Source organism: Eutrigla gurnardus (assembly GCF_963514095.1).
Source record: "Eutrigla gurnardus genome assembly, chromosome: 1".
In the NCBI taxonomy this organism is placed as follows: Eukaryota; Metazoa; Chordata; class Actinopteri; order Perciformes; family Triglidae; genus Eutrigla; species Eutrigla gurnardus.
Genome location: NC_139915.1, coordinates 29035427 through 29179605, shown reverse-complemented (window position 1 = coordinate 29179605; position 144179 = coordinate 29035427). Strand labels below are relative to the sequence as shown.

At 43.5% G+C, this 144179-nt stretch overlaps 4 protein-coding genes across 5 annotated transcripts; 2 read left to right on the top strand and 2 right to left on the bottom strand.

Annotated features, from left to right (window-relative positions):
• Positions 1-2372: 2372 nt before the first annotated feature.
• e2f8 (E2F transcription factor 8) lies at positions 2373-9078 on the top strand (the record flags this gene model as incomplete). Its single annotated transcript, XM_084009782.1, has 13 exons — positions 2373-2441; positions 2554-2814; positions 2900-3053; positions 3255-3569; positions 3715-3876; positions 4136-4273; positions 4440-4646; positions 4735-4816; positions 5426-5942; positions 6047-6310; positions 6405-6540; positions 6842-7173; positions 7344-9078. The coding sequence occupies 13 exons, from the start codon at positions 2373-2375 to the stop codon at positions 7509-7511; spliced, it is 2805 nt and encodes a 934-aa protein (XP_083865908.1). The 3' UTR covers positions 7512-9078.
• Positions 9079-10812: 1734 nt separating this feature from the next.
• csrp3 (cysteine and glycine-rich protein 3 (cardiac LIM protein)) lies at positions 10813-14797 on the top strand. Its single transcript, XM_084031481.1, has 6 exons — positions 10813-10894; positions 11667-11778; positions 12737-12905; positions 13223-13358; positions 14331-14424; positions 14624-14797. Exons 2-6 carry the CDS (start codon positions 11667-11669, stop codon positions 14686-14688), a joined length of 576 nt encoding a protein of 191 aa, XP_083887607.1. The 5' UTR covers positions 10813-10894; the 3' UTR covers positions 14689-14797.
• A 1445-nt stretch (positions 14798-16242) lies between these two features.
• Positions 16243-25466, bottom strand: zdhhc13 (zDHHC palmitoyltransferase 13). Its single transcript, XM_084015701.1, has 17 exons — positions 25378-25466; positions 23616-23821; positions 22144-22266; positions 21529-21606; positions 21219-21363; positions 21048-21112; positions 20648-20810; positions 20082-20207; positions 19867-20000; positions 19682-19776; positions 19106-19230; positions 18949-19011; positions 18776-18869; positions 18176-18259; positions 17927-18084; positions 17694-17791; positions 16243-16855 (listed from the first exon to the last, which is right to left on the bottom strand). The coding sequence occupies exons 1-17, from the start codon at positions 25399-25401 to the stop codon at positions 16717-16719; spliced, it is 1920 nt and encodes a 639-aa protein (XP_083871827.1). The 5' UTR covers positions 25402-25466; the 3' UTR covers positions 16243-16716.
• A 41467-nt stretch (positions 25467-66933) lies between these two features.
• Positions 66934-128047, bottom strand: mpped2a (metallophosphoesterase domain containing 2a). 2 transcript variants are annotated; one of them, XM_084025837.1, is made up of 7 exons: positions 127596-128047; positions 124906-125188; positions 106424-106605; positions 99835-100060; positions 70498-70613; positions 69129-69242; positions 66934-68690 (listed from the first exon to the last, which is right to left on the bottom strand). In XM_084025837.1, exons 2-7 carry the CDS (start codon positions 125016-125018, stop codon positions 68572-68574), a joined length of 870 nt encoding a protein of 289 aa, XP_083881963.1. In that variant the 5' UTR covers positions 125019-125188; positions 127596-128047; the 3' UTR covers positions 66934-68571. The 2 variants fall into 2 exon arrangements, with proteins under 2 accessions (XP_083881963.1, XP_083881964.1); XM_084025838.1 differs by having other exon boundaries at positions 127775-128047.
• Positions 128048-144179: the final 16132 nt, after the last annotated feature.

Below are 144179 nucleotides of genomic sequence, written 5' to 3'. Positions count from 1 at the left end.
CAGCATCAGGGTCCCACTCGCTCTCTCTCCCTAACATTACGTCACTGGATGCTTCAACCTCCGCTGTTCGCTCCCAGCATCCTTGAAGGCGCCCGTCGGTTTCCATGGCGACTCTCGGAAGAGTGGACTCCACCGCCACCTAGCGTCGAAACAGAGACACGTCAGCCGTCGAATGAACTGGAATCCAGTACTGTAACAAATCAATTAAATTAATATTTCAGATAAGTGTGGCCCCAGCTCTGACTAATGGGATCATATTAAGCATTAAAATGCCTTGATTCCCCTTTGTTCAATCCTTTAATTATTCACTTAATTAGACTTTTTTTCCCCACGTGTAAATGTCATGGTCTGATTTGATTTAGTGTTTAATGGAAATCACACAGTGGTGGACATTTGAAACGAATCAGGGCTTAAATGAGAGTTGAAACAATTAGTCCATCTGTAGAACTTTATAATCAGAAATGTATCTGTTTTTTCAAGCAAAAATGCCATATGAGCTAGTTCCAGCTTCTCCAATGTGAAGGATTCCCCCTAGACGTTTCTATTCTGGTACAAGATAATAAACTAAATGTAGGAGGGTCAGATATCAAAAAACAAAATGTACCAGGTTGTGTTCTGGGATTAATAAATTAAACAATCTGAAGATATTTGGGATGGGCCCTTATGCCTCCTGTTGTATAGTGCATGTAGTCTGCTAGAAGATAATGTGGCAGCTTCATTCTTTTCCCAGACACCCTGAAACCAAACACAAACTCCTGTAATCCAGCATTTTTGTCGTTGTGTTATTCAAAAATGTATTAAAATAAAAAGACTGATATGCAATTCAGGAAGTTGGGGGACTAAAATCCAGCCATGCACACTCCAGTAATTTCATGGGAGATTAAAAACCAGAGATTTAATTTACACTCGAGCATCCTGGGAAAAAAACAATTGCAGAAAACGCATGGTCGTTTTGGTTTCACTTTAAAATAATAATTAATCATGTGTCAGTCTAGACGAGAAATCGTGCCGAAGACGTAGGCGACGTGTTAAAGTGTCTGGCCCCGCCTCCTCTCTCTCTCCCTCGCACACACGGGGAGGAAGTGCCGGGGCGTGACGTCAGAGCGCATGCTCGCCGTCGGGGCGGGGCCAACTGCTGCTGCTGGTGGTCACGGTGTGGTCACCCCTAAGTTTTCACATCTGTAAGTAGAGTTGACCAAGAGGCCACTGCTTTTTCTCTTAAAGCACGGGAGGGAAAAGGAACATTTGGCTTTTTTCTTCTTCTTCACTACTTTGGCTGCTGTCGGTGCTTCTATCGCTTGTGTTCTCGGGTTCAAATCTTTGGGAAGTAACTGAACACCGTGAAGATGGGATGTTTCTTCTGAGCATCTAGGCTTGTTTTGCGGAAAATCGGGGTAAGTCTGTGTGTTTTATCGAGCGCTATTTTCTAACCCTTCAAGGATCGAGACGTTTCATCTGGACTGAAACGTCTGGTTTCGGTGTGGCGGACTTACCGCCTTCTCCTCAGAGACGGCTTCATCCGCTGCCCGTGTAACGTACGTTAACTGTGTGCTTTTAAAACAGAGCCGTTAATGTGAAGTTGCATTATCCGGTTTTGCTATTTTTTTAGCTAACTTTAACGTCAGACGGCGGGCGCTAGCTGCCGGTTACGTGGCTCAAACGTTCAGTTGGGGGGAGTGACGCTTCTCAAACAAAGTCCCCGCATGAACTCAACCGTGTCCTTGTATTAACGACGTTTGCCACGAATGCATCGGGGTTTAAACGCGAGCCGCCGCGGTTACTGTACGGACGTTCCGCGCCAAGGATTTCAAAAACTGTTTACCTGCGCGGGACAGTGTTTCCACTTCCGCTTCGCTGCCTCGCGCGGCTCTCCCATTGGCTGCGTGCGTCAGAAAAGGGCGGCGCCGCTGTGTCCGTTGGCCCACGGCGATTCGACGGAGCGCACGTCCGTTACCGCCAATATAAATCTGGTGTTTTGATTAGATTTTTTAACAAATGTTGTGGTTAAATATTAATCAGAAAAGGCTTGTACTTCTACGATTAACGTATCGATACGTAGGTAGTTTATCTGATTAGTGTCACGTGGTTTTAATAATCCGGGTCTCACTGAAAAAAAGCGGTAAGTATGTCTTCGAAAATTGTTTTTTTTTTTAAACGATGAGAAACGTTTATTAATTAACGTTAGCCATGAACTCACAAACTGCAATAACCAAGTACGTTGGTAAATTTCCTTTTGGTCAAGTTTATAAATGTTTTACTTATACTGTACATTACTTTTATAAGAATTTCAGACTTATTTCATTAACCAGATTAATGTATAACTATATCGATGCCATTCTAACGTTAGTTAATACTATCCATGTGAAATTCCTATGCTAGGGTGGAAAATGTCAAATACAGCGGTTAATTCTCAAAACCTGACCCAGAAATCCCGTTCAAAGGTCAGTAAGTACACAGGAATCTGAAAGTAAAGGACTTTAATGGGAACGGGTGATTTTTTAAATTATTTTTGGTATGACTTTAATCATTCTGCTTTCTCCTTTTGGTGATCAGGGTGATGGCTTTGTCGCGCCCCATGTTCCGGTAAATACCCCAAAGAAGCTATCTGGTCAGTGTGCGGTGACGCTGGAGAGCCAGCTGACCATGGGTCCCCTCGCTACACCCAAAAAAGGGAGGGAAGCGGGTCACGTTGACCCCTGGACACCCACCTCCAACCTTAAGATGCTCATCAGTGCTGCTAGTCCTGACATCAGGAACCGAGAGAAGGAGCTGTGCATGGACGGTGACGGGCGGGACGGCCTGGATCCTTCACAGGTACCAAAGAAACGAGAATCGTTGATATACTATCTACACTTTCTGATACCTGGAGATGTTCTCTGAATCTGTTATCTCCCCGTAGGACACCGAGAATGGAGAAGAGTCTGAGAAAATGATCAGCAGGAAAGAGAAGAGTCTGGGTTTGCTCTGTCATAAGTTCCTCGCCCGCTACCCAGATTACCCAAACCCTGCCCTCAACAACGACATCTGCCTGGATGATGTGGCCACGGAGCTCAGTACGTCTTCTCTATCAACTATTTGTTGTAGAGGTTTATATAATAAGATCACTGTCAATTCTGTTTAATGATAATCTTAATCATGATAATGCTTCTGTAATAACTCTCCAAATGATTTCTGTACTGTTTCTTTAATCATACTATTCATGATACTAGTTATTAACTTGAGGCTTTGTGTGTTTTCTTTCCCCGTCTCCTCAGGCGTAGAGCGGCGGCGCATCTACGACATCATGAACGTGCTGGAGAGCCTGCACATGGTGAGCCGCTCGGCCAAGAACCGCTACGCGTGGCACGGCCGGACCAAGCTGGCTCAGACGCTGGCCATCCTGAAGCAGGTGGGCGAGGAGCAGCGGTACGGCCGGCAGATGCATCACATCCGCCACCGTCTCCTGGACAAGGAGTTTGACCTCGACGGCGAGGAGAAGGAGAACGAGGAGGTGGTGGAGCTGGAGAGCGGGGAGCAGGGACAGAAGGAGCTCTTCTTTGTGGAGCTTCCAGGAGTGGAGTTCAAAGCAGGTGAGAAGCTGATGGGCTTGGGGTTTCCAAGGGAACGGATGGACTTGTTGGGCACAGTTTTTAATCTTAAAATCAAAGTCATGAGTCCGTGACATTATGCTGTCGTTTCGTGGCATAATAATCTGATTTTGTTTTCCCCATCCAGCCTCTGTTAACAGTCGGAAGGACAAATCTCTGAGAGTGATGAGCCAGAAATTTGTCATGCTCTTCCTGGTGTCTAATCCTCGCGTGGTCAGTCTGGACGTGGCCGCCAAGATCCTGATCGGAGAGGACCAGGGTGCAGACCAGGACAAGAACAAGTTCAAGAGTGAGTCCGGAGACGGCCACACACAACTCATTAAATGTTTAAAAAGGTCTTTAATTAGCATTGTGTCATGATTAAAGTCAGTATTGTTACATACATGCACATGTCTTTCACTCCCTGCTTCCCATACGTAACCATACACACAGTTTACTATGAAAAGGCTACAGTGATTTAGTCTAATGCATGAATAGAGAGGGTTATTGTACACACACTCTCTGTACTGGCAGGAGATAATCTCGCCGTTTGTTTCATGTGTTTGCAGCCAAAGTGCGCCGGCTGTACGACATCGCTAACGTGCTGCGCAGCCTGAAGCTCATCGAGAAAGTCCACGTGACGGAAACGAGGGGGAGGAAACCGGCCTTTGAATGGATCGGGCCCGAAGAATTTCCACAAGTCAAAGGTATAAAGCATGACCACTTTTACTATTTACTTATTATTGATTATTTGGATCATATTCATGTCTTATGTGCAAACTTCTGTATGAATGTAGATATATTCTAGTACTTGAGCAATGCCAGATAGCATGTTGTATTTATAGATATATAAACGCTTATCTCTTGTTTCAGACTCGGATAGCTCTACATCCGAATGCTCAACCATGAAGAAAAGTCTCCTGGAGTCCCGTGCGTCTGTAGACAACTGTGCCAAAAAGCTGTTTTCATCGCCGGGGGCCAAACGCAGCTTCACCCGACACCCCTCCCTCATCAAGCTGGCCAAGAGCATTCAGGACGACCGTCGGAAGATCAACTCGGCCCCCAGCAGTCCTGCTAAGAGTGAGCATATTTCTCTACACAAGGCTGCTATTTTGATGTTCATGAATGGTGTGAAGACACGATCTTCCTCTTTTTATTTTGTCTTCAGGCGATTCATCAAACACCGACTTCCCAAACAAAATGGCCCAGCTTGCTGCGATTTGTAAGATCCAGCTGGACCAGGAGGCGCCGTGAGTTTCCATTTAAACTGTTATTCAAACTGTTTGGGGTTCTTTAAATGAAATCTGATGTGCTTGTCTATTGGGTGCAGAAAAAGTTCAATGTTCTCAATTTGTTTCCTAAATGAAAAGGTCTGTCTGTGCATTATGGCAATAATTTCTCCCATCATGTGACTACTTAGCCAGCCGTTTGTCTTCCTGACAAATGAGGTCTTGTTGCAGCTTTTAAATGCTTTAGGAGTTCGCTGTTTGGCTCCCAGAAAAAGAAATAACCCCTTCAGAAAGACTCAGACGCGGTTCAAACATGTGATATCGATGTTGAGGCATCTTTAATTTACAACAAGTCCTTTTCCCCCTCGTGGGGACACACAGTGATTAGGATGCTGGTCCACAGTTTAGTAATACAGGGCTTGATAGTAAGGGCTGCTAGGTTGCCATTGGCAACCATTTTGAGAAATCTTTGGAAACCGACTTTTTTTGTTGATTTTGTTCTGATACTGTAATGAAGCTTTTAAACTTTAGTGTTGGGCCCTCTAATCAGTGAGCTTTCAACAGGAAGGCTTCTGAAAGGCTCATTGTCGATCTCTTGAATGTCAAATGAGAGTCCTGCTTCTGTTCCAGGAAGAGAGCCAAGAATCCCAGACCTCCTGCTGCTGAGGCGGACGCCGCCGCCGTGAGACTACAGCCCGCCTCCTCCGTTTCAATGGAACCGCCTCAGGCTCCGTCACTAACTCCGACCCAGGAGACGAGAGTGAACACTGCTTTCCACCTCACCCCCAACACCCCCCTCTCGGCCCTGCCGGCGGGCTCCATCGCCTACATCCCCACCCAGTGCTCGCCCCTGATCCCCGTGCTGTTCCAGCAGCAGCAGCGGGGGGGCGCGCCCTACGCCGTGTATTTGCACCCTTCTTCCCCGAGGCCGAACCCTCTGGTCAGGCCGCAGCCGACCAGCCTCGCCGTGAGATCTATGACCTTTGAGGACAAGATTATGCAGAGCCCGACGGGCCAGTGTGCATCCAAGAGCCTGTCGGCCTTCAAGGTGTCCGACGTCAGCCCCCTGGCGCTCAAACGCTTACGCCCGGACTCAGCCTTAGAGAGCAGCCCCTCCAAAGCCAAGAGGACCGACCCCAACTTCAAGGTAAAGACATACATCTACATGGTACATTTATACACACAGAGTCTCTTTAGAAATGTTTGTTATTGATTCCTGATTGTATTTCTCACCCCGTTGGCCTCCTGTAGGACACCTCCCCGAAGCTGTGTGAGATCCTGCAGGCCCGTCTGGCACGCCGCGGCGGCCAGCTGTCGAGCCGACCCTCGCCCCGCGCCCTCCACCTGGACCCGGAGTTTGTCAACACCCCCGGGGGTGCTGTAGCCAATCAGACACTAGAGCAGAGCCTGGAGACCTTCCTGGACAGAGAGGACAAGACGGCGAACTCCGACAGCGAGGCGGGGCTGACGCCGGTCCGAGTTGTACCCATCACGCCAGGTCACATCCACGCTGAGGTAAACGCCCAAACACGGAGCTTCATGGGCTTCAGTTAACGCCAGAGAGGCTTGTGGTTATAGATGTGTGAGATTTATTTTTCTGCCTGTTCAGACTCTCATACCAGCCGGATACCTGATCCCAATCTCCCAGCAGTCCCTCATCAGTTACAAGGAAGTTCAGGATTCAGGGAGAGAAAGCAACAAGGCCTCAACTCCCACTTACAACATCTACCAAACTCCAACCGCAGGTAACGATTTCACAAGTGGTTGTTTTCATTATCAGATCAAATTCAGATTACTGTTTCGGTTGATCAGTCAATTGATTTCCTCCAAATGTAGAAAGCCATGAAAGAAAAGAAAATAGTAAATCCTCACATTTTATCACTTGGAACTTGACATTGTTTGGTATTTTGGCCTGTTGTTCTTTTGAACAATGTTTCTGCTCTTGTTTCCCTTTGATTTAGCATTTTTTAAAGTTGATCTTATAATAACTAGATAAGAGCAATGGTCTTCACACACGTTTTACCCGTTTTATTTGGTCATCAACAGGCTCCAGACCAGCCCACGCCCAGGAGGTTACACCCATCAGCCTCCGTCTTCACAAACCTGCTGCTGCCTCCCCCCACGCCATCCAGCATGCCCAGCGCCTCCACAGCCCCAGTCCTGCAATCCTCAACTTCACCCTGCAGAACCTGGGCCTGATCTCCGGCTCCGGCCCAGGGAACGCCTTCGCTGCCCCCCAGACACCGGAGTGTGTCAACACCCTGACCAGCCCGCTGTCCCTGCAGCAGAAAGGAATGGTCTTCATCAAACCCGTGTCTCCTGTGACGGTCCAGCACTCTGTGTCGGGGCAGCCGATGGCCCTGTTCAGTTTACAACAGGTAAAAAAAACCACTGCTTTTTACTCTAGAAGAAGAATAGAATAATGTGTTATTTAGATATTTTGACAGCATGAACAATCATATTTGTAACTGTTTTTCCTGAGAAATCTTGATCGGTTTGAACTCATCCTATAAGATTAAAGTCTAACTGAAGCTTGTCTGTCGTCCAGCCTCTGATGACCACCCCCAAAGGGACGGGGCTCCCCCAGCAAAGCTTCTTCCACACGCCGGTCCCCGTCTCCCCCCTGGCTGCCATGGTAACCACCAGCGGACACCTGGCCACCAAAACTGTTTACATCCCTCAGAGGAAGCTGGACGTCGCCACCGAGGACTCCTGAAAGCCCCGAGGGGAACCCCGTGATGACTGTGTACGTTCTGTGTGTTGTGGGTGGGTGGCTGTCTTTTTATTATTATTGTTTTATGGTCTGGTTATTATTTTTACAGTATTCGTTACCTCCGAGCATTTCACTGCCTTCATTCTCGTCACAGTTGGAGTTGCTGTTGTCATGGTGATGCTGGTACAAACCGTTCTCCCGGGACTAAATTTGACATAACTTAAGTTATGAGAGTTGATTTCTTGTGTTTGTTTGTTTAATTGAGTTATTTCTGCTAATGTGAGTGATGTGAACACCAATGTCCTTTCTTCAAATTACCAAAAGTAGTAAAAAATCAATACCAGACAGAAGTCAGATGTATGTTTTTGACTGAAAGACGAGTTTGATTGGAAACACTGTTGATCGATGCGTTTGTCTCCGAGTTAAACCTAAACGAGATGGCGTTTGCACATATGTACATGTTACCCGTTAGCCCTGTTAAATGGATCTGTTGAATGTGTGAATACTTGTGATTCTAAGACTAATCGGACAGGTTTAATTTATGATGAAATGACCTTGTAAGTGTAAAATGCTAATTGATTTTTAATACATTTTCTTTCAATGAACATCATGTGATGTTGGTCTGTGTTTTGGTTAACTGGTGTTTCTCTACAGCTATTGGATAGGAGTTCATACAGACAGACAACACAATTTCATTATAGATTCATCTGTTTATTACTTTTACAATCATTTACTTTATAAAAGTAAGAAAATTCTTTAAAACTGCTCGTCCCAAATCCAGATTTGACTAACCAACAATCCAAAACTGTAAAGATATTCAATTTAAAATTATATAAAACATTCTTATTTTATGTATCCAGTTTTCTAATGAAGTAATGGTCTCAGCCCCATCGCCCTGGTCCTAATATAATAATCAAATGTTTGCTTAGAGGATCACCATGTTCTGGCATTGTTTACATCCATGTTCTTCTTCCCTGCCTGTTGGCATATCCATGGTGTCATCCCGCTCACCTCCATGACGCCACCAGTACTGTACTAGGAAGCCGGTTTATCATACCATCAACAACCCTACCATGGGGGTATCAACTCAGGGTCTACTCTTGCTACCAGTAAAAAGGGTGTTTTTGCAGCAAATAACCAATCACAGTCTACTGTCAGCAGAGCGGCATATTTATTGTATTAGTCACCATAACATTAGAAAAATATGAAGAAGTAGTCCAAAGATGGCTGGAGAGAAAAAAAAATCACAGATTAAATGCTTAAATGAATAGGTTTATAATATCACATCTAGACCACCAATAGATTAAATTCCATAACATCTGAGTATTTCATTACACTGATTGAACACAACGGACCAGTACACAGTAACACAACGGACCAGTACACAGTAACACAACGGACCATTACACAGTAACACAACGGACCAGTACACATAACACAACGGACCAGTACACATAACACAACGGACCAGTACACTGTAACACAACGGACCAGTACACAGTAACACAACGGACCAGTACACATAACACAACGGACCAGTACACATAACACAACGGACCAGTACACTGTAACACAACGGACCAGTACACATAACACAACGGACCAGTACACTGTAACACAACGGACCAGTACACATAACACAACGGACCAGTACACTGTAACACAACGGACCAGTACACAGTAACACAACGGACCAGTACACATAACACAACGGACCAGTACACTGTAACACAACGGACCAGTACACAGTAACACAACGGACCAGTACACATAACACAACGGACCAGTACACTGTAACACAACGGACCAGTACACATAACACAACGGACCAGTACACATAACACAACGGACCAGTACACAGTAACACAACGGACCAGTACACGGTAACACAACGGACCAGTACACGGTAACACAACGGACTAGTACACGGTAACACAACGGACCAGTACACAGTAACACAACGGACCAGTACACAGTAACACAACGGACCAGTACACATAACACAACGGACCAGTACACCGTAACACAACGGACCAGTACACAGTAACACAACGGACCAGTACACAGTAACACAACGGACCAGTACACATAACACAACGGACCAGTACACAGTAACACAACGGACCAGTACACAGTAACACAATGGACCAGTACACATAACACAACGGACCAGTACACCGTAACACAACGGACCAGTACACAGTAACACAACGGACCAGTACACAGTAACACAACGGACCAGTACACCGTAACACAACGGACCAGTACACAGTAACACAACGGACCAGTACACAGTAACACAACGGACCAGTACACTGTAACACAACGGACCATTACACAGTAACACAACGGACCAGTACACAGTAACACAACGGACCAGTACACTGTAACACAACGGACCATTACACAGTAACACAACGGACCAGTACACAGTAACACAACGCTGGATTAATGAGGCACAACGTGAAACTGAGAAACGAGTAATTCTATGTGAAATGAATATATGACCAGAGAATATATACTGCTGTGAGTTACTGCAGTTGTAACATGTAATTTATGGTGCTGCTAGGATGCAGGAGATACACTAAGAAATATGGATTATAGGAGAATATTTAGATACAAATATGTTGTGAATTTTGGAAAATGTGAACATTTATCTTTTTTCAATAAATTTTGACTTTTGAACTTTACAACGCTCTGGAGTTATTGAAAAAAAAACAACCCCACACTGCCACCACTGTAATGTCATTCTACAAATAGAATATTATTAACAGGCCTCATATTTGAGAATCAACGTTATAATTAAAGTTCTGAACTATTTGGTACATCCCTAGTGGCCAGTAGGTGGCGCTTTTATACGAGTTGATCTGATATCTCAAACTTAACCTGCTCTGGTGTTCTGATTAGATGGAAGTTCAACCAGTCTAATAGTGTAGCGCTCCCTCGTGTGGCTTAAAGGTGTACTGCAGATAGAAGAGATAAAATAATAACCTTTGCCCTGTCATACTACATTATTCATCCGTCCTATTATTTGTTATCTGGTGAGTAATGAGCTCCCATTCAGACGTTTCCAGTCGTCCCTGACATGCTTGGAGTTCCCATCCTTTACGAACATAATCCTATAACATATGTGGACGTGTCGCTGCTCTCAGCTGTCTGCCACACTTTTGTTTCCCGCGTCTGCCCGTGAGTCAAGAACAAATGTGTCTGATGCCTCTTTCAGCCTGTGATGAAGTGTCAGAGGGCGCTGCTTTGTCACAAGTTATTTTAGGAGGATAGTTTCATTGAAGCGTCACCGTGGTGATGGCGAGATGGACGGTATTTAAGCCTTCCGGGGGAGCATTCGGTGCCACGGCAGCACCGAAGAACACGAGCTAGGACTCAAGGTATGGACTCATTTCTGTTCTAGTGAAGCTCCCTGTTTGGAGTTGAGTGATATATTATTATTAAGTTGAATTATTTTATCAGACTTTTTTACCTTTTTGACATGAACTTAAATGTCAAGGGTCAGTTCCTTTGTGAGATGTTGTTTGAAGGAATATCAGACATGTTATACAGCATTTGATGGAGAGACAGTTTGGCTTCGGTCTGACGCCTCAGTAAAGCCTCGGCTACCAGAATATCACATACCAGTCCTGTGAGGCGATGGGCAGCCTCTGATATGAGCGGGAACTGAAGCGCCACACAGGACGTCTGAGGAAAGGAGAACCAGTGAAATCGATGAGGAAACGTTGTGTCAGAGTTGGTCCTCTCCTTTATCCATCAGTCTGCTGCTGTTTGGGTTTTAGGGGTTATTTATGATGTCCATGTCCTGAACAATGAATATTATTTGTTGCCGTTAAATTGGAGATGAGGGCTTCAACGATTCAATAAAGTGACTGAATTAAAACTCAGCTTAATCCCGGACCAAGTGTACGTTGAAGGGTCTTGAACATGTCGTGTTCCCAGTAGACGACAGGTCAAGAGGAGCTTTATTGGTGTGACACTCATCTAATAGTTATCTTGTGAAGGCCTGGGAGTTGGGACAAATGACTTATGTTATTGTAATGCTAAGCTATTATTGATGAATTAAATTAATTACCATGCATATTAGACTTTAAAAGAGTATTGTGGGTGCAATAGAAATGAGTAATGTGTCTGCTCTTTTGTGTTCTGAAGATGCCAAACTGGGGAGGAGGTACCAAGTGTGCAGCCTGTGAGAAGACGGCGTACCATGCCGAGGAGATCCAGTGTAACGGGAGGAGCTTCCATAAGACCTGCTTCATCTGCAGTGAGTTTACTGGTTCTGCCTTCTCTCTACTGGTGCGGCGGGATGTAGAGCTGGTTGACTTTATCCCTCCATGTTTGTCTAGTTGACACCCAGGGGTGCCGGTCTGAACTCACAGAAGAGACACACACACACATCACTACACTTTTATAGTTAAAAGTCCAGTTTTTGTTGCTTTATTTTATTTCTGTTGTATTTGTTGCCTCTTTTTTCTTCCTGGCCTCTTATATTATACTTTCATTTCTCTTTTTCCTATTTTCTTTGTTTCTTTTTTCCATTTCTGGTTGACTTTGACGGGTTTTGTTTTAATTTGTCTTCTACCTTCTTGATTCTTTACTTTCTTCTTGCTTTGTATTTCCTCTATCTATTCCTTCCTTCGTGACTTTTCCCCTCTGCGTTTTTGTTCTTTCCACTTTTATTTCCCCTCTATTCACGTATAGCTTCCTCCACCCAGACCAAGTCCTCTCAGCAGTCAGGTCTCTATAATGATGATGTGTGTTTGTAACGATGCCCTCTTTGACTGCCCGGTGGCGTTTTCCCTTCCTCTCCTACCGCTGGGCCGGTCGTCCTGACCTGAATTTCTCCCGTTGTGATGCAGCCAAAGTTTTTAAGCCACAACCAGCTGCTGCCGTCTAATCCACGGAGAACTCCTCTGAGTTTACTGCTCTCTACACAAACAGCAGTGCTCTCCAGCTGGCTGGACGTGAGTCCGAGTGGCTGCTCCATCGTCCCGCTGGGAGCTCTGAAAGGCCTCCGCGATTAAGCTCAACCATCACTCTAAGTGTTCATCTTCCTACAAATAGAAACACAAGACATCCAACTATGTGTAATGTCACTGTTGACTGATCCAGGCAGCTAGGTGGGAGCTTTATTTAACCTCCAGTGCTCCACCTCGTCTGGACAAACTGAATCCAGCAGCTGGCTTGAATGTGCAAACGAGCTTTGTGCTTCTTTCACACAGTGACCTGCAGGAAGGGGTTGGACAGCACCACGGTGGCAGCGCACGAGTCCGAGATCTACTGCAAGTCCTGCTATGGCAAGAAATACGGGCCCAAGGGCTACGGATACGGGCAAGGAGCTGGAGCGCTGAGCTCGGACCCTCCTCGACACGCCGGCCTGCTGACTCACGAGTACGTGATCAAGCTGCAGCTAAAGCCAGGGGTCATCCCACCCGAATAACCCGAATAATAGCCTAGTTTTATGGGCAGAGGGTTGATATCCATCTGTAAAATCATACCCCTTCATCTTTAGTGATTTGGGCGAACAGAACTTTTAATTATTGGCTTTCAAACTGGTAAATTTCTCTTTTTTCCAGTATAATCAAGCTTCCTTTCCACACATCTGCAGACACACAGCTATAACTTCAATTATGCATTTTATCTTCTATATTAAAAACAGTCAAAAACCAGCGAGCAAAGCTCACACAATGTTATTTTCTTTTTTTAAGCTCCAAGTCTAAACCACGACCAGTTCCATCAAACACCGTTGAAAGTAAATCTTCCCCGAAGTTCGGATGTTCAGACCGCTGCCCTCGCTGCTCCAAAGCGGTCTACGCAGCGGAGAAGGTGATGATGGCAGGAAGGGTAAGGTGGTTTCTATGTTTACTGGGATTTTATTTAGAATACATCACTGTTTTCCTGTTGCCAGAAACCTGAAATCATCAGTTTGTTGTTTCTGTTGTAACTTATACTACCAAGGTTTTCTAAGAGCCCAAACAAGTTGTGTAAGTGTCATTTATATAGCCTTAAATCACAAATTTGCCTCAGAGGGCTCATCAACTAATGAAAAACTCCATCAATTAATGAAAAACTCCAAACTCCAACAACCCCAAAAAAAACACTCTCTTCCAAGCTTTACTTTTTGCCAAAAAGTTTTTGGCAACAAAAATATAGCAACACACTAAATTGTGGCAGGAACTCTGTGGCAAAGTCCGTCCAGGCAAACAGAGTACTCCCATACATACTCCATATATACTCCCACAGGCTGACGAGCTGATTGCTGATTACTGATTGCTGGCAGCTGCCGGCCAGGGAGGCAGATAGGGACAATGTGATAAGTGGGTGTGTGCAATCTAATACTATATTCATATGGTAACAATAACAACAAAAATCTGACCCTGCACACTAACAAGCACTCAAATAATAAATAAAGCTACCAGCACATTACAAAATGTAGAGAATCAGTATTAATGGCTTCTTATCTGGCATTTACAATGTGCTTTCTCTGCTGTGAAAAGAGCATAGATGAAGCGTTAAGTTGTCTTATTTAGTCCCTGGTTAGTTAGTTTGGTAACATTAGCTGCTTATTCCACTGTGTTTTTATGCCAACGTTACACTAGTTACAGAAAATGGCTTGAAATGGTCATAAAAGACACAAAAAGACACACACATACACGCACACAATCAGCTGGGAGTTCCAAAGTTTTGCTCCTTTTACAAACAAGGCTAATTGTCTGATTGGTCACGTTTAATCTAATTACCTCTATAATCATGTGTGTGTGTGTGTGTGTGTGTGTGTGTGTGTGTGTGTGTGTGTGTGTGTGTGTGTGTGTGAAGCCCTGGCATAGAACCTGTTTCCGCTGCGTCCTGTGTGGTAAAAGCTTGGAGTCGACCACAGTGACGGACAAGGATGGAGAGCTGTACTGTAAAGGTACACAAAGATACACACACACACACACACACACACATATACACTCTATATAGTCTCCAATAGCTGTTAGCGTCCTTCTGTTACTGCGTTGGAGGTACTTTGAAAGCCAAAACATGGAAATATACCAGAACAACACACACAGATCAGATTTGAAAGTCTATTTATTTTTACCTTCATTGTTTTTTCATTTCCCCCTCAGTTTGCTACGCCAAAAACTTTGGGCCAAAGGGATTCGGACTGGGCAACGCCGCCATGTTAGCTTAGGCAGCTGTTTGAATGGAGACTTTGACCTTTTCACTGGATGATGTCTGTAACACATGATGAGAATCCATACTACAAGAAAGCATGGTGGAAACATGTTGCATGTGTTCCTTATGAGTACAAATACAACTCTTTGTTACATTAAAATGTATCTTTGATGAAGTCCATTTGTGAAAATGACAGTTTTCATAAATAAAGGAAAAGAGGAAATGAAGTTTGTTGAATCCTCGTTTGTTTTTCTAATTATAGTTTTGATGATAACAACTTACCCAGCCCCGTTTAGTATGTCAATGAATTAATTTGTTACCTCCCACTGTGAGCAGACAATTAGCACTGCCTCCTCTTGTTAGAGCTACATTTTTAATAGATTCTTATTTGCATCCATGAATAATTCTGTGCAATAATTAATTAAGATAATCAAGGCAATAAGTGACGAACAAACAATGTATTCATTTCCCCCCCAAAATAATTATTAGTGAGCAGCCGTGCAGAGCCGGGAGGGATTAGTGGTTTTGGTCAAACTGAAATAAAGCCGTTATCTCACACTATTAAATTAGAAGAGATGAGAAAAACATTCAGAGGAAAAGTCACTCCGACGGAGGAAACCAGGAAACTCTGTTCAGGAAACTGTGGGTGGGTGTTTTGGTCTTAGCTCAACTAAGGTTTCTATTTTTTAGTACTTATTTCCACAAAGTTATGAAGACATCTCTGGTAAACACAAGATTACTTTTGATCGATTCTCTGTGGAGAAACTCAGATCTTTCCATTAAAAATCGATGAATTGAACTAATAGATTCATTGAAATCATACGAGCGTCAGTCAGAGAACGGCTGTAGTGACTTTCAGTTTAAACCTGCAGGTGCTTTTATCACAGGGGCTGCCTTAACACACTGCTTATATATATTATATTATAGTCATTTTCTCATTGTCAATTTAAATAATTAAGAATATTGGTTAGCGGAGCTTTAAAAACATTTTCATTGTCAAGCTTGTTAATATTGACAAATAATGTGGCAAAAATAACACATTTGCTTGAGAAGACTTCAAACTGAGGCTTGAAAAATGTCTTGAATAATCTGCACTACAAATTTGTCTCCAGTCTTGTTCGAAGTTATATTTATGAAGCTTACCAAGTCTTTTTATACTTTGGTTGTTGTTTTTATTGTGTTTTTGTTCAAAGGACTTTAAGTTTTATATCTTAAGTTTGTATTTTTATACATTTTATTCATCAGAAATTTAATATATTTTGATGTTCCGTTGTGACAATAAAATAAACAAGTTTATTTTTAAACTGCATTATCATATTATTTTAGTGAAGACTCATAAATAGCTACAAATAACAGATGTTAGGGAAATCTGTTAATGTTTTGTTACGCGTTTCTGAAATAAAAAAAATAAAATATCGGCCAATATATCGGATTTTTAAATCAACAAACATTAGTATTGGCCTTCAGAATCCTTTATCGGTCGGACTCTACGTCCCAGTGACACTTACAGTGTTTCCGTTATTTTGTCCACCCCCTGGATGCAGACGCCCTTGAGTCCACACAGAGTCGGTTAAGAAGACAGGCACAACATTGCTTTATTGAAGTACGATAGTGGTCATTCATTATTAAACACATGCAACTCTTACAAAAGTCATAAAACCAACCGTTTATGCTTACAAAGATCCTCTTTTCCCAGAACAGATGATAAAAAATAGACTTGATGTGTTCATAAAAAAACATCTCAAAACTTCAGTTACAGTTGAGGCCTATTAAAGGTTTGATAACCGAGCCCAAAGTAAAACATTGTGATTTCCTTCCCACTTACATTGGTCAAGTATACAGTAAGGCAGCAGCAGTCTGTACAAAGAGCAACTCAATCAAACGATATCTACACTTTTCTGTGTCCCCCCCCCCCGAACTTCTAGTATCGCGGTCTCTCTTCACAAGGAGCCATAAAAAAATAAATAAATACACTTTGTGCTTTTTGGTCCAGAACCACTGTGAAAGTCTGACCCTTGACCCTGAGTGAGGGGTGGCGGAGAGGTCAGACCATGTCGGTGTTTCCGAACACGTGCTGCTCGCGGCCGGGTGGGAACTGCTGCGTCCAGTCGATGACGGCCGGTTTGAAGAGGCCGCAGCAACGCAGGTGGAAGAAGGAGACCAGGTTCCTCACCACGCCCAGACTGCAGAGAGATGATTCAGGAGAGGACCATCAGACACAATATAACTTTAAACTTTCCATGCAGAGCTCCATCAGCAAACTTTTTATAAGATTATATAAACCATCGGTGTCATGATGCCTCAAACTACTCATCTGATTCACTGTAAATAGTTTAAAGACAGGCTGCATGTTGGATTGAAGTCATTTTAGGCTTCAAATATCACAACAAAACTCTACAGGGATGTAAACTCATCAGGAACTTAAAAAAGAAAAAGAGCTAAATGAATAACTGCAGCACAGGGGTAGTCAAATGTACCGGTATATGTATAGAATTGAATGCAGAATAAGATTTGAAAATGTGTGTTATTGAAGTCCGGATTCAATCTCAAATTACAGCCTTATTTTTTCATGTCATGTCATGATGTCGTATACAGAGATATGCTGAGAAAAAGTCATATGGAAGATGAGCCACAAGTTTTAGCATGCACTTGCACATCTAGTTGTAGATTCACTAATTTGATTTAAGTCCTGACTTTTCTTCCATAGAATATATATATATATATATATATATATATATATATATATATATATATATATATATATATATCAGACATTGGTCGCAGTGGTATTAATAATACATGAGGGCTACTGTACACAGTGATGATAATTACAGGGGAAGACCTGAACAAGGAAAAAGCTCCTCCTGCATCATAAACATTAACCAAACACATGAATCCTTTGACGGTAAATAGATTTTAAATTGACTACCAAGTGAAATTATGCCCATGGTGTTACAGAGCAATAGATTTACAAAATATTCAAAAGCAGCACACTAAATGAATTCACGGATATCAACTCACTTGTATGGATTCTGTTTGAGGGAGACGGATTGTCGGTGTTTCCTCTGGTGGAGGATCAGGTTGGTCCTCTCCGCTGTGGTCAGTCCCAGGAAGGCAATCTGCTCCGGCAGGGAGGACAAACAGTCACTACGTGGACATCATTCTTCATTTCAAGTGTGATTTATCAGACAGAGAAGACCGTTCATCTCTGAGAGATGTAGAAAGTCATTGCAGACTCCGGGCAGACGGCTCACCTGGTAGAGTTGCAGCAGCAGGATCAAGCCGGACCAGCAGGTGTGATAGAAGGCCAGCAGGAAGACGCTGAGCAGCCAGGGAGAGCAGCTGACCAGGGTGGAGACCACGCCCCACAGGCCCTCTTCTTCATAGTGCAGCACGCAGTGGGTCGACCAGTCTGGATCACAAACACACACCACCATGTGTATGAAGTGTGAATGTAAAACCGCGTCAGGTACTGTTTTTACACCGGATTTAAAGTCACTCACATGTGAGGCAACCGTAGAACATCCAGGCTCCCATCAGCATGAGGGAGAGCAGGAAGAGGATGAAGTAGTGATGGTTCCTCGCACCTGGAAGACCACAAATGTATCACATAGAAAGATCGGCTTCCACAACCAGAAGTATGTGTTTACTAGCCAGCAGCTGTATTTAAATTCTTATTACTTTGTTCTGTGCTGCGTTATTCAATGACAAAATAAAATTAACTTAGAACAATTAATCAGATTGACAATTTCATTTATCTGTAAAATAGGTAAGCAATAGAAAAATAATCATTAGTGGCAGCCGCATAGTAATAATAAGTTATACTCACTAATAATCCCTTATATAAACACAATTTATCCATAAACTGCTGGCATTTAAATTAATTAAATGTTTTTCTCTTTTAAAAACCTGTGCACGGACTTTGATTAAATCTATAATTGAACAAGAAACACATGTTTTTATTTTTAAGATTGTGAAACAGGACAATTTTGAACCTTATTTTCCCCTTAATTAATCACACATTTTGAGGATTGTTCTTGTTTGTGCTCTAGTAGTGTGTTATTGTATTTTCTGGCAACTGTATACTTGCTACGTAGTTTTACCGATGCAGCCGTTGGTCCAGACGGAGTGGTGGTCCTGCTTCGCCACACAGGCGTCACAGTTGACGCAGTGGTTCGCTCTCATTGGCTTCTTGATCTGTGGACAAGCGTGAAGCAGAATGTGTTGACGGAACAGTGCTGTACGAAGGGAAAACCTTCCGTCTCCAGAAACTCACCATGCAGGAAGTGCAGAATATTCTGGGGTCCAGACAGCCGGCTTCAGCCAACACCAACACATTCTGACAACACAAACAAAACCATGGATATCTGTCTGGAAACATTTTACATGGAAGACGATAGTATTCAGTGTCTAACGTTTAATGGCCCTCCCACCATTTTCTTCTCTTCTTCGGTCGCCTTGACGAAGCCCGGGTCGGTCCTGCAGGTGCGGAGGTAATAGTAGAGCAGAGCCGTGGCGTTCAGGGTGAACAAGACCTGAACTGTGGCGCTGGGCCCATGTGGGGGTCAAAGGTTAAGGGAACTTTTCATTCATCAGCTTGATGATAAAACATAAAACATGACAATCAGTTCACAAGCTATTTATCACAGGAAGGTTCAATTCAGAAAGGCTCTTTTTGAATTGAAACAGGTTACATTGTTACTATAAGGATTATTGTTTATGGCGTTCTCGTCTGATGATGGGTAAGTGTACACAGATTAAAATGATGAAGACAGCTAATAATCTGTCCTATTATCCGGCATGTGAAAAGGTTCCGGTCACCACAACTTGGGTAGTTTATTTCCCACTTCGGCAACTCCTGTTTATTATAATTCCTATACCACGTGAAGGCAGCACAAGAGAAATGCCCGCCTCTCCCTTTGATGAACAACTGTATTTTTGCAGGGAACATCACATATAGCTGTTTTGTAACTCTTTTAGGTTTGTTGCTTCCTCTAAAGAAAGGATATCTGGCAGGAACCAGAGGCACCAGGTGACGATCATCCAGAACACCGAGGCCATGAGAGCGGTCGCTGGGAGGAAAGTCTGGAGGCTTGGGAAGTTCCTGTTAAAAGACACAAGCACTGCTAATTAGATGACATGCCACATGGAGCAAATATGTGTTTGACTTTGACATTTAACTCGTCCTCCTCACCTCGAGGCCAGACTGACCACGCCTAACACGCAGGCCAGCAGGATCCCTTTGAGTAACCAGGACTCGGAGTTCATGTCAGCTATGCCACCCACACTTCCAAACAAGGCGGTGCAGAGCAGGAACTGCAGAAACACCTGAGAAACACAAACAGCGTGATGTTAGAATAAGTCATGTTTTGTAATGTGAGATGTGTGCGGTCTTCAGTGCATGTTTACCCTGTATCTTTTGACGATGCGCAGGCAGCGTGAGTTGGAGCTGATCCTCTCCTGCTTGACGTGGTTGAGCATGTGGATGAGCAGCGGGCTGTGAACCTGGTGGGCCAAGTCGATAGGCGTGTGACCCTGAAGACGAAGCATTAAAGACACATTAATGACCCCATTCACAATGTACAGTCATTACTTAATTGTTCCACTTTGAGACGCACTGTTCATGCAGTAATTAACTTAAACACTAGACACAAGATGACTCATATTTCACTGCAAATTTTCCATTTTCAGCTGGAGGTTTCAAGTTTCTAATGAACGAGTTGTGATGCGCGTTAAACTCAATATTTAAGGAACTTATTGGATGCACATACATCATTATTTGAGTCTTGTGTCTTTCACCTCAAAACAAACGCTATTAATAATGATTCCAGCATTTAAAATAAAAACAGCAGGCTAAGAATCATCACGTCTTCAACATCTTGCACTTCTCAGCTTGCTTAACGACCAGACTTTCTGTGGTCATTTAGCACCGAGGTGTGACAGCAGACAAAAAAAACCTCCACTACGAGACTTACGTTGATGTTTTCTGCATCCACGCTGGCGCCGGCCTCCAGCAGGATGTGGGCGGCGTCTACGTTTCCTGCCAGCACGGCGCAGTGAAGCGGCGTGTTCCTGTTCACTTTGTCCACGGCACTCACAGAAGCGTTGTTCTTGATTAAGAAATTTGTGGGTTCAGGCCTAGGACAGAGGAACAACAACTGTGCTGTCAAGAGGTCATGATGATTAAACTTGAAGACGCTAAACCCGGTCTACAGACTAACTCTCTGAACTATTTAAAAATAGGCTTCTGAGTTTTTACACCTGGAGAACTATTTCTTAGATGTTTGCATCATCAGTCAAAAACACTGGGCATTCACAGATTGACCTAAATCAGTGGGGTTTAAAGTATATCTGTAAAGGATTAGGTTTGATTACCCAATAATCTTCTGTGCTGCTAACATCAGTGGTGTCTGTCCATTGCAGTCAGGCCCATCGACTTCCTGGAGGTAAGTAAGAGGATTATCACACAGGAAAATGAGTGAATAAGACCGTTACAAACACGGTTGAAACAAAAGAAGCTGCTCCGGAGATCGTACGGAGTCTGACCTGTCCCTTAGCCATGAGATAAGCTGCTATGGCCATGTGCTGGAAGAGGATGGAGAGGTGGAGAGCGCGGTAACCTTCACCGTCTGCAACAACGGGATCGGCTCCGTATCTCATCAGATGGATCACCATGGGGAGGTGGCCCTGCCTCATCATTGACAAAAACAACACAGACAGCTTTATGGAGGAGGAACTGGACTAACGAAGCTTGTAAACACGTCGACGTGTCACCCTGCAGAACGCACGTTGGCTTTTAACTACATTCACACAATGTAACCTGTGGTGTCCAGTAAACACGTGGTCATTCAGTCACCTTATGGCCCAATGAAGAGGCGTAGAGTTCAGGTCCCCTCCAAGCTGGTCAACTATCGACCCTTTAGAAATATAGTACCTGTCAGGGAAACACAGGGAGCAAATTCATGTCAAAAACTAAAATCTGAACATTTTGTGTTGAAGCTTGTTGTATTTCAGTTCAGTATTTCAGTCACTTCTTCTTTTCTATCCTGGATATTTATTATTGCTCAAAGCCCTGGGCTTCATCTCAGATACGTCAGACAAGGAGAAATTAAATACATGAAGTCCCTGAGGAAGATGTTTGTTTTCAACATGATGTTCAAAAGACAGCAGCAACACCAATCCGTTTATATTCATTCACTTTATGACTGAAGAAACACTAATTTAACTGTATGTTATGTAACTTAAAGTAGAGTTTTTGACATGAAAAGCATCATATTAAATACTTCATTTCAATCCATTTTTAATATAATGTCTGTCTCAACAATGGCATCCCATTTACCTGGACATACTGTAGAGTACCAAGTAGAGGGGACAGTCTGGACTGTTTGTGCGTTCACATGATATTAAAGTGACTTTTATGTAACCCTACTTTTTATAACGGAGGAGTTTGAATGCTATCTGCAGGTCTTACTTGACCAGCTCTGAGCGGTTGTTGATGGCCGCCCAGTGCAGCAGAGTGACGTTCTCTTTGTCCGGCTGCCTGACGTCGTATCCTGCCTCCACCAGCTCCTTACAGCGCTCCAGGATCCCGAACCTGAGAGGATCACACGCAGAAAAGCACTTTATTAAAAACAGTAATGTTACTACAAGGAGTTTTCAACCGGTTATGAAACAGTCTCAAGTTAATACCGATGCCTCTATCTGACCTACAAAAGCAAATGAGACCGTCAGCAAGAAAACTGGCAATTCAGACTTAACGATTATGGAAACGCTACCGCTTTTGACCACAAGGGCTAAAGTTATACTACATTCTCAACTAAAAGCCACTTGGGAGACAGTAAATTGTCAACTGTGGGTTTAATTAGAAAATCAGCTTCATTTAATTAGACTTTCAAACTGTGTGAAAAGAATCTGCAACACCTGAACAAGTGTTTTCCGCTATATTGACAGAGGGGGAGATGAATAGACTGAAAGGAGCGGCTCTGCAGGTTCCTTTCTTTTCTTGAGTGACCTTCGTTCGGCTGCACCTCAACTCACTTGTCGGTTAGGAAAAGCAGCAAGCACTTCAGTTTGCTGCACACTGCTGTGTGCTAATCTCAGAAAAAGGCACACTGAAAGGTTAGTGCAGGCTTTAATTGAACTGATTTAGTTCTAAATTGCTTTCGACTTGGACAAAAAGGGAGATCGTCACCCCTCTGACGGCTAATTAACACGGAGCTCTGGAAGCCGTTGTGCATTCCTTGAGATTTGTTGTGCAACTCGTGTGCAAATTAAAAACATTTGATAATACTTGTCAGGGCCAGACATTCACAGTGAAGAAACAAAGGGAGAAGTTACTTCTGTGCTTTTAGTTTTCATATATTTGAATCTTAAATCTTCCTCAATTGAAAACCATAAAAAAAACATTTTTTTGTGTAAAACTTATGCATTAATTGTAGAGAGAGATTTTTCAGCGCATACATAGACTCATGGAAACAGAAACTACCGTTCTAAACCTAAATAAAATCTTATGTTTTGGGGAATATTACTAAAATTTAAAATTGAAGCCAATTTTTTTTTTTTTTTTTTACAAAATACTATGTGAAGGTTTAATGGGGGCATCTGCAACCTCAGAAAAAGAGGAAGTGTTTGACGCAACAAATGTCAAGACACTGGGTCTCGTTGTAGAATGTATAATGATACAATAGGATAACAGAAAAAGACCTTTAAGGGGAGGTCTAATCTACTTTAGACAATCATTTATACCAGTAACAGATCTGGGAACACGGCATTGTCACTAAAAACGAATTTGATGAGTAAAGTAACAACAGTAAACTACATTATAGTCATATGTATTTCAAAAGCTCTGCTTACTTGCCCTCTTTGACAAGTGTGGCATCGCATGATTTTTAACAACGCACTGAAACGTCCACCAGGTGACAGAGCGAATGTCCCACCACTCACTGTGTTGCCTTCACTATGTCCCAGCTGCCGCTGTCGTCCATGTGCGACCGTCTCTTGGGCTGCTGACTGATGTCCATCGCCTGATCGCCACCTTTGACAAACTGGCCGTGAAAGGCGTTCGTGGAGGGGTGCGCCGCTCTCGGCCCGTGACTGTGGGAATGACCCGAATGTCCGTGGTTACAGTTGCCATGCATGTGGCCTTGACCCTGCAACACATGCACGAGGAAAACACACAGATTTGGTCCAAAGTGGTCCACATGGAAAAAAACAGAGAACAATAATGGTAGTGATTTGATCGCACAATGGGGCTCCTGGGGGCCTTGAAGGGATGAAAGCTGGCTGACCACCGAACCGACGGCTCTCGGGTTGCATTTTCTATTTGTAAAGTGCTGCTGTGTATATACGGTGGTAATGAGTTAAATAAATAACATTTAAAACTACAGCAAACAGCTTTAAAACATTTCCATGTTTGTGCTCAAGCTGTAGGATTAGACATTGTGGTAACAATATATAGACTCTGAGGTGATGTACATTTTCTAAAACCTCAGAGATTTTTAGGTTGTACAGTAGCTTTATTATCTATGGGTGTATTAAACCAGAGGAAATGGCTGACTGGGGTTCTCTGTGGCAATATTTAATGTAAAAATATCTGTGTTTGTATTTCATCTGATGGTCGGTTAACTTAAAAATTCCACATATTGTGATTTATATCACTATAATTTGAATATTCATTGAATACTGATTTGATATCCATACATTTTATTCACATTTGCTGACATTGAAAACAGTAAACAAATAATCAATTTATAATAAAACAAAACAAAGAGATTAAGCGATAATGAAAACAATGAACAGTTACAGTCCTAAGATAATTAATATATTGTGATTGACAATTTTATTGATTTAAACCACTCCTGACAAGCCATCTACATGGATGTGTTAATGTGTTCATTTTAAATTATGGGGTGAACTAACCCTTTAGTCAGTTTTAAGGTTATCTGTATTGTCATATTAGGGGGAATTAGCTCTGCAGCCAGGTTTCACACGAAACCAGAATACAAAAAGAACACATAAACGCAACATATTCACGAGTTTTAACAGGGAAATAGAAATTAACGCCATTTGCAAATGCGCATTAGAGTAAATGGACTAAGTGGGCTGGATCTATTGGGTGTTATCTCCCTGACAGATGGAGAACTTCACACATGGCGGAAGCGAACCACGTCATGCATAAAAGAGTATAAACACATGTGGAACTTGGATGAAGAGATTGCTGCTGACGTCTTCCGGAAAATAGCCCGGGATTTCACAGATAAGAAAGGCAACGTCAAAGATTCCAAATAAATGCTTTAACATACGGGTTGGCTGTGAACGCATCATCCTGTCAGATCAAATCCTAATAACGTGAACACATTTACAGGAACACAATTAGCCCAGTCTGACCGTTGGGTAGAGAGAAAGGCTAGCTAGCTAACGTGTAAACGTCAGGTAACTAGCATCAGGCTAACTACGCCCCCTGAAGCTAGCAGCCTAACTGACAGTTCGTGGCGATGTGTCAGTGGGGAAAAAGGTAATTCCGCGTTACGGCAACTTACCGAAATGCTAAACCTGAACGGTTAAACGGCAAGCTAGCTAGTAACGCTGCATAGTCAACAACCCGCACGGACATTAGTAACGTTGTTAGGACTGTCTACGTCAGCTCCGCCAGGTGAAACGGCAAGAAACAGGTAAATACAAGCGGCATAGGCACAACCCGACTCACATTATCGTCCTCATTCCAGTCCATTTTGTGAAGGAACGAAGAGAAAGTTCCTGCCGCTGGACGGACTAGAGTCAACGTACAACTTCCGCCGTGTGGTTTTCAAAATAAAAGGTCGGAAGGATACAGTTAAAGAAAACTGAAAATGCAGGAATACAAATTTATAGATTTAGAAGCTAATTTAAATGCCAAAATACCTGTATTTACGTTGTGGCCATTTCTATACTACATCTATTATATATTTTCAAATGGTGTTACACAATGAATACATTAGCATAATCCTCTTCATGCTACACACACATCCATCCATTTTCTACCGCTTATCCTGTATTTTAGGGTCACGGCGGGGCTGGAGCCGATCCCAGCTGTCATTGGGCGAAGGCAGGGTACACCCTGGACAGGACGCCAGTCTATTGCAGGGCTGACATGTAGAGACAGACAACCATTCACGCTCACATTCACACCTACGGATAATTTAGAGTCACCAATGAACCTATCCCCATCCTGCATGTCTTTGGACTGTGGGAGGAAGCCAGAGAACCCGGAGAGAACCCACGCTTACACGGGGAGAACATGCAAACTCCACACAGAAGGAGCCTGGGCCGACCCGGGAATCGAACCCAGGACCCTCTGCTACACACACATTTTTTATTTAAATTAAATAGAATAAAATCAATCAATCTATACTAATAAAGTTATAATAATAATAATAATAATAATAATAATAATAATAATACATTTCATTGATAGAGCACTTTTCAAGAAACTCAAAGACATTTTAAACATGTTACTAACTTTACAAGTTATAAATTCTGAATACCCACCTGACCAAATTACCCCATAGTGGTAATTTAATTTCCAATTAAACTACTATTCAGTTCCACAGTGTGCCTGATGCTTTCAGGACCGTGGAGTTCTAATTGGTAATCTAGTTGCTATTTTATTTTGAAGGCAAAGGTATTAAACAGGAAATCATCTTTCTGGTCATTTTTATTAACTTGATGCATTTGTCTTCAGTCTTTTTGCTGCTTCCTGGAAGTGCAACAGTCATCTTTCATTGGGTCACGGTTTTACTCGTGCCTACAGGCCTTTCCTGCTGCCGCCTTCATTATCAAACAGTGAAAATAATGATTTAATGCTTCGGTGTCCCAACGGGAATGCACAGAAAAATGAAATAAAAATAAACAATGCATGCATAATGAATAAAGAAAACGAAGCACCTCGTGTTTATTATGAATTCATGTTGGAATTTAAACAAACCCGTCTGTGAATAAATGTTATAATAATAAATGTCCCTTCGGGAAAAAAAACCTGGCTTGTTACCATAAGTGAAAATCAATTGTAGTTTCTGATGAACTGAATGTTTTCATGCTTGCAGCAGATGTCTTCTCATATTTTCAACCACACTGGTGAGTCATCCCTACTCTTCAGGGCCATTTCAGCGTTAACTTTCTATAAAAAAAAAGAAGAAGCAAAACTTTCCATGATTTCATCTGAAGGAGAGCTTGTTAAACTATAAGAAAAACATATTTTCAGGCTATAATGCTCTAATTACTTTGACCAAATTCTTCATATTTGGACGTCAGCCAAATGTCCCGCCTGTTCATTTTTTTTGCATGTACAGATATTGCAATATTTACATTTTTTAAGAGCTAAAATGTCCTTCACTTTACATTTTTAATGTATTTTAAGAAAGTATTAATGAACAAGTTGCATTGTTATGCATGCGTTTCACTTTAACATCTTCTGATGATGGTTCATCAGTGGAATGCAGGCCTGCAGGTTGTCCTGGCTCCGCCCCTATCGCCTTTCTCCCCATTTCTTTCTCTTTCTCTTTCACTGAGCTTGAACGATCTGTCCTTTTCCACCTCTCCTTCTCTTTGCTGAGGCTTCTGCCTCCTTTCATGGTCTGCATCACAGCCCTGTAGCACCTCTGCTTCTCTGCATTAACCAACGGGGCCATTCCCTGACAAATACATGCATACAGTTTAAACTAATCTCTTTTTTAAAGTATATAACATTTAAATACATAATACATTAATAATAAATAGCAACGCATGCTGCACACTACTCTGATTCCCACCTGTTACTTATTAAAACAGTAATAGGGGGGATATTACATGCTAAATCCGCCATCATGTGACGAACAACAGACTAGTACCTCGGTCTGCTGTGTTGAATTTGAAGCTCAGATGTTGGAGCTATAACTCCATTGTCAAACAGAAGGAATGTATTTGTGCAGTGTTTTTATAAACAGACTCAGGCTGCAGCTGAGATTCATAGTTGGGCTCCAGGGAAGGCTGAGAGGCAATAAATAACTGATGTTACTCTGTAAGCAAACGTTTAATCCAATCCTCTAAAGTTACTGGAGCGTGATCACTTGGGCCCGAAACATGAAAACTATTTTTGGTTTCAGTATCAATATTAAAAAAAAGGGAACAAACTCAGGAGGGAAATACGTCTATATGTGAGGGATATGAAATAAATGGATTACAAGGTGTGTTAAACAATATCCTAATATACTCATGGTGCTATGCTTGGAATAGATTCTGCTTTAATTTCAAATTATCTGGCAGATGTCAAGATGTAGCGTTTATTCTGAATAAAGTTGGCAAATATTAAGCTTTAAAAAAGAGGTTAATTAAGAGAAATGACAGAAATGACTGATGGAAACTAAGGGTAACAGTTTGAGCTTCAGTTTTCTGTCCAAGAAAGTGAAACTTTGAATGAAACACTGAATTTTGTGACTTATATTCAGTTCTGGTTATGAAAAGGTGACTTTTAATGCAACTGTTGGCTTAAAGTTATCGATAAACTCCAAATAAAACCTTATGTGTGACTTCCCATAATAACCAAACTAATATGGATTAGAAATAAACCTAAGACCTCGATCAGGTTTGTGCACTTCCATGTGAGAAGCAGCTGATGGCGCTGTTGTTCAATCTACAACGAGAATAATTCATAGTTGTGCTGTTGATGCTCAGGACTTCATGGACTGTCTCCGTACAGATGAGCTCATATAGAAATTAATTTAATTATTATCGTTGGGCGTGTCTTCAGGCTTGTTTGTGATGGATAATCCATCGCAGTCATCAAATCTCATTTAATTGCCCTCAAAGATTTGTTATTGTTGCATGATGATGCAGATTTAACCTGCACTGTGTTAACAGACATGTTTAAGCCTCGAAAACTTCATTTCCATTTCACACAGGATTTAAGATAACCCCTCGTCTGAAAGGGAACAACACAAGCTGTTTGTAGAATATGAAATAAAACTGTTTAAAAGGCATCCGTGCCAACAGGAACAGGTGAAACATGTTGAAGTTGTGGGCCTTCTTTGCCGGAGATTTAATCTCAGTGTGACGACTCTGGTTTAATAATGAATAAGGAATGTGAATAAATATATTCATGACATGAGGGTGCAACCGGTCACGTACTGTACCTTCCTTTTTCACCCAACACTTGACACGTCCAGCGCGTTCGTTTGGCCATTCAGCTTCTCCGCTGCAGCAGTTTGGGGGGTTAACGGCTTTGCTCAAGGGCACCTCAGCAGCGATAATCAAGGTGCTGCGCTCCTTCACTTCCTCCACCCAGATTTATCTCGTCAGGCTGGGAGATCAAACTGGCAACCTTTCCTTCACATGTTGACGTGAATATTCAATCCGTTCAAACCCCCACATTTGAAGGACTTGTTTAAAAAGACAAAATTAATAATCCTGCATGTTATTGTGAATCAATCACAATCAATCACAGGACCCCGATAACGTTTATTCCTTGTAGAATGAGAAGATGTCTGCTTGTTGAAGCTCAGTAATCTTCATTTCATCTTTTTGTAACTGCTATTCGTCAACAGTTTGGTTTGTGATTCATTGTTATTTAATGAAATATTGTCTTTTTTTTTCTTTTTAAAGTCTTCAGAGACTTGGTCTTGATACAAATTGTACATCATTTTTAACAAGTACACACAGATTCCAAAAAATAAAAAGTTAATTTGTCAAGAGTTTCATTTTCATTGTCTTTTTGTTTCATCTTAATTGGGGAAAAGACAGATTTTGACACGTTCCTGTTGCTCTGACACCATTTTTTTTAATCCAAATGTGGGTATTTTAAGGTTAAAAAAAAAAAGGATGACTTGTAATTAATTTCCTATTAAAGTAAAATACATACAGCTCACGAGACACCAGCTCGAGTGCCAAAGCAGAAGTAATTGAGCTGTCAAGGAGGAAGTCATAACAGTGAAGAGGACAAGGGTCAAGATTTCTATGGTTTGCATGCGACGTGAGCGAAGTAGCGAAATGAAAAGGCATCGCGACGCTTCTGTGAAAAGAAAAGGAGGCTTGTACATTGTCCTCAACACATATATGGCCTTCATCTTTGGCACGGGTCCATGCTCTCCAACAACAGTCACGGGGTCGTTAGAAATGGAGTGATTAAGGAAGCGGGGCCGTCCAATGAAAACATGTAGAGGATGTGTTTTCCCCAGCTGATAGAGCAGCGGAGTGGAGCTGTGTGAGTGGACTTCGCTCCCATTAAAGCCTTCGTGGAATTTCATAATGCTATCATAACTCTAATTTGGAGTATGTGTTACTGTTTCTGGCAGGTTGTGAACTGCACATTAGCCTTTTCAAACCCTTTCAGACCATAATGAATAAATTTGTTATTTGAGTTACAACCTGGAAATGTTGATTTTGGACGTCCCTCTGGGTAAAAAGCAGTGTTTTCCAAGCAGGGTCCCTCTCGTTTTACTGCAGCAGGGTCCGACAGTCCGGTGCCGTTCTACCTCTGGTTCTCCCGGGCTTTCCGTCCCTCCAGCGGACCCAAACATGCGGCCTGGGACCCCAGCAGTGTGGTGTCTGCGCTGGCTCCCACCAGACCAGAGAAGGAGCTGGATCTGGGTCTGATGGACACTGCTGGAAGGGTCGTATCTAGATGGTTACCCACAAGTTGTGAAAATGTAGGAAAACTCTTGAGAGAGTCGCTGCCCAACAAACAAAACTTATCATATCCTTTTGAGGTCAAAGCCTAACCTCAACTATCTGGCACCGATGGCAAGAGAAATAAGAATAATCATATAGAAATGGCAGCTTGTTTACTTGTCATAGGAAATTTTGGAGATACATATTATGATATATCTTCACAGACTTCCTGTAGTTGTGGAAAGATCATCACCTATAAGAATATACAGTACTTTTAACTTATCTTAAAGCTGCATTTATTGGTATTATGGCCAGTGCGGGGAACACATAAGAAAAGTTTTGCAAATCAATTAAACTGTTGTTTTAAATGGATTTTTAATGTCTGAGGGCAGCACTTGCAGATGTTTCTGCTATGCCCTTTTCACTTTCAAATAATCCTTTCGTCATAAATCCACTTATTACCAACAGGTGAACCAAAGGACCCACAAGTCTATCAATCAAAACTAAAACTATACAAATTAATGTTCAAACAATAAAAGCATATATAAATGAATTATTATCATTTAGCCATGTGGGCGATTGTAAATCAGTTTCTAACTGATACTGATAACACTTCATAATACATGCTATGGTACTCTACAATGAAAAGATGAGAGCAAATGTCACCGTATAAGAAAATGTTCCACAAGTTGTTCCATAAAGGAGACGGTTCAAATTCCTCGTTTTAATCAGCTGCAGATCTGGCAGTGAATGTGAAAATCCAATAAGCTTCAGGTTTAAAGGGCCGGTGTGTCGCATTTCAGAGGATCTATTCACAGGAATGGAATATAATATTTGAAACTACGTTTTCATCAGTGTGTAGTCACCTGAAACTAAGGATCGCTGTGTTTCCTCAGCTTAGAGTCATCCCTTGTGTTGCACCACGATGCTTTTACAGTAGCTCAGGAGATCCGACACACTGTCCCTTTAAGTGACTTTAGCATTAGCATTGCAGTGGTGTTTAATATTCACTCTCCTTCTGGTTTGATCTCAGCTGACTCCTTAGAATAATATCTGTCTGACGAGGCTGATGAGAGCCACGAGACTGAATGTTACAGGACTTGTGCTGTAAAACCAAGGTAATAATAATCAGGTAATTATTCTCTATGAGTTTGTCACAGTTTGCATGAGAAACATGTCAGGATTTGATTCTGAAAATACTGATAATGAAGCTTTAAGAAGACAAACCTCACTGAATTTGTCAGCGTTACCTGACAGCTACATCTCATCCCTGAACCTGACACCAAACCGTTTTTATCATAATGAGAATAAATAAACCATTAAATTGCCGAGCAATCTGCCGCGTTCACGCTGAGCATCCGCCCTGAAGTCTCTCCAGAGATACGAGCCGATATGAAAGTGAGAGGACCCCCGCCGGTGCAAGTTAATTATAGTAATAAAGTGTGTGGCGGCCGGTGGGACTGCATCTCTGTCTTGTCGTGACTGTTGGACTCTCTGCTGTTTGCAGGGAAAATCTTAATGTGTTGTTGTTTGAGGATATGAGACGAGGGAAGGGAACCACAAAGGTGCACTTGTGTTCATCTTATCTTAAAGGGATGATCCACTTCATAATCAGTGCTAAAAAACAATTAAATGAAGCCAAACAGGAAGTTATGAAAGAGATTGATTCACCAAACAGATGATTAGTGTCTTGCCATTTTAAGGCGGTATTTTCCGTTAATCGTCAGCCACTGAGGATGTCACTGATGAAGAAATCTGAAATTCTATGACAAATAAATATTTTACAACAGAATGAAGACACCGTTCCTCCCGTCACTCCCAGATAATCCGATAGATAAGAACCACATCGAGCCTCAACACAAGCAGGAGCAACTGTAGTGCGTTTCTTCCCCCCTCCCCCCCCTCGTCGTCTGCTGCTCCCCCCTCTGAGAGTTCAACGGCTGGGTCACGGTCTGCATTTGAACCCCCCCGAGAGCACCCCCGTGGTATTCAGGGTCAAAGGTCGGCCCCGGAACACTGCCGCCTATAAGAGCGAGGGGGTCACAGACCAAAACCCCGCCTGACCTCTTTAGCGCCCTGCATGGCGAGGCTGACAGAGGGGCTGGTGGGAGCGTTTGAATGAAGTCTGTTTTAAAAGACAGTAATAGACACATGGCGAAGTAAATCAGCGCGGACGCGTGACAGTTATGTCCACGTGGAGTGGAACATTTACAAGGCTAGAGTCGATAAATGAAAGCCGGGGAAATCAAGGCGCCGGGAGATTGACACCGGAGTGAAAAGACGCTGAGGGTGTCGGTCAGAGTTCAGGGTACACAAGAGGTTTTTGTTTTGCTGTTTCGCTGTCTCCGAGTTCAGGGACGGAGTCAAGCACCGGCTTTACACGACGATGGGCGAGGTCAGGGCAGCGGCGGCGCTCAATAGACGTTCCATGATGCATTCAAACGTGGAATGTTGCACTTAAATACCATACATATATGCGGAGGTTATTATGACCCAAGGCATGATGATATCCAGGTTCAGGGGTGTGAATATAGACATCGACGGCAACATGTTCTCATTCCTGTGATGATTGCTGGGTAATAATGTAATGTATGTTGATGTTATCCGATATCATTTATGTGATGAGACGATAACTCGACCTGATGTAAAATACTGTGAGAAAACTGCAGCTGTATTCTGAGCTTCTATTAAAACGGCAGTTCAACAAGTCGATGACGTGCTCTTCATCGGCACGTTTGGAGTTTGATCCTTTGCTGCAGGATTGAAGACGTTCAAACGTCCCTCCTCTCCCTCCCTCGTCCATGTTGGCGATGACGCTCATGTGAGGTCATCAGAGCAGCTGCTAAACGGACCCGGTTGGTGAGATTGCTGCTTTCCCAAAAAAATATTTGCATCCTGAAACGATATTTGGTCGTTCGCCGTGCCATCTGTGAGAGGAGGACAAACACAACTAAAGTAAACACGCCGCATTTGTGAACTCATCCAGGATTTCTTTACACTAACGAGGTCATGTTTAGAAACCCTGTGTGTTTGTATCTCTGGCAGCAGCATCGCTTAAACACGTGACATTTCCAGGATATTTGGCAGGCGGGTTGTTGGGTTGTTGGGTTGGCGTCCTGCCAACAAACCTGTGATTTCCACCGTGATTTTGAACATAACATGATAACAGACTTGATTGCAACCGCAAATCTGCGGATTTGAGCAATCAATTTAATCTGAAAATGAACGTGAGGGGATTGATGTGTGTGTGTGTGTGTGTGTGTGTGTGTGTGTGTAGCAGGAAGCTGGTGTTGCTGGAGCTATATGCTCTCCAAGGTCTTACTTTTATTTACATTTATTCTTCTACCATAAAATAATCTAGTATTTTTCTAACTTCTGACTTTTTCAGGAGAACCAGTTTGTCCAGTTTCACGACTCCTTTCTGAACATCTCACCTCCGTGATGACATGTTGGACGTCGTCAGGGAAATCAATGAGCGATAATGGCTTTAAGCTGCTCCCACGCCGTCGCGTCCGTCATGAAGGAGAGAAAGCACGCCCCGTTATTTCACACAGTCGGCGTGTGTTTGGTCTGATGTGCGTGAGAGAGTGTTTGCATGCGGCAGCGGCGGCTGGGAAAGTGGGCTACAGAGGGAGGCTTTCTGCTCGCCAGTGTACCGGCCTCTCTGTAGCAGTGCCAGGGCCGGACGGAGTGGAGGGAGGAAGGGGAAGGGAGGGGAGAGGGGGGAGGAGAGGGGTGAGTTGGCGAGGGACGGACATCAGAACAACAAAGGGCAGCGGGGGTGATAATCCCACCTAATGCCCCTGTCTACCCCGTGTCTGCAGTGGCTCTCTGGTGAGTGGCAGATTGAGTGCACTCATGCAAAAGGTTACTTGGGTGATGAAGTGCTCTTCTCGGGGTCGGGGGGCCAGTACGGGCTGTCTGTCTTCGCCGGTCGCCGTGGGGCCCGCGCTCGCTCGGAGCAGCAGCGATGGTGGCGGTGACGGTGGTGGCATTTTCTCCTGCCGCTGAGTCAGCAAGAGCTCGGCCCCGCTGTGGTCATGCATTATGTAACGGGCCCCGGTGCTGTCTGGACAGTAAGCAGGCCGGGACGCTCTCAGACACGACGCTGCAGGGGTCAGTCAGCGATGAGGTCCAGTTTGCAGAATTATGTTACAGGGAAAAAACACCCCTTTGATGGCCCTCTAATGCTCTCTTTGGGGGTCCCGGGGGTCCGGCTGCAGGTCAAAGGTGACATCGAAGCCAGATCCGGCTGGTGGCACAGATTATAAGTATAACAATAAAGAAATCATCTCACCGATGGTGTCATTATATGTCATAGAGGCTTCAGCGTTTACTTCCTTGTAGGAACTTTAACATGATTCAACAAACCAAACTGCTGGTGAAGAAAAACAGAACATATAACCCATGTACGTATTAATAATAACCCTATTGTATTAGCAGACAGCTCAGGCTGAGTGAAAAGTGGGTAAAAAGAATATTCAACGTGGCTCTTGACGTTAATAACCATTGAACACGGCGACCGTGACAGAACGTGTCAGAATATCTGACGTTAAACTTCCAGTCTTTTGCAAAAACATGACAATTGTCTGGTTAATTTGTTGATAAGCAGCTCGTATGAAGCCTGGAAGACATGAAGTGATGATTCCCATTAACTCACAATTTTTCTTTCTTCCACGTGAGAAATTGTTGTCACATTGCCGCCTCATCTGCATGAACGTTTTAATAATAATAACACAAAAAAACACCTTCTCATGGACGTATAAATCATCTGCACACACAAGGTGAGCTTTTAACCGCCTCCTGTGAGATAAAGGAATTTTGAAGCCGAGGCATCTGAGTGAAGGGTTGGCATCGGTCTTCCCCTGGACCGCTTTCAAGTTGTGTTTAATCTGCTTGTATGAACTCTGTGTCCGCGGCCATCTGCTCGCAGCCACAAAAGCAGCGTGCACCAACGCGGTTCACTAAATCATCTACAATTCACACATCAATACCAGTTATTTCACCGAATACAAGTGGATGTTCTCTGCCTTTGTGGGATTCCCTCGCCCACGCAAACACGGGGAGCTTTCTTTTGGGAACTAAAGGAGGAGAACTGGGCCGGCACTTTTTCATTTTCACATATTAGGGGAATGGCAATGCAGAGAAAAACAGAGCTTTTGTGAACAACGTCTGTTTTTTCTGTCAATAACCAGTTGTATTCACATAACATGAAATATGAGTTTGATATTTAGAATGAGACGCCATTGATCCGGTCGGGTGGAGGTGGGGCTTTAAAGCAAGTGTGTATTTGATATTGTTGTATTTACTCTTATAATACATATCAAGAGTGTTCATATATATATAAATGAATTGATCAGTGATGAGGCACAATCAACATTTTTTCTTTAATTCAAGCTACTTGGAGGAATCATAGACTGTATATAAGAAGTGATCGTAGTCATCGACGTCACCCACTGGTTTGTGGACTACAGTTTTGAAGTCATTTTGCCTGTCACCATCTTGGATCTTTTGCAACCAGTGAAAGGAAGTGGCCATATTTGGACTGTGGAGGAGCGACGGGAGGATCTGACGAACACAAGCGGCAGAGCGACACCCTGAGTGCTAACCTTACAGCTCAAACTGGATTCTGGTTTAAGCTGTAAACAAAATTAGCTTCCACTACAAGGTGAAGTTTACAGACTTCTTTTTGCAACTAGAGGAGTCGCCCCCTGATGGCCAGCAGAGAGAATGCATAGTTTAGATCACTCCCACATTTCAGAAATGAAGGTTGCTGCCTGGGAGAAATGTACATTTTTTGTTGATTTTGGCGGTCTCTGTGGACTAAAACGGTAGTGTTTCCGAGCACCAGAGTCCCGTGGCTCGTTGCTACTAGAGGTCGCTGCTGGAGGTCGCTGCTGGAGGTCCCTGCTGGAGGTCGCTGCTGTAGGTCGCTACTGGAGGTCGCTGCTGGAGGTCGCTGCATGAGGTCCCTGCTGGAGGTCGCTGCTGGTCTAAAGGAGTTTCTGGTGAACCTGCAGGATTTCGTCTGATTTCGCCAGAATCCAGTTTGGTGGCAAGCATCAAGTTTAATACATAGAAATAGCCGATGGTCTGTGTGATGGTGTTGTTTATTCGTGTAGGTCATATAGAGCCATCAGTTTTACATCGAGACCGTTTCATAACCAGTGAAAAGTTCCTCAAAGTGTAAAACTTACCCGCCTGCTTCCCTCCGTCAACGAAGGCTTGCTAATGAGGATGCCTCTCCACTAGAATGCCATTGTTGTTGTTTTTTAATGTTAGTCGGAAAAATCCTAAAAATAAGCAGCTTAGCCCTGTTTCCCACTCATTACGTTTCCATATATTCTGCAGAAAAGTCTGGGTTAAAGTATGAAACACGATTCCCCGTGTTGCGCTGCGGTCGTGTTTCTGACTGAGCGACCTTGCGTGATGAGGTGAGTCGGAGGGGAGTCGGGGGAGCCGTAGATTCTCACTCCGGCCACGACTCCGTGACTTTGGGTCGTAACTCCAGAAAACCGAGCTGGCGGGAAAATTGCTGCCCCGGCGTCCTTGATCGGTAGCTCATCTCCACCCCCGGAGAGGCACGGCGACCGGCCGCGCTGTGGCACTTTATGGCGGATCGAAGCTGCTCAGGTTTAATGTGTTTGTGGCTGTCGCGGCTCTGATAAAGGGCGCAATACATAACACAGGAGTAATAGAGGGGGACAAGCCAATCAATAGCCAGAGAGGCCGTTTGACCCACGTTGTAAAATGACAAATTTCCAGCCTTGCATCACTGAGGAGTGTGTCTCTCGGCAACAAGGGGCCTGGAGGGACGGTGTGCAAAAATAACCAGAGTGGACGTGGTGGGAAGAGGGAAGCTTTCTTTCTGGCACGCCGTACAGTTGACTTCTGTGTGTATGTGTGTGTGTGTGTGTGTGTGTGTGTGTGTGTGTGTGTGTGTGTAATCTCCATTTCAGGTACAATCTCAAAAAGGCCAAACTGGCAGTAAGAGTCTTGTAAGTAAAGACCGGGGCTTCACCTGTGAAAGGAGCCTTTTGTCGAAGCAGCCTCCTGTTTCCTGGCAGATAAAGCACATCTGCTTTAGCAGGAGATAACACCATGCATACGCTCACACAGCTCCTCTCTCTCTCTCTCTCTCTCACACACACACACACACACATTCACCTTTTTTCTTCAACTTTCCCAGCCTCCCCCTCTCCTCTTCATTCATATCTATTTCTGTAATTCCCTCTCGCTAAAGCGCTCGCCTCCAACCCTGCAGATTTTCCTCGCTGTTTGCTCGGGATTTTTTTTTCTTCTCTCTCTCTCTCCCTCTCTCTGTCTCTCTCTCTCTCCCCTTCCCCACACTTCTTCTCTGCCTCATCTCCAGTGTTTTCTCACCCAGCTGCTCCACGTTGACGTCGTCTTCTCTGTTCTAATGTGTGTGTTGTCTCTCCCCCAAGTGGCCTGTCCCGGAGATTACCCTGCCCTCTGTCAGGGTGCAGCCTCTGGGATTAGACGGCTAACCCCGTGGGTCATGTGTGTGTGTGTGTGTGTGTGTTTGCCCGAGGGCGTCCAGATAAATGCCTCAGATGAAGCTACCTGCTGTTGTTGGACTCACTGAGTGAAAAATGATTATTTCCAGACAGCTAATAATGAATGGCCTTTCCCCCCCAGAGTGTGTTGTGTTTCTTATTGCCATTAAAAAACAAAGGAATGTTATCAAACATAGCAAATACAAAAAAAGCACATATAAATTAAGATTAAATTGAAATAACACGTGATTTATAATTGTCTTTTACCTCTGATCAGTCAAGAAAGAAATACGTTATATTTATCTTTCCAAATAGCTTCCCACGTTTCCATCTTTGCACGGACATTTAATCATTAATCTCGTACTTTTTTCTCCCGAGCAACATTTCCAGTAACATGATAATGAGATGTGCGTGTCCACGTATGATGAGAGCCCCTCTCCCAACGGACAAACAGCCCACTGACACCAACTAGCATTGGCCTTTTGTCATCAGTGGGAAAGGTTACAATCGTTTTTCATTCCTGGGACAAACGACTCTGCAGTGGCTGTGAATATTTATTTAGCTTTGATCTTCAGAGATGGAAACAGGACACCCGGGTGGACGAGCTCATATCCACCCGTTCACCAGTGTGATGCTATGTGAAGCACAAAGTCAACAATATATCAAACAACTGGGATTTGGACAATAATTCTAATATTTGATGTATAAAAAATGCAATAAATATACGCTCTTCAAAGCCTGTTTCCATTGAGAGGAATAGGAATTTCATCATGCAAATTAACAAAATAAGTAAATAAAAGCACATTCGTCTGCTGGCAATGAATGAGTGTGAAAACTGTGAACGCATTTAACTGTATCTAAAGCATTTGAGCTTACATGCTAAGCTAATGCTGTTAAGCTAATGCTAGTGAAAAGAGGGGTCTTTCTTGTAGGAATTAGTGTGTTTTCAAGAACCGTCAAAATAATGTCTTGTTTCAACTGCAAATACATTCAATTTTAGATTAAGGAACACATATTAACCATGAACTAGCTTCTTATTAGCTTATTTCTTATTAAGCGGTTTACAACAACTCCCTAACTCACTATCAATAAGCAGTGATTAGGAAATTATTGATGGAAAACTCTCACAGTAGTTAATGGCCTAGTAGTAATATGATCATGCAGAATAAGGCATTAGTAAATGATTTATAATGTCTTAAAAATAGCCAATATGCTGCTAATATGCATGCTAATAAGAAACTAGTTCATGGTTAATATGCGTTCCCTAATCTAAAGTGTTATTAAGTGTAAAAATGCAGGGTGAAGGGTACGATCATTACATCACTGAGCAGCCCATCTCACCCAAAGTGAGGAGTGGAAGTTGGGTCAAACACAGGACTTTCATCCAGGAGACCTGCGTTCTTGTCCCAACGTGTTTTTTAGTTGTTTTTAAATGACGTTAGTGATGTTTCTTGATGCGTTTTCCGTACTGAAGTTATGTTTTTATTTAGTTCAGACTACCGATTTATTTGAGGCTGAATCCAGATGTTTTTTCCTAAACTTCACTAAGTGGTTTTGTTGACCTACCTGCAGCTGTGAAAACGCAGTGTTTAAATGTGTTATAATGACATGCAGAATGTCCATAAACTGTCCTTCTATCATATCCCTTCCCATGAAACCTGGGAAACGCATTTTATATATAACAATACTGCTGTACAATAATAAATAAAAGACAGAACGGGAGAAAAATGCCTTGAAAAACATCCCTCTTTGAGAACATCCACGTAAGTTATCACTGCAGCACGAGGAGAATAGTGTCATCCGGTTATCAGGTAAACAATGCAGGTCTCTGCTCTTCTAATTCAAGAGAAGGAGAGACAACAAGCCGAACATGGCAGCCGTAATAAATCCTCCCGAACCGCAGCCACATTCACAATCGAGTGCATTTTCCAAGAAACATCCGAAAGTGTCACAGACTTCCTCCCGACGTCGAGCATCCGCCCTTTTGCTCAATCATCCGCAATGAAAACCTTCTCTGTCTGCTTCTCCTGCTTCGTGTTCAGTGGAGATTAAAGAGTTGGAAATCAATACGCTTTTACCTGCATTCCCCTCGTGTTTCACCCGTCGTCTGTTTTAAAAGAGCAGATTTGTAGCTTTTCAATGCCTTCAGGGCTTTGGAAATGTCTCCTTTTGTTTTGATTTTAGGAAAGAAACAATGATCATTTTAGCACGTCTGCTTTTCAAGCATCTGAGATTCACACTGCTATGATAACCAGTAGTTATGATTTGATTTAAGTCAAAGTCAAAGTGTTCGGAATATGTATATATATTATTATATATATCTATAAACCTGTGTTTCTGAGATATTGATGGCGTCTGGAGTAATTTTACTCCATTTATTCACACAATGGAGTACAGAATTCTGTACGTTTTTCATATCCTGCCAGAATAAATTCACAAGTCAAAACAACAGCAGCTAAAACTCCCTTCCCCGGCATTAATAAACGTGAAAGTGTTAAATTAAGAAAACAAAAATGTTTCTCTTTGTGTCGTCTGAGGAGAAAAGTACAGCAGGGGACACGGAGGAACATGTCAGATCAAATAAAAGCAGCATCAGAGCACAACATTGATTTGACAAACAAGACAGAGCCGGAGCCATTGATTAGAAAATCCACTATTAATGACTTTTGCTCAGAAAACTACACAGTGTTGTTGCTGCAGAATCACAAGAGGAATCAAACACAGTTTGGTCCGAGTGACTTTCAATGTCAGGAAATCCATTCAAATATATTATACTATATTATATGTACATAGGTGTGATGGAGAGATGTGTGAGAGGGGAGGGCAGATGGGATGCGGGGGCAGAGGAGGGAGGATGGTATGGGGGGGTGGGGGTGAGGGAGGTGGGTGGAGAAGCTCATTCATCAAGTCATTACGGGAGGTGGCTCCTGTGGTATTTGAGCCTGTCCATCAGTGGAGGAGGAGGAGGAGGATGGGGGGGGAGATTCCCAGAGGAGGACGGGAGCTCGGCCGTCCTCCCCCCTCCTCCCCCCCATCTTTCGCTGCCACCCTTTTCCTCCCCCGTGGACGTCGCTGCCCTGCTTCTCCTCTGACAGCTCACCTTCTGACTGCTATTACTCCCCCTTCTTCCTCTCCTCCATCACACCGTTTTCCACTTTATATGCCCCCATCTCCCTCTCTCTCTCTCTCTCTCTCTCACACACACACACACACACACACACACACACACACACACACACACACACACACACACACCATCCTCCCTCCACATTCTCAGTACTTCCCTCACTCTCGTCCTCCTTACATTTCTCCCGGGAGGCCGCCCTTGACTCTCAGATGTCCCTCGCATGCCAAAAATTACTATTGACATTTCAATTCAGTGTTTTTTTTCCCCTCCTCCCTCGCGCTGCTCTCTGCTGATGCCTTATAGCAGGAGGACATTTACATGTCAATGGGCCAGACAAAAGCCAGGCAGAGTGTGCCCGCTCCCGTGTCCTTAACACAGTGGCTGTAGGACTGAATCTGGGGCTCCGCGGTGACGAGGGAGGCTCGGCGTGCTGCATATCCTGATTAGCAAATGGATTATTAATGTATATATAGAGAGAGTTGGCCCCGGCGGCGGTGCCCACATCACTTTGTCAAGGATGAAGTATCATCATCATTTTCAAGATGAATGCTCACAATTTGTGACGCTGTTAAAATGTGTTACGGCGTCAGTTAACCACAATCAATAAACCATCTGTACGACCGTTTCTGTAAAATGTCAAAAAAAAACCTGACAATTCACACCCATTTCACGCAGCGATTGGTCGGCTGCGGGAGGAAGAGTGAGGTGAGAAAGTAAGTCGGGGTTTGGAAATCTCAAGTCTCAAGCTTTCTCGAATGTTGTCGTCTAAGAATAAACTATCCACACATCTGACTTCAGACATGGCTGGAGAACACGTCGTTGGAACTCCTCTTTTGCTGCTGTAACCCTGGACGTTTCCCCACTGTGGGACTAATAAAGGATTAACTTATCTTATCATACAAAAGAATAAAAATGTAGGAATTGACCTTGTTTTCGGTGTATTTGTGTTCTATGAGGAAACATCTTATTGTTGCATAACTGAGGTTAGCCATGATTGACATCTCTGATGTGATTCTACATGCGTGGGGATGTACGGCGGTGATGTGGTTGATGTTGTTGATTTTAGAGCCCGGAGATTCTGGAGGAATAAAACTCGTGGTCACGTTCTGTAGCCATCCAACATGAGAGGCCCTAAAGACTTTATTTGGTTCTGCTTTGGAGGGTTTTTATAATAGTTTCCACCCAACAAAGCCGGGTAGATTGTCTTCAGTCTGTAGTTGAGCGAAGCGTTTAGAGGCTTACTCACGACTCTCAGGCGTTGTGCGTTGACAGGTGGGAAGTCAGTGCGGGAGCATGATTTTCTGTCCGGGGGGCATCTGGAGTATCTCCCACGCCCTCCTGCTAAATCTCACCGCTGGAGACGCCGTGTGACTCCGTTTGTCTGCAGCCCTTCACAGAACCAGGAGGATCACAGCTCGGAGGGATTAAATCACTCCACATGAGGAAAATATACATTTAGTCACATCTCCAACATGTATAAACCGAAAGAAAAAAACCCCATAAAGCTGAATAAATTACATGACTTACCTGGGGGCACCATCTGGGTGATGGGGGACACGGTGGGGATTAAAGATATTGATTGCTGCCGGGTTGGGGGAGGTGAGCTGTACCTGCACATTAAACCTGAGAGCGCTTGTTGTGCTTCTGGCCTCATGATGTGTGACTTCAATTAGTGCCGTCGTGTCTTTCTTTACCATAGAAATTGCCTGAAATGGGCTGCGTGAGTACGCACGCATGCCTGAGTATATTTCCCCCCCTCCCCCCCCGCTCGCAAGAAGGTTTTTCAGGCATGCATCTTCATTTTTTAAGCCCCGGTAATGCATCACCACCTGACTCCCAAGGCGCCCGGGCTCTTGCCTTCCTGTGATTATCGTAAAGGAGATGCATTGCATATGTAAATGTCCTGTTTGGGGAGAGAGAGAGAGCTGGCTGCTGCTCAAGTGAGGAAAAAAAAAAAGAGCCCCTCAGCATTGATCTGCCCTTCTGCATTTAGTCTGGGTTAAGTGTTCAGCTTCCATTTGGACCAAATTCATGCAGGGGTTTGTATAATTATGCCAGAGTCAATCCCCATTACTCCTTAGCACTATCGAGCAGCTGCTTACTTTAATACAAACATGTCAAATTCAGGGGGGGAGAAGAGCTGCTGCGTCTATCTTTGTGTCCGCCATGCGTGCGTTGCATATTCCCGTGTTTGCATATCATTTGAATCAATACACACAGGAAGGAGGCATTAAAGCGGCTAACCAGTGGCAGGCGAGCAGACCTCGTGCAGCAAATGTTCTGTCAAGCCCCCGATCCTTTCAATCAGTGCAACAAACAACTCTTTCAACATTTGTCTCCTTCTCCCCCCGAGGACACGATTCCTCTCCTCCGTGTGCTTACTGGAGACCATCAATCTGGAGCCTCTCCCCGCTGCCCTCCTTTCATCATTTCAGTTTGTTTTTTTCCTACCAATGAGAGCTTTCAAGCCTGACCTTTGTGCCCTTGGAAAGGACCGCTACGGGTAACAAACCCCGCCGACCAATCAGAGATTGAGTTGAGTGGCCTTGGGTATGTGAGCCTCATTCTTAATGACATAACAAACCAACCTGAAATGGATTTTTTTCTTTTTTTTTGGGGGGGGGGTGATCAGAGGAAGCTGGTAGAGGCTGCTCCTCCTCGCCACTGAGACAGGGAGATCAAAAAATCAAAAGAAGAGGTCGTTGAAACAAACCAAATAGAAGCATCATTTATGAAATACTTTGTTCTCTCATTTGGAAAAAAATACATTGTTGACTTTCTGATTGAAATGCTTGGGGGGGGGGGGGGGGGGGGGGGGGGTAGAGGATGGTGGTTTAAAGTGTGATTTCACCCTCAGGTCTGAGCTGCATCTTTTTCAAATATGCTTTAAAAAGGATCTGGTGAAATTATTTTAAATAGAGATATTGAATATAAATTATAAACATACAAATTGTGAACTATTAAAAAAAATATCTCTATATATTTGGTGTTTTCTACAGATTCCAAACTTCCTTTAAATGTTTATGTTTCCCTTTAAAAAAGCTCAATCTCTGATTGGTTGTCGTCACCTTCTATCTCACTGATGTCATGAGCAGGTTACTAAAGTTTGGACTTGCTGCCATGTGTTGCTGCTTATAAAAACATGTTTTGTTCAGTCATACCAATAAAGTTAATTCAAACCAAAGCTGCCACACAAAGTTTCCACTATGTATGTGAGTCAACAGCAAACTGTTGTTAATACCACACATTTATACCATTTATAAAGTACATTTCATTTAGTAGCAGCAGCAGGTTTTAAGCTGCTAGCTGTTTCCACTCTTTGTGCTAAGCTAAGCTAACCGGTAGCTACACACATAAGAGTGGTGCTTTTCATTTAACCCTCAAAACGAATTAGCCACATGGGAGCAAGACAGCAGGGGGAGGAGCAAGACAGCAGGGGGAGGAGCCACATGCAGGACCACTTCCTGGATTGATTGATAAACTGAGAGAGTTAAAGGGTTCAGGCCACGATGCAACATTGAAAATCCAGCAGAGAGTGAGTACAAATGGGCTGCTTTTACAGTGCAGGGCTGATGAGGGGAAGTGGAAACAGGTGGACAGGTGAAAGAGTCATGTGACCTGCAGGGGTGGAGCATTCAGGGACCTGGGGAAACACACTTTCAAAGGCTTGGAGGCTGTTTCTCTCATTATTGAATTAATTATCCATCATTTTCAAAAGATCAAGAGATGTACAAGTCGTACACTCCGTTATAAAACATAATCATAATGTTAATAATCAATAAAGTTTCCACCTATGTCATCATTTAATGCTGCGTTCAGCAAGTGGCGAGAGTTTTCAAACAGTTTTATACAAATCTGTTCTTTTTGTTGAAGGTGAAGGACGTTGTGAAAACGTCTAATGCATAAAATAATCATTTGTCATTTTCCACGCTGCACGTTGTGTCACTTTGCAGCTACTTAGGGGATTGATACAGCAGCTGTTCATATCAGCAACTTTCAGAACGACACCAAGCAGCGTTTTGTCTCCGCTAGCGTTTTAGGTGTGCATACTTTAAAAGTCTGAAAACGTGAATAAGGTCAGGTGGAAAAGGTTTTTAAAGCTCTTCCAAAAAAACAAGGATTATGAAGTCCAGTGATTATAAAGCTGATTCTGACATGGGACAGCTCTTCCTCAACACCAACCAATCACATCACATTAAAGTACAGCGAGCTGCTGAAGCTTCTCATCGTGCCGCTCCTCCCCCGATCTCTCACTCTGCGTTCATTCATCAGTGGTTTGACGCCGGCGTTCTCCGCCCTCAGAGGTTTAAACTGCAGATTAAGTAAGATGAAGATAAATAGAGCCCGCGTCTTATAGGGGGACGGTATTTGTCACCATGAAGCCGATGGAATAAATCAATACCATCTGTCATCTGTGTGATGTTATCAAGTTAGAGCCTTTTTGCAGTTTGTGCTTTTCCTCAGGAGGAGAGGGAATGTTAACTCTCTAAGGCCGGATTGCTGCCGAACGGACTGATTTGAATGTGGAAGTTAGACCAAGCAGAAAGAGCAACTCACTGAGGGATCTGTGAAATCTTATGTTAACGGAAAACTTGGTTTGACCTTAAATGAGTCAGGAAATTTAGATGGATGGAACTTCAGCTGACCAATCAGAAACAGGTATGACCTGTAAAAAAAAAATACATTTTTAGGAGGTTAACCTCTAAGTTAAGGAACGAGAAGAGCAATTACACTACTTCCTGTTATTCATTTTTAATTTTTAAACTTATTTATTTATATAGCGCCTTTCCTAAAAAATTGTAATACAAGGTGCTTAAAAATGAAATGTACAATGAAAATACAACACCATTAAAATACAACAATACAATAAAAACACAACAATACAAGGAAAATATTTCAAATACAAAATAAAAAATGGATGAAGATTAAGAGAATGCTAAACTGAAAAGGTAAGTTTGAAGGTTCTTTTTAAAGGATGCCCTTTAATAATCCCTCCTTCATCAGGTTAGCTAAAGTTAATTAGTGACTCAGCAAAAAGAAATAATACCAAACGCTCCTTAAAGCCTTTGAGCTCCTCTCTTTCTCCATTGCTGGTGAACCTCTCTCTCTCTCTCTCTCCTTTGCTGGTGAACCTCTCTCTCTCTCTCTGCTGGTGAACCTCTCTCTCTCTCCGTTGCTGGTGAACCTCTCTCTCTCTCTCCGTTGCTGGTGAACCTCTCTCTCTCTCTCTGCTGGTGAACCTCTCTCTCTCTCTCTTTCTCCGTTGCTGGTGAACCTCTCTCTCTCTCTCTCTCTCTGCTGGTGAACCTCTCTCTCTCTCTCTGCTGGTGAACCTCTCTCTCTCTCTCTTTCTCCGTTGCTGGTGAACCTCTCTCTCTCTCTCCGTTGCTGGTGAACCTCTCTCTCTCTCTCTGCTGGTGAACCTCTCTCTCTCTCTCCGTTGCTGGTGAACCTCTCTCTCTCTCTCTCTTTCTCCGTTGCTGGTGAACCTCTCTCTCTCTCTCTCTCTCTCTGTGCGCATGCGTGAGCGTGAGCGAGCTTGAGTGAGTGACCTACGGAGCGAGTGAGTTTCTCAAACTTTTTTCTATATTCTATGCGTTAAGTGTTTTTGTTTGTGTTGAGTTGTATTGTATTGCTTGTTGTAGTTTGTGGTTCTCGTGTCGCTGTTGACAGCAGGGCAGCATGCCCGTTGTCAGCAGTCAGGTGGAGCTGGAGAAGCTGACACGCCGACATGCGGTGAAGATTTCCCCGCATGTCGGCTGTTCAGTGGAGGAGGCCAGCTATGCTGTTGGAGAGCTTGTGGGATTTGACAGTGTCAAATCTGCCTCTCGGATGAACAGCGCAATTGTCATCTTTCTGGACGACATTAGCAAAGTGGAGAAGGTCGTTGAGAGTGGTATCGTAGTGAACGATTCGTTTACACCGGTTCTCCCGCTAGTAAATCCTGCAAAGAAAATCATGATATCAAATGCACCTCCTTTCATTAAAAATGAGGAGTTGGCCAAGGAGCTGTCACGCTACGGGCAACTGGTGTCTCCCATTAAAATGGTGCTTTTAGGGTGCAAGTCACCAAAACTGAAACATGTGGTGTGTCACAGGAGACAGGTCTTCATGATCCCGAAAGACAACACGGCGGAGCTAAACCTGACCCTCAGTTTTAAAATTGACAATTTCAGCTACGTTGTGTTCGCAACATCTGAAACGATGAGGTGTTTTGGCTGTAGGGAGGAGGGACATGTGATCCGCTCCTGCCCCCAGGCTAAAGAGCGGTCCGGGTCGGCGCGGACGGACGAGCTGGCCGGCCGGGCCGGCGGCTCTGCCACCGGCAGCTCCGGTGGCGGCTCCGCTGGCGGTAGCGGTTCCGCCGCCGGGGGCTCCGCCGGGGGTGGCGGCTCCGCCGGGGGTGGCGGCTCCGCCGGCGGCACCGAGCGGGGCCGATCAGCCACCTGGACGGGCCGTTGATGGCGGCTCCGCCGGCGGCACCAAACAGGCCGATCAACCACCTGAATGGGCGGGTGGGTCGGCCGTGCCTGGGGTGCCGCGACCTGTGGTGGAGCCGGACGAGCCCAGTGGCGAACAGTCGGCAGAGAAAGAGCAGGAGCCAGAGGTAGATACTCAGGACAGTGGGCAAGTTGTTACACTGCAACAAGACGAAAGGGAAGTCAGTGATAACAGAACGGTCCGGATCAGAGGAAACGGTGAGGAGGAGAAGCAGGCAGGTGAAACTGGTGATACACAGAAAGAAGGGTGCAGTGTTGAGAATGAACTGATGACTGAAATGTGTGATGGGGAAACTCTACGAAAGAGATCCCACAAAAGGAAAAACAGTGTTGACAAAACACAGAGCGGTGCTAAAAACAAGAAATCATTGGAGGAAATGTCGGATGATGAGTGTGAGTGGATGCCTTCACAAGAGGATGACATGGTTTTTTATCCCCTCGAGAAAATTAAAAGGTATCTGTCACAAACCAAAGGGCAGAGGGCCGTTAAAACAGAGCAGTTCTTCCCTGATCTCAAAGGGTTTGTCAGGTCTGTGGCAGAGCTGAGGCAGGAGGAGGGCGCTTTCACTGTGAAAGAGATTTTTAGACTCAAGAAATTAGTGACAAGGGTCAAAGCTCAACTGATTGATGATGATGATGATGATGAATGAATGGAAGAAGTCTCTCCACATACTATCTGTATGTGTCTGTGCACTATTGGTGGTCTTTTTCTTTCCAATGAGTGATTTCAAAATAGGCTCTTTAAACATCAATGGTGCAAGAAGTGATATGAAAAGAGCTGCTCTCCTCAAGCTGATGGAATTGAAGCACCTAGATGTTTTCTTTGTTCAAGAAACTCACAGTAACAGTGAGAATGAACATGACTGGAGGAAAGAGTGGCCGGGGGAAATCTTTCTCAGTCATAAAACCTCCAACCGTGGTGGAGTGGCTGTGCTCTTTTCCAACAGCTTTACTCCTTTTTCTTTTGAGGCAGAAGAAATTATGAGTGGTCATATTTTAAAGGTCAAAGTGCAATATGAACAGGTCAATATGACTTTTATAAATGTGTACGCTCCGGCTTTGAGCTCTGAGAGATTGTGTTTTTTAAGGGTTTTGGGTGATGCTATTGAAAAGTGTTCGAATGATTTCTTGTTTCTGGGAGGTGACTTCAACTGCACCGAAAATGCAAAGCTAGACAGAAACCACTTGGAGCCTCATCAGGCCTCGTCCATCAGACTCAGACAGATGATTGAGACGTGTGAGCTAAAAGATGTGTGGAGAGGTTTTAATAGAACGGACAGGCAGTACACCTGGAGTCACTGCAGAGACAATCTGATTTCACTGGCAAGACTTGATCGCTTTTATTGTTTCAGGCATAATTTTAATATTTTTAAAAATTGTCAGATGTTTCCTGTCGGCATGTCCGATCACTCTCTTGTGCAGTGCACTTTCCATATTCAGGACACTAAGCTCCACAGCGCCTACTGGCATTTTAACACTAGTCTTTTAAATGACAAATCTTTTAGAGATGGTCTCACTTTTTTATGGTGTTCACATCAAAAGAATAAGCCTGGTTTTTCTTCAGTACAGCGGTGGTGGGATTTTGGTAAGAGCCTTGTCAAACAGTTTTGCCAGCAGTACACTCGCAATGTCACCAAGTACATCACCAGGTCTCTTCAAGACCTAGAGATAGAAGTAGTAGAACTACAGAGTCTGGTAGATTCTACCAAGAATCAAGGACATGTTGAAGCCCTTAAATCCAAAAAGGCTACTTTAGCCAACCTGTTGGGCATCACAGCACAGGGGGCTTTGGTCCGCTCTCGCTTCATGAATGCATCTCAGATGGATGCTCCATCACAGTATTTTTTTGGTTTGGAACGTAAGAATGGCCAAAAGAAGATCTTTCATTCACTGCGCTCTGATGACGGATCTGCAATAACAGGGACTCCAGAAATTCGCAGATATGCCACCTGCTTTTACAGAGAGCTATACAAAAAGGAGTATGTGGAAGACTTGGCGCTAGCCGAATCCTTTTACACCGGTCTACCCCGTGTGGATGTTAATACTAACGCAGCGTTGGATACCGAACTTTCTCTAGAGGAACTCTACACGGCTGCATTGAGTCTTGGAACTGGTAAAGCTCCTGGCATCGACGGCCTTCCTGTGGAGTTTTATAAATCTTTCTGGTCAGTGGTGGGCGGAGATCTACTGGAGGTGTTCCAGGAAAGTCTGTCTAAAGGACAATTACCACTAAGCTGCAGGAGGGCAGTGATCACATTGCTGCCAAAAAAAGGAGATCTGCAGGATCTTAAGAACTGGAGGCCGGTCTCCCTGTTGTGTGGAGACTATAAAATCTTCTCTAAGGCTCTGGCATCCAGACTAAGAGAGGTGATGAGTGAGGTCATTCATGTTGACCAGACCTACTGTGTGCCTGGCAGGTTAATAAGTGATAACATCACGTTCATTCGACATGTTTTGGATGTCTCTGGCTCATTGGATGTAGATGCTGGTCTTATTTCCATAGATCAGGAAAAAGCATTTGACCGGGTTGAACATCAGTATCTATGGCAGACCCTGAAAGCTTTTGGGTTCAGCCCAGGTTTTATCGCTAAGATTCAGGTACTGTACTGTGACATTGCGAGTATACTTAAAGTTAATGGTGGCTTGGCCGCACCCTTTGCGGTCCAGAGGGGGGTACGGCAGGGATGTTCCCTTTCTGGGATGTTATATTCCCTTGCCATTGAACCTCTGCTGAACAAACTTAGGAGAGAACTCTCTGGAGTTTGTTTCCCAGGGTGCACGTCAGCGTTTAAGCTATCAGCATACGCTGATGATGTGGTGATTATCCTCAATAAACAGAGCGATATTCACATTTTAGAAGAAAATGTAGGTATTTTTAAAAAATTATCATCTGCCACCATTAACTGGAAAAAGAGTGAAGCTGTCCTTATTGGGAAAAAGACTCTAAACACCTTGACTCTACCAGGAGGGCTCACGTGGAAGAAAGAAGGGCTGAAGTACTTGGGGGTGTTCTTGGGGGAGGAATCCATGTTAGAGAAAAACTGGGAGAACACTCTAGAAAAAATAGAGGGCAAGCTAAAAAAATGGTAGTGGCTTCTTCCAAGCATGTCTTTTAGAGGGCGCACGCTTATAGTTAACAACCTGGTGTCCTCCTCGCTATGGCATAGACTGGCTTGTGTAGATCCCCCCCCTAACTTGCTCTGCAGAATACAAACTGTCCTGGTAAACTTCTTCTGGGACAAACTACATTGGATTCCTCAAGCTGTGCTGTTTCTTCCTAAAGAAGAGGGAGGACAGGGACTCATACACCTGCCAAGCAGAGGTGCCACTTTCCGCCTCCTTTTCATTCAGAGACTACTGTTTGGCCCAAAAGATTTGGTTTGGAGACCACTGGCACACATGGTCCTACAACAGCTCGGTGGCCTGGGGCTGCAGAACTCTTTGTTTTTGATGGATGTACAAACTTTGAATCTTCAGACTCTACCATCCTTCTACCGTGGTGTCTTCACAGTGTGGAAAACACTGGTCAAGGAGAGACTGGTGCACAGTGACTCCCTCTACTGGTTGTTGAGGGAACCGGTGGTGCACGGAGGACGGTTGGACGCCCCCAGCTGGGTAGGACTAGCAGTGGCTGAACGGTTCTATGGAGCAAGGATTTTAACTCTCGGATCTGTGGTGGACATTGCTGGCCCTGACTTGAACAATGCAGCTGCATTAGCAGCAAGCCTGGGAATACGTTCAGTAAGGATTATCAAGCAGCTTCTTGAACATTGGAAACACTGCCTGACTGGACACGAATGTGTCCTATTAGAAAACTATTGTCATGGGGTGGCTGTGCCCAATGCTGATGACCTTTTTCCTCCCTTAGGTGTTCATCCCAGGTTTGGCAACTGTACTGGGTTTTTTTTGGAGAACAGTTGTACTCTGCTAAACCTACAAGAGGCAAAAGGTAAAGCGGTGTATAAAATGATGGTGAAGGGTCTGAACAAAAATAAGCTCAAGGAACGCATTGACACACCTTGGCGAGATCACCTACACTTGGGAGGTGATGTCAAACCTGCCTGGAGTGGTTTGTATAAGCCTCCGCTTACAAAGAGGGTAGCTGACCTACAGTGGAGGCTCTTACATGGTGCGGTAGCTGTCAATGCTTTCCTGGCTGTAATTGACAGTGGCGCAAGTGATGTTTGTCCTTTCTGTCCCTACAAAGAAACAGTGTTCCACTGTTTTTCAGAGTGCGTGCGTCTGGCACCATTGTTTGACGTGTTGGAAAAATTGTTTAAAAAAATGGGTGAGTTTTTCTCCAGACAACAGTTCATTATCGGTGTGAAGTACAGAAAGTCGGCCAAACACAAATGTCAAATAGCTAATTTCATTTTGGGACAAGCAAAAATGGCTATATATGTGAGCAGGAAAAGAAAAATTGACCACTCGGTAGACATTGATCTGACACTGTTGTTTAAGAGGATGGTCAAGGCCAGAATAACGATCGATTTTAACTATTATAAAGAAATGAAGGATGTGGATGAGTTCAGCCTGAAGTGGGCTCACGGCGACATGTTGTGCTTTGCGATGGAAAGCCAGCTATTCTTTTCTGAAGAGTTATTGTAATTTTACTGCGTACTTATTTATTGTTTGCCTGTGTGTCTGAAGATGACCATTTAATCATTTGTGATTAGTCTCCTTTAAAAGAATGACAGAATAAAGTATTTCTTAAAAATCAAATCTCTCTCTCCGTTGCTGGTGAACCTCTCTCTCTCTCTCTGCTGGTGAACCTCTCTCTCTCTCTCTTTCTCCGTTGCTGGTGAACCTCTCTCTCTCTCTCTCTCTCTCTGCTGGTGAACCACTCTCTCTCTCCGTTGCTGGTGAACCTCTCTCTCTCTCTCGGTTGCTGGTGAACCTCTCTCTCTCTCTCTCTCTCTCCGTTGCTGGTGAACCTCTCTTTCTCTCTCTATGTTGCTGGTGAACCTCTCTCTCTCTCTCCGTTGCTGGTGAACCTCTCTCTCTCTCTCCGTTGCTGGTGAACCTCTCTCTCTCTCTCTCCGTTGCTGGTGAACCTCTCTCTCTCTCTCCGTTGCTGGTGAACCTCTCTCTCTCTCTCTATGTTGCTGGTGAACCTCTCTCTATCTCTCTCTCCGTTGCTGGTGAACCTCTCTCTCTCTCTCTGCTGGTGAACCTCTCTCTCTCTCTCTGCTGGGCAACCTCTCTCTCTCTCTCAGCTGGTGAACCTCTCTCTCTCTCTCTCTCTGTTGATGGTGAACCTCTCTCTCTCTCCGTTGGTGGTGAACCTCTCTCTCTCTCTCCGTTGCTGGTGAACCTCTCTCTCTCTCCGTTGCTGGTGAACCTCTCTCTCTCTCCGTTGCTGGTGAACCTCTCTCTCTCTCTCTCCGTTGCTGGTGAACCTCTCTCTCTCTCTCTCTCCGTTGCTGGTGAACCTCTCTCTCTCTCTCTCTCCGTTGCTGGTGAACCTATCTCTCTCTCTCCGTTGCTGGTGAACCTCTCTCTCTCTCTCTCTCTCCGTTGCTGGTGAACCTCTCTCTCTCTCTCTCTCTCCGTTGCTGGTGAACCTCTCTTTCTCTCTCTATGTTGCTGGTGAACCTCTCTCTCTCTCTCTCTCTCCGTTGCTGGTGAACCTCTCTCTCTCTCTCTGCTGGTGAACCTCTCTCTCTCTCTCTGTTGATGGTGAACCTCTCTCTCTCTCTCTGCTGGTGAACCTCTCTCTCTCTCTCCGTTGCTGGTGAACCTCTCTCTCTCTCTCCGTTGCTGGTGAACCTCTCTCTCTCTCTCTGCTGGTGAACCTCTCTCTCTCTCTCCGTTGCTGGTGAACCTCTCTCTCTCTCTCCGTTGCTGGTGAACCTCTCTCTCTCTCTCTCTCCGTTGCTGGTGAACCTCTCTCTCTCTCTCTGTTGCTGGTGAACCTCTCTCTCTCTCTCTGTTGCTGGTGAACCTCTCTCTCTCTCTCTGCTGGTGAACCTCTCTCTCTCTCTCTGTTGATGGTGAACCTCTCTCTCTCTCTCTGCTGGTGAACCTCTCTCTCTCTCTCTCTCCGTTGCTGGTGAACCTATCTCTCTCTCTCCGTTGCTGGTGAACCTCTCTCTCTCTCTCTCTCTCCGTTGCTGGTGAACCTCTCTTTCTCTCTCTATGTTGCTGGTGAACCTCTCTCTCTCTCTCTCTCTCCGTTGCTGGTGAACCTCTCTCTCTCTCTCTGCTGGTGAACCTCTCTCTCTCTCTCTGTTGATGGTGAACCTCTCTCTCTCTCTCTCTGCTGGTGAACCTCTCTCTCTCTCTCCGTTGCTGGTGAACCTCTCTCTCTCTCTCCGTTGCTGGTGAACCTCTCTCTCTCTCTCTGCTGGTGAACCTCTCTCTCTCTCTCCGTTGCTGGTGAACCTCTCTCTCTCTCTCCGTTGCTGGTGAACCTCTCTCTCTCTCTCTCTCCGTTGCTGGTGAACCTCTCTCTCTCTCTCTGTTGCTGGTGAACCTCTCTCTCTCTCTCTGTTGCTGGTGAACCTCTCTCTCTCTGCTGGTGAACCTCTCTCTCTCTCTCTGTTGATGGTGAACCTCTCTCTCTCTCTCTGCTGGTGAACCTCTCTCTCTCTCTCCGTTGCTGGTGAACCTCTCTCTCTCTCTCCGTTGCTGGTGAACCTCTCTCTCTCTCTCTGCTGGTGAACCTCTCTCTCTCTCTCCGTTGCTGGTGAACCTCTCTCTCTCTCTCCGTTGCTGGTGAACCTCTCTCTCTCTCTCTCTCTCCGTTGCTGGTGAACCTCTCTCTCTGTTGCTGGTGAACCTCTCTCTCTCTCTCCGTTGCTGGTGAACCTCTCTCTCTCTCTGTTGCTGGTGAACCTCTCTCTCTCTCTGGTGCTGGTGAACCTCTCTCTCTCTCTCTGTTGCTGGTGAACCTCTCTCTCTCTCTGGTGCTGGTGAACCTCTCTCTCTCTCTGTTGCTGGTGAACCTCTCTCTCTCTCCGTTGCTGGTGAACCTCTCTCTCTCTCTGTGTTACTGGTGAACCTCTCTCTCTCTCTGTGTTACTGGTGAACCTCTCTCTCTCTCTCTCCGTTGCTGGTAAACCTCTCTCTCTCTCTGTGTTACTGGTGAACCTCTCTCTCTCTCTCTGTTGCTGGTGAACCTCTCTCTCTCTCTCCGTTGCTGGTGAACCTCTCTCTCTCTCTGTGTTACTGGTGAACCTCTCTCTCTCTCTCTGTTGCTGGTGAACCTCTCTCTCTCTCCGTTGCTGGTGAACCTCTCTCTCTCTCTGTGTTACTGGTGAACCTCTCTCTCTCTCCGTTGCTGGTGAACCTCTCTCTCTCCGTTGGTGGTGAACCTCTCTCTCTCTCCGTTGCTGGTGAACCTCTCTCTCTCTCTGGTGCTGGTGAACCTCTCTCTCTCTCTGTGTTACTGGTGAACCTCTCTCTCTCTCCGTTGCTGGTGAACCTCTCTCTCTCCGTTGGTGGTGAACCTCTCTCTCTCTCCGTTGCTGGTGAACCTCTCTCTCTCTCTGTGTTACTGGTGAACCTCTCTCTCTCTGGTGCTGGTGAACCTCTCTCTCTCTGGTGCTGGTGAACCTCTCTCTCTCTCTGTGTTACTGGTGAACCTCTCTCTCTCTGGTGCTGGTGAACCTCTCTCTCTCTGGTGCTGGTGAACCTCTCTCTCTCTCTGTGTTACTGGTGAACCTCTCTCTCTCTCCGTTGCTGGTGAACCTCTCTCTCTCCGTTGGTGGTGAACCTCTCTCTCTCTCCGTTGCTGGTGAACCTCTCTCTCTCTCCGTTGCTGGTGAACCTCTCTCTCTCTCTCTCCGTTGCTGGTGAACCTCTCTCTCTCTCTCTGTGTTGCTGGTGAACCTCTCTCTCTCTCTCTGTGTTGCTGGTGAACCTCTCTCTCTCTCTCCGTTGCTGGTGAACCTCTCTCTCTCTCTCTGTTGCTGGTGAACCTCTCTCTCTCTCTCCGTTGCTGGTGAACCTCTCTCTCTCTCTGTGTTACTGGTGAACCTCTCTCTCTCTCTCTGTTGCTGGTGAACCTCTCTCTCTCTGTTGCTGGTGAACCTCTCTCTCTCTCTCCGTTGCTGGTGAACCTCTCTCTCTCTCTGTGTTACTGGTGAACCTCTCTCTCTCTCTGTGTTACTGGTGAACCTCTCTCTCTCTCTGTGTTACTGGTGAACCTCTCTCTCTCTCTGTGTTACTGGTGAACCTCTCTCTCTCTCTCTGTTACTGGTGAACCTCTCTCTCTCTCTGTTGCTGGTGAGCCTCACAGCTGAGCTCCGTGAACGAGGCTCCGTCTCCCCCATAAACCCCGCGGCTCCATGAAATATGTGATAAATGTCGTCTGCGTTCGTGTGGATCCAGAATCTCTCTCTATCTGTTTCATTGCCCCGACAGCCTCTGGTGCCGTAATTAGTGGAGATTTAATCAGTCAGAGAACAAAAGGTGCTTTGACCTTCTCTGCAGGTTCGGGATAGTTGTGTTCATCACACAGACAGTAAGCAGATGCTTCATATTTCTGAGTATTCCTCCGCTCACCCCTCCCTTTCCAAGCGTGTCGGAGAGCTAAAGCACAAAAACATGAATGGGCCTCTCCAGAGCCGGTGTTTGGTTTGTCCATTCTGGGCTTCTGTAGAAACAAACTCCATGAAGACGACCCACACACTGTGATAATACACACATGAAAACAAAGATTATTATATTCCATTTCTGCAAATAGATCCCACTAAACCCTACACACTGGACCTTCAAAAGGCGGCACATTATTTTATTTTTTTCCAAATCATTTCCAGTAGTGTTCCTTATGTATTCAAATTTAGCACCAAAATGCTATTTTTTCAAGCTCTTCTAAAAACGTTTTCCTGACGTGAGTTTCGCCCTGGTGGTCGCCCTGGCAACAGGGTAGCTGTATCCAGTTCTCTTTATGCATCCTTGGTCTGACGGAAACATACAGCACTGGAAATATTCTAAATATACACTGAAACTGATATTGATCTTTTTTTTATTCAACAACCTCTTCATGTTGCCATCAGAGAGTCCTTCTCCGATGCCGTTTTCACTCTTCAAAGCCACCAGCCTCCATTGATAAAAACAGTGGTTTTGCCTCACTAAAGACGGGTATGTATGCATACACATTATTCATAACCTTATATCAATTAGCTTACATTGGTAACCTACATCACTGTGCTTCGTTAACGACTGAGTGGGCGTTTCTATCTTTAAAAAAGCTGTAAAAGCATGCAGACGGACGCTTCCTCTCAGATAACATCAATGCAAACTCACCTCTGAGTGACTCACGACGCTCACGCCAGGAAAAGCAAAGTTTCTTGCTCGCCTCCGTTTCGGAGGAGACAAGGGGGATATCCTTGCCATCTCCCTGGCGTTCACAAAGACAGTAATTACACAGAATTCAATTAAAAAGGAGGCCATGCACCGACGTGGCTCGTCCCAAAAAAAAGAATCACGGCTAATTAAATGATTCAAACCTGGACTCGAGGCCACAGCATCGAGGCACCAAGGAGGGGAGAGGGAAGCCAACCTTCATCTGAACACACACACACACACACACACACACACACACACACAGAGAAAGCAATGAATAGATTTTCAGACCTGAGTCCAGAATGCTGTGCCGTGTAAGTTTAATACAACCAACATTATATGTTATATTCACGAGGGTCAACAGACCTGTTGAGGCTGCTGGTGGATGAATATGATCATCATCATAATATACAAGTTTGGAACCTCCGGCCATGACAGGTCTGAGAGGACTCCTCCATATGTCTGAATGTGTTTCATGCTTTCAGGTTGTAGAAAGTCCTCTTTACCAGTCGATGTTATTTGGCATGAAGGGAAAAAACCTGCTTTGAAACGTTCAACCAGACCGAGTTTCCCCAAAACTGATTCAGCAGCGAAAACAAAGCTCTTCATCAAACTTCAGAACAGATTTAGAAGGTTATTCTAGGGTTGGCAACGTAGGAATATCTGCTGGATTTACTAGAGACTGATAAATCAGTTTAAACCTCTTCAATCTCAGCGCTGAGGGGACTGCAGAGAGCCCGGAGAAAAGTGGACAAACTCAATATTTAAGAGCCCAGTTGCACCTGGGTGGTTCAATAATAATAATAATCGAGGGTCACTTGTGCTTTTCTGCACTGGAAAACAAATTCAGAATCCAAGTTCCATCAACGTTCTTCCCCGTCGTGCACCACTGTGGTACTAAATGGAAGTTAGAATCAATAAAATTCTTCCAAACCTATTATGAATTAAAATAAAACATGTATTATCTGAATTATCTCTGTTAAAATAGTTGAAGGAAAGAAGAAAATCCTCAAAATTACAGCTGATTTCAAACTTTTAACAGTGTTGTACATACGATTTATAAATGTATAGATATGACGGGTACAACACTGATTCTGTCTGCATCGTGTTGACCATTATTATTATAATGAGGAGATGTAGTTAATTTACACAACTGGCCTTGGAGGTTGGAGAGCAGGCAACAAGGGACGGACCCAAACGCACATAAAGACGAGGAGGCAGCGGAAAGTAGGCAATCATTCAATAGCAATTACTTCCAGTCTAGTCGGAGAAAACGGGCAGGAAGACAGCAGGCGAGGACACGGGAGACAGGTAGTACAGGACCGCAGACAGGCATGAAGACAGACAGGGAACAGACTCTAAATACACCAGAGAGTCATCAGACCACGAGGTGGGAAGACCAGAGTGAAGGCTGAAAGCTCAGGCACGAAGGGAAACGAGGCTGACGACGCTGATGCACCGCAGAACAAAAAGGAGGGAAAACCACAAAGACAGGAAGTCAAACAAACGCAGGACGCAGGAGGCAGCGGAGAAGGGGCGGGTATTCTATTTATTTGTGAAGAAATGTAATTAATGAAACCTCATTTAAACTTTTGATTTGCAGAATACGATGTTTGCGAGGTACGGTAACTCAATTTAGACAAAGACTGGGAGTGTAAATAATCAAATCAACCACAGCAAGTTTTGTCTTTTTACGCTTTGGGGGAAACGTGTATATAGTCATAATAATGGGCACAAAAGTATGTAAAATTGCATAGTTTTTACAGATATTTTTGGGGGGCGGGACTTAACCCAACATCTACAGGAGTGATACGACAGGAAAGCACTTCAAGACGATGGGTAAACATATGAACACATACAAACATACTATCACGTTTTCCTAGTATATCATTGGAGTATTCTTGGCATACAGAAGATACACAGACAAGTATAATAACAGTTAAATCACAACCCAGCAACTCTTAAAGAAGGGAGACGATACACAACAACGAGCACTGCTCTCCATACCAGCAGGTGGCGATAGTGTGTATTCATCACTCAAAAAGGGCGACAAGAAGACCTTGGAGTAAAAGATTATGATGCATACATGAAAAACAACATGCTGAATCGGCAGAAAAGCTGCCGAGTAGTGCCAACGGACCAAAGACTAAAGCAGACGTTTGATGATCAGTGATTGTCGTCAAGCTTAACTCCAGATTACACTTTGACTTCCTTCATACGTTCACACAGACAGATGGAGGAGATGAGTTCATCATCTATCTCCAAGCTGAATCGTACGATATTAATATTATCAGTGAATCGAATGAGCGTGAGACAAACAGGGTTCTTTCAAGTTCCTGGCTCCTCAAGACAAAAACTACCTCATTCACCGCGCAGAGACTTGAAATACTTCCCGGTGGTCAGAGGAATTATTGATATTCTCTGTGCGTGGTGGAAAAAAAAGGGAGAGCGGCTGGATAAACAACTGTGACACGGAGGTTATCACACTCAATTAAGCCTCCGTTGGCGAGATAGAAACAGATCTTTTGTCATGTGAAGGCGGCGAGGCCGTCTCATGTCGAGTGGCTGCTGTTAACTCCCAGGAAAGCAAACACAATGACACTGTGTGCCAACTACAACAGCTGTAGTACGTCTGAGCCTGAGCGTATATATATGTGTGTGCATGTGTGTGTGTGTGTGTGTGTGTGCCAGGGGTTTGCGTCATCGCCGTAAAAGGAAGAAACTCTGGCGCCAACTTACTGTTTCACAGGATTAAAAGGAAAAAGCTCCTCAGATTCTCTTACGCCGTTAGATCTCATCAATTTTTGATTTTGTTTGTGCGCTGCCAGACATTTGGTTGTGTTAACCTTGTGTGTGTGTGTGTGTGTGTGTGTGTGTGTGTGTGTGTGTGTGTGCGTGTGTGTGTGTGTGTGTGTGACTGAACTGCTGCTGTGTTACTCCAGATTTAATGAGTGGATTTTTTGTTTTTTTTGTTTTGAAAGCTCTGAGATTTGTAGTTAAAAAAGAACATTGGGTTTGTTTAATGTCTTGGATGTCCTTGGAAGTTAGTCCCCTTTGTGTTTTTTTTTTCTTCTTCTCCCAAAACAACCCTGAAATTTAGAAATAACTAAATAATTCAACAACAAGGAGTCGTCTTAAAATATCAACATATTAAAACCAAAAACCCACAGCTTCCCTTTAAATGCCTCCTTTTTTCGTGGTTCCTACATTTCCCCAAATGCCTTTTAAAGGAACAAACAAAGAATGGAAGTGAAGTAGTACTCCGATCCTTCAGTACAATACTTCATAACAAGCATGTCCTTCATTTAAAACACTGAAAAGTACAGACTTTTACAGAAGTTGAATTAATGCTTACATGCATATACGCGTATGCATATAGTGTATATTTATGTATATAATAGTACAAAAATACCAAATTCACCACTGGGATGTTTAACAGTTTGTTTAAAGACTTTTGTTAATTTCTTCCCATTCTTCTCTTATAGTATATGCCACCTGCAAATTAGCATAATAACCAATAATATCAAAAAGGGCTTTGCTTCCTGCCTAATGGGGTCTAGATTGAAGTCCTGCTTTTGGAGATCCATTAAGGAAAGTCTGTGCAGGATTTTGAGACATCTAGTGGTGGGGGTGCAGATTGCAACCAACTGAAACTTCTCCAGTGTGCCAAGTGTTGGAGCCGGTGTTTGGTTGGTCCGCTCTGTAGAAACACGCCGGCCATAAATAACACTCACTTATTAAAATCATATTCCATCTCTGTCATTAGTTCCCCTAAATGCTGCAGTGAGTTGTTGTTTCACCGTCACCCAAATAAAGAAGAAATTGTTCTCGCTATGAAATACTAACAGCCAATATAAATTAAAGGTGATGTTGTTAGGCTGTATGGATACATTTAGAATTATATTATGATCCTGACGAACAGGAAGCTGTCAACATTTAGTGTGATTCATATTTCACTAAATTGCTTCAGAGTAATGAAATGTATTCGATCCATCAGTGGGAAAACTTGAAACAGCAGATAAGGTGCACAAGACTCTGACGACAATGGTGAATTATGTTTGTACCCAAGAGAGAATGTTAAGTTCTGCTAAATCACTGGTCGGAGACACAGTGGTTCTTCCTGAAACCACAGACCGGCTCCATGGTGCATTCAGGGTGCATCAGCTGCTTCACGGAGCAGGCTGGGGAACACTTGTTTGTTGTTTTTAAATAAAGTTTTAGACAAACCTGGCATCGCCAGACTCCGGCTGCACCCTCCAACCACATGCTCGCCGATGTGGCAGACATCCTGCTGAGAGACTCCTCCGCTCCTATTAATACACACAGTGTAATAAAGGGCTCAATTGAATTAATCAGCTTGAAGACATTAATCAGGCATTAATGAAGTATTGACCTCTGCACTGCACATGCTGTTCACGGTGTCTGCCTGCCTGTTTACGTCTGTGGAGCCGTATCGACCCGCTGCTCCGGCTTCTTTCCTTGATTGTTAAGAATCTTCTGATTTTATTAAACCGGCATGAAAGCTGAAGCTGTTTTCTGTAACGATGAGCCAAAAGCCGGAGACGAGGGAAGCAAACGCTACTACTCAGAAGAAGAAAAATCATCCGAACCCCTCAACAGCTATTAATCTGTCCATCCTCCAGTCCAAGTGGACGTTTGTGCCCAATTTAAGGAACCGCGTCCACAGAGTCGTATCAACCTGCTGCTCCGGTTCTTGGAAGCTTTTTGGCTGATAGTTCAGGAAAAAGCAGGAGATTCTCATCAAACACAGAAGCTGAAGCAAACAAGATTATTAAAAAAACTGCATTCAATTATAGATGGGATGAGGTTGAAAGCTCTAGTAAAAGACCTTGACCTTGAGTTGAGATTTAGGTTTCTCTTTTTTTTTTTTTTGTATAAGGATCAATCATGAATGTTTCATTCAGGGAGGAAATGTCCGGCATTCAAAAAAAAGTCATAATCAAGTTGTGAACATTTGACGGATCCAAATCAAATTAGAGGCGTGAAACCATCATTTAAGACAAGAACATTTTTAATTTTAAACATCACTCAATCAGAAATCCATCCACTACGTCAGTCCTCTGATCCACCACAGAGCAGCTGAGGCGAGCGTCCAAAATCCCCCGACGCTTGAATTCTCTGAATCTGTAAACCCACACAGTAGAAGGTGTATATTTAGACGGCGTAGATGCATTTCAAAGTCATTTAATGGTGTCAGAGAGTTGGAGGCGGCAGGGAAAGGACCCAAAGGCAGACAGGAAGGTTCTCTGATTCACTGACAAAAGTAAAGAACACAAATGCTTCCTGGCATCGTGGAGCAGGTCCGAACAGAAGTCACCGAAGCTAAGAGGGAACGGAGAGGCGGCCAGGTCCAGGTGCAACAAAGACAATCAGGGCTGACGAGGGAAACGGAGAACAGGTGAGCAGGTGGGCGGGGGGATGATCAGGGGCAGGTTCAACCTGCAAAACGGTGTGCAACGCTTGGCAACGGTTTCCAGGGTGAACGAACCCGAAGCCACTCAGCTTTGAAGAGACGGTAGTTTGTAACATCAAACATGTGCTTGCATAACACAACCGGGTGTTCAACGCTCCACGGTTTCCTATTTAAATGAAGGTTTTGCTACGTTTTTGTCGGGGCTGATGTGGGGGATGTGGAATGATGGGAAAGGTGGAGGAGGAGAGTAATCAGGTGACCTGGACAGGTGGGGGAGTCCGAGGGCCTCTGGTGGACAGGTAGAGGAATGCCAGTGAAACAGGGCGAGAAATAGAAATGTGACAGGAGGCAGAGATGGAGAGGCAGATACTGACCAAGGTCACAGATTCAGTAATATTTAGCTTTATAAATATGTCATACTTCGATACTAATCATCTGTAAAAATCACATTTTATTGAACAATTTCTGTGTCGTTTAAAAACCTGTATCTTTCCATCTAATGATCAGTTGTAACTAATTAACATATTAATGCTGCCCAGTATTTAACAATTTGTCAACGTGTAGATTTTCCAATCAGAGCAAAAAGCTACACGCATTTGATTGTGAAGGATTTCTGATTGTCCGACTGAGCAAGGTTCCTGATTAGTGAATAAACGGTGCCCGACGCCTGTAATTGTGGGTAATTTTCTTCAACTCCACACAAACTAATCAATGAGCGCCGGCAAAGAAATAGGAAGCGAGTGAAAATCAGGAAGGAGGGGAAGAAATGACATAGCATTAGACAAATGTAGCTTTTGTCTGTGTAGCGATGTAAAGAAGCAGCGGAGGTACTAATCATCCCGCCGCCATTCAGCCGATCCACTTGTGATAATCATGTATTGTTGCCGGGGTCGGGGGGTCAATTCTCTCCTCCGTTCAATCAACTCTCAGAGATTCCTTTAAAACTCGTGAAACCAGCGTCGACCCGCTCTGCAGGGGAAATAATTCACTTACAAAATAATTAGGAAAGTTCTACTAATCAGCCGACGGACTTTCAATTTAATTCGATGAGGTTTTTTATTGGAACGGACTAAATAAAAACTGCTCTGCCTAATTTACATATTGCATACGTTCTCACTATATCCACATTCATGCTGAATTTCATTGTGTTCATTTAGATTTAGGAAATTTGTCTTAAATAATGTAAACTATCACACTATAAAACATTACAAGGATGTGCAGTTTGGCCACGTGGGAAAGATGAGCGCATGGAAAGCATGAGCCTGCACGACGGTGATTTAGAGAATTATTTCATAGCAACTGCACTCGTGCCAAATGAGCTCCAGATTACAATAATACCACTGGCGGGCAATTAGGCCCATATAAACAGTGCATGCAGAGTGCTGGCACCAGAGTAAGCCACACACACACACACACACACACACAGGTTGATATGGTGCTCAGCCTTCACCGCGTCTTGCCCTCGTATCCATCAGCAGCAGACGAAGGCTAACCTGACAAACACCCAATACCACCAGCAGCTGCCGGTGCAAGGATAATTAATACAGCCAGCAATTTGGCAGAGCTATAAACGTCCCCGACGCTGAGAACATGAAAGGGTGACTGGTGGAGCGAGTATCACTAACACAGAGGGCAGTGGAGAGAGAGAGACAGAGAGAGAGGGGACTTTCACCATCTTTTACTCTATTATTCTGAAAATATTACCCAAAAAAGCCCACAACATCATAACGATGTAGCCTATGAAATGGGTTGTATTTTCAGAGGTAATTAATTAATAGTTTGTATACAGGGTCGCCCATCACGTTGGAATAATTTTGCAAATGTCTTGTCTTTTATAGCACCAAACAAATGTTATGCATGAATCATTTCAGCTGGGTGATTAGGACACATAATGTAATGGTCATACTGATGCATTTAAATAGGAATAAACAGAGGATTGTGTGTGAAAACTAAATATTCCAACTTTATGGGCTACAGTGTGTAATGCATCGTAGTTACCACTAAAGCAGAGCGCTATAGCTTAGTTGGGATGATGGTAAAGTTTCCTGATTTTAATAAATAGCTAGTCTCCGTCAGCTCATCCCACCTTAAATTCATGAAGGTAAATCGGAAAGACTATTCAGGCGTTTGGGGAATAACCTACAACATCATTTTTGATAAATGCATAGCTCAGGTTTCTGCAACCTTCCTGATATGAAGCCAGCTTTTGTTAAAGTTTTGGTGTTAATCAGAGTGTCATATCAGCATGAAGGTAACATTAACCGTGACAGCACATCAAACTCCGTGTGTGTGACCTCTGTGAGCCGCTGATAGAAAGTATGTACAGGTGAAGTTCAATCAGTCAGCGGGGCTCAAAGTGCCAAAGTACAGGCGGGTTCATCACGATCAGGGTCACTGAAGTCCTTTATGTAGAACTCAGAACACCCAGACTCCTAAATCTAACAGCAAACAGCAAAACATCACATTACACACTGATCTTATAACCATGCTTTAAGAAACACTCACAGCTATGACTTAAGTAAAAGTGGTGGTAATATATACAAGTACAAATACAAGTCCTGCATACAAAATCTCACTAAGTAAAAGTACAAGTATTAGCATAAAAATATACCGAAAGAACCAGGAAAACTACAGCAGAATTTCAGAATTATATAAATTATATTACTGGATAATAATAATAATAATAATATGATGTAATGTGTTACAGTTGAGCACATAACACACATGATCATTTATTTATATATGTATACCTTGTATTAATGTGAATTATGCAAAGTCAATTAAGTTGTTAATTACCCATAAATAGCCCATAAAGTTGGAATATTTTGTTTTTAGACACAATCCTGTTTATTCCTGTTTAAATGCATCAGTAATCACTGTTGACCAGGTGCAACGATTACATCATGTGTCCTAATTATCCCATGAAATTAATTCATGCATAACATTTGTTTGCCGCTAAAAAAGACATTTTCAAATCATTCCAACTTCATGGAGAAGTTGGAATGATTTCGTGTACATGAAGAGGAGTAAAAAGTACAATAATTCCCTCTAAAATGTACTTTCCTCAGCGACTGACATGTTAACATGGTTAGCGTGTAGTTAGCATCCCCGTGATTAGCATGTAATGTGTGTAACACGTGTACAGCTGCGTCGTACACGGAGATAGTTAGCATCTATTAGTCCAACGGTACGATATATGGGGTTCTGTGCTAAAACGGGTCGGAGAGATGATGTCACATGTAACACGGAGCTCCCGCTCATCTGTGGCCTATGTTAATATGATTAGACTGGATTATGGTAATGTGCGGGGGGGGGAGGGGGGGGGATGCTTTGCTGCTCTCGTTTTTCAGGGGAATAGTTAATTGGTTGGGTGGCTTTGATGTGGCGGTGATGAGAGAAGGGGGTTGGTGGGAAAAAGGGCTGGCAAAGGCGCCCCGCGACTCAAGCCCATTTTATTTTTGGCCTGTGAAGGGGGTCCGGGCGCTGGCCGGCGCTGAAAAGGAATGAAACCTGATGAAACCGGCGAGAAATGATGCAGATCTGAATATTTGGATGAACAAGTGAGATCTTTTACTCTCTCCTGCTGAGTGAAGCCTCTCCAGGTTCTGTAAGTCTCCCACCTCCCGTATGTTAATAATAAATGTAATCATGATTAATGGTTAATAATTGATTGGCACATTGGTCAGGTGCGTCCTGGTTGACCATGTTTTTCTACATGGGGATAAACGTTATAATAAAACTGTTAACGTCCCCAGCTGAGGCGTCGATACAAATAAACAACATCCTTCTGCAAACGAGCCGCCGTTTTAGCTGCAGATCCAACATCGGCATTTCAAAATAAACCTCACAGCTGGAGAGGTCAACAGTGTTTCACATTTCAGCTTTAACAGTTTGATTCTCTTCATCGTCACAGTGGGCGGGGGGAGGGTTTCCTGTTGGTCTGCGGGTCGGGACCTTTAGAGCGCGATGCTCCCGCGGCCTCGCCGCCATCAGGACCAGCAGGTGTTCTGCCCGTAGAGGCGAAGCGCCCGCTGCGATGTCGGACCGTGCAGATGAGAACACATTTATATAACTTCACACATATGGCTGGCGTGAGTAGGACAAGCCTGCTCGCAGCTGTGGTCCGAACCCATGAACATCAATATTTACATGGCATGCAAATTCTGCTGGTGTCAAAACAGCAAAATCTAAACGTGGTGGTTTCTAGCCATTTATTATTTTTATTAACGGTTTGCACGTGAAAACGAGCTTCCTTTACATTAAATCTAAATGCACAAATATAGACTCAAATCATGTGACTTGGACTCGGGTCACGGCTGTGATGACCAATGAATGATGACTTCACTTGGCCTTTTGACCAAAGATGGAAATATGTTATGGAGACGTACGCAGACATAAGACAACTCTTTCTTTTCCACTTTGATGGATTTCACGCAGCCAATCACACACTTTGCGAGTGGGATGGAAAGTGACGGACCCAATGCTTCGCTGTGATTGGTCAGTCTGTGTTTGAGGGCGGGACTTAGCTCTGTCATGCTTCTAGCAAACTGCTAACTTTTGTTGCTGCAACGTGTCCTCGCAGCAAAAGACGATATTATTTAAAAAAAAAAAAGTGTCTTGTTTTGATATTGTTTTTTTAAATAATGCGTTTGGCACCTTGAGGCCACCGTACAGACAATGCGACGCGTAGTTTTTCACTATAAAAAACGGACTTAGTGTGAACTTAACCAAGTCACAATAAAAATAAATAAATCAAAAACGGACAGACAGACTTGATAAGTAAAAATCTTGCAATTTTATTTGCATATAAAGGCAGCTAAATATATCACAATGAACTGAAAGAGAGAACTAACATTTTCCATGAAGAGGGATACAATCAGAGAAAGAGCGAGAGAGGAACAGAGCACAGGAAGAGCATTTACAGCGGCAAAGTTGAGACAACTATTGGCAACATTTTTTTTTGTGCTAGCAAGATTGCATTTACACACAGTGCAAAATTAGAAAAAAAGAAAGCAATAAAACACAAATACTATCAGATTTACACTTTTTAAAGGACAACTTCACCAGGTTTAGGCAGGCGTGTTGCTGGGGGTACAACCGGCACCTGTTGGATTGTGACTCTGACAAAATTTTCCTCTCTCATCCAAAAATGAATTGTCTAATACAAAAAACATTAAAGAAACGTCTGAAGAGCATCTGATGGGAGCGTTAAAGGAACATGTCAATTATACAGGTGCACACAGAAAAAAATGCACCAATTCTTTTTTTTTCTTCGTCAAACACAACTTTAGTACAGATGTTTTACAACATGAATATATAATATATATATATTTTTTATACATACATTTTCCGAATCAGATCAGAAATCCATAGTGGGATGTTACAAAATTAATTTTCGGGGCTGTAATTTGATAGCTTTCTGTCCCTGCGTTAGTCAGGTGTTGTTTTTTTAGCGGGGTAATAAATAAGGACTTTTCTCTGAGCTCGCAGAGAGTGGGGCTCTAGCTGAGAACATTAAAGCTAGTTTAAGGCAGCGTCCCTGTCAGCCAATAAGAAAAGAGGAACTGACGAGAAAAAAAAAGGACCTAAACACAAAATATCAGATGATACAACATAAAACAATGGCATCCACTGTCCGGCCAATGCAAACCAAACATAAAGAAATTGTACAAATTCACAAAGCATCATTTATCTTACAGATCTGACCAATATTTATCAAGAGCAAGATTGTTTAACCACAAAAATCCCTCCGGAAAAGGAGAATACCGGCGTCACTCAGCTCAGTCTCACATCCCCCCCCAAACTCATGTAGCATTGCATAACTAATGTAGACTTCAACTTGTTTTTTTCTTATTCTTTATTTAAATAAAACTTTTAGAAGAGATGAAGACATGCAGATGATGATGGTACAACGGTACGGAAGGTCGGAGAGGACACAAGTGTGTTCCTCGGAAAAATATTAATTCATCCATTATTAATAGTGTATTTACCAATAACCCCACGAAAATCTTCATCCTAAGAAAGAATCCCGATCCAGATGCCTCTGCTGCACTACGGCGTGTTTTTGAGAGATAAATCAAACTTTATTCCTGTTTCTGGAAACAGAGTTGATATAAAAATGTTGAATTCTGCATGATGACATTTTTCAGCCTGAGGGAGAATGTGTAGGGGAAAAAAATCTGAGCAGAAAACCAGAAAAACATTAAATCACCGGTATTCTCCTTTAAACCCTCCCAGACAACCCCCCCCCCCCCAGGTCTCCAAATCTTCCCAATCTCAACAACAGCTGGGAGAAGACCAAAAAAGTTTGCAAAGAAACACTTAGAATTTTTTTTTTTTCTTTTTTAAACTTGACATATTTATAGAAATAAAGTAGTTTATGGTGGCCTCCCCCCGCCCCCGTCCTCTGGTCTCAGGAGGTGGAGGGGTTGGGCAGGTCGAACACGATGGGGGGGTTGGTGGGCTGGAAGCTGACGGTGCAGGTCGACGCGTTGATGAACGTCGAGTAGCCGTCGGTCATGATCCCGTAGCCTGGAGAGAGAAGGAAGCAGCGTTACAGGAAGCTTTACATGCATTCTTCCCCCCGAAATCTCCTATTTGTGTCTCATAGACCGATTTCTTTCACTTCCTTCTCTTTTCTCCTCTCTGCAACCAATAGCTTGGATTTAAAGCAATGAATTTGGCTTTTAAACACAATGTCATCTTTCTTTGACATCCCTTAAAAGTGTTTTTATGAGACATGGGATTGTTTTGATGATGATGTTGTGGATTCAGCTGAAGATGGATACAAAATAAAATTAGCAAGCAAGTAGTGGAATGTGTTGAGGTAACTATAGTAATGGAAAAGAATGTCATATTTTCACAAACATCCACCCATGTCTGCGATTGACTGAATGAAACAAAGAGTTTAAGTCAGCAGAGGTCTGAAGTGATTTTGCCCCTCTGACCTCTGACCCTTATTCTCAGTACCTTCGTGTATGCCTCCGAAGGCATGAAGCTTGGGTCGCACCCTCTTCTGGACCGTGTTGAGCAGCTCCACGCAGCCGACCCGCTGCAGCTCCTTCGGAACCCAGTCCCGGAAACCTGGAGGGATCGGATGTGTTAGTTTAAGATTCTCAGCTCCCCAGACAGTCGTGGTGTGGTTTCATACATTTCATCGAGTGCATTTATTACACCTGACGGAGGAACAGACTGGAAGCACGGATTACCTTAAATACACACGAGTTAAACTGCAGCAGCAGAGAAACCTCAACCGGTGACCAGAAGAACGAGAGGAACTGAATATTTGACAATTTCATTCCCGACAACGAGTCCTGCAGGTACAATAAAGTTACTGCAATAAGGTGTGTTCAATGCATTTTCATATGCATTCAGAACGTAGCCTCCGTCAGGCTGCCATACGCTGTCATTTCTCCTAAATGTAGTTTTTTTTTATTATTAAAGATGTACAATTAAGTGACAGATATTCTCATATCTTGCTACAGTTTTCTGCTGCAGGAAATGCTTCGTCATATTGGACTTCCTCCCCGACATGAAATCTTTGCGCAATTATTATATGTTATTATACATGCATCACAACCGCCTCGTGATGCTGCATGGTGATGGACTAAAAGTTACGGGATATTGGGTATTGGTGAGTATGCAGGTCGATGCATTATTATAGTTATTGTTTGTTCATCTGAGTTTAGCAGCAACCTTCTAGCACATGAAAACACATTTATTCCACAGTCATGCAACCCTGATTTTATCCAAGAGACATCTTCACCCCCCCCCCCCCCCAGCTCTGCTCTGCTCTCCCATGGTCTCTCTCCAATCGTTTGCAGCGTCTGTCACACTGCTGCAAAATCGAGTTTCCATGCAATCAAACGGCCACAGCGGCTGCCGGAGAAGCAGCAGCAAATCTCCGTAGGTGAGAGGGAAGGAAATCACTCAATAAAGCCAGATGGAAAGCGCAGAAGAAAAGAAAAAAAACACCAACAACTGGGGCTCAAAACAACTAGAAGGAAAACTGAATCAGTCTGCAGCGAAAACCAAATATGCATTTTCTTTTTTCATTAAGTCAAACACAAATAGTGAATAAGACTGTGTTCGTTCTACACACACACACACACACACACACACACAGACACAGACACACACACACACACACACACACACACACACACACACACACACACACACACACACACACACACACACACACACACACACACACACACACACACACACACCCCGCCTGCTGCGACGCCTCCAGTGACTCCATCCAGATTTTGAATAATGGGGTATAACCTCATTAGCTATGGCGATGAGGAGGCTGTGATTGGTTAATTGGACTCACCGAGCGGAGGTCCGTGGGTCATCAGGATGTCGATGCCTTCGGGGACCTGGTTCCATTTATCCAGCAGAGACTGACCCCGAGGCAGGTTGAACCCCCAGCCGTTAAACCACGGAGTCCTGCGGAGACGGAGGGAGGGGGATCACATTAACAACGCTCCGGAGACACGCTCTGCCGTGATTATGGCACAAAACCCAAACCAAATACATGACTCCATTTATACACCTTTATTTCAGCGGCAAGAAACTCTCGTTTTAATATTCATTATCTTGTTTTTTCATAAACAGCTTCACCCAGAATCCGTTTCTTCGATGCCGATGCATGTTTGGGAATCAACTACGTTTTTCCTGCCAGGAATGAAAAATTGGTTAAAATAGGTTAGACGTACACATCAAAAGTGAATTAAAAGGCTGTGCACGTAAAGAGAGAGGGCTGAAAATCACTACAAATAATTCATAGGCTCGGGCGATATGACGAGATTATCGCGATACTCCTTGGCCGTGATAATCCAGAAATCACAGAACGATATTCAACACCTTTCAGTCTGTTTACCGCATTGTTGCACGTGTGATTTGGTGTTATTGTGGTTATGAATAAATGTAAATTATGATGTTGTTACATTGCTGCTAGCCCGCCCTGGTAATACAGGGGCTTGTGGGAGAGCAGAATGTGGTTTTTGAAAGGCTAAACGGCAACAAATAAAGAGTGAAGCATGCTGGGGATTTTGGAAATGATTACATCTATCTTTTTTAATAATTATTTTTGCCAAGTTGCTTGCTGTGTGTCTCTGTAAGCGATTCATTTGAATAATAATTTGAATAAAGCTTCGGCGTATTCGGTACGGCCCTCATAATTACCCATGCAGCCCAAACTCATTTAGAGAACGCACCTATTTGGCAAATCTGTGGTTTGAAACCAAACATAACGGGGCGAGCCAGGGAACGTAAACAAGGTGATTTGTAAGCTTCGGGATAAACAAGTCGTGACTAAAAATGGAAAAAAACCCAGGAATCTCTGCTCGCATCTCATCTCACTCCAACAGAATACACAAGTCTGCCTCCGACTCCATCAACAAGGAGCAGCCGGACCAAAACTCCTATCGCGGTGAGCCATCAGCCATCAATCATCGGGCTCTCGCAAAGGCAACAAAATATAAAATGTGACAGTCGGCGGTGGCGAGACCATACAAGGGCAGTTACTGCCAGCTGATTGATCTGATTTATTGAACGCAACGTGCCCTTGTGTAAAATAGCACTTACTGCTTATACATCGTGGCCTCTCTGTGAGCAACATATGCATACTTACATATATATTCATATATATCATCGCATTTATCAAACAATATCATTGTTTTTCTTAAAAGCAGGGGAATATCTATATCCCTATAAATACTGTATTTCTACAATAAACTGTGCTGGATGATAATCACAAATATTATTTTCTAGTGACCCAATGAATTCAAATAAAACTGATTGAATGATGATGCTACAACGTGACACACGTGGAAAACAAGGGCATGCATCTGCAGTAAATCACTAGCAGGTCGCCCACGGCACAAAGTGAAACTGCATGAGCTGCTTGAACTTGAAAAACAAACACGCGTCAGGCTGTTTAGAATAGGGAGAGCGCTTGGTTTGATGCACCAGAGTAGGAGCTTTAAATTCAAGCAATCAAGTTCCATTAATTTAAGAAGCAAAAACTATATGCGACTGACTGCGCTGGCTTTCTAGAAAAAGAAGAAGTGCATTTATAAGCAGCAGGGAATCACATCACATCACCCCCCCCATCCCCTCTGCTGCAGATTGATTGACAGCAGCCGGGCCACCTCCGGCAGCCTGGATGGGAGTCTGCGGCTCCAAGGGTGACAGGCAGCATCTCAGCATTCCCCAGCAGACACAAAGAAAGCCTCGATCTGGCTGAGTGGGAATGAGGGATGGATGGATGCAGGGAGGGGGTGGGGGGTGCAAACGGATGAAGAAATAAACCGAACCATGCAGAGAGGTTAGACGTAGGAGCGGGGGCGGGGAAACCGAGGAGGAGGAGGGGGGCTGAGAGAAAGAGAATCGAGTAGAGGCTGGTTGATAAATTGAGCCTTCATTTATCACAATAGTTGTAATGGCAGAAGAAGGCTGACAACAGAGGAGAGGAAGATAGATTATCACCACATAATACCTCAGTATATAAACTGACCGGGCTGCACCAAGCCCCGAAGAGAAATCTTTTAACTCGTGATTCAGAGTTTCGGCCGCAACAAAAGGAGCGACAGACGAAGAGATGATTTCAGGGTCCGGCCTTCGGAGCGGCGTCCAGTCACTTAGCGATGGCGTCTGCTATTTTGACCGAAGGGAAATCAGGGGCTCCAGCGAACATCAATAGGCTTTGTTACAGTGAGGGATGAACGCTCTGCTGCTAATCAATACTCACTGTTCCACAGGAGGGCCGATCAGGGCTAACCGGGGCCCGAGATGTGTAAAACATGAGATCTCGACCGCTCCTGGATTATTAAAAAAAAAAAAGAGCAACCGAGGCTCCCGAGGTACCTCCGCTCAAAATAAGACTAAAATAAAAAATCCTATTAATTCTGCATGCCGAGAGAAAAGAGCATTATAACGTGGTCTAGTTTGGGGTCTGGTGCTGGAGCGGTATCGTGTGTGTGTGTGTGTGTGGACCCGAATCTCGCTCTTTGATTTGCTCGCTCAGTCGTTGCCTCGTTCTCCCGCTCGGTGGAGAGCTGAGAAATGAGGTTAAAAATGAAATGTGAGGAGCGCACGGGGGAGTGAAGGCCACAGACTGAACTGATTAATTAGAACTAATCACACAAATCGGAGCTAATGGAAGTCTAATGGATTACTGGGAAGACTTGCCACTTCATGGATGGAACCAGCTCTGCAGGAGCGGCGGCGGCGGCCTCGACGGCGGTGGACACGGAGAGACTAAGAAAGCAGTGAATCAGAGCCTGGTTGCTCGGCTGCACACAGAAAACAGGGCTCTAAGTTTTGACTAATAGCAACAAGGCCAAACTTTGAAAAATGTCTGAACTCATTTATTTTTTCAGGAAAAAAATAAATCGTGATTTCCGGCAAGAAAAAAACCCCAACCAAATAAATAGCCGGGGCCGGCGACTTTGCTCCGTGTTTCACATGTTTTCTCCCACATAAACACATTCATCTAGGGGGAGATGAAACATAACCCCGGACATGAGCCGCGGAGCCGGCAGCCAACCAGAAACAGGTCCTGACTGAACGCAGAGCGAGGCGCTGCAGCTCGACGCCACAATGGCCCCATTGTCGGCTGTCGGCCTATGAAATATACCTTCCATGCAAGTGCATTTGTTAACCTCCGCCGAGATTAATGACATCCCGGTCACATAAAGGAGAGACTGTTTCCTGTGTGGCTGTGACACAGGTTTTATTATACAGTACTGCCGTGTGTGTGTGTGTGTGTGTGTGTGTGTGTGTGTGTGTGTGTGTGTGTGTGTCGTGGGCACGTTGACCAGCATCTGAGTAGGATGTGTGTGTTGAACAGAATGTACACTGCCAGTGTCTCAGTCTGTTCTCAGAGTGTGTGCATGTAGAACAGCGTGCGTGTGTGTGTGTGTGTGTGTGTGTGTGAGATCAGACTACATTCGGAGCCCCGGTCTTGCCTTGACACTTGCCATCTGGAGCGCGTCGCCGTGGCAACAAAGGAGAAGCGTCTGGAGGCAGACGCACAGTGGGAAGTAAAACAGCGTCACGGAAATAGAAGCAAGAGGTAAGAGAATAACAACAAAGGGATGAAGGAGGTGATGTTCAGAGAAGAATAAAATATACATATATATACATATACACACAAAATATATATAGTATATATATATATATATATACAAAAGGAGGCGTAAGAACATCACACAAACTCACTGTTAGAAACTATTTCTTTGTGACGCACAAAACGCTGCAACAAAAGGACGAAGAAGCCGGTAACCATGGCTACTGTGACATTTACTGCCCCCCCAAAGGAATCAGACGGAGGAAACAGGTTAAAAATCTGCACCGCGGGCCGAGGTGAAGCAGACAGAAGGCATTTAGCCTCTCGTGTGCAGAACGTCAATATTCAATTAGGCCGGTGGACATCATTAGGACGGCGGCGCCGCGTCTCTCTGGGCGTGACACCGCTCTTAACCCCTCTGCCCCCCCCCCGGACTACACTCTCTGGGTCCCTGGACATGAGGCCATGATACCCCCCCACCCCTTCTCATTACACCCTTTAACTCGACTCCGCCCTCATTTAATGGATCATTTTAACAATTTTCTTACACCTCACTGGATCAGCCGCCTCTCTGACGTTTCTGTGTCAACGACCCCAAAATCATTTTGGGGTGAGCGATAATTTAATAGATTTCTTTTGTCTCGCTGTGTGCTGTCATTGTACTGATATGATCATAAACGTACTATTGTTTGTTTCAAATTCGGTTGTTCAAATTGATATTGAGGTGAAAAACAGTCCTAGTTTTAGTCTTAAATAATTGTAAACTGAAGACCCTGGAAACGGTCATTTGAGAAAATATTTTTATATAGTTTAAATTATAATTAACATAAGTAGCCCTATATCTCATATATACAACCAATGTGTTTATGATTAATAGCACAGAGTTATTCATGTATTTAACTCATTTTGCCCACATTTTCTTGACCAGAAGCAGGTAGGTCTACTTTGTCATCATCATGTGTGAATTTATTCATATTGCACATCCTTTCCAGTTAAAAGAGCTGAATGTCTATTTGATAATTTCATGTGTTATTGCACCAACATTGTGATGAGGTCGAGTCGAGTCACTCTCATTCAAACAGCTGCAGCTCACAACAGAAGTTATCTGATGGCTCTTTCCAAACGGAGAAGACTCAAGAAAAACTCCCGTTCACAGAGAGAAGACCTCGAGCAGAACCAGGCTCTGGGTGGGCGGCCATCTGCCTCAGTATAATAGTCTTCTCCAGCCATATAATAACAGATCTTGTAGTTTAGCAGACTTGTTTCAACCGACTCCATACAGGTTTATGTTGCATGCTGTCTAACACCGAGCAGTTACCTATTTGCTATATGAGTATGCATTCATCATCTACTTCTCTTACTCTGATATTTTCTGATAAAGTAAATAATAACAGTAACAAACATTTTGATGACAATTTCCTTTTCCCTCCTTCTTACCTTTGGATTATTCACTCTCGAGCACAACAAATGCTTTTATTCCTCCCTTCTTTCTGCCAACAAGCTGATATTAAAGCCCTCTGTTACCCGTCTCCTCAACTACACATGAACACACACACACACACACACACACACACACACACACACACACACACACACACACACACACACACACACACACACACACACACACACACACACACACACACACACACACACACACACACACACCTTCATTTACCCTGTTCAGAAGCACACTGTTTACCAAACACGGTGCAGACTCTCAGCCACCTCAGCTTGTGTCCCATTCAGCGTAAACAGCTGATGCCCAGCAGCAGGACGGACTCCGATAAACACTCAAGCTGGAAGGACTGGACATCTGTCTGTCCGTATCACTACACCTGTAAAGATCCAGATGACTGCACCCGTAAAGGCTGCACACTGTACATGTTTAAAGACAGACTAAACCATGATTCTTCTACTTAATATTCACCAAGGTCAGAGTATTAAAGTCTTAGCGGTTTTCTCTGAGAAGGTGCTAGAGGATTTAGGTTTCACAGTAAATGTGGTCAGGTAACCGAGATCTCACGTTTTCAGATCTAAAATAAGAAGTTTTGCTTTGTGCAACCAGAGGAGTCGCCCCCTGATGGCCAGCAAAGAAAATGCAAGTTTAAAACACTTTTCAGAACCAGTGGTTTCCACCAGAGCAAAGGTCACCAAATGGATAGGGAATGAATTATTGGCAGACACGCCGGTCACTGCGATTACACTGAGCAGCATTCATGGGAATGAATTTTGATTCACAGGAAACAGTCTAATTAAGAACACTAAGTAACTAACTTCCTATTTAAGCTTGAATGGGTATTAAATAATTAAATCCTGCAGCTGCTTCTAGAATTTCCAAATGTCATCAGACTGAATTAATCAAATTCCTAAACAATTGATCAACCATTTCAAAAATATTATTGTGAAACTAGTAGATTGTTTCATCGCCCGGGCAGGAAGCGGACCAGAATGCACAGAGGCACGGTTAAGAATCGGGGGCTCGCTTTCGCCAGAAACTCTCCTCAATGCATTAAAGAAAATGTCCCTTCTGTGATCGTCTGACCGCTCACAGCCCTGCTCTTCTAGACTGAAAGCCATTTCAGCAATGTCTGAGTGCACTCAGACCTGAGCAATGAGGGTGCGCAATAAAACGCTATCAACGAGAGGAATGATGTCCAAATCTAAGAAAGGAAGCATAAAAAAGAGGAAGAAACGCTCAAAAAGACCCTTAAAAAAACGGCGAAATGGCAACTCCTCCCATGAGAAGAATCCCCACGTCTCTAAGAGGACATTCGCTCTGCAATAGAATAGTACAATAACACATGGACGTGTCCCCGCAGGGCGAGACGGAGTGCCGTGCATGTGTTTTTGGTCGTGTCGAGAGCAGAGATTAGATCCAAACACGTCGCAGGTAAAGTACGATCCTCCGCCTAAACGCCGGAGAGCAGCTGCACCCTGGGATATCAGGCTCTGAACACATGACGGGGTGAACAAGCCGCACTGAGACCGGCCTGGAGATAACAGGAGGGAGAGTGTGTGTGTGTGTGTGAGTCCAGCGATCCATCGCGTCTGACCTCTGAGTCAGAGCGGCCCCAGGGTCAGTGGGGGGAGGCGTCTAATTGATCAACCTGTCAGAACCAATGAGGAGGGCCATGTTAATGGGACTTTTATAAGCCCCACGGGACGCACCACCTGACACTCAGAGCTGTATGAGTATGTGCAAAGCAGAGTGCATGCCCTGTGTGTGTGTGCATGTGTGTATGCTCTTGTGTAGGTGTGTGTGTGTGTGTGTGTGAGTTATCCCAGAGACCAGGTAGCCTTATTAAAAGGAGCCAAGTGGAGACACTGGCTGGGTTTTGACAAATGGCCTCTCAACACCAAGGCCACCTTTGCAAACTTTGGGGACGAGGTAGAAGGCGAAGTCACAAGGGTGAAGGGGCTGTGTATGTACGAGTGTGTGTGTGTGTGTGTGTTTGTGTGCTCCGGTCTGCCCCGGCACTAATAACCTGTGCCCAGTGACTGATGGAGTGTGGAATGGATTAATCTCGCTGCAGTCACACTGCCAAGCGCAGAGGCGCTAAGGGTTAGCCACCGGACTTAGCCCGCTTAGGAAAGGCTACAACCATGGGGACGGGTTTGATTCACACAAAAATACACACTCACTCACACACACACACACACACACACACACACACACACACACACACACACACACACACTCTCTCTCTCCCTCTCCCCAGGGCTCGTCTCCACGCTGAGATGCAGCCAGCTGCAGTTTGACCTGCAGGCCGCTAATGTAAAACAACCGCTGCATCAGCCAGCAGACGTTTCACAGCAAACACAGCTGCTCGCGACGACCTCGGCAGCTTCCAGCGATCCACTACATGCAGGTCTGAGTGCTTGTGAAGACGGAGAGAATCACGGAGTGGAAGGAAGAGGGGGAAAAAAAAGGAAGCGAAAAGGGCAAGTGCCCCACATTGTAGCAGGAAATCAAATGAGAGCAGAGATGTTCAGAGTGTATCCCCTGCCATCATTACATCTAAGAGACTTCCTTCTTAACAACCCCCCCCCCCCCACCCTCTCTCCCTCCCTCTCTCCCTCTCTCTCCCTGCAGCCGGAGATACACTAGATTAGCACAGACTTCAAAGCCACCAAAGACTACAGTAACTGAAACTGCCTGTCTCGAAGTGTGACTGCATGCATCTGTCCCGAGTCCTGCCAAATTAATATCGGCAAAGTGTAACTAAAATTTGAAGTGTTTGTGTGTCTGCAGCAGAGAAAGTGAGCAAGGAAACCGTTTTCATGCACAGCAACATGGTAACATGGAAAAATATATATTTGCATGAAATATATTTGTTCATTTAATAACAATAAGAAATCATTTTACTAGAATCCCACAGGAAAGATCCAGACTTTTTTGTTGTCACCAAATTTTCCCAAAAGAAATATAAAAAATAGGCTAAATTATTTTTCCACCAGACTCCTGATTGATCTCTGGCACATTTGACCCTTCAACATTAAGCTGAATGTCCTGAAAGCATCACATAGACTGCAGCAAGTTTCATCTCAATGCATCAGAATAATAAACTTCTTCAAATAAACACCAGTCCGACAGATGGGGTTTGGCCGGAGCAGCGATGTGTGTCTATGAATGTCTTTAAAATATGAATATATGGATTGTAATGGCCCGAAGAAGAAACCGGAGACCAGACTAATAACGGGAGGGGTCCTATTCAGAGAGCCTGTATGGGGGCAGGGGCCATTCAACCTGCCCTGAGACATGGGGAACAAGGGTCCCATTACCCTCCTCCAGCAGCCGACCTCCGTGAACTTGATCCCGGGGAACAATGTGAGAGAGGGGGGGGGGGCAGAGAGGGAGGCAGGTGGGAGGATAATATCTCTGGGAAATGAGTGAGCTTCCCTTAGTGACAATAACTGACAGGCATGGTTTCATTTCCCAGCTCTGCTCCAAGGAAACCCTTTTCTTCTGTGGGATTTTCAAACAGGACAAGGTGATCTGAAAATGGATTGAAGGCACTCCGTCACACAGGTGTGTCTCTCAGTGCTGCAGCCTCTCACTGCTTTTCTTCCTCAGCACAAAGACTACGCAGCGAGCAGGTCTGCAAGTTAATTGAAAAAAATAATGTTTTTTTTTTTTGTTTTTTTTTAAAGAAGCTGTTTGAACATCTTGCACGTTTCATTTATGACACACAACACAGAGCACAAAAGAGATGAAAGGAAAAATATTAAAAAAGAGCCTTTTGTGCGTCTTGGCCTCTGCTAGTCGTTTCCAATTCAGACCCGACGCTGAAGGTCTGCTGCTCTTCACACACAAAGAGAGCTTCAACAGGAGGGGGGAGTAAAAATATACTGAGATGCTTTGACAGAAATTAGTCCAGAATGGTGACATTAGACGTTGGGGACATTCAGGCTTCCACATCTTTGTTACTCAAATAAAAAGCCAGACTGTGGCTAAAATCATTCACTATTCAACGTATTGTCCACTATTTTCTCTACCATACTCTGCGTTCTTGTTGCCTTTGTCGGGTTAGCCTTCCTTTCCTGCAGTTAATTGATTAGGCACTCCAGCGATGCTTTAACATTGGCGGAAAGTTTAAAGTAAAAATTGTTTAAACTGATGAAGAAGAACTAAGAATGATCATATTTTGTTACTCCTGATTCTTCATCCTCCTCAAAACCTGGCGCCTACATTACCCACAATTCACCTCCACCAGCAACCGTTGTTTTCAGAGAGTCAGGTGTGTAATGCTGGTTGTGTATTAACAATTTAAGCACTATGTCCTACTGATGTGGATGAAGGGGGTCCCCTCATGCAAATCCCTGGGTGTAGAGAACCAGCGGGACTGGAAGGAGGACTCTACAGTCTGGGTGGTGTTTCATCATGAAGGACATGCTTTCATCACGGTATTTAATCACTACAGGATCAATAAGTTGATCAAGAAGAAGAAGACTGGCAACTCCTATCGCCAAAATGATCCACTGAAGACAGTACCTGTCTGCTGGAACTCCTTACATGCTTTTTTTGTTTTTATGATTTTGCCTTAGATCTAATCTATCGTATTTATTGACGGCGTACATGGCTTCTGCTGGCCCTCGTGTTGTTTTTACCATAAAACGGAGCGTTTCCCTTCAGTGACGCTGCCTGATGTTATCTGCTGCGTAGATGACGTATCGTCTAAGTATTGTCCATGCTTTTTGTTTATGGCGGCGTGCCAGTTTTCCCCTTTGGGGGATTAATAGCGTTCACCCTCTCTATGCAGCTCCGAACTGGTTTATTGATACCCGAACCTATAAGAAGGGTGCAGAGGAACACGGTTTCTTCTTTTTTTTGAGAGCAGATTGTATCGTTACATTACCGGCTCCTTTTATTGCCCATCGTTTTCCTCCTATAGTGATTCCTTGATGTGAAGTGCACAAGGAGACACACATAACGGTTTTCTCAGGTGTTGCCACCGTTTGATTGGTTGTTGCAGCCTGTGGCTCTGCTATAAAGATATTGTTGTTTTCAGCTTCATGTCTGATGAACGACTGAAACGTTGCCTTTTCAATCAACGCTGTGCCGACCGTGTGATGGATACAAACTCTGGAAGGGAGGGCCGTGATTTCACTTCTTATCCTCAACGAAAGGAATTCATTTGAGAAGTTTTTATGCTATTAAAGATTAAAATTAAAGATTAAAAGTAATGGAATTAGCAAGCACTTAATGCATTAGTGAAACTCACTTCCATTGATTACAACAAATATATACATATTTTATAAAGCAAACGTGCCCTGACTTTGTTTTTCCTCACAGCTTTCACACTAGTTGTTTTTTTCTCATCAGTCAGATTAAGAAGAAACAAACGTAATTTACAAAAACACGCTGTTTAATGGCATCGCTGCTTTGATAACATTGTTATTTGTCAGTGTGGAATAACTCCTCCTGAGGATTAGGAGAGGTTCACACCGATTGCTGTCAAAAGGCCAGGAGCACACCCCGCCTTGTCCACGACACGGAAAGCCGGCCGATCTCTGCAGAGGAGGTCAAAGGTTGAGGGAGGAGGACGAGGAGGGGGTGTTAAAGGCAACAGGAAGGGCCACCGGGGTCGAGCCGGCGCGTACAACATGCGCTCTGTGTTCGTGGTCATTGTGTGGACCTGAACAACGAGTGGACGCTAGCCGGGGCACGGAGACGCGGCGGTGACAATAGGCACAGGAAAGCACACAAACTGGCATTGTTAGTCTCGTGGGTTTGTATACAAAGAGCCGGAACACGGACAAAACACAACACACAAGGCTGAACGGGGGGCAGCCTGTACAAAGTTTTACAGAAGCACCCGTAGGTGGGACGAACCACGAGAAAAATAGTGCATGCTCCCGATGAAGTCTGTATGTTACCAACCTTGTTAAGGAAAACATGCTTTATTGGCGGTGTCATTAAAAAACTACACTACCCACAATCCTAACGTGTAACGGTGATGTCTACGATTGATGGAGAGAAATAAGGCATGATGGTTACTTTAAAGTTTTTTGAGAGCCTCCAAACGCAGTGATTGCCATTTGCAATGGTTTATGGGATGAGTATTTCCTTCAATTTAAAAATATTAACCCCTTTACCATTTATTTTTTTGCTCAGAATGAAATTATTTATGGTCCAGATTCATCTCGTCGTTGGCTTAGTTCCATTCTTAAAACTCGTATATTTTTCTGAAATGTCAATAGAGTGAATGAATGGCTATTTCACTCCGTAACAAAAAAGTTAATTTAAAATGCAATTGTTTTGGGGGGAAAAGGTCGACAGATTAATCAGTTATTTGCAGCCCTGCATCCATCAAACTGGACAATAAGTCATTCCATTTGACCATAAATATGCCACATTTTCTTTAAATACGTTTCCTAAATATAACTTTCCTATTGTTGGTCGTTTTCCCGACATTGATGACTTTTTATTGACGACCCTGCAGACGCCCGGGTGTTCCTTACCACCCACGTCGGGTGTCTAAATTCAGTGGGAGATAAGCAGAGTCTCGTCCTCGCCACTGAAGCTGTGCAGAGGTCGGCAGGAAGGAAAGGGAAGTGCACGCTGGACGATGTGAATGCTATCACCGCCGAGCAGAAACAAGCAGGTAGGCTGCCCTTCTGTTTACGGAGCTGTCGTTACCACGGTGATTGATGGCGCTACAGACAATTCACATCTCCCTCACGGGCCACACGGCGTGTGGTGGGAGACGAGCTGGGAGACGGGAAAACGCTTAGAAAAACTGCTCCAGCTGTGCTGAACTTTAAATCCAGTTTCTGTAGATCCTACACTGACATCGTGTGATCAACTAATACAACTTTCATTATTCATGTTATTAGATACGTTTGAGTCAAGGGGAATTTGATTATCTCGTTATCACATTCAGAATAATTTTAGTCTAAATAAGCTGATTTATGAAGCACTAGTTTAATTACCTCAATATTTTGAGGAAGCGTGGTAACTCATACCAAGTGATTAAAATGAGAGGCTTTCAAGTAACTCCAAGGTGATATTAGACGTTCAGACCAAGCACTGTGGGAGTTAGGTGTCAGATTATAGGATGGATGGAGGAGGACGATGACGGCAAGCAAGCTCCCTTGACTGGAACTAAGGGGTCCAAACAATTAAAAACCCAGACGTCTAAAAGTACACAGATGTTTACGGACAGCGGTGTCCACACATGGTTTAACCCATCTTCAGTGTGTATGTAATCCTCATGTGATGTGCTATACTGTATTCTTGAAGTGTGCGCTGCTTTTAGAGGAAAGATAACACTTTGAACAGTCTGACTAAGCCGTTGCCTCATATATTCTTTCCCCCTTTTCACTCGATCTTAAATCATTAATGTTTTCTTCCTCCTAAAACTTGCAAGAAAATTCAGTGGAGCTTGCACACCTCATTCCTCTCAATCAAAAAACAACAACAAACCCTTCCAGCACTTAGGATCTACTTTTACATCAGGACTTGTTGTCATTGACGGTTTCACTTATTCATCCGAGGTTCAGCTCCAGCACTCAGGTTGGAGACCCCCCCCCCCCCATCTTCACACCAACCTCTGCAGAGAATAATGGCCGGGACAGTCAGGCACACCTTCAGCTGAAATCTATGTTTAGGGAAAAGAAGTGCAGCTAATGCAGCGCGGCCACACCTCAGGCCACTGCAGCTGGGGGGGGGGGGCGGGGGGGGGACAGGGGCGTCCTCTGCTTTTCAAATATTTATCCCCTCGTAGCCGGAGACGCAGCGTGGGACGGAAAACAAGATAGAGTCCTGCTGGGTCCAGGATCTGCCAGTACATCCACACAGCAAACAACACAACAAACAGATGGGAAGATTCAGATGTCAGAGACATCCCCCCCCCCCCCCTGTACAGTAACCACGAGCACAGTGTTGATAATGATGGAAACCCACCGCTGTGCACCCCGCTGAAAGAGCAGCCTGGAGTTTTCTTTAGCATCTTCGCCGTTGAGCGAGCAGGTAGCCCGAGGTCGGGGTTCAGCGGGTGGGGGTGGGGGGGGAGCAGGGGGCCGTCTGCTGACGGATCGCCTTTACTCCCCCGGCTGGTTGCCGAGCCATCTTGGGCACCCTTCCAGGGGATTGTGATTGCATTTTATAGCCTCGGGCAAACCTCCTCATGTCATGTATCCCTCCTCATGTCGCAGACATCTGGTGAGCTCTGGGCTCTTCTACACTCCCCTGTGCCCCCCGCTGTGCAGGATCGTTTGATTAAGCCTGCATCGCTCCTAATCATACTCAGAACCCCCCCCCCCCCCCCCCCCCCCCTCCATACCTGCTCTCTAACTCCCACAAAAATCCCATGACAACTGCATTTTTTGAGTCTTGCTTTTTCCAATTTGACACATTATTAGTTTAAAAAGCGAGATGTAAGGCAATTGGGAACAGCCACGAGGCACAGCCCTGGTGTGTTTGGAGAAGTAAACAAGGTTTTTCAGGGGGCGAACAGAATCGCCAAATATGTATTTCATCTTCTTCGTGTGCTCGTTTTTGTCTTGTGCTGTGTGAATGCGGTGGACTTTTTTTTTCTTCGCGGCGGAGCGTTTTCCGCCCTGCTCTCTGGGTCAGGGATGGATACACGGCGTGGGAGGATCCCCTCGTGGGAACTTCCTGCCGCTGGCGGGGGAACTCGCCAATGTATTCGATTAAATTGTTTACGAGAGCACAAAATCATTGCAAGAGCCTAAAATTCGACGCCTCTTCATTTTGCTTTCAAAGTGCAACACATTTATGCATTTAATGGCAAAGTTTCCCCAAATCTTTAAGAATACTTGTGATCTCAATATGAACCAAAATAATCGTGAGAAGGAATTTTATCGTACTCGAACCCCTGCACCTTACTTACCATATTAGTAACAAGTACGCTTGGGTTTTAAAAGCCCTCATATATTGAATAGAATCACTGTTCTTTGAACACATCGTGCACTAATTGATGACATGCCACCAGACGGCGTAGGATGAACTCTGCTATTCATTCTCACTCGCTTGCCTGTTAACATTCTGAGCAGCGATGGAACAACCCATTTATCACCACTTGCTCACCTGCCCCATCGCTAAGCTATTCCTTATCAAGGTGACTCACCTGCACCGCCATTAGCTGCGACGCCATTCATGTTAGTTAGCGCAGGAATGCTGTTAACGGCGGCGACGTGGCATTCATTGCACAGGTTACAAAAGGAAAAAAACCGTGACCCCGTTTTGAAAGAGCGGCGGCGGAGCGCGGCTGCCGTGTGCTTAACGGGTCTCGCAGGGGAAAGAGACTTTCTGTGTGTTTACACAGTGGCATCTCTGAGCTGGTATTAATAATAGAGCCACTTAGCATTCAGAGGCGCTGGTCTCAGCCACGCTGTTTGTTTCACAGGTCATTAAATTTATGCCGCAGCCCTAATGTTCATTACAGCAGCAAACTGGCCAGGGGTCTGTAACACTCGCTCACTGTCTTTAATCCCCCGCTGTATTCCTGACGCCGGCTTTCTTTTCATCCCTTGTTCATTCTCTCTCTGTCTCTCTCTCACATCTCTGTCCTTTTGCTTGACAACAATCTTTTCCCGGTTTAATTAAAAGTATGGCGCCAGTGTTTACCGGACTGAATTATTCAACCGCCGTGCACAGGCAAAAGTAGAATTTCACACAAAGGCCCGGACAAACGCTCTCCCGTGGAAGATGCATCTGTGTTGTGAAGAAAATCACTTGTAAAAGCAGTCGCTGATGCAAAAATCAGCTGCTATGGTCAGTTCTGCCATGTTTCACCTTTGCAGGCGATGCTGGGGAGAGGACGCCCTGCTCTGGTTTAAACGGCTGGTAATTCCACTTCAAACCAAAGTTACTGTGATGCCAACGGAGGCTGGAGGTCAAAATGACACCCCTTTGTGTGAAAACCCCTTTAAGGGCTTCTACAAGGACGCTACAAAACGGAGGCAGATTTATCCGACGATACTGATATTTTCACCTTATTGAGCGCCAAATAAAAAGAACTGCACCAATGTTGTGCCACATCATTTTTTGTTGTTGTGGTGATTTGCATTTGGACTCAGACAAGAGAAACCAGCTGCTGATTCAGAGAAGAAGCCGGTGGCTGGACACGACTCTGGGATGACGATGGTTACCGTGCAAATTACAGTCGGAGAAACGTTATAAATAAATAAAATAAATAGTAATTTAGCAGCAGCTTTTATTTTAATCATCTTTTTCATATGAAATGGGGCTTTATAAAATGTCGTTTCATACATTTGTATGATTGAATTTGTGCTCATTCAAAGACAATGTGATGAAATGCCTTTAAAACGGCTCAATTATTTGTTTGATAATAGCGATGTCTTTGTTTCGCCGGCACAAAAGAGGGGGTAAACAACAATCACAACAAAAACATTGCTATCTGCCTATAATTTCACGGTCAGTTCATCCCTTATTAAAATCAGCCAACAACTAAACATAAAGAAAAAGTTTGATTTCAATTATTTTGCCCCTTTTGTCAGGCTTTTCTTAAAAACTGTACCTGTATATACACCAGTTTTCTATCGAGCACCGATTCCTTAATTTAATGTGTTTCATCAGAGAAACATCAGCCTCAGAGGAGTCAGGTTTAATGCGTGGACCAGGTGTGGGGGCTCACATTAACACGTTACACAGCAAATCAACACTGCGTGAATTCACGTTGCAGCCACAAACAGCAGCCTGGTCCCACAGGCTCCAACCGCCAACCAATCCCCCTCATTACGCCTTAATGCGACTGATTATTCTCTTTAGAAACACAAACCCCCCCACTGCCACACAGTCCTGCAGGAGAAAACACAAACACTTTAAGGAGGGAGCAAACACTGTTTAATCTAATTAATCCTCTAGCGCACTTTGAAGACCAGAAGTCCAGAGAAAACCAACAGCAGTGAAACCGCAGAGGGAAACAAACGATTCCTTACAGGAAGAAGTGTTTCATGGGTCAGACACTCTCCACGAGACCCACGTTCCCAAATTAACTTCACATCAAGCATCCGGGGATCAAATAGAAGAACATTAAAGCTCAGTCTCCCCTTTGAAGCACAAAGTTATTCTGTTAATTCAGAAAATACACAGGGAATACACTACCTTTTTAAAGGGTTTACATATTTGAGTGTTTCAACTTTTGTTTGTCTCAAAACAAATATATTGCATTGGATTAGTTAATAAAGTGGTGAGCCACCATGCCGACACCACGACGGAGGCTGCATGTACTGCACATTGTTACCTAGTTAGCCTTTCATCAAACGTGCAGAAACATTATTATTATAAATAACTCCCAAAAACAAACCAGCTAGCATCAAGCAACCTGATGGTGATGAGTAGGGATGGTTCGTCGCCGGCGGACAAAATAACCAACTTTGTTTTGTTGGAGCTCCTATCATTTTAACATTTTAATTAATGTCCTCAAAAATATTAATTATAATCTAAAAATGGATAAAACCTGGCATTTGATGATTTAGGAACAAATCACAGACTATCTTAAAATGCTACAATTTTACAAATGTTACATTTTTACATCTATTATCCCCTTTTTCTCCATTTCCTATCAGTCTAATAATAATAATAATAATAATAATAATACATTTTATTTGTAACACACTTTTTATTGTTAAAAACAATCTCAAAGTTCCCCATATGCTGTCAATAAAAGCTTAAAAGAAAAAAGACCATAATAAAACAAAAAGTTAAGTATATTAAGGTATCGCACACCTTATTGTTTGTGAAAGATTATTATTATATTATTATTATTATATTATTATTATTATTATTATTATTATTATTATTATTATTATTATTATTATTATTATTATATTATTATAGTCTCTTGTGTTGTTGTGTGTTTCAACATATTTTCATTTTGCGACACAAAAATGTAAAAGTAGAATTAGAACGAGTATTGCTGATTTTTAAATCATAGTCTTTTTGTAAAGTGCCTGTCTGTCATTTCATGCATCTGTCGCCCTTCTGCCGGGTCCGGGTCCTGAATCTGAGCGTCTGCGGTGGAGGATCAGAGGCTCTGCGGAGCGTCAAGTCATGTGGACCTCTAATTAAAGCTGACGCTGCCACTGAAGCCCGCCAGCCCTCGGGTCAAAGGTCACCACGCAACCGCCGACATAAGCAGGTAGCCAGCCACTGTGAAGCGGACTGAAAGGCAAAGCAATTGCTGCCCCTCCTCCACCTACTTAACCTGTCCCCCCCCCCCGCCCCCCCTTCTCCTTTTCTTCCTCCAATTCCCAATCCAAAAAAACCCCACCCACCTCCACACATTTATCCACTCAATGACACGGGAGAGAAAGAATAGAGACAGAATAGAAAAGGAAGAAAGAGGAAAGGGGAGGAAGAGGAAAGGCTTTTCAGCAGAACATCTATAGGAAACACTTCAGAGCCCTTTCAGCGCGGGGAAAGAGCGGGGGACGCCGCTTTCCAAGGTGCAAGGCCATCACCGAGGGCCAAACATGTCACTGGAAAAATAAATACCGCAGTGAACTTCCCCGTGTACGTCTCTCATATGAATGATGCTATCTGTTCGCCAAAACAAAGGCATGCTGTTGACCTTTACTTGTCCGGTTCTTTTAAAGCAGAGTGGAACCGGACCTTGGTGTGTTTTCCTGGAGATCCAGTCAAGGAGAAGAAAGAAAAAAAAAAAGTATTGGAGGGAGAGGGAGCAAGTGTGCTGAAGAAAGTCATTCATCATGCTCGGGGAAAAAAAAGGGTCTCCACCACAGTGTAAAAGAGTCCCTTGTTGTATTTGGTCAAGTACAAGTGAACCAGAGCTTGTAAACAGGAGTCACATGGACTCAGAGGTCTCTCGTTGTAGCAGCACATCGACCCCGGAGGTCAGACACACTGCAGGCTGCAGGAGGAGGCGAGGCAACGCCGTCACGTGGTCACTGCAGCTTCGTCTACGCCGTTGTAAGGCTTTCCCAAACGCAAGGAGCTGCTGGCTGTCAGATGTCAGTACCCACCTCCACCTCCTCCACCTCCTCCACCTCCTCCTCCTCCTCCTCCTCCACCTCCGGCTGCCCAGAAACCTTCTTTGAGGTTGTTTCCGGGAGTTGATTGGCTTTACATGCTCGCTCCTAACAAACTGCACCGCTGCTCTTTGTCTTGTGGTTTAGTCAATACGGACACAGACAGGCTGAATACACAATTACAATGTATTGTATCAGATGTGACCGTATTAAAAAAATACGCTAACATGTAAGTTAATGACACTTTCAGTCAGGAACAATATCCTTTAAATCCGAAATCTTACATAATTCCTTATGTCCCATTTTCTTAAGACTCGGAAGCCGACAAAATTAAAATGGAATAAAAACGCGTCTAAAACGGTTGCTGTGAGACACATTCCCTTTAAGCCCGGCGTTAAGTGTCTCGCTGCCACAGATGGATGCCTGTTTCTCAGAAAGAAATCAAGGGCTTCCAGATAAAAGAAGGAAACCATAATAGGTGAAAAGAGCAAGGCGACTCAAATGGCGCTAGTTCGTCACATTTACGTCACAACGTGCAGACAAAGAGTGAAATTATATACATTATTATATATATTTAAAACACCCTGCTATCTTAAAATGCCATGTGTTTTTTTTCCCGTGCATGTTTCATATCCATTAGTTTCCATAAGTTTGGTCACACAGGTGGAAGAAGAGCGACGGCACTCCGTCTCTTTGTGTCGCCATCAAAAGGGAAAGAAGCGTCGAGACACACACACACACACACACACACACACACACACACACACACACACACACACACACACACACACACACACACACACACACACACACACACACACACACACACACACACACACACACACACACACACACACACACACACACACACACACACACACACACACACACACACACACACACACACACACACACACACACACACACACACCGACAGGACCGATTACCTTCCAGCCGGAGGCTCCGTGTGTGTGTGTATCCTAACCACAGTGTGTCCACATGCAGTCGGGGACACACACACAGATCTGACCTCAGAGCAGCGCCAACAGTCTGCTGCACAACTACAGAGCAGAAAAACACACCAGCGGCTGAAACACAGCTGTCTCCCTCCATTATTCACAGAGCGCACCATTTCTCTTTTTTGTTTTTGGCTTACATCACACCAAAAGGTGGGAAAAACCTCACACTAGAACCGGGCTGCTGACGAGACCTGAAATTATTCATCGTCTTCCGATAACGCGGAGAGACGAGCGGAGCAGGAGGTCAAATGACCCACAACTGTGATCTTTGGCTTTTCATTTCTTTAGCTTTTTTCAAATATATAACACTGCAAAAAAAAAAAAGAGGAGAAAAATGTCCTCAAGAGAAGATATACTGCACCCTTCCAATCCAAAATAACAATCAATGCATCCAAAATCCTGACATCTGATCCATCACTCTTTTATTGGATCCACCACAGAGTCAAGAAAATGTCAACACAATCCTCAAAGTGCACTGATTTATCATGTAGAGAAGCAGCGGTTTAGAATGGGGAAAAATAAAAATATTTTTGGACATTATATTATACTAAAAAGGACACGGTCCTGTTTCTATAAAATCTGCAAACAGATGATTTGAGAAGCAGTTTTAAGTCACGATAAAGTCAAATCCCTTCATAAACGTCACATCTTGACTGAACAAAAACCCCTTCCTTCCAATAACACCCAACAACAACTTGTCAAGGGTTAACACCAGACTAAAGCCCCTTTCCCACTGGATAAAAAACCCCAACTAAGACCCTTTAACATCTGGCTTTTGTCTTCAGTGAGAATATAAAATCGGCATTCATTCCCAGGACAGAGCGACTCGGCAGTAGTCATGGCTATTTATCGGTGATGGAAACACGACACCCGGGTGGACACACTCATTTTCACCTCCTTTTTCTATGGTGCGATGCTCTGCTATGAAAAGTTATAATGAATAAAATCAACAGGGATTTGGACATTGTAATTTAATATACTAGAAAACAGAGTTAATATGCCACCAGACTCCAGTCAGAAAACAGGCATTTTAACAGTAAGTCTTCCTGCTGTTCCAACAGTCACCAACTCTGGTTTTAGTTTGAAAGATAATTAACTGTAAGATTTGCTAACACGAAATAAAATAATAAAGGTATACTGATAATGGGAGTTCATCATTGAGTGGGTTCTCCTGAGTTTAAATATTCATACATTTTGGTTGGAATAGTGTATTAATTAAGCCCGTCCCTCCTCCTTTCGAGTGTCGTCTTGTGGCCGGGGTCCAGAGCAGCGTTTGGGCTGCGTCAGCTCGTTTTCAGGCCCCGACAGTGTTTGATGGAGCTGCTGGCCGTCGCGTGGCAGACCTCTGGCTGCCCGGTCGGTGACTGATGCACACGGGGGCCGCGGAGGAGAGCTTTATTAAACGAAGGCGAGGGCCCATCACTCTCCCTCTGACATATTGGGGGCTCACCTTGGGGTTGGGAGCCGGTGAACCGGGAGGAGTCAGGGAGACGAGGAACACGTACTCTGTATTAAACACCTCGGTGACCATGTTTGTTGGTTTTACAGTATGTTGCAATTTTAAATTTGACTGCGTTTCATATTTTTTTGTTGCATAATGTGTGCATTTGTGTGTGTGTGTGAGTCTGTGTGTGTGTGTGCAGAGTGAGTCATTTAGCAGGATACGCTGTGAGCCGGCGTGCTGCAGAGAGAGAGGGCGCGGTGACAAATCCATCACTTAACCCTCTCATTCACTCCTTTGACACACACACACACACACACACACACACACACACACACACACACACACACACACACACACACACACTCTATCTGCAGACCTTGACAGCTTGCATGAACAAACCACCCCTCCTCCTCCTCCTCTCAGCCTTCATCACCAGCTGCAGGAGGCTCCATACAGTCCCCCGCATCGGTAACCTGACAAGCGCCTGCAGCTGCACCAGCACCCATGGGTGCACCAAGCAGTGCCAACAACAATAGCAGCAATACACACACACTTCCACACGCTGACACACACAGCAGGAGAAGTCCAGCACAACCCGGCCCTGATAACAGATGCTGGATGGTTTCTATTATACGCTCCATTAAGCAAAGGTGTCACATTTTAACATCAATAAATCATTATCTCATTAATTTTGAAACATTACTGTAATTAATGTGACACGGCTGTCGACGGAAAACATTTCATTTCAGAAAAAGTTTTTTTTTTTTAAGGAAAGCTGCTTTTGTTGTAGCTTACTTTAAAAAATGTGTTTATCTGATCACATTATGAAAATGTTTACTTTGGAACAAAAGGTGTTTTAACATGTAATCCTCAGCGAGGGATAAAGGAAATATTGATTCGGTTGCACATATGCATTTTCTTATCTCTTTGATTTCTTATCTGCGTAATAACTCCTGAATCAATAGCCTGTATTTAAGTCGGTGTATTTAAGACAAACAAACGCTGTTTACCTGAATTCCAGTGAGAATGAGGCTCCAACACTGTTTGTCTTTATCAGCAGAGTTGGATTATATAGAGACAAAGTGGCTTTAAAATACTTATAATTGTTGTCAGTTTGTCATGGATCGTGTGTGTGTGTGTGTGTGTGTGTGTGTGTGTGTGTGTGTGTGTGTGTGCGCGTCCAGGAAATCTCACATTCTGCTGCAGCAAACTGTCATATTTTTGGAGTTAATCGAGGACTTTTTCAAAAGCAACTTTCATGTTGATCACATTTGGGTCAGTAATTTAAGATGATCCATAAATCAATTGACGTCCCAGAGCCCCAGTTAAAGACATGCAGATGACTTGTTTTAATTGGCCATCAGCCAAAAACCCAAACGATTTTACTTTATTATCATAAACGACAAAGACAAGCAGCAAACGCTCATATTTGAGGAGGGAAAGTTTGGCATTTTTGCTTGAAAGATTATGAATAATTGCAGATTAAAATTCTGTTTGACTAATGGGCCATTTATTCCAGTCATAATTTAATTTTAATCATACAAAAATAAACGGTGTATTATTCTAAAACATCCGACAGTCCTAGAAGTGTGTGTTGTGTTTAAACTAAGAGAAAGAAAACTTTCCATAAAAGTGAGCAAATATATTATTCAGGCAGTGTCTGACTGGCAATGACACCACAATTTATCAATCAAAACTTACTTTTTCTTAATAAATAAAAGAAATATCCCAGTGTTTGGGGGGAAAAAACAGTAATTACTCTTAATTGTCTAATTTAAAAGTTGCAATTTTCTCGTAAAACTGGAGCGATGAATGTGGAATTAATTGCATTTTCATTCACGACACGTTTTTCACCATAAAGTGACATTTTAGAAGTTCATAAAGTTTCCCCAAATAAACAGAGTGAGCCGCAGAGTGAGAGAAACGAGGGCAGGCGACCACGAAGCCCTTGACTTCATGGTGACGGACATTTGTCAGGGCCCATTGCCTCATCGCAGGCAACGCCGCCATGTGTTCACTCTCAGACAGAGAAACAGTGTGTGTCTGTGTGTGTGTGTGTGTGTGTGTGGGTGTGTGTGTGTGGGTGTGTGTGTGTGTGTGTGTGTGTGTGTGTGTGGGTGTGTGTGTGGGCAGACGGCCAACACAAACTGACAGAGGCTGGCGCCGGCAAAGAGGTGACTTAGGGGTGATTAAGCTAAAAGCAGCCGACGCAAATGTCGAGATCTCAGCAACGCAGACAAACGAAAACAACACAGAGTTGAAAAATGTTTGCATTCACGTTCAGCCGTGTGTTACAGCGTCTGTGCTCCGTCCAAATAAACTCAAGTTTTAGAAACAACAAATAGTTGTTTGGGAAAGTACATTTAAGATGAATTTCTGGATAGAATGAAGATTTCATGAAGCAGGTAATTCACATTCTCATTAGGATACGGGAGCTACAGCCAGAATCAACCTTACTTCTGGAGATAATTTCCCTTCTTCCTGTGCTCCCTGTCTTTATGCTGTATAGATTAGGTGTACAGTTATATAAATATCTATTTTACTTTCATAAAGAAGCATTATATGGACGTAATTTGTTCCCTCTTTCTGGGAAAGATGAGCCGTTTTTTCCACATTACAGCAATCTACAGACAGAAAGGAGTTGATGGGAAGTGAAGCGACAGTCAAAGGGAGAGAGATGCAAGTGACAAACAGCGGTTTCTCCCGCCTGATTTTTAGAAAATTGTTCATAAATTCAAATCTATTGCTCCGATGATGCTCATCTAATGCAAATGTTTGGATTCATAAATGTAATCTTTTATCTTGAAATCAGCATGTTAGAGAAGGAAGAAGGAAGTTTACACCAACTTTTAGTGTGTGTTTAAACGTCTTTGGCTAAATACTTCAATAAACTGTTCATTAAAGAATATTTTTCAAACTGGATTTTCCCAGAGGGATAATAAACCTGCATGTGTGTGTTTGTGTGTGTTCCTTCTTCTACAACACCAGTATGTTTGTTCACTTCAAGAGAGACAGAGGGATTAGTAAGTAGTGGTCAATAAGGCTCGTTCCGGTTCATCCCCGAGGTGTTGGACGGGTTTTGTGTGGATCGGTCCTTCTCCACCAAACTGCTTCCTGGCTTTGTGCATGAGGACGTTATCACACTGAAGCAACAACAGATCTCCTTCAAAAAGAGGCAAACTATTGTCTAAAACACAGGTGCATGATTTAGCCTTGGATTTTACTCAACGAGAACGAAGCCCTGGACTTTTGAATTAAAATAGTCACTAACATGACATTTAACCCAACGACTTTGACCTCACAGAGGGAGAGAGATGTTGAGGAGGGGAGAGAAAAAACAAACCTCACAGATCTCTGCCCTCCTCATAATGAAAACAACGGAGACTAAACACGATGCTGATATTCAAACACCACCACTGTGCATCACACACACACACACACACACACACACACACACACACACACACACACACACACACACACACACACACACACACACACACACACACACACACACACACACACACACACACACACACACACACACACAGCTGACCTTTACAGTGAGAAATGAATACATGAATAAAGCTAAAATCTGCAAATGACAAATCTGCATTTGGCCCTCCAGGTTTCCCTCGAGGTGAGTTTCAGAGAGTCAAATGAGAGCGGTCGGATTTAATCTGCTGCCTCTGTGAGACACACACACACACACACACACACACACACACACACACACACACACACACACACACACACACACACACACACACACACACACACACACACACACACACACACACACACACACACGCACACACACGTGCACGCATGCACACGCACAGACACACACACAGGCAAGCCAGCAGATTGATTGGCCATTGTATAAATCAACCAAACATTGATTGCCGTTTCACATGCTAACAGGAATCAAAGCAAGTATTGTGAAGAAAGAAAAGTAGAAACCGAAGTGCAAAGACATGAAAGGAGAGAAGGAATACAAAATGTGACAGCAGCGTGGAGGAAGTGAGGAGAGGGGAGGAGACTCCTCAGTGGACCAGACGGGAGCAGCAACAGTTTGACCTTTGACCGGGGAGTTAAGTTGCGGTCAAGTCCAGAATCACAGAAAAGGTTAATCCCTGTGGACGGTCTCTCCTTCCTGCTCTCGTCTCTGTTCTGAATCAGTCAGCAGAGCTTATCGGAGTCGGCAAAAAGCAGCAGGATTCCTTATCCATATCTGTGAGCGGCCCGACCGGTCCCTCTTATCATTGATTTCTGAGTCTGTGAGAGAGAGATTACTAATTTCTTAACTAAACGTTGACTATTTGATGAGTTAATCTATCTAAGGTGAAACATCGTCAGAGAAAATGTTTCTCATGTATTTCAAGAAGCAGATTGGATTTTAAATGCTGCTGAGGTGAATACGTTCCCGGTGTCAGCCGGTTAGAGAGGAGGATCCTTTGACTGTTAGCTCGTTAGCTTTAGTCTGTAGCGTATGTGCTAGCATGCTACCTCTTTTTGGAGTGCTGCTGGGCAAGGCAGTCGTTCAGGAGAGAACCAGACTGGCTGCTTTTTTAGAGAGAGGAGGTCTGAAGAACGCAACAGGGGGAAGTTACTGTGCATTATGGGTAAAGACCCGCTCACACCAGCATATAACACAGCTACCCCCCCTCCCCCCTCTTCCATATGCAATGAAATGATATACAGCCCTGAGAATTAACTGCTGGAGGAAAGTAAACAGAAAGTAGAGACCGTTTGGGACTTACTAGTGCCGGACCGGCTGGCTGGAGAGCTATTAGCAAAAAAAACCTTCATGTTTCAGGCTGTGACCAGAATATATTTGAGATTTTTCGTCGAACAATTCACACGAACGTCTGAATTGTTTCAAGCTGAAGCTGTCAGACTTTTTTTAACCATTTACAAACAGGGCAGAAAAGAGCGTATTCATATCCGGTGTTTAAGCAGGAGATTAAAGATAGAAAATAAAAAGAAAACAGGTTAAAAAATATATTAAATGTTAAAAAAAAAAGGATTCAGAGTTTTACTTTGCGTCAAAAAATGTCGTTGCCGGGGGCGGAAGGAGTTAACGATGTGAATAAATGCCAAAACTATCCAGCTCGGAGAGACCTTCAGCTCCTCCGAAAAGAGGCTTGATTGACAAGGTGCAGAGGCATGCAGTGTGTGTGTGTGTGTGTGTGTGTGTGTGTGTGTGTAGGAGTGTGTGAGTACGAGGAGAGGAGGCTGAGGTATTCGGTCTGTTGAGCATCTGTCATTAAACCGTGTGTGTTGTGTGTCTTTCACGCTGCGCTGCTTTCACTCCGAGCCGGAGTGAAAAGGGTCAGGAGAGAGTTTTACTCCGAATGTTTAGAACGAGGTATCAGGATCTTTATTATGTGGTATTAAAAATGTCTTATGAACTGATCTGTTCGATAAAGAAACGTACAGGCGTTATGGAAAACACTTCCAGTCTCAGGCGTGGACAGGTGCAGTACTCATCTGAGCGAGTGCAATATTATTTTTAACGGGAGGGTTTCAGTGAAGATGCATCTGCATAAATAGGACTTATTATATTATATTAAACTACAGAGTTGTGTGAGAGTTTGTACACTGATGTTACCTGGCCTCCATTAATAATTCATCAAGATATTTCTCTGGATTTCTCTAAAGTTTTCTTTAATTGACAATGAAAATAATCTGACCTGGAAAAATGGAATGAATGCTCTCGGTTCGCAAATCATTAATTTCATCTATTTAATCTGATCATCAAAGCTCAAGGATACTTTCAGGGTATTTCATTCATTCAACCTTCACGTTTTAGTAGCTGAGTGAATGACAGAAACCAAATTATATTTCCTTTCGGGTTTTTCAGCTCAACTCACATCTCGCATAAATAAAACATCCAGCAGAGTTTCTTTTTGGAGAAAAGAAAAGAATAACTTACATTTTTTGACTAATGCCATGACGGCCACGTCATTTCCTATTTAACTGAGCTGGTGTAATGAATGTCAGGAAAAGTGTATATTAACAACCTACTACTGACATAATGACAAGAAATATAAAGTGTTTTTAAATGAATTGAATCTCTGAATACATCTATTGCAGCGATAAACCCACAGCCAAGAGGAGCGCTCACAGATACAACATCTGGGGCAAATATTTCCCTCAACGCTGATGATTTTTTTTTTATAGATAACTCCAGTGAGATTAATTAAATGAGGCAACATGTTGGACACATATTTAAGTAAGCAATGTGTGTGAGAATGCTTGACCTTGTTCAAATATCCACCTCCGTCCCCAAAGAGTTCAGAACCAGCTTTACTTCTTTAGAAGATAACAAGTTGATGGGAAGGTAGAGGTTTTTACTGATTATGTGAAAGCAGGTTTCATTTGCAGATAGATTTTAAATTTAATTAAATTACATACATTTCTAAGCATCAGGGGTACATAAAAAAATACAGGTCATGAAAAATTGTAAAGTTATCGGTCATCCTATCCATATTGTGCATCCCTATTTCAGCTAACTGGGAGCAGATGTGTGATCGAACTGGACACTGAAAACCTAACATGTGATGGAATAGTGGTTTTTCCGCCACAGCGTTTATCAGGTGGTAGTCGCATCCCAGGGGCCGTCATCGGTGGACCGAGGAGCTCGGAGGAGCTCGGGCCACCCAGGCGGCGAGCTGGTGAGCTGTTGATGAAGTGAGGGGTCACTGCGGGGCTAAGTGAGACCTCACACCGGACAAGCAGGCCAGACCTCGGGCCACGACGGCATATGGGTGTGAAGGAGGTGAGGAAGCCGAGGAGGGGGGGGGGGGGGGGGGGGGTGGCCAAGCTGTCCACTCCGCCTCTCACGAGACCCCCAGCTGTCACAACAGACACTTACCAGCCCTCACACTAAACACCCACCAGGGAGAGGGGGGGGCATCCTTCCTCTTCCAAACAGAAGGATGGAAAAAGAGGAAGGATGGAGGGAAAAAGGAGATGCTAATCTCTCCTTCCTGCTGCTGTGATGTCGGAGGAATGCTGGGATCTGCCCCCGCCACCGTCTCTCTCTGCCACTTCTGAAGCCAGGCTGCAAACCTGCTAATTATAGCCACTAAAAGGATGAAGGTGTGACCCAAATAGTTATTTTAGGTCTGGAGCAGCCTTGTGAGAACCGCTGCACGGAGAGAGAGAGGGCGAGTGAGTGAGAGAGAGAGCAGAGGGAGTCCCAGCAGGAAGTTTCAGACTCGACCGTCACACAACAAAACACACAGGAGCAGAGCTGCCGAGCCGAGAGCCGAGGTCGGACTGCAAGAGTGTTCCAACGCTGTGAAGACGACTCCAGCTCAGACTGAACTACAAGGCGTTCAATGGGGGACTGATTCTGCTGCAGAGCATTCTGAAGTGATAACTCCAATTAATAGATTTGTTCGATTCCCATAGCACAAAGGTATCGGCATGAGGACTGAAAACCTCAGATTGGTGTGCATCAGGTGTAGAATTAATCTCAAAATGAGACGAATGCAAAAAATGTGGCTTGCAAAAAACCATGCAGCTACTAATGCAGTTCTTGAGCTGCAGCTTCTACCGGACGTTTAAGAGGAGAGTAAATTCAGGAGTCAACGGTTGAATAAACCAGTCAACAAAATCGATTTTTCAAGAGACAAAGTCCTTAACCATACGATCAGGAATGAGCACAGAAAATATGAGGCTGATTGGTCCAGTAGTCTACAAGATCAGCTGTGGACAGACAGACACACACACGGCTGAACACATGATCTCCCCACTTCACCATTAAGGTGGCTGCATGCCAAAGTACACAGTATCTGTAAATATATCACATGCTAGATATAATTATCTCACTACTGTGATGTCTTTTATGTTTTGTGTATCGTATGTTGAAGTCTGTGTGTGGGTTTTTTTTTTACTCTTCTCCTGCCCGCAAGATGACTTTCCCTTATTTCCCTTCAGGGAAAGTTATGGTTGAAAGTTAATTAGCAAAAGCATCACAGCCGACTTTAAAGAGACATTTATGTTAAGTAAAATAGGCGGCTGTAAAAGCCTCAACTGCTGTACATCCCCTTACGAAGAAAAATACAGCGATTTTGTGACTCGCAGGTGTAAAAGTACTGCATATCGGCGTCGCTTTTTAAATAAATACGCATTTCTCTGGGAAACTGTTCTTTCAAAAACAGCAACCACATTTGAAATGACACTCATTAAAACCTATACATTGTAATTTCTAACATTATTGTGTATGAACATTTTGGGTGCAGCTTTAATCTCAGGAGGGTCCTTCTCACTCATACGAGCTGCTAACACCACCAAACACCCGTCTCCCTGCTCTCTCTCGTACCTGAGAGCCTCTTGCCAAGAGTGTCGCGGTACCACGCGTATCACTTAACCCCGTGTCAAAACACAGGCGTAACGTAAGCCCGGGGAGCAGGCGAAGGTCCCCAGCTCATAAAGGAATGTGCGAGTCGGGAATAGCACCCTGCATGTCGGAGAGGCACCTCGACCAGAGTGCAGAGTTACTGCAGGGAAGGGGAGCTGGAAAACAGCCAGACTCTGACAAGAGATGGAAGGCACACCTTCACCTCGGGGGGGATCCGCAACACAATGAGAACCTGCGACTCAGCGGTTATGAAAGACGGAGAGTGAGGATGCTCTTACCATGGCGCCCCGTATATCCGGAATCCCTTTATGGTGACGTCAGAGTCCTGCAGGTACACACAGTTTGTGAGGAGCGTCTGGACATTGTCAAAGTCCTCCGGTTTGAGTTTGGAGACCGAGGGGAATCGGTAGTAATCCTGCTTGACCAGCTCGGCCATAAAGTCCTTATCGAAGGTCAGCTCGTGGTTGCCGGCGATCACCACCTTAAACTCGTACGGGAGGCCGCCTAGAAGAGAGAAGGGGAGGTGGTGAGCTCACGTCCCACATATGTACAAACACTTTACAATCCAGTCTGTTGTTCGGCAGGAATTTCCTCCTCGCTGACATTTTCTCATAAACCTCCGACCTGAAACATACTGCTGTACCTGCTGTACCTGCGAATGTGTCGTTCTTGTACATAAAGACAAACCAAAGTTAACTTTTCCAGAGTTTTCCAGAGTTCATCTGCTGAAAACATGAAATAAAAGTCTCCTATCAACTCAGTGTTCTGATATTGAAGCTACATTTTCATAAAGTGGATGACATCTGCAGTATCACATTTTTTTAAATATATATTATTGCAAAATGAAATGCATTAAAATAAATGATTGGACACATCACTTTGATTTGTACAGTTTATATCTTGTCTTCTAATTAAAAAAATAACAAATAAATAAAAACCTTCTTTTTGAATGCACATTATCTCACTGATAAAAGTATTGCTGAGTCTATATTTCTACATTTTACTGCATATTTTCAGAAAATCCATATATTATTCGGTGTACACAGAACCGCCAGAATATTTGTTTCTAAGGTTGATGTATTTAATAAATTAAAAAGACGACATGATTCTTTCACATGCATGTGCAGTTCTGCAGAAATCTGAAGGCGTGTCACTTTGTATTGTTGGGTGTATTATACAGAAACAGCAGGTCGTACATGAAGCACTGAGACTCACAGCTTCACTGTGTACCCGACCCAGAGAACAGATCAGCACTGGGAGGAGAACTCAAGATTAGTGGAGGAGAAAAATACCCTCAATTCAGACCGTCAGAGAGGTTACCACCGCAGCCGACGGCTCTGCTTGACCCCAGCAGACCACCGTCCATCTCTGCAGACGGCAGGCGGCTGGAGGAAGCATGAACCTGAACTAAATAGAGAAGAACATCTATTACAATTCTCTTCCCCTCATCTTTCAACGTCGGCTGTGCCCTTTTCGCTCTCCTCTCTGCCGGGTGATTTGTCCCGGTTCCACCTCGCCATCAAGAAACTGGCTTACTACTTTATTCCAGCAGATTGAGCACTCAACCAAAGGCTCTGGCCTTCATCACCCCTCTGTTCCTGCTCTATATTCCTCTCTTTTTCCCTCTTCTTCCTCTCTCCTGTTGATTTTGTTCCTTTCTGTTCTGTATAGACTTATCCACAGGCTAATACATGTATACAATTAAACATAGGGGTGAGTATGGGCAAGAACCTGACGATACGATACGTATCACGATACTTTGGTCACGATACGTATCACGATATTGTGATATAAATAATCAGATGATTTTGATCAGAGGACAAATTGATTCCATGAAATCCCATGAAATCCACTGGAAAAAATATTGAAAATAAAATGAAAAAGGATAAAGTACTGCATTCACAACGTGTCTAAACATGAATCTTTTTTTTTTTTTTTTAAAGATCGATCTTTGGAGTTCATCAAAGTATCGTTATATATTGCCGTATTGTCATTTTTACCCACCCCTAATTAACCAGCAGCAGCCCCACATCAAACAAACACAGGACTTTCACCCAAAAAGACGCTGTTTGTTTCCTGGGTTAGTGTTATCGTTGTTACGTGACAAAAGAACGTCCCTTTAAGGGTGGTTGTTATGTATTAATGGTAGTTATTTTACATTACTGTTTTCACTTTTTTTCTACTTTTGTTGTTTAAACCTAACCGATTGTTTCCCCATGTTAACTACGTACCGTCTAATTCAAGGCTAATAAAACGTGTTTGGTTCATATTCTGTGAAAAAGACTCCATATAGCAGAGGGTTGTGAAGATTGCTTACGTTTTTTTTCTTCAAAATGTAAAGTTTATTGTCCGAATTTGGTGATTTGCAGGAGTAATGTCTGAATTTTAAAGCTAATAGGTTGTTTTAATAGATTGCACTTATCAGTTTGTCAGCTAGATTTTACAGCTTATCCTAAGGATGTTCATTGACAAAATAAAAAAAGTAAAATCCTTCACATACACGACAGGAACATTTTCAACATGGAGCTCGAGACAGAAAAGCCAAAAACCACGGATGCCCCTTTTTTCATGAATTGCTTTTATCCATTTGTCCCGCTACTTTCTGTCGCTCCGGTCGGTAACAGCAGAAGGTTACGACGCATGAACAAAGAATCCAATAAACCTTATTTGTGAAGTAAAAAATGCTTTTGACTCATGACAGTAAGTGAAAGGAAAGGTGTAAACGCACTGCCAGATTTTACAGCGGTCAAGTTCACAATTGGAAATAAAGTAATAGAAAATGAATAGAATACAAATCCAATCAGGGCGCGCTGGCTCAATGCAGATAGATAAAAAAGAAAAATCCCCCCCCACATCTGTCTAAAGTGTGTGTGTGGGAGACAGAGAGAGTGTGTGCATTCACCTAATGCTGAAAATGAAAGAATCATGGTTCCCCGGTCTACAGGTTTCATTCCCGCTACTCTAAATTAGCTCTTGTCGCGTCTCAGGATCATAAATTCCAGTCTAACCTTATATGAGAGCACCGTCTCTCAGTCCCCCAGCACTCTAACTGGATCACACACACACACACACACACACACACACACACACACACACACACGCACGCACGCACGCACGCACGCACGCACGCACGCAAACACACACACACACACACACACACACACACACACACACACACACACACACACACACACACACACACACACACACACACACACACACACACACACGCAAACACACACACACACACACACACACGCAAACACACACACACACACACACACACACACACACCAAAGCGAATCATCCTCTCCTCCACCGCCAAGCAAAAAGACGGGGAAAACATAATTACCATCAAACAACTCCATCTCCATTACTCTACTGGGAATTTCTACTGCTTTTTATTGCCACCGTGATGCATCTTACGGAGGGCTGCTGGAGTGATACACCTTGATTTATTTCTCATTCTTCGCCCACAAACGGGTGTGAAAGAGAGAATCAAAACAAAGCTGCAGAACTACGTGTGCGGTGAAATGTCTCGTCGTTTCCTCTCAAGAAGAAGATTTAAGAGTCGTATGAAGATTCGGGAAGGTGAAAAACAATTTAATATAAGCATTTAGATTAGAGTGGTTGCTGTTTTTTGTTTTTTACATCGCAATACTAAAAAATACACTGTTCCCAATCAGGAGTTTAGAGGAACTACATTCCTCCCGCCTCTCAACACGGTGACGGCTGAGCTGCAGGCTCACAGATAACGGACGACCCCGCTTCCTGCCACAGATGTTTACAGGGATGTAGCTCAGATAAACTCGTTGTGTGCTGCTCGCTTAACAGCAAAGAGCAGACGGACCGATGCGGCCACTATCTGGTGGACATGGTTGAAGCTTTTAGCAGCTCAAGAGCCAGGTATTTCCTTCAGGAGTTAGTGCAGACCAGAACAAAGCTAAAAGAACTTCCATTCATTTGGGGGCCAGAAACAAATGCATGCTCCATGTTTCTGTATCGGGACTGAAAGGTGCCTTTTTATGTCAAAGCAACAGTCCAAAAACCCAAAGACATCATTTTACGATCATATAAGATCCTCACAACTAAGCTTTAACGATTACCAAAATAGTTCCCAATTATTCTTCAGATGATCAGCGAGTTGATAACCTGATTTATTATTTCAGAATAAGAAGACTTTACGTCACATATTCTATGTTACTGTGTCAATTGTTGCCACTATAAAATACATCAATGTAATGTATATAATTCTGGTAATGTATGTACAGAGAAGGAGGAGTTTTGATCCGTGAGATCATGATATTTGCACATTTATTTCAAATGATCTACTCTTTTAACAAACTACAGCAAATGTGGTTTCAAACCACAGTGAAAAAAATCAACTCCTGCTTCTACACACATTACACATCTGTGCATAGACACACACACACACACACACACACACAAGCAGCTGAGGCCGGTGGGAGCAGCTTAAAGCAGCAGATCAGAGCCGGGGCTCCACCGTCAGACAGGCTGGGTCAGGGAAAGCTCGTTCCTCTGCATCGATCTCCAATGATCTACTTTAACAGACCAAACAGCAGTCGATGGCCGAACAACCCGCCGCCGCCTCCTCCAGAGCCTCCAGAGGAGCAGACAAAGGAGGCCGATGGAGGGGGGGCAGCAGAGGAGCACCGACAGATACACAATAAAAACCTCATCCAGACGAAAGTTTGGGAATCTGTTCGGATGTTGTTGATTATTCTGTTTCAGTTTTAACAATTATGTATGCAAATCCAATTCTACTCGTTTCTATTTGCTGCAAAAACATGCCTCATACAGTTTTACTTCCTCCCTGCGAATACATTTTGTCATGTAAGCCCTTTTGTGAACCTTATAAATGCACATCGCTGCATTTGCCTAACAAATACTAACTTTTATAGGTTGAAGACGGTAGGAGGATAATGCTCATCTTTGAATTTGAGGAATATCTGGAACATAATAAATCCATTTAACCCTTATGTTCCAACTTCTCATATTCTGAATTCTCAAAATGCTTCGACTTTTCTAGCAAAAATACAGCTTAACTATGACTTTTTTCTCAAACTATGAGAAGTTAAATATTTTTCTAAATTACCCCGAGACTGTGAAGACCAGGTTTACAGCTCCACGCTCACAAACAGGGTGCTGCCAAATACATGGAGCCATTTTCCACTTTGCACCGCATCGATTTTTTAGAGTTTTCTGTCTACACACACACACACACACGGATGTAGCTGTCCGTGGTGATGGATGGAGGACTTTGATGGGAAAGTGGACCAGTGTGCCCTCCTGGTGGTGCCGGGTGCCGTAGCAGCGGTGACACAGCAGAAAGAGATGCACCAGGATTGAGATGGAATCTCTGCTTTAGGGGGAGTTCTCCTGAAACATGACCGTGAACATGCGGAGCACACTGACGTGGATTATACTGCAGGAGTAGTTTGAGAAGTCTCTGCAGGCCTCTGGATGTTTTTTTTCTTTGCTGTGAAAACTGGGTCAGTGTTGGTATCTAATGCGACCGCTGTGAATCCAGACTCACTGCAGCCGCTGTCGACTTCGGAGAAGTCAGGCTTTGACAGCTACCTCTCAACTCTACGGGGGGCCAGAGTGATATCTAAACATAGACTTTGAGAGCGTTGCCCCCCCCTTTGAGCAAAGTGAGGGTTTACGTTTTCATTCTTAAAGGATTTACTCTGAAGCAATGAAAAATATAAAAATATGGGTTTTCTTTTACACTTTTGACACTCTTATTGTATTTACGACCGTCTAGTCGTGGTTTAATGAGAAACATTTCGAGCAAACATTTATATTTGCCTCCCAGTAGAAAAAGTATGTTGGCAACTGAACCTGGATTTTGAGGCAAACATTCATTGCTGCCAATCTAAATCCTCACTTCCCTCAATGCTGTTTCAAAATCACACCACTTCCTGTTACTTGTTGCGTCTCATCACCATCCTTGCCACTGGATTTCTAAACAGCCAAAGAGAGCCATTAGAAGCAACCAACTAGCATCGTGGACACCTATTTAGTTTGGCTAAATCTGGCTCTGACTTATTTCTGATCTCACGGGGAACCCTGGTAACAAAAAGAAGTCTTGCCAGCTAGCACCACCCTCTCACCCAAATATGGTCACTTCTGGGTCCAAAAAACAAAGATGCACAGTCTGTGGTAATTAACCCACGTCTGTGATTCTCAGGGCGATCTTTCTTTTTACTTAACATGCTATTACAACGCCTCTAAAATTTGCTCATACCGATAAAAGTTCAGCAAGTTGCTTTGTCTCGTCGGCTGAGGTCTGATCAGCCAAAACAAACATGCGAAGCATATGCAAAAAAATGAAATGTCTTAAAAAAAGGATCCAGGCCCGTGTGATGGGTGGCATTTATTGATTTATGCACTCGGTGAGAGGGAATGTCAGACAGTATGTGTGGGTTTTAATGCACGTGAAACATGACTACGTTAAAAGGGACCAAAAAAGCTTCAGCTCTCGCCTGACATGAAACACTTGCTGCTGGGACAGAAGACACACACACACACACAGAGAGAGCCCAGCGCTCCCACCCACAGCATGTGGCCAGAGGGAGAGGTCAAAGGTTAACTGAGCTAGGGTGTTAGGTCAGGAGGGTTAAACTGGACACTTTAGCACAGCGGTTGAGGGTTAACAGGAGGGGAGGGGAGTGTTGTGTGGTCCAGGTCCTGGTTACGTGTGCAACACATATCTCGTGCCTTTGCTCGTACCCCGCGGGTCACAAGAGAACGTTTTGTGCATGTCAGCTTTTTTTGTGCGAGTGTGAAAAAAAAAACACGGCAAGAGTGTCGGACGAACATGTGTGTTAAGCAGCTTAATACCTAGCCAGTCGTTGAACTTCTTAACCTCGGAGGGCAGGCCCAGCTCGGTGAAGTCGCCCATGTGCAGCAGCACGTCGCCGTAGGGCATCTGGATGCCGTCCGTACGCGAGTGTGTGTCCGACACACACACGAACCGGGTGTGTCCTGTTGGCTTGGGAGTGTCATAAGGAATGGGGTCCACCCTGAAACAGACAGACAGACAGAGAGACACGTTACTTCTAGGATGACACAGCAACCAAATACATGTAATTAATATAGTTTCTCAATTCTGATATTTATATATATGTATGGATGAATTATAGTTGAAGGCAACACTCCCTTGCTTTCAATAAAAGGGTACAAAAATACAAAGAAAACTGGAGTAAAACAGTAAATTCTGCGTCACTGGGTTGAGATTTATAATGTCATCGCCTCACCCTGAAATTCTGAGTGTTGTGTGTTTGTGGTGTTGGCTCCCTCTATTCTTTGTACATTATTAACAACAGATTCAACACAACAGTCAAAGACTTGCACTTCTTCTATTGTGCTGAATTGACTGTTTTCATGTCAATGCTACACTTTGTTCTGCTCTGATCCGTCAATCACCGAGTCTCTGCAATGGGAATAAAATCCTTCATACAAACTGCAGTGAATGCTATGTTATGTTTGAGGAATGTTAGGATAGAAATAAAATAAAAAGTATTCTGTGAAGAAGATTCCAACCGATTGAATAATGACAATACATTACAATTGCTTTCGTGCAGGAATTCCACATTTGCCCTCAACTTCAGAGGTCGTTGTTTGGGAAAATGTTCAGTCCCTGATGTTTTCAGACATTTAATTGTCGGTAATAAAAGCTGCGGCTTTCTCATAATGTTTCCAGCGCTGTGCACATTTTAGTACACACTGTCAACAACAGGCACATATGTTTATTTCTATGTTATCACAAACAAAAAGGCCAAAGTCAACCACTAATTTAGACACCTGGCTTTGGTTTATTTTCTAATTTTGATCATTAGTCACTGTTAAAAAAAAAAAAAAAAGAGAGCTGCAATTCAAAAAACGTGCCCCTTTTCCTCTTTGTGATATTTAAAAAAAAAAGAAAAGGTGTTCTTGATCCAGAAGCAAATTTTGAGGAAATGTATGCTAATTTCATACCAGAGAGCAGAAGGGAGCACAGCTGAAAACTGGAACCTTAAAAAGATCATTTGTTGAGCAAAATAAATTACACGCTCCGCAGAATAATGCATGCAGCGGAGCAAACAACGCATCTCAAAGAAAAGAGGAGACATTACAACGGTGGAAAATGTGTAGTCTGGGCTGGAAAACAACCAGCGCTCAGGTTGATTTGTGCTCAGAAGGAGGGCAATGGCTGTTTTGTGGCATCAGATTGGCTAAAGAGACGGTGAATTAAGGCACGCCATGTCCTTTCTATCCATTATCCAAAGGAAAAAAAACACTTAGACCCAAGTCTGGTTGGAGAAAAAAAACAACCTTTTATTCAGGCTTTTTGTTCGATGTAAGCACGTCTGTTAAAAAGGAAGAAAAACCTGTACTTCTTTTTCTGACTTTTTCACTCTGCCACTAGACCATTATTTCATTAGAAGGGATGTCACTCTGTCGAAAACATCACACATAATCAACGCCGCAATCTCCAACCTGACAAGACACACACACACACACACACACACACACACACACACACACACACACACACACACACACACACACACACACACACACACACACACACACACACACACACACACACACACACAGTTAACGCGCATGTCGTCATTAACAGAGATGGAGAAAATGGACACCTCGGCACAAAAGAAAATCTTACCGAGGGGGAGGAAACGTTGAGTCTGACTCGGGCGGCAATTTTCCTGTTTCCCCAATTTCTGTGGCACGTTGAGCAGAATAGTAGATACGGAAAAAATAATCTGTTGCTTCCTGTTTTTAGCCAACGCACGTCGTTTTTGGACAAAGACTTCTATCATGCTATACAAACACCAAATCAACATGAGGTGTCTGTAAGGTTTTGTTCGAGCATGAGCCTCTACGACAACTTCAGTGCTTTTAATCTCAGAACGAGTGGAGGGTTTAACGCCATTCTGGTGCAATACATTTCTTCATTTGGAGAGCAGTATAAGATATTTTCAAGAACTGTTCAATTTGGTTGACATCTGGTAGCAAATGGTTCATATAATGGATTCGTAAGGCTTCTCCAGTTATTTATTATCCCTTTATTTTCCCTTTAATTTGTCACCCATATAGTTTATTTTCCCGAAAATGTACTTCAAAACTGTTAAAATATCCAGGTGTGAATGTTTTCAGCTCCAGGGAAGTAAATCTCTGAAACTTCATCTGCACTTTTGCAAAAATAATGTAAATCCAATGTTGTAGCCAAACAGGGAGATATTAAAAGGGAAAGCTACCTCCGTAGTAACAGCGTAGCAAAGCCACAAAGCTGTTGCTTCACAATGTCACCACATCGAATAATCCTCGTCTGTTGCCACTTGTGTGTAGTGTAACCACCATTTGTTGTCACCATCTGTGATCCGAAGCCAGCGTCTGCAGCAGCAGCTGCATGCTTGCTGCATCTCGAGTACCTCGCCACTGTGTTGGTCCTGCTTTTGTACCAAAAAACTGGATGAATTAGAAGCTGCGAGGCAAGGAATCTTCACCCCGACATGCTAACAGATAACAGCAGGGCCTGGGTAAAGAAAGAAAGCTGTACACTCGACCGAGGCAACTCTGGCTCTGCCAACCAGATGAAGGTTGAAAAGTTGAACCTGTTTCCGATCCAGCGTTGGTCAATCAAGTGTGCTCAATCTCTAAATCATGGTGTTGAATGTGAACGCCGTGTTTCTACAGTTTACCTTGCAGTCGTTGCACGGGGAAGATAAAATCATTGCTGCCGCGATAAGTTTCCAGAAAATTCTTCAACACATTAATTACGCCTTCAAACTGGACGTCCTTTATCACATATAATGGTGTAACCAGGATGTGTTTTCTTGTTTTTTCTCGTTTGTAGTCAGTCAGCAGTCCGTGTTTGGTCGCCCGTGGTCCCGTCCCGGCTTTTAAACCGTCACAGCGAGAGCTGGGAGATCTCAGCTCCGCTCTGAGACACTGGAGCCGAGCAAGCCGGGCCTCAAACACACACAGGACACCACGAACAACAGAGATAATGATATTTACTATCGACTGTGTGCAGTAAATAATGCTCCTATGTACACACACACACACACACACACACACACACACACACACACAACCACATGAAATGGAGCCGGCAGAGCAGCGCTATGCGTCTCAGCGTAGCTGGTGATTACATTTGGAGCTCTGAGATTCCTGGACGTCATGCAGCTTTACAGGATTCGACAGTTATCGTCATGGAGGAAGGACGAACCCAGAACCACATGGGATGACTAAACACACACACACACACATGTACATGTGTATATGCACACATACAAGCATGCATATTAAGACAAAGCCAAGGGGGAAACAACCTCCATCTCCTCCCCTTTTCCTTTGAGATATAATCCACCCTGAGAATGTAAGTAAATACCAGCAGCCCCTATCAATTAAGAGCAGGCCCGGGCCAAGAAACCTTCATGATGGTGCCGCACAGGTCTCACACACACAAAACACACACAAAGAAAGAGGGCCCCTGTCTTTCCTGTTAACATATGACTGTATAACAATCCAGAGGTTCATTAGTAATGTATACAGGAGTTCAGGAGTTCAGCAGAGCAGCAACGGCCTCTGATCTATTGTAAACGGAGACAGTGAAAATGAAAAAAGTCTTGTTGCGCTCCGGCAGCAGGTAAAAGAATATCCTCCAGTGACAGAGTGAACTGCGTTAGCATGAAGGTTCGTGTTAACATGTCTGAGCTTCGCCGTGACATCAGAGGGAAGACTGCAGAGGGAAAGCAGCGGAGGAGGGGGGGGAGAAAGAGAAATGCTAATGCGCTCAAGGAGGGCGAGAGCACACTCTCAAATCCGCCATGACATCGGAGCTGACACAAAACCGAGGTCTGCGGCTGCAGAAATATCTGCTCGATGAAGAAATGTCTGTGATCCTTTCGGCGGAGAAACCTCACTGCATTAACTTCTTCTCACCTACAGCTGGAACACTTATCCCTCTCCGTTTTAGGGAGGAGGAAAACCCATCATTGCACCTTCTGCAAATTAACATTCATTTCCATGCAGTGCAGTTTTTTTCTTGGGTAAAAAAATGTTTTTTTTTTTATTCTTAATGGCATGCTTGTGTTGTGTTCTTAATGGCAAAATGCACAGATGACAGAAGATTTGGGGACAAAATCATTTTTCCTCTCAGAAAAATCAAACCATGAAAGGTCTTTTTCACTTTGCTTTTTCTAAACGAGCTCAGATTGAAATCTATTATTGTATTTTGCATCTGCTCTTGATGCTTTTATTATTTGCACTATCCTCTTTTTCTGTAACTCTATACATTTCTCATCACTCGTCTCATCTTAAAATCAAATTCATTAATTAAATCAATTAAGTAATATCATAAAAACCCTCCATGAATCACATAAATAGCACAAATATAATATGATTACTAAAATAAGACCCGACAAGCTTTAGGTGCTTTGCTTAGAACAATGATCGCAGCCCAGAAAACCGTACAAGATGAATGTGAAACACTACATGGTGGAAACCTGGATGGAACCCATAGAAAAGTTATTGGTTACATGTGTCGTGTCGGAGAGAATAACCGGGAGAGAAGTATGAATCAACGTGGGAGAGACGGACGGAGGGGAAGGAGGAGAGCTCCTCTGTAGTCTGTAGGAGGTTATTCAATTTGACTGAGCACACTTGGCTCCGTGGCCTTTTAGAAAAACACACAAGCAAGCAGGGTCAAAGTTCAGCCCGGAGCTTGCTTTTACAAACGTGACACTTAACTCGCTGCAGATAAGAAGGTCGCGGCCTGTGTCGCTCTCGCCGGCTCGTCCGGCTCTTTAAGGACGCCACATAATCCCTGAGATTGATTGCAACACTTCCTACCGGGTTTTTCCACGCCGCCAAAAAACTGTCAAAGCTCTTATCGTACGTTCTGGTTATTAGTTACATTAAATCCAACGCCATCCATCACGACGACGGTTAACTTCACGTATGTCTCCGAGGTATAAAACAAAGGATCAAACACCTTTTTCTCACACATCTCCATCCACAGTTTTGAAAACATTCTTCAGCTTTCAGAATCTAATGAGAAATTAAACAAATGTTACTTTTGTAGATGAAAAGAGCGAAAAGAGGGTTATTTTGGCCAAAACATACAGACAGCCTGAGTATTTCTTAATACATTGTATTATAAATAACATTCAGATAATATATATTAAGCTCATCTTTTTAAATTGTTAATGTTATTTTAATTTTATTGTCTTTCTACTGTCTTTTTACCTCATCTTACCAACTATAAATATCGATTCTCCTGCTCTGTTGATGTGTATATATGTGCTTATGTGCCCTGTTTTGCTCGTCAAAGGCACTTTGTAAGCTGCTGTTTTTTTAAGGTGCTTTATAAATAAAGTTATTATTATAATTATTATTATAAGTGAGGATAAAAATATTTGCTTGGGAAAGAGAAATTGTGTTATTCTGCATTTTCCTTTACAAGTGCTATAAATAATATATGTTGTAAATACTTGTATGTCCTTGTTTTAGCTGCATGTCCCCTTCTGTGCAAGTATATATATATATATATATATATATATATATATATATTAGTACACATACTTGGTCACTAAAGCCGACTGTGATTCAAACACTTAGCTCCACAGTAATTCTGTATCTACTCCATCCCGTAAGTATGTGAACAATCACGTGTCGGGCATTAACATGCAGCTGTAGCGGCCTCCGCTCCTCTGACAGATGTGAGAACCTGGCGGCTGGGATTTGATCCCATGCAGCCACAGAAGCATTAGTGCGGTCGGCCGCTGATGTCGGGCGACACGCTCTGGCTCGGCCTCGGCTCCAGTTCAACCCCAAAGGTGTTAGATGTGGTTGAGGGTCAGGACTCAAGTTCTTCCACATCTAACTGGGGAAAATATTATCGGCCAACACAGAGCACTGACCTGATACCAGGTTTTAATGAATAAGTAAGTAATGTATGGCTCTCTGTGTCTGTGAGAAAGTGACTGGGATCGTTCTTTCAGGCTTTTTGTTCTTCTTTCCTTGTTTTCCTGACTTTGTGAAACAAAATGTAAAATAATTCTGATAGAATAATAAATCGTACACCAGCAATCTTGGTTGTATTTTACTTTACAGTGCTACTTGTTAGCGTAGCAACCGTGAAAAACCTCCGAACAGCTGGCATTTTTGTTTTCAGCTCCCTCACCTACGTATAATCAGACGTTAAGGACCAAAACAGCCTTCACTAAATCATGTAAACCACTCAAAACAGTCAAAAGGTAAACTATTATGACTTATTATAAGTAGAGTAACATAGTATATTAAGGCTGGCGTGAATTTTCCGATGCTTCTGGTTGTCATTGGGTTATTCTTGTAAACGGCCTGTGAGCTTCCCACACAAACGTGTCAATCAAAGTCTCCTTCCACTTTATATCTGCTGCAGGAGGATTAGAATTCAGTTCCTCCTCCTCCTTTCTCCTTCCTGGTCCTTCAATGGTGAAGGAGTCGCCCCGCTAATGATTTCTCATCAATTAAGGCCACCGGTGGGGACGGAGTCACGTAAAAACCTCCAGGGGTCAAAGGTGGAACTGTGGGAATAGACTAGCTAATCAACTAAAGCTGACCCGCTCATACATGTCAAACAGGATCAAGACTCGTACGCTCGCTGGTTCAAAGGCTATCAGAAAGACAAAGCTAGAATCAATTTGAGAGAGTTTTTGCGTGTGTTTATTTGTTCAGACTAAATAGACACGGCACAGGTTTGACTGGATGCAAGCTGCAGGTCATGACAATTCAAATAAGGAGTAAACAGAATTCCCTTTGCTTCCTGAATTTGAAAAACACTTCCATCATGAAACGGGATCGAGGGAGTTTTTCTTTGAGGTTTTAGAGGAAACTGTGTGATGGATTTATTGTCTGGGAACTTACCATTAAAAATATTATGAATGTTTGATGCTTAATCATTTAATTAGTTGATTTACAGAATGTTCAACAATGTGAATATTTGCAGATTTGTTTTATTGTTTTTCTTTTAGCGATGCACCGATCAATCAGCAGCAAATAGAAACCGGATGGTTTTCAGCTCGGTGGCCATGATCAGTGCCATATTTACATTTTTTTTGTCACATTTATATGCGTGTTCCACCCTTGCATGATAATTTTATGTTGGCAAACAGCAGCACAGTCTATTAAGTCACAGTCACACACACAAAGCCCTGAATGGTTTCAAGCAACTCATTGAACTGTGGTATAAAATTGTGGATTTGAAGTCACTTTTAATTCACATCATCACAGTTTCTATGATCAGACCTTAAATCACAGCAGACTGTAAACGGACCTCGGTCGAACTTCACAACAAAGAACGTGGAAACCAAATAGTTAGCGTTTCTTCCACTGAGCTCACACCGTCTTTATCGCTCTTTCAGGTGAAACATCAGAACACAATGCTCTCCATTTCTTCTGTCTATAACCTCTGCATCAGTTCCCCCCCCCCCCCCCCCCCCCCCCCCCCACCACACCACACACACACACACACACACACACACACACACACACACACACACACACACACACACACACACACACACACACACACACACACACACAGTGCAATACCATTTCTCTGAGAGGAGCAGAGAGAGAGAAAGAGAGAGCGCCTCTCTTATCTTCTGCATTTCAGCTGTCTGCGCTAATTCAATAAACTTCAGAGGAACAGAATGAACACAGAAATATCGGAGAGGCTGCTGCTGGTGGTGGTGGGGGGGGGGGGGGGGGGGGGGAGCGGGGGGGGAGAGAGAGAGAAAGAGAGGGGGAGAGAGAGAGAGAGAGAGAGAGAGAGAGGCAAAGGTGGGAGAAAGAAACAACGAAACAATAAAACCCAACAGGAAAAAGAGGGCAAAAGCACATCTGAATGTAGATGCAGAATGATGGAAATCCACAGCAGAGCATCCAGAGTGCACTGTAAAACAATATTCAAATCAGAATTGATTTTAAAGAATAATGAATGATGGCCTTTGCCTTAATGCACCCCCATCTCTCTCTCTCTCTCCTCCCTTTTACTCCATTTGTTCAGGCAGGGTGCGTCCTCCCCCCCCTCCCTCCCCATAATGGCCAAGTGTGGCACACAAAGCCTGCGTTAGAATATCAGCACAGGAGAAACCTGCCGGCACTGCGCTGGGAAATAAATTGCTTCTGCTAATGCCCCTTTCATTACGACACAGCCCTTAATTGTGCTGCTGACAGTCCGCCTGGCTGCAGGGGTGATGGGAGGGAGGCTGAGGAGACGGGCATGACGTGTGGCCCCCGGGGGCCAAACAGCAACCGGCACACTGCTGGGAGAATAAACTAGTGGAGTAGCTCACGCAGAGCGCACAGATAATAAGAGAAAACAAACATGCCGGTCTCAGTTTGAGGTACGCTGCCGAGGTGTTTTGAAAAAGGAATCAATCAGCTACTACTGTACACTGCATTTAAGAAGGAGATATCGTTCTTTACTTCAATATATGTATTCATAGTGAGTATATGAAATACAACGCATTGATATACACCCAACAGCATAAACACGAATAGCTCAACCAGCTACAACATTAATTTGCATCTGATGTCTTACTGCACCAACGCTAATAATCTAGAATTAAAATGTAACAACTATACTATGATACCTTGATTACATTATTTAAAATTGTATATACTTGCATACTTTCACTGAATTGTTTTGTTTTCATTAATCATTGTATCAGTACTTTTACTTAAGTAAAAGATCCTAGTAGTTCTTCCACCACTGGTAATTATCATAATGACACCGGCTCAGTCGGATTCTCCCGGCCTGCACTTTCATCATCAGCGTCTCCCTCTTCACCAGCCGCCTCCTCCTCTCTCTCATCTTTCCATCTTAAAATAATCAGCTGTAGACCACTTCATTTTTTGGAAGACGGGCAGCGGCTAAAAGGATCATTTCGTAAACTTTTCCGCTGTTACGTACATGCACATAATGCACCGACTCCATGCAAGGGAAATATCTGCTCCACGTGCACAAACGCGGTGTGGCGAGCACAACCATTGCACCAACTGCTAAAAGCTCATCAAGCAATGAATCATTGACTTGCACACAAAAATTATTGCATATGTGAGTGATCAGGAATTCAACACTACTGTCTGTTCATATTCAATCTTTTTAAAGCACGCTGTAGGAACACGCACTGCTTCCTGGATTTAAGTTGGTAGAAAAGCATGTCTAATTTACACAGTACCAATGATCATTAGTAATGAAGGTGTGCAACATACACAGATACCTGAGGGTACCCGAGGGTAACAGGTCTCTGAACAAAACAAAAAAGCATTAGTTGCTGCTTCTGAAGGAACGGATCCTATCCCAAGGATGACGACACCACCAACACTGTTCCGTCTCTCTGATCACTGACTCACAGGCACACATTTGATGACTTATCTCCAAAAGTAGGACGCATTAGCCAATTTCTGAATACCTTCCAGAAACGAGACTCATCAGCATCTAGCCTACAAGCTTCCATCGAATTAAACGGGTCACGTCTATTACATAAAAAAAACGCTGATTACCAGCAAGGTAAACTCAACACACACACACTAAACTGCATAAACGGAGGGCTTGTCATGTTGAGGAGTTGCAGGCTCCGACAGCTTTGCCTCCATTTCATGTCGAGAGGGAAGTGACATCATCAGGAGACGGTGCCCTGCGATGCCAGGCTCCGGGGGCTAAGAGGCCAAAAATCTCAAAGACATCAAAAGAGCTTCAATCTCAAAAACAGCGGACCTGTCCTATGTCAACTGTCACTTAACCCCCCCTCCACCACCACCACCATCTCCACCTCCACCACTAGCACGGTCCCGCCGGGCTGCAGCAGCAGGTCAGGGGTGGAGAGGGAACTTAATCAAGGGTTCTCCAGTTACAAAAGCCCCTCTGCTCCTGCCGGCAAGCAGCGGCAGGCTGACAAACAAACAAAAAAGGCCACAAAATGGGACCGGCTCTTTGTTCTCGGGAGACCTGAAGCATGACTGCTGCTCCTTCACTAACTGTTCAGAAGGAAAAACAGAACAAAACAAAACAGGAGGCTGCACCATTAATTGGAAACTCTTGCTTTTTGATTAATAATCACAGATTTCCGGGGCCACACGCGCATTTTCAATTCCTGAAAAGTCGTATTATGGTTCATCAATAGCGTGATAATTAAGCCTGCCCTAGCTAATCGGTCATTTTGGTCTAGGTTGACTAAGATTTCATGCTCATTCATTCATACTTATTTCCAAGAAACTTAAACGTTTCAGCAGCTCTGATGATTGATCAAGGAAAAATGTAAGCGTCATTATTTCTGCAACTAAACCTACAAGAACCTTGTATAGCTCATCTATCTCATCCACATATTTCACGTGGAGCAGATTCTGCCGCTGGTTGTTTTAGAATCAATGAGAAAGAACAAATTGCTGAGAGACTACAAATGTCTGGAAGCAGGCTGGAAGAACAAGTTTTTCCATTACAAGTGACCAATCAGAACCATGTAACCCAAACAAGCGTTCAAGTACAAAAGTATCCGTGGAAAATCCAAGACACAAGCAACACAGATCATCATCTGGAGACACTTTTTATCAGACGACCACAAACCCCAACAGACACTCGATGCAGTTTACCTTCAGGTTGAAGTTGCACCACAAACTAATAAAATAACTGTATTGCACTAATCACAGTAAAGCAGCAGCAGTTTGAAGCTTTTTGCCTTTGACGCACTGCACACAAAACAAGTATAAACAAATGTTTAGGCTCAACAGTTATGTCTGTCAAGACAAAGACAAATATTATGTTTGTAGCTGCGATGACAACATTTAGCAAAACAAGGGAAAAGGACTGGAAACACCGAGAGAGATTGCTTCACCCCACCAAAAAGGTCAAACAACAAAACATAAAGCAAAAACTGATCCACTTGAAAGGGATGAACATTTAGTTTCCATCTCAGATCTCACAAAAGCCGGAGGAGAGACTGTGACACTGTCGATGTGTTCGACGACAAATTAGACAACACGCAGAGTGTTGAAATGTCCACGTTTCTCTTTGAAAATCACCCATTTTACCACAATTAATTTGCCAATTATCGGAGTATTTTGATCTTCAAAGCATTCCCCGCCACTGAAGTAAACAAGGTTTAACATGTTTATCCAGACCATCATACATGAAGGCACCGGCTTCTTGGACAGTCCATTTTGTGTTGCAGCAAATCCACAATTAACAACACAGAGATGGAAATGTCACGTTTAATTATCATTCGAGCACCTCTGAGCTTTCTCCGTCATGTGACTCAACATGCTGAGCATCCTCCATCCTTCAAACACACCCAAACTCATTGATGGAGACTGCATTGTGTGCATATACAAACAGTGTTAGCTGTGAAACTGGTGCAGAAACACCTCCTATAAAAAATATAATTTCAAACAATTTCCTGGAATGCATTTACAGCGCCATTTCCAGTGCACTAAGAATACTGTCAAGGAGTTCATTAATAAAAAGCAGGACGGCGTTGAAATGAATGTGTGAAGGCCGTGTTCTTCTGGTGGCGTTTACTCACCAGCTTGTGTCAGAATAAATATCTGCGTCTATGGATGCGGGCGCTGGCGTCATTAAATGATTCATACTTACGAGCTACTCAATTATTCAGAGGTTGGGAATAATTAACAAGGCATCTGGAGGAGAAGGAGTTTGTTATATGTAGATTCCCCCCCACCAATATTGGGGAGGGGGTTTAAAGAATTTTCCATTGCCCTGCATTGAGATTTATATGAAGCTAAGGTGTTTTGAGTGAATGATGTTTTATAGAGTACATAACTGGCTAAAAACAGGAAAGGGGCTGCTGCATCTCATTGGCGTTTACAAGTGCAGAAAAACACTCAGATAGTGTGTCCACATTGTTCCTATCAACAGTTTTCACATCGTCCTACATCAGGTAACCACAACAACGGCACTTCTGCTGTGTGTAACGTTACCACTTCATCCCCACTGGTGACAGAAAAACCTCCACATGGATTAAACTGGACACAAATCCAAGGTATCCTGACAGAAAATAACAAAATTGGTTCTCCACACAACATGTGTGTTTTGATATTGAGACCATGTTTTTGTCTCCCTTAACGTACGTAAAGCGATATACGTAAAAATTAAATCTACGCGATAAAAGATTTCCGAATCTCCAGACCGGACATCACATCCGAGAATTCACAGCAAGCAATGGACAAACTCCTCGAAAGGACAAACTCTTCTCAAGGACAAACTCCTCTAATGGACAAACTCCTCTAAAGGACAAATGCCTCTAAACGACAAACTCCTCTAATGGACAAACTCCTCTAAAGGACAAACTCCTCTAATGGACAAACTCCTCTTATGGACAAACTCCTCTTAAATGACAAACTCCTCTTAAAGGACAAACTCCTCTAAAGGACAACACTCCTCTTATGGACAAAGGCCTCTAAACGACAAACTCCTCTTATGGCCAAACTCCTTGAAAGGACAATCTCCTCTAAAGGGAAAACTCCTCTAAAGGACAAACTCCTCTAATGGACAAACTCCTCTCAAGGACAAACTACTCGAAAGGACAAACTCCTCTCAAGGACAAACTCCTCTCAAGGACAAATCTCCAATGGACAAACTCCTCTAATGGACAAACTCTTCTAAACGACAAACTCTTCTTATGGCCAAACTCCTCTAAAGGACAAACTCCCCTTATGGCCAAACTCCTCTTAAAGGAAAAACTCCTCTTATGGACAAACTCCTCTAAAGGACAAACTCCTCTTATGGGCAAACTCCTCTTATGGACAAACTCCTCTAAAGGACAAACTCCTCTTATGGCCAAACTCCTCAAAAGGACAAACTCCTCTTATGGACAAACTCCTCTTGTGGGCAAACTCCTCTAAAGGACAAACTCCTCTAAAGGACAAACTCCTCTAAAGGACAAACCTCTTTGCGACACAGTTTCGTTTGTTTGCATGGTATGCACGTCCAGTGGGGAATTACAGAAGTTAACTCTCTAAAGGCATTAATGGTTGTAATGAAGTTAAGTTATCGAGTGAGAAATGCACACACATCTGCGATCAAGATCAACCACAAACAACGTCTTCCCTGCACAATCTGATGAGTGCACATGATTACTTCCATGTTATGTAGGGTTTGGATCATTTTGGTCTCTCTCCCCTGCTTCATGCAGCCAATTCCCTCAGTTTAAAGAAACTCTTCTCCTAAACACTTTGAACAATATTTAAGCTTGGCAGTTGTCTAAACATCTTATCTTTGCAAAGATATGTGCTTAAACCACCAGTCAATTGATTGCAGACAATTTGAACCATTGATTAATTGTCATTTATCAACAAAAATACAGTAAATTTGCTCTTTCCCGCTTCTCAAATGTGACAATTTGCTGTTTCTTTCTGATTTCTATCATTGCAAATTGAATATCTCTAAATTTTGCCTGTTGGCCCGGACAGAACAGACGACTGGAAGACGTCAACATTGGCTGTGAGAAATTATGAGGGCACATTTAAAAGGATCAATTAAAAAACAAATCAACAGAGCAATTGATAATGACAATATTAGTTGCGAAGCTAGCGAGGATTTAATTGTAAGGGGAAATGGTTTTCTGAACTTTGAAAAATAGCCCCAGGAAATGAAATGTTAAGTGCAATTAAGTTCGGCTGTTGAAATCAAATACTGGAGATATGATTTGCCGCCAACCTTTTCCCTCGAGTCCAATGAAAGAAAACGTTTTTAGACTTGTTTCGCCTTTAAAGTCAAGACTTTTTCAGACTATGTAAGTTGTAGAACGCCCCTCAGATCTCCAGTCTAGAGTCTTTTTAGTTCCAGCTCTCTATCAGTGTGTCTGTTCGGCCTTTCTCTGCAGTCTGGCCCAGATCCTGCTCAAATTGGATTTGAAGCCATTAGTGTCCCAACTCGAAGCATATGTTCCAAGTTGCTGAGCATTTCATTTCACGAGACGACGATGAGGGGGCTGAAGAAAAGAAGAAAAAAAAAAAAAACACACAGACGGCGCAGAAAAATAAACCAGACACAAACAGGGGCTGGACTGAGTCAGTCGCTTACTTACAGATGGAGAGGGAGACGTCCCGTGCTCCGAAGAAAGACCACTTTGACTTCGGGGTCACGTTGCCGAGCATTAGTTTGTGACTGAGTGCGTGTTTGTCAGTCTGAGAGTGTACATGCTCTTCATGCATGTTTTCGTACGCGAGTTCGGAGAGCGATACCTTCCTCGCCGCACAAAAGGTGCTGCTGTGCTCCATCACGCAAATCTAAATATTCTGTCTAGGAGGGAGGGGGGGGGCGACGACATTAGAGCAGGGATAGTATTTCAAATGGCGGGCAACCCCCTCACTCACTTGTTTTTTCTATCTCTCTCTTGGCTGTCAAGAGAAGCAACAACTTTATTTATGTCCAAATACTGTGGATGCGGTGAATGAGAAACCCCCGAGCAAGTCGGATCATTATCTCTCAAATCTAAACAAGCCTTTGCTTTCCCAGAACAGAGCGCGTATTCTATAAGCACTTAAACATAGCGGGGGGATGGGCTTATAAGTGTGTGTGTGTGTGTGTGTGTGTGTGAGAGAGATCCCGGGGTTCCCAGTCTGAGTTTAAGAATGGCAGCATAAAACACTGCAGGCACTGTGGAAGTCAGGAAACAGCCTAATGTATTTATCCAAACACATATCTGCTGAGAGGCACCACGGCTTCAACACATCCCCATCACTACAGGGTCTCCAACAACTGGAGGGAGGAAAACTAAAACTAACAGAATATTGGCAAAAAATAATAATAATTTAGATAGAAAAGGGGGGGTGGTGGAGATTTTAAACCACATTTCTGTCTTTTCTCATTGCTGTGATTGTGTGAGCAGCAGAAGTTTGTAAGACCTTGTTTTCACTTCTGCTGTCCGACTCTTAATACATCCAATATACAGCGATTCTTTTATTCTTTTTTACAATCTTTTTCATCCACATTCTGCTCTTGTTTGTCATTGTCTGGAACAAAGCTAAGCTGTCTCCCGATGACAGATGATGATCCACTTTTAGAAACATACGCCTTTTCAGGATTTTCCCTTTAAAAATCAGGCAGCCCCCCCCCCCACACACACACACTCTGCTTGTTTTTCGATTTTCCCATAAAGAGTTTTTCAATACAAGGTTTCTCTGCTTCTCCGACTAAATAACATTGAAATCTGAAATTTCAGCAAAAAAAAACAAAACACCTTGGAGAGGTAATTCATGTTTTAAAGCTGTGAAAACATTTTATGTTCTATTCATTATTTGCCTGATTGAAAAGAACAAAAACTAGGGAGCCTCTTCAAAGATCAAACTAGAATCTACTCTGGTGAATCGTGTGCCGTCTGCCCTGTGGTAACCTTGATTCATATTGAAGCATTTAGCCTAATTGTTTAAAAAGTTTGCCGTCTTTGTCAACCATTAAAATAGACTGGCGTAACACACAAACTGCCGAGTGACCGCGTCTCCTTTTTTTATTTGTGCTGGCGGCCCCGACCACACAGCTGAGGAATCCCAAAACAACACAGTGGCAACAATAATGTGAACTCTGCCAACACCGGCGGGGAGGAAGGTAAGAGTCCCCATTCAGCTGTTTACACGAACATGATTATCCAGACAGGATTGTGGGAATCTGAGTGTTTGAGGTAAAAACAACCTTTAAGGAGAAAAAGGCTTCTTCTAACCACCGTCCAGGACAAAGTACCGGCCAAGTGTCTCCTACCTTTTGGCCATCAATCTCAATTAAACAAGAAAACTCCACTTATCATGACTTGATGTTCAGTCTGATCAGATACTGGAATAATTATGAAAGCAGAGATGTGGCAGCTGAACACAAACTGCTGCTGTTTCCTGCAACAGTGTTTCAGGATCTAACTGTGGATTTATCCGTGGTAAAGAAACTACGAGGTGACCGCCCGTCAAATTTCTTCCCGCCTCCGGCTGTCGGCCAAACTCTGACGGGTGACTTTCGTGGAAACCACAAGCATTGCATTTGGTGGATTAATGGAATTTGGGCAGTCGATTATGATAATGTGGTGGCGCTGTATCAGCATAGTGAATCAGGAAAAGTGCTGCCAAAAGTGCCAAAAAAGAAGAAAAGAGCCGTTTGGTTTTGGGTGGAATGCTGCAAAATGGGAGTCAGCCCTATAAACACTTAAGTTTGTAACCGACTAAGTGAGGGATTAAATTATACCACCGGTTATCACGTTTTCAGAGTGAATAGATGCCGCTGTGTTTTCTGCTGGTAACATCTTTGCCATCACAGCGGAAGAAAGTAATTAAAGAAAACAAAACACTCCATGAACAATTATAAAAACCCTACCTGACGTCCAACGTCTCAATATAACTACAGTATATCGCTACACTGGTGTAAGCAAATAAAAAGTATTTATTTCTTATATTGAATCAACTTTTTCCCAACTTTATAAGCAAAAATTCAAATTAGGAAGTAAAATAATCACAATAAATATTAATACAAAATTAAAGGGGGTCGCAGAAAAGTGTAAATAATATTTTTCCAGTGGAATAAATTTGGGTTTTATTACAAGATAATTAGCGTATTGGTATTTGTGGTCATATTCTCAGTCTAAAACATAACACAACCGTGTAAGGTGATACGCTACTTAAGTACAATTTAAGAACAAATATTTCTGGAACCACTGCAGGAAACCGCAGACGAAGATGAGATAATCCTTTTTTTAGTCCCTCGGCGGGGAAATTTATAGGAAAATTTAATATCATGGGATTCATATTTCAATATTTAATAAAATACACTTGATAGATGAACTTCTAAAATAGTTTTCTTTTGCGTTTAAAGCTAATTTCAACACGTGATTGTGTTAACTTTTCATATTTACATAAGTGTCAAATCTGTCTGCAACGAAGACCACGATGGTACTTATGTTACGGTATGCATGGTGTCAGCATGGGCTCTATTTTCTCGCATTAATGCCCATTCTGTGTGTAAAAAAGTGTAAAAATCGCCACCAACATGCTTCATACTGCCCAAATATTTAACCTGTCCTCATATCTTTCCGGCTTTTATCTCCCCCAAAATGACCGTGCATCTAAAGCAGCCAAATCAACACAAAATGACAAAGAATGGAAGTTCAAGCGAAATGTGAGATAAAATGGCTATAAAAGAGAATCCACAATGAAAGCAGCAGCCAGGCAGCACTCTGTTGCTCTCACTCAGTCACTTCCTGTCTCTGCTGCAGCTTCTTTTTTCTGTTTTTACACACTGATAAAATATCTCAAACACCATGTGCATGCAACCATCAAATCACTCACAACCTTGTATATATATATATAAAAAGGAAAAAAGCACAGAGCTGCTGTAAATGGACGAGAGCCAACAAAGCGTGCAGCTGTGTGTTAATGTCCACAGATAAAACATGCAGCGCTGTGATGTGTGTGTGTGTGTGTGTGTGTGTGTGGGGAGGGCTGACGGGTCGCAGCACTCTGACCCACTAATGAGAGGCAGAGCGTAACCACATCAGACAAGAACCACGCTAAGTAACTGGTCTGATAAATAAATAAAAAGAGGGCCCTAATGCGGACAAAGCGTTCATGCGCCACAACAACAACATGGCACGAACGATGAGCCTCAAAAAGGAAAGCATCGGCGAGCCTGTCCGCGGGGCAGGACGGGGATGAAATAAGTCAAGAAAGCTTTCCCCTCAAATGCGTGTGAACCGCGGTCAGCGTTTAGTTCTCAGTGTGCGATTGTGTTTTAGGAAACGTGACTTCTGCGTTCACCTGCCACCTCGCCGCATACTTTCAGAACCAGTAATGCCTCATTTCCTCCGTCGTCACGCAGTACAGTGAGCAGATTTTTGGTCTCTGCCTGCTCTGAAAGTTGGTCCTCGATGGCCACCGTACTCTCTCTGAGCTTGAGCCAATTAAATCAAAGCATAAACAAAGGCCGCATCAAACGGGCGCCTGATTGGCTTCCTGCAGCCCCCTTGAAATATCTAAATCCCTGCTTCCCCCTCTGCAGGCTGGAATATTACATTCTCTGAAAATTATTTGAAATGTTTAAATCGTGCAAAGCTTGCCATCTATCATCAAAACATGACATGTGAAATTAAATACATGAAGCAAGAAAATAAAAGTTATATTTCTCCATTTAAACCTGAAAACAGCCGATGACGACACATTCCATGAAGAGTAGTTGTTGATTTATTTTGGCCGGGCAAAACCATTTTTATTCTGATTTTAGTTTACGTGGCAGGTGACCCACGGCGTGTGTGTGTGTGTGTGTGTGTGTGACTTACATGTGGACATGTGGAGGTTGGAAGCGGCTCTGGTTGATGTTGTAGTGTGTGAAGGCCTGCGTGGGGTTGGAGCTGTACTCGTCCACCGTGATGGTCACTTTGCCATGAGCCATCCTTCCGCCGTTTGGACATGAGACGCCGTTCGTTCACCGGGATTCAGCAGCGGGCCGTACGGCGGTCATCCTTCAGAGCTGCTCGAAGAAGCCCAGGAAGTCTCCCAGCAGCAGCAGCAGCAGCAGCAGCAGAGACCCGGCCGACCGACTCGACCACGACACACTGCAATCTGCACCGACAGGAGCAAAGAGACACACACAGCTGCTTTAAACAACATCACAAGACATGCACCCACTTCTAAATACACTGGTAGGACGATCCCATACACAAGTAATCAATTAATACGCTTCTTACTGTTCGAAAACTAAATCGCACAAGCGAAAACAGGTGGCTTGACGAGCTAAAATGACTGGAGCACAAGCAGAGCACACGTCGAGGAAGGAGGTGATTTTCCCCCTCGCAAATTATTTCCAATCACAATGTTGACTGTGATCAATATTTTATGCTGCAATTACAGTTTCCTTGCTTTGGTTTCAGAGAGCAGAGAGAGGTTGTTTTTTGTTTTTTTTGGTCTGTCACAATTTGATTTTCTGGAAGAAATGAATTCCTGAAAGTATTATTCATAAAAATCCTAATTAGAAAAATGCAGCAAGGCACTTTAAATATAATTAGCAGATGTATTCCACCTTTTCAAACAACATTTCGTTAAGCGAATGGAAATCCTTTCAAAAAAACTAAACACTGGACTGTTATGGCGACAGTTTGCAATCTGGAAGGCACGTTTTTTTTAATTGCTGCTCATAACACAGCTGGTTTTAATGCAAACTAATATATTCAAATATACAGAGAATGACTGCAGGCATGGCCTCTAAGGCAATAGCCGGTTGAAACTAAACCAAGCAAAAACAACAACAAAAAAGCTGCAAGTATAATTCACTGCTGTTGATGAGATACAACTTCAATAAAACATGAAATTATTCACGATGCACGACACAGGTAGAAAATCTGATAAATTACCCTCTCCAAAAAAACACACAACAATAAGACAAGTTCTGCCTTTCCCACTGCAGGCCTGGTGCTCTGATTCTGAAAAAATAATCCACCGGCTGAAAAGCACAGCAGCACAATAAAGAAAAAAAATCAGGTAAAAACACACTTTCAACGCCTCAAATTCTGGAGGACAGAAAATGCTGCACAACAAGTGTGATTTCTTCAGAACTCACCCAGCGAGCTTGTCTGTGTGCGTCTCCTTGCACCCCTGAGCCTCCCTCCTGCCTGACCTCCCTGACTGATAGCGAAGTGGCCACTGAGGGCTTGACGAGCTTTTATACCAGACCTCCTGATGCAGCCCAGCACCCGTATTAAAAAAAAAGGAAAAATGCCCTCAATGCCCTTTTTTTGGATTGTGATCAGCAGCTCCGGAGATCATTTGATGATAAAATCCTGTGATGCAGTGGTGAGTTAAAAAAAAAAAAAAAAAACTCCAGTTGTTGAATATCCTACAACAAGCAACCTCCTAATTGAAACTGTGAAACAAAGGTCCTTATTTCAGCATGAGCATTGATTTATGCTTTCTGGGTCAACAAAGTGCTTACTTCCTATATGTGCTATGAATTCAAGTCAGAAAGATTTATGCCAGCCGAGAAAAAACAGCAACATTTAAAAAAAAAAAGCTGCTCACAATCAAGTATTTTCAAAGTTATAATGACATTATTCCAACTCCCATGTAATGCTTGCGTTGCTGCTGCACAGGAAATAAATTGGCAAATCTTTTCATGGGCCTAAAAAAAAAAAAAAAAAAAGATCACTTGAATTAAAAGCTGCCCTGTCAGATGCCTTGAACACACTTTCACCTCTGCAAATCATTTCTTCCATCTAAAAAACAACAACCTTTTGTCACTACTGCTCTTTTTTCTGTGTGCAAATGTGCAGCACGCCGTGTGCAGTCGGTGCGCGTGTCTACATGTGTGTGCGCGCGCGTGTGCGTGTGTGTGTAACTCGCCTGTCTGCCTCTCTACCTTGTGGCTACAGTAGCAGCAACTAGCTGTGTAGCTTAGCTTGCTAAAAAAAAACCTGCCCTGGCACTGGATGGTTTTTTATTATTATTATGCAGGGCTGTAGCTTCGCACTGTGCTGCTGTTTTTTCTCCTGTAACGGCGGTGCACACACACATTGTAGAGAGTCCCGTCTTATAATTCACGGAGCCACGCCACGCACCATATAGCTATAACTTCACGGTGTGTGAGAGTAAGCAGAGAGGGTTAAAAAAAGGCGAATATATTGACCCTGTCTTGATACCAACGCATGTATATACACGATGTGTGCTATGCGCTGCTTGCAAGAAACGTGCACATATTTAAAAAAAAAGGAAGGAGGTCCGTGCAATCCTGAACTCTGCTCCTCGAATAATAATAATAATAATAATACAAAAAAAAAAAAAAAAACACCCAAAGGTGGTCAGTGTCACGGCACCGCCGCGCTAACCTCTTGCTCGTCCTCGTAAATGACAAGCCACCTTTTAACCGACGGCTTTGTGTCAGGAATTTCTTTTTTTCTCTCTCCCCGTCTACCCCCTCTATCTCCCCCCACCTCCCTCCCTCCTCGGTTCTCAAAGCAAGGCGGAAAGGTTGCTCTACCTTCGTCGTATAGAGGGTTTTTTTGTGCGGGTTTTTTTTTTTATCTGGCCGGAGAAAGAGTGTCGGGTCGGGGTCGCCCTCTACGCGGCGTCGGCAGCAGCAGTGGCGGCGGCGGCGGCGTTGGAGCAGGGACGCGGGTCCATGCGGCGGCAGCAGCGGGAGAGCGGGTAGGTTCTTACGCGGTCGTCCGGGGAGTTGTGGCAGTCTGGGCGGATAGGGCAGAACCTTCGACCCGGCGGGACCTCGGCTGGCTCCTGTGGAAAAGAAACCAGACAAGAAAGCGAAGGGGGGAGAGAGCCGGAGAGGAGGGCGAGAGACACTGACAGACAGCAAGGAGAGAGAGAGGGCGAGAGAGAGAGAGAGCAGCCTAGGTCTGACGGAGGGGGAGCCGGAGTGCAGTGAGTCGGAGCTGCCACTGGGGTCAGAGAGCAGAGAGAGCAGGAGCGAGCACAACCCCCCGCCACCTCCCGTGCGCGCGGCCCCACCGGCGGGTACGCGCGCGGCGAGGGGCGGGAGAGGGAGGGGGGGAAGGCGGGCGCTCGCGCAGTCCCGCTCTACCTCCGTGCTGCATTCACTTGCTGTCGGAAATGACAACACTATTAATATTAACACAGTAACTCGGGTATGAATGTACGTGTTTTAACTTAAACAGTCATCTAACTACTTTATAAGTATACATATGTATATTAGTAGTAATATAATGTAACAGCTTTATTATTAGCTTTATTAATTGTTTTAATTTTATGTTGAATATCCTACAACAAGCAACCTCCTAATTGAAACTGTAAAACAAAGGTCCTTATTTCAGCATGAGCATTGATTTATGCTTTCTGGGTCAACAAAGTGCTTACTTCCTATATGTGCTATGAATTCAAGTCAGAAAGATTTATGCCAGCCTCGAAAAAACAGTAAAACAGTTATTATTAGCTTTATTAATTGTTTTAATTGTATGGTTGTTACCATAAATAATGCAGTCATAAAGGGTGTATAATAATAATAAGTTGCTGGCTTTAGAAATGGTTGTATCAATTTGTGACGGTGATGCCAAGTTTCTCAAACTTCATCATAATACATGTTTATAATGTTAATAAAACCAAAAATTACTATGCACAGTAGAGAGGCTAAGTCCCGCCCCTTCTTGTGGACAACCATGGGACCTTATTTTGGAGGAGAGAAAAATGTAGAGTGTTCAATAGAAAGATAACTGCACTGTTTGGCTATTTAAAAGATCATTTTGCATGTCAAGAAATTCACATGTTGCCCTTCAACGTCCACACCCCCGATTACGTTAATCACGCTGGAGACACCGGGAACAGAAACCTCCTAGATTGACTGTTTACCCTCCGTGTCCTCCGTCTTTGTGTGTCGTCTGTCGGCCCGAAGGAAAGGTTTTTACTGTGGTGGGTTTACCTCAGGCTGTGAGGCTTCATGACATGGCATAATAAGAAGGTTATTGATCCCCTCCCATGAAATCTTATGCAGTATTCAATATTGCGGTTGCTGCACCTTGTACACAGCATACACTGCCTCGTTTGTAAAACCAGCACACATGCTGAATTTAATTGATCGTGCTGGTCATGATGGACACTAACGGTGAAGTCCAGTTACAATTGATGCTTTTTAAAAATTGGACTCATTGAAATAATCAGGGCATCTGAAGGCCGCAGACTTACTCTTTATTTGCGTTTCAGCACACAAGCTTCCTGAATTGCTGTACATTAATTCAGTGCAAACGTTGACCTGGAATATTTCTTCATAAGATCACAGACTTGTGGGAAAACGTTGCCAGAGTGGAGAAGGTGTTGCAAAATCTATGATTAGAAGACAACGTGGCCCCGTTGGGTTCACAATAAACAATACTAATGAGTACCTGTGGGAGTCCTGCATGCAAACCTGAAATGGGGCAGCACAGTTACCGAGGAACGGGGAAAACCCTTCAACCTGGGTGTAATAACAGCATCCTGATCATCAGAGGTTAACTCCTTGACGATCAATGCACTAAATTATATATGGACTCTGGGAGACAGTCGGTCTTCATTTTGTCTCACATGTGTTGAATTACGATAATTACCGTATTTGCTCAAACTAGCAAATCTTCTTGAAGTCAATAATAACAGGTTCAATTCAAAATGGGGGTTTTCTGTATTAAAAGTACAAAGGAACGTGTTCTACAAAGCTTCAAGGGTTCCTTACTCGTTTTCTGATGTTTCAACTGCCTTTCACCCATTTTTAACTTCAGATTTGTTGTCGTGGCAACCTTACTGTACAATTGAGGTGGCATTTTACAAAGTCAGCCAGCGGTTTTAGGGATGGTAATATCAGTGTATCGGTGGGTCACATGTCACACTGGAATATCTCAACAGCAACTGGATTGCCATGGAACGGTGCACAGAATGTCACGGTCCCCAGAGGAAGAACCCTACATGCTTTGATGATTCCCTTTTCTCTTGACGCCTCTTGGATGGATTGCTATGACATTTCCCAGATGATGATGATGATGATGATGATGACTGGTGAACTGCTGACTATTCATTTCTGGTGAAACATCTAAAAGTTGACGAGATGGATTGGCAGAAATGGGGATAAATCACAATGACTGTATTGATCCTCTGACTTTCTTTCCACGAGGTTCACATAGTCAAATGTCTCAACAGCTGTTGGATGGATGTTTCATCCTTTTTGGTGCAGATGTTCAAGGTCTTTGTGAACCTTAGTGACACGCTGACTTACCCAGTGCCATCATGAGTACGTCCAGTAGGTTTATTTATAACAGTTTACAACGATTAACACTTACAAATTGTAAGAAAACTTTTGAAAAAGACAAAGAAATGCAAACGTGCGTTTCCATCAACTGGTTTTGAGTGAATAAACTGGAGTACTGAAGTTTGGTCAGAAGTTTTGCTGTAATTCACCATTAAACTGAGTAGAAGAAGAACCGGAAAAAGGTCTTCAGGAATTTGTTTCAACTGAGACACAAACAGCAGGAACAGCTGATCAATCACGTGCAAAAACAACCTCAACTCAAGGCGTAAAAACTTTTTTGTGCGATTCAGGAGGTTTTATAGAATTTCATCGTTTCCCTACAGCTTTTCTCATGCAAATAAAAGGTGTGAATGTGAAAACGGCTAATGAGCATTACATTATATTCACACCATCGGGAGTGTGGCTGTAGACTTGTGCTCTTGTTAAATCTATGGTGCTGATTCCACTTCCTAACGTTCCATCTCAGACGGTCGGTATCACGATTATCTGCTCCATCAGCGTTAATGAATCATCCTATTTACAGCACATTCACGACTGTACTCCACATGTGCATCACATGAATCAAAACAGCGCTGAACTCAAGAATGCACTGCACTCAATGCCAGAATTAGGCTAAAATTTTCTTCCTCGGAAAAGCAAATATTCATGCCCATGTTGTTGATAATGGGGTATATCATGCATGTGGTCCGGCTCTGTGTCTATGGATCCTTTATTAATCTCTTCCAAGGGAATGTATTGCCGCAGGCTGAACAGAGCCTTCCATTAATACGTAGGTATTATTATTTTAGCTTCAGTTTCATTTATTGTCTCTTAGATGTATTCTCAGTTCAGTAATTGCCTTTATGAGCTCTGCAAGTGGAGTCCAGTTCTCGGTGAATCAACTGACACTACCTTTGTGTGAGAGAAGTCCGGTAAGTAACATTCAAGTGCTTAAAGAAAAGGAGTAAATTGGAAACTGTATAATAATTTCCCTGCATACAAATAAAAATGTACTTTGTTTATTAGTTCAGGTCATTTCAATTGGATGTAAAACCTTTTTTTTACTTAATATTCATGCAACCTTGTAAGCCTTAAAATGGCTACAGAGAGTTAAACTTACTATAAATTATAATAACATGCTTTACATATAGAAGCATACAAAGAGGAGCATTCAAAGACTCAGTAGAAGAGGCATGAAAATGTTTTAATCCTGTGCTACATCATCCATGCATCACTGATATTTTCAAATATTGTTTTCTCTTTTTTTCCAGACACCAATAGTATTTTTTGGCAATATCACCGATTTAGAAAACACAATTGTATTACAATACATAATCTTCAGTTTTCCTGCTGAAGGAAGATGAATGATAATATTGAATTGCTGCCCATCATTGGGTTCAGCATTAAATCGGTCAGGGGGGGGGGGGAAGAATGAATTTGTAAGTGGCGAGGCTATACCTAATATACTGATGGGATTTCTGATGAGAAAAGGCTGCGTGGGACGGTCCATAATGGACTCATCTGAAGGGCTCTGCCACATTTACATGTCTGCCAGTTGAGACAGAGCTGGCTTCTTTTTTTTTTTTTCTAATTTTACTGACATGCTTCAATTTCCCAGACCCATCAGCACGTCTCCCCTCTGCCACAACAGCCCTGAGAGTCATTTCCATTTGACTTTTCTCTTATCTGCGCCAAAAAAAAAAAGCATTTTCCATACACTAGCCGGCGGGTGTTAATGTGAAAGCAGGGGTTTTGAAATTTATGTGGAGAGGCCACATTTAAGCATTTGACCAGCGTTTGTTCTCCGCGGCTGCATATAGAAAACTGATGATAGATAGGAGACCAAATGTCACAGAAGAAATGGCTTTTGCCATGAATGTTTTATTCAGCCCCCGTGTCAGCGATCACATTTATACAATAGAAAATGTAAATGTTATGCAGTGTTAAAAAAAAGAAGAAAAAAAAAAAACACTATATATTTTATGACCTTCTATAAAAGAAGGTAAAACGACTTTCCATCCAAATACGGTAGAAATGAAACACATATTTAACGGGAGTGGGAAATCAGAGTGTGAGCCTTTTTTTTTTAGGAGGCAGAGGGTGATATTCACTTAACCTGCCAGCTGAGGCGGTTCATCGGGTCTAACCTGCACAGATTTATGCCCTGTCTGTGAATGTGCCTGTCTCCCGTGCCTGCCATGTGGATAAATAAAAATGGAGGCCTGTCTGTCTGAAAGAGCCCCATCCACGCACACAGGCAGGGTTGTTGTTGTTGGGGTTTTCTTAAATGTTAATGTCATTCAGATTTATGGGAGGCAGATAGATGGTTGCTGGGGGTATGGCAGGCTGGATACTGTTTATTTATATATTTATTTATGTCACTGAATTGCACACAGATAAAAAAAATAAAAAAAACTCTCTGAGGACGAGGCTGCCGCCGGCACCGGCCGTGTTTACAAACCGACAGAAGATTGAATGCTATCTCAGGATTCGAGTGTTCTTCTTTTTTCTTTTTTTTGTAACTTTTTTTAGCTCAGTTGTTATTGGCTAAAAAAAAAAAAGAGAGAGAGAATCAAAGCAAAATGCAAGTTAATTTTATTAGCACACAAAGTGCTTTTGTCCAGTGGAGCTTGAAGAGAAGAGAGAGAGAGAGAGAGTAGGAAGTAGAAAGGCGAAGAGAGAGCACACTGGCATGAAAGCCAAGTGTATTAATTCCCCTCCCATTCTCCTGCTGTGTTGTGATAGACTGAGTAATATGCAGGCTCACTTTCTATGCCAAAGGGTAGACGGAGGCTCACAGGAGAGGACTCTCTCTCTCTCTCTCTCTCTCTCTCTCTCTCCCTCTCTCTTCTCTCTCTCTCTCCGCCTCTCTCTTTAAACTCACAGCAATGTGAAACTGTAAAAATAAAACAATCATTTAATTTCCCCCCGAGAACCCAGATTTACCCGCAACCATTCAGCACAATGTGCCTGCCCCCTCCTCCTCCTCCTCCTCCCCCTCCTCCTCCTCGCTCGCTGCATGTGTGTGAAAACGGTCGATATGGTATAAATTAGGAGAACACCGAGCCACGTGTGTGGAGGCGACTGTGTATTAAATCACGTTAATTGATTAGCTCAAGTTCAGGAGAGGACAACGCTGGATTGCACTCGGGCCCCGGCTGCTCTGATGAAGTGGTTCCCGGCTCGTTTCAGGTGACGACCCCAACACCTACACTCACAATTAATCCACTGTCGAGGCTTTTTTATCGCAGTGGGGACTTGCTCCGTCTTCCACCTGCGTTTGCCCTGAAACCCCATTCATGTACATGCTCTGTCCTTATTCCTACTACAGATGGTTTTATGAGTTATAGTGTCCAAAAATGCAATGCAAAAAAAGCAATACATTGGGGGACTGTGTTTATCAGAAGTCCACAAACCTTTTTGTTACATTTAATGACAATATAAAGTCATTAATTGCTTGTTAGCACACTTGATTAAAGGACCAGTGTGTAGGATTTAATACATTTAATGGCATCTGTGCTGAAGCCCTTCACTCGCCCCTCCCTTTCCAAGCACACTGGAGAACCTACTGTGGCCTTCAGGTGACATGAAAAAAATATGAAAGGCCAGCATTCGGTCCGTTCTACTGTAGAAACATGGCAGTGCGACATGGAAGAGATCTGAAGGGCTTCTAGGGAACAAACACACAGTGACTCTTAAACCTATAAAGTCAGCCGACTAGAATATATGAAGGATTAAAGGATTTATGTCTCAGCAGGAAAAATGTCCACACATTCATCTTCGGTAAACTCGACTACTGTAACGGCGTCTTAACAAGTTTCCCTGATAAATCGATTCGACAGCTGCGGCTGATTCAGAACGCGAGTCCTCATTAAGACCCAGAACGTGGATCACATCGCTTCAATTCTGAGGTCTTTAGACCAGCTTCCCTTCTGTCAAATGGTTTAAAAAGGTTGGGGTCTGAAGTACATTTCCTGATCTTCATGCTACATTATGAATCCTCCAGACCTCTCAGGTGGTATCGCAGGTGTGCTTTCTGTCCCCCGGAGTCCAAACTAAACACGGAGAAGCCGAGTTCGGTTTTAATTACCATACATGAGGTACAAACCCCCAGGAAGCTGCAGGTCCGCTGTGGCTCTCACTTCCTTTATATCAAGGCCCAATACTCCCTTTTATTAAATCAAATATTTATTCATTTCTGCACTGCAACTTCTATTCTCAAGTCTTATTCTACCTTGGATTGGTTTTAATTGTATTTAATTGTCCTTTCATAATGTGCTTTGAAATCTTGCCTGGCTTGTCCACACCAACAAGTATCTTTGTTAATGTTTTCCTCCTTTGTTCTCAAAAAATCCCCTTCACACAAGCACTGTTGTAAAAAAATAAATAAATAAATCATCCAGATGAAGAACAACAAAACACAATTCACGTGCTGTGAAGGCCAGTGGGCAAACACATCCACATTTGTGGGATGTCTGATGATGCAGCGGTGACCTCCGCGGCGCATTCCAGCGTCTCCGTGCCTCAATAATGTGGAACGTTTATGTGTGAACATGTAAAAAAAAAAAGTCGTCCGTTCATGGGAAGTACTTACACCGCCGCTGCACGACATCTCGCCTCATTAGTTACGCCTCGCAAAAGAAGATTACAGCGCAGCGGTCTGACGATACAAGCCAAAAGCTCTGTGTGCCGACTCTCTGTGAAAACTAAGACGCAGCTCACTGAGGCTTTTGTTGTTCCCATAAAAAATAACAGGAAGTTGTTACACTTGGACACAAAAAGATCTCTGGGAAAATGGATTTGGTTCACATTTTAAGGATTTTAACTTTCCCACCTCAGGAAAATGTTGTTTTTTTAAGTGCTAACGTTGAAATTCAGAGTGTAACTATTATTGAGGGATTTCCTCCTTAAGGCTCTCAACATGGCTAACGGTGCTAACAGTGCTAAGTGCAAGTGCTAGCATCTTTTACCAGCCGGTAGTATGGGTGTTACGCTTCTGTGGTAATCTTGTTATCTTCATAAATTAACTAACTAACTAACAAATAGTTTTTGGCTGTATGCTTTTTTAATGCTTTCAGATCACATCCCCATTGCGCACATATTTAACAAATGTCAAATTATTATTTGTTTCCCCCTATTTTATATCATAATCCAATATTTTTGTCTTCCTGGAAAACAAAATATAAAGTATGAAATTCTGTCTCAGCTCAACTTTAAGCATTTGATCGCACCCAAGAGATTGATATGGAGCTAATAACTCTTTTTGAGTTTGATTTTGTGAATATTGCCATAATTTGATGTGTACAATATCGGCTCCATGTGGCATCACAGCTGGGCTGAATCAGGTGAAGACTACATGTGGATCTTGGAGTCACAGTTTTCCCTGATGAGGATATAATACGATATATTAAATGAAATGTTGTCTTTCAAACTACGGTCCTGTGTGAGTGAGAAGGAGGGGATGACGACGGGATGAAAGCAGGTCAGCTGGTCCGACAGTGAGGGTTGAACTCTCAAACACTGAGACTCAGCAGAGAAACAGCAGAGAGACAGAAAGAGGGCAGAGACATCAGATCAAAGATAATGAACCCAACCAGAGAGAGAGAGACGAGGAGAGGACTCACCCAGAACAGAAGAGAAAACGGCAAAAGAAAGTGGGAAAAGTCACCCTAAAACATTGTTTAATCGTCTTTGAGCATGCACTGTACATGGCGCTTTCCTAATGTGTTACAGGACTTCCATTTTGCTATTTTTTCATCCCCCAAAAAATGAATCTAGCGCAGCCTTGAGATCACTAAAGAGTCACGACTGGAGCGTGGATGTATTATGAGAACTGTGCCGTGTCTGAAATCACTCCCATGGTTACTCATTCACTTCTCCCTGCATATGAAACACTCAACGGTTTGCTCTAAGGCGAGTAATGAATTGAGACTTTGCACACTTATGAATCACCGCTAACAGATGTAGCATCAAACAACTCATTTCCACATCTGACAAAGCCAAAAAAAAGCATTTGGAGGGTTTTGGGCAATTTTTTTTTTTTCATTTTTCATTTCAGTGTGAGAAGTTTTGAAGGTTATGTACGTAAGTGTCACACAAAGACGTGACAAATAAAAAGTTGGTGAGCTGGGCAGTAAATAAAAAGACATTTCATCCACTGCAGCGTTCAACCAACGCTTTCTGCATTCAGCAAAGAGAGCAATGTGCTCTTTGTCCGGAGCGCTCTGTTCACACTCACAGTCTCACACAATCAGACCGGAAACCTGCACCGGAGCAGCTGGGAGGTAGGGGCGCTTTGCTCAAGGGCACCTCGGCAGTGGGAACGATGGAGGGGCAAGCCTTCCGTTTTCATTTTCACTGAACCATTATGTTTTTCTAACCTTGACTCAGGGCTCTCAAGTTTTTAACTTAACTTAAGATTTTGGCTGAAGGTACGTGTCTTCAGGCAGCGTTGTTTCCACGCTTCCCATTCATTGTCTCTGTAAGAAGCCGTGCAACGCCTTCGTCTCGGGGCAAATTTCGAGAATCTTTTAAACTGACTGTTGTCGATCTAAAATAAAGACAGATTCAGCGACTGCATAGCTTATATCTCGCATAAAATGTTTTCAGAAACTCATTTCGGTGAACTATTTTCGTAAAATAAGAGAAAGATTTTTTAATTATCCTGGTAATTTGTCTGCGTGAGAAATACTAGTGAGTGTGAACAGGTTGATTTGCGTGAGACTTGAGAGCCCTTATGTGTTTCTATGAGCTAAACCTAACTACAGCTGGGACACATTCACATGAATGACAGCACGCCTCATCCTGCTGTGGCCTGCCTGCTCTCTCTGCGTCAGGATGCCGAGGGGGCCTGAGAAAGCGGCGGCGTTTGATCTGGGAATGAGAACGGGCTGCACACCTTGCTTACTGTCTGGGGGGGTACACCCCCATGTGAGGGTCCACATAGAGTCCCAAACACGCAGCAGAACAAGAAGAAAATAGTATAAGAACGAACCGTGAATGAGAACAGACTGTGGCGTGCAAAAGTGTGGCCACCATTTTGGAAGAACCTGCTACTGCTCTGAGTAAATGTATCCGCAGAGTGTGTGTGTGTGTGTGTGTGTGTGTGTGTGTGTGTGTGTGTGTGTGTGTGTGTGTGTGTGTGTGTGTGAGTCGGGTATGACAATCTGGGACATGTTGCATTGCTCTGTTACCCGCTGTGAAAGTTGATGGGGTTCCCCACCGAGGACGTGTGAAATGATCCTGGAAAGTGATGTGTGTGTGTGTGTGTGTGTGTGTGTGTGTGTGTGTGTGTGTTTGAGAGAGAGAGACCGGGGTAGACTTCAGTGTTTTCTGTGTGTGTCTGTGTGTGTGTGTGTGTGTGTGTGTGTGTGTGTACTTCCATTACACTTGAACAGTTGAGATAGGAAGCGAGTCTGATTTGAAAACGCCGGCGTTGCGGTCTCACGCTGCGACTCCCGTTTTACCTCACGACCGCCTTCCAAACCCATTTGGTCGTTGCTGTGTGACTCGTTTCAATGTCAAAACTGTCCGTCTTCTGTGCCTCAATCTCGCCTTCGTACGGCGGTCTGCACTGCAACTTAAGCCAACATGTGCAAAATGTAAACAAGACGTGTGAATGGAGGAGAAGAAGGAAGATAATCAGGAAATAATGCTGCAAACAAATAGCATGTTGTTAAAACATGGCTGTCCTCGACTGCTCATCAGTGTTTAATATTCAATTAGATTCTAATCGTATGGTTCCAATGTTCTAGATATTAACTGTTGATATTCACTCAGATATTTATCAGTAATGGATACTGTTGACACAGAAAGGAGATTTAAGGAGATAGTGAGGTAAAGACATGTCAAGTTTGACATCATTTAATGGCCTTTTCATGTTTTGGATGCTAGAGAGAACTTGCAACTCTTCAATTACCAAATTAAAAGGAATAATTAGCAAAAAAAATGTTGTTTATGTTTATGCACTTTACATTTTTTTTAATGATTTGGCCTCAAAACTCCATTAGGGCTGGCATCGTGGCATCGCGGTCTCTCACTCGTCGTGCCGTTGTGATCCGTGAGCAGAGATCCTCACGGGTTTCAAAAATGTTGGCCCACGCTGAAACGGATAAATACATTTTCAGATCTGAATTCGACCCAAAGGCACTCAGAACTCTGGTCCAAAACAGCCTCCAGGATAATTAGACCCCATCCAAAAAAAAACAAAAAGCAGTAAACCAGCACGGACCCAAACAAACAGAGAAGACCAACGCTGCCAACAGCGTGATGCGTCACGTCTGAGGAGGAAAAGCACAGGTATGGATAATAAAATGAACCGTTTAGTGTTCTGGTGTTGCTCGTTCTGGCATCACGGCTTGCTGGGACACTTGTTATTAAAGTTGTTATAACACGTGTGCTGTTCCTGCTTATAACAAGTGAAAATGCCTTGAAGAAGGCCTGTTAATGTGCAGCGGAGGTCACAAAGAGCAGCAACGCATCACTTTCCACACGGACCGTAAAGCCTCTTAACTAAGCATTATGTTTATACTTTCCTATGTCCTTCATTTTGACCAACATGGTCCTATTTTTTTATTTATTTTTTTCATTTATAATAAAACATTTAAAGGCAGAATCTGTCATAATTATCCAATACAGATTTAGGGACTAAACGCTGGCTTTGTAAATGTGAAACAAGAAAAAGTGGATTGGACCAAATAACTTTGACTGTATATCACTCAGCTTTTCACATTAAAAGCCTCTTTGAGGGTTTTGAATGAAGCTTAAATCGTCTGTTAACACAACAGCGAGTCTGCCTTTGTGTGTGCGACACACACACACACACACACACACACACACACACACACACACACAGTGTGAGCGTTTTAAATAATCAATATACAGAACAAGCTTATAGATTATGAGTTTGTAAGGGCATCCAGAGAAAAGAGGAAAAGAGACAAGACACCGACCGTGTGATCACATTTCATGTCAACGCAGGAAGCAGATGAATGATTTTAATTTGGGTCTGAAGGCTGAACCGGGACTCTGCTGCCACACAGAAGACTAGACTGACTAGACTCTCTGAGCGTGGGGTCTCCTGACCCCGCAAGCATTCGCTTCAAGCGCTTCAAGCTCTGCAAGTGCATCATGCGCTCCTTCTGCAGAACAGAAGGGCAGAAATATTCAGTTAACCCTCTGCATGATGTCGGCACCACAGATATGCCAGATGGAAAATTAGTCAATTAGGATCGATGTTCGGCCAGCGCACTGGACTTTCACCCAGGAGACCCGTGTTTGTGTCACGCAACAGAGATACTTCTTTTAACCCCGTCTTTGTTCTTTTAAACCATGTCCTGAAGAAGCAGTTTGGTTGCCTAACATGCGTTTTGTTGGTTTCTAATCTAAAAGTGTTTTTTTTTCAGACCAGCGAAAAGAAAGAAAAATCTAAATATACAGGATGAGATTGTCTGTTTCCCGGGGAAGTGGACGGTGTTTTCATGAGACTAAATGCTGCCGTGTCTCCTGGAGGAGAGGGAGAGCTGACGTCTCCGCCTGCCGCTGCATGTTTTATCTTCTGTCAGCGAGCTTCCAGCGCCGCGCTCCGCCTCTCAATGATTTACTGTCCCGCGGCGGCGGCGCCTCTGCACCGAGGAAGTGCATTTGAGTCGCAACGTGAACAGAAACTGATGTCGTGAGAAATTGAAAAAGAATATCCGTCGAGGAACCAATCACAACGCCCCCCTTAAAAAAAAAGTGAAATGAATTGACAACTATACAATACTGACTATCTGGACTCCAAGCTGAGTGAAGTCAGCTCCCACTCTTCCACAATTTCATTTCACGCCATTTCTGGAAATCATCTCATTTCTAGAATAAAGTACAAGTTGGTTATTGCGTTGATTAATGAATTTGAAATGATCGCTCACTGAGCTGAAGGACGGAGAGACGTGGACTGGAGCGATGATGTCATTCAGACACAAAATCCTGGAGGTGCTTCATAAATGGCACGACTGCAAGGACACGGTGACAGCAGCCGTAGTGGTTTTACTTGGAATAAGCCCTCGATGCACATTAAAATTCATTTGGATGGAACAGAGGGGAGAAAGTGCACATATCGGCCAGCCAGAGTTCATGACGGAACAGAAGATTTTATTTCCCTCAGGGACAATGGTAGCTTCTCAAAAAGTCAAACAATCTTAGACCGGTATGACTCAACAGGAAAAACTATGCATTAAAAATCAAAGGTACACGTATAAAGTGATATTCAGCGAGTAGTTAATGATGGATCCTGTTGATGAGGACGTAACCCCTCATGTTATATGAACAACAGGATCACTAAGTCAAAGTTGAAGCAGCAGATCTGTGAACTGAAAACGGGCAGTTTGGGTAATGATTCACTCTCCACCTCAGTTTTGTGACTATAGTTTAGGTTTGCCTCCATCTTATTAATCAACTTGGTGAATACAGCGTTATCACTACTGGTACTTTTTGGAACAGGGCACATTCTTTTCAAAGGAGGATTTCACCTTCGATGACACGACACGAGAACACGTTGATTTGATGTAGTGTTTCATTTTGGAGGGAAACGCACTTGAACACTGTATTTCCTGCATTTGGACACGCTGGGATGGAATGCGACTGTTTCCCCTTCATACATGTTGCGTGTAATGTACGTTAAACTGTAACTAACTGTGTTCAGGCTTCTCGGTCTCCACACTGCATCCGTGTGTTGGGCACACACACACACACACACACACACACACACACACACACACACACACACACATATGCATCAACGTGAACTCTTCTTCCCCGGCTCCCAGTGAATCAGATAGGCTGCCCAGCCCCCACCAAGGAGATTACACAAATTTATGCAAAGCCTGTAAATGATTTATACTGCAGAGCACAACAAAGGGCTTTCTTTTTTCTTTTTTACAACACTGCGGACAAGACGAGTAGAGAGAGAGAGAGTGAGAGACACTGACACCTGCATTAATCCCCACATTCATCACTACATCTTATTGTGCCACCGCCATCAGAAGAGGTGCAATAAAACATGATGGAATTCACGATTTTTTTCTTTTTCAATAATAAAACTAAGAGGCTGCATTCAAGTCATATTCGGCCATTAGTTTTAGTTCAAAGGAAGTGCATAACGCCCTTTTTCTTCTTCTTTTTCCCTTCATCTGCTCACAGACCAGCTATTGTGGCTTATTTTTTGCTGCCATGCAAGGCAGCAGAGTGCAGCGGCGTCGGAGCTCCATTCAGGACCACAGCACTCACTGTTGGCCTTGGGTCTATGTTTAGACAGAGCTTTTAAGCACTCTCATGTCTTGTGTTCACTGCGGTGCATGTGTGTGTGTGTGTGTGTGTGTGTGTGTTTGTATGCTGTACTGCATGTTTGTATAAGTGGGAGTTCTTTATCAGGGAGGATAAAAGGCAGAAATCTGTTTGAGCTCTTACCATCTTCCATGGTGGTGTCCCCCCTCCCCCCCTTAAGGATCCAACGCGTGGACGGGTTTATACACTATTCATAAAGATCACTATGTGGGAGAAAAATGGGCCCATTATTTCCGAGCAGTAATGGGATATATTTGTTTTGTGGCCCTGAGTGTAGAGTAGCGGTCGTGAGTTTGTATGCATGAGTGTGTGTGTGTGTGTGTGTGTGTGTGTGCGTCACATGACATTTGAATGTTTAGACCTTTATAGTATATGTGCCATGCAGTCAATTGAAGGCCATGTAGAATGAGGTTTTGGAGCGCTTATAGTTATTGAACAGCGTAAAGTGTCTGGAAGGACAGAAGTGATGCTCACAACAAACATACACATTAAATATGGCCGTGTGAGTGTTGTGTGTAGACAGCCTTGAAAAAAAAATCCTAATCTATCAGAATAGTCTGACTTCAGTGAAAAGAGTGTTTTTGATGTCTTAGAGTGACTATAAATTATATATATTTTTTAATGACAGAAAACAATGTGAGGATGTGAAAGGTGTGAATCTGCAACTCTTTACGGAGCTTCATCGCTTCAGCTTGTTGTTTCTAGGTCTGTCTACTGTTTTGGTGAACTCACTCTCATCTTAATCAGCAGCAGAAGGCAGATGTTTTCAGCAAAAAGCTCTGAAAACCACATAAAACATACTGTATACCGGAGCGTTTATCAGCTGACGGGACTGATACTTCCCTCAGGAGTTGGTGGAGACCAAAAACGGAGCGAAAAGACAGTGAATTGAAGTTACATTGCTCTGTAACTGCTGGATGTGTTATATTCATTCATATGATATATTCTAAATGTATAAAATGATATGATTATATGTCAATGTGTTCGCAAAGTGTTAATGCAGGTTTAATAATACTTAGATGAGCAAAACCGTATCATAGTCCTCTCTGGGTGTTCCATTCAGAAATTCAGGGGTTTGTCTTCGTTCATCACAAAGTCCAGACGAGGAAGCTAACCAACAAATAAAAGCAAATATAAATAAATAAGGAGCCTTCCTGCAACTCTCAAATGATCTCATTTATTTGTTATACCACATCCTGGGAGCTAAAAATAAGGACAGAACCCTTGAGATGTTGCTTTCAGTCACTGGGATCGCCACATTTTGTTAAAAGAAAAGTGTGTGGTCGAGTACATCTAGGGGTGTCAGGTTTTCCGTCTGTGAAGGCAGCATTAATCTCCCATCTCCAGCCCTGTTCGGAGCTGTCTAAGTGAAGGAGTGACAGCTCTATATTTCAGGTTGAAAAGTTTACTTAACGTATATTTTGCTTTTTCTCTTATAAAAGCAAAACTCACTCTTCGACTTCTGATAAAGTGTAAATCTCTTTTATTGTGGGGCATCTTCTTCACATTTTTTCTGGCACGCCAGAGTGGAAAGGGCTTATTGCTGTCCCTTGTGGCTGATGCAAGAAAACACCAACTGTGGCTTACAGAGCCAACAAAAGCATAGTTGGAAAAAGCCACAGAACGTCTTAAACACGAGCAAATACACACACACACACACACACACACACACACACACACACACACACACACGTGCTAGGTCTACAAATGCCATAAGTGCACTAAAAATAATGTGGTGGGATTTGCAATGCTGGATGGATGGCTGGATTAATTGCAACATCCCCCATCCCTCCCTCTGTTTCTTGCCGGCTCTATTCTGGGATCCTGACTCCCAAACTTTATCGAGAACAGGAAGGAACGTACGCCGGCTCAATGCATTTGTCCTCCTGGCTTCCTTTCAACCGGACCACGCCCCCTCCTGAAGGATCCCCCGCTGGCTCTTGGACCACAGCTTGGGAAAAGCCTGCCTCAGGTCAGTGGTCCTGTCCGACATCAGTGCTGCGTGTTCGCTTCGCAGGCCTAAACACTTTCATTGCCGAGCGATGGACTGTGACAACCCGACACCCCCTCTGCTTCCACGTCCCACACATACACTGTTACCAGGTGCCGAGCCCCCCCCACCCACCCACTGTCCCCTACGCCCCCCCTCCGTCACCCCTCAGCTCCCCTCCCCTCCGCCCCTTTAACCCTGTCCTTCAGACAGCATTGTCTGGACGAACAATGGAGTCATTGTTACCTCAAGGTGGCATATTGTGAGGGGGTTTTCACGAGGGGCTGCAGAGGTGACCCTGACAGTGTAACTCAGCACCCATCTCACCTCCCCACACACACACACACACACACACACACTCACATGTGGTCTGTGGTTCCCAAACTTTGCCGCTCTATTAGGGCTTCAGGTCACAGGGGACATTCAAGGTGGCTTGGTTGTCTTTTTGCCCAATGTGTGTGTGTGTGTGTGTGTGTGTGTGTGTGTGTGTGTGTGTGTGTCTGCATTCTTAGAATGAACTTGAATGATAT

What these genes read in the sequence shown, in the direction of transcription:
- zdhhc13 (XM_084015701.1), bottom strand. Translation starts at nt 25,401, where the DNA reads ATGGACTGGAATGAGGACGATAAT. An exon ending in TGCTGCTGCAACTCTACCAG is followed by an intron (nt 17,792 to 17,926) that starts GTGAGCCGTCTG and finishes CTGCCGGAGCAG; the next exon opens with ATTGCCTTCCTGGGACTGAC. An exon ending in CTCAAACAGAATCCATACAA is followed by an intron (nt 16,856 to 17,693) that starts GTGAGTTGATAT and finishes ATCTCTCTGCAG; the next exon opens with TCTGGGCGTGGTGAGGAACC.
- mpped2a (XM_084025837.1), bottom strand. Translation starts at nt 125,018, where the DNA reads ATGGCTCATGGCAAAGTGACCATCACGGTGGACGAGTACAGCTCCAAC. An exon ending in GAAGTTCAACGACTGGCTAG is followed by an intron (nt 100,061 to 106,423) that starts GTATTAAGCTGC and finishes TCTCTCTTCTAG; the next exon opens with GCGGCCTCCCGTACGAGTTT. An exon ending in GACCCACGGACCTCCGCTCG is followed by an intron (nt 69,243 to 70,497) that starts GTGAGTCCAATT and finishes CGATCCCTCCAG; the next exon opens with GTTTCCGGGACTGGGTTCCG.
- csrp3 (XM_084031481.1), top strand. Translation starts at nt 11,667, where the DNA reads ATGCCAAACTGGGGAGGAGGTACCAAGTGTGCAGCCTGTGAGAAGACG. An exon ending in GCCGGCCTGCTGACTCACGA is followed by an intron (nt 12,906 to 13,222) that starts GTACGTGATCAA and finishes TCTTTTTTTAAG; the next exon opens with CTCCAAGTCTAAACCACGAC. An exon ending in TGGAGAGCTGTACTGTAAAG is followed by an intron (nt 14,425 to 14,623) that starts GTACACAAAGAT and finishes TTTCCCCCTCAG; the next exon opens with TTTGCTACGCCAAAAACTTT.